Genomic DNA, 144179 nt, shown 5'->3' on the forward strand with positions numbered 1-144179 from the left:
AACACAAACGAAGATAAAAACCCACAAAAACCCTGGAAGCACACCACTAATCAGGCCTTTATCCAAGGAAAAAATGGGAGAAAATCCATTCATGCCCAAGCTAAAAGTGACGAGGAGACTAGCCCTGGGCTAACAGCCAAGTCACCGGGGATTCACTTTTGTCGTCTAATGTAGCTTTTGTAAGCTGTGGACTTCCAGCGCCCCAGTTGTTTAATGGCCTCTATGGGAGACCCCAATTTGTCCGCAGTGGTATATGCCCCTATTCTGAATGAGTGGGTGCCATATAGTTTAGGATCGTAACCCACACGAGACAGGGATAACTTCATAAGTGCATTGAATTGAAATTTCGTCAGGGGAGCGCCATCAGAGTGTATCAACCATAAGTCTACCCCTTGGGGACATACCTCTGCTCATCTTGCACAAAGGGCCACTGGGCATGTACTTTGGTCATCCCAGGCCGGTAAAAACAACCATTGGCCCATTACCGAAATGGTCAGTCTTGGACTTAACAACACAAATGAGTATCAGTGCTAACAATGTTCCTAGCTAGCAAGGCCGCGCCATGAATATCCCTGGACTGAGCAACTAGCTCGCATATGCGGGAAGCTCCATGGAAAGCGAGGGAAAAAGTTACACTAAAGAGAAGAGCTTAGAATGAATTGGTTGTTATGTATGGCAATACACTAATGATTTGCTTAAGTATATCATTATCAATGTATCCTCTTTTATCTTGAACTGTGGGACGGCTCTTTGCCCAGCCTTTAAATGCTTTGCATATTAGAAATTATTTTGTGGGGTCAAACCTATTGTGTAACTCTAACATAAAACAAATTCCCGCTAGTGTTGTGGTGATTGAGGTTTTAGAAGCACCATTATTATATTTCAACCACATGAAATAAAAAAAAATGTCACCTGGTTGTTCTTGGGGGGGACCTCACCCTTTCGCCTACCCACTTTACCCATTAGCACCACATTGAACGGTCCGCCCTCCTGGTGGTGTTGGCCAGGGACGATTCCACGAGTCCTCTTATGCCGGCTCGACCATCTGCCAAACATAAGAGGGATAAGGGGTAGAGGTTAGTTGTGTATGAGTGGCTAGCTCTCTAAAGTGATGCCATTTGAAGCGCAAGAGGGAGTCAGTTATTCCGTTCTCCGTATCGCGGACATGATGGACTCGAAATGTGATATCATGAGTGAGACAGCGTAAAACTAGCTTCCGCAACAATTTGACTGCCGCTAATGGGGTGGCAGTTTGGCTGTTACTTGCTTGCACCACCCTGAGGTGGTCACACCTAAATTCTACGTTTCCTCCACTGAACTTATGGGCCCACAGCTCCAGAGAAACCACTATAGGGAATAGTTCTAAGACCAGCAAATTTTGTATAAGCCCATTGTCCTCCCAAGATGCTGGCCACTGGGCAGCGCACTAATCCCCCTCGAAGAAATCCCCAGAACCGATGGCACCAGAGGCCTCCGTGTGAAGATTTAGGGTTGGACTGGAAATAACAGGGGCAGGCCATATACGAATCGCGTTAAAACTCCGCAGAAGTTCCAACCAAATTTGCATATCTTGTTTTAACTCTCACGTGAGGCGGACCCTAGAGTGTGACTTAACCAGACTGGCCGTGGCCAGCTGAAGCTTCCTACAGAATATTCTACCCATCAGGATGATGCCACATGCAAAATTAAAGGAGTCTAAAAGGGACTGAACGCGACAAATCGGCCTCGAAGGGGCTGAAAGTACCTCCCCTATTAAATCCGTGTCACGAATCTGTAGAATATTTAGTGGATCCCTGTTCTCTGTCAATGAATGGTACTCATTCAGGACCACGGAGTCTAACGGGTAGAGGGTTTTCACTAGTAACCCCCGCAAGGAGGTATGGGCATTGCTGCCCCTATCCCGCAGGTCGCGGTCTCCCAAATGAGTGACAGAGAAGTGGTGGAGCTTGAAACTACCGATTTTGATAATTCAAGGTATCAGTACTGGTACAGCAAAAGTTCAAACAATCAATGAGAATGATACAACACAAATAGATACAGATGGCGCTAAGATACTGCACCAGTAAATAAATATTAGAGTCCAATGTCTTGAAATCAGTCCTTCTTAAATGACACTTCCCCTGTGCGGGCGGCTGCCAATCCTCTGTACCAAGCGGTGTAGCAGGGATAAATCTAGAAATAAAATAAGAGGAGGCGCACAATAGTGTAGTATGGCGAGTTATTTTGGCCAAGTGAAAAAATTCAAAGAAGGAACCAAACCACCAGGAATGGATAAGTCAGAGCTTCCCACCATGTGGATATCAACAGTGTCTAGGGTAAATGTGATTAGTTCATAAAGAGATCACACAGAACCAGATAACAATCAGGAAAATGTATACATATACAGGTCACACCAATGAAGGTATATGCGTACCAGAAGCCAGAGATTATATGGCTTATCTGTAGAATTTTCCAATGGACTGTGAGGGTAAAGTCAATCTTCAGCCAACCTTGATTATCCAATTGGTTACCTCAATACACGAAAGGACACAGATGTAGTATCCAAAAAGTTCAAGTTTTATTAAAACAGTAGTAACTTACACATCCAGAAGCAGATGACAAGCCTATCTGATCAGCGATGGTAGTGTAGCAGCAAATACTCAACGCGTTTCGTCTGTAAAACAGACTTCATCAGGAGCAAACACAAGTATAGCTGTCCAAAACAGCGTCTCTATATATAGTGCCTAGCGCCATTTTGCGCATGCGCACTCGAAACCGGAAAAGAGGCCTTTGCGCATGTGCAGAACTCATCTGCCAGCGATTTTATTAGGCACAAATGCATAGTGAAAACATTCTAATGTGCGAATGTATTGCCCAGGCAACATACTGCCAGTCAGATAAACAACCGCCTTTAGAAGCATAAAGTGCAAATAGTAGGCATAATATAAAAAAATATGCATATAAAAATATATCGCGCTACTTCGCGCATGCGCACTGAGAACCGGAAGTGGGGCACATGAACATACTCCGTGACCCACCACCGGCATCCTCATCTGCAGAGATTCTGTAAATCAAACAATAACACATACAAATCATATGGATCACAATCAGCAATAAGCCACATAGCGAACACAGTGCATACTACAAACAGCGTTGTCACGCTATGTAAACAAAAAGCATAACATAGGACAAGCTAAACATTCAATAGAGCCATAACTAGCCTCATACAATACAGTAGTAACACAGTTAATTAATGGAATAATCTAGGAGCTAATTAGAAGGTAAATATTACATAAAAATAGTAAAAATAGTAAAAAGTTAACATAGTTATAAAAAAGTTAACATAGTTATAAGAAAGGAGCCACTTCAAAGCCTTCATTAAGTCCAAATGGTGACAGCGTATTGAGTGTGTATATCCAATACATCTCACGCTGCGCTAGTTTCTTCCCTAGGTCGCCACCTCTAGGACCCTGTACCACATGTTCTATGGCGAGAAATTTAAGATATTTAGGATCTGATTGATGTACATCGGAAAAATGTTTAGACACCGAATGGCTTAAAACTTTGTTCTTAATATTTCTAAGATGTTCCTGGATACGTAACTTTAATAGTCGTTTTGTTTTTCCAACGTACCTCAAGCCACAGGAACATTCTAAAAGGTACACCACGGATGTAGAAATACAATTCATAAGACTAGAAATTGTATAACTCTTACTACCATCAGAATTACAAAATTGTTTGTTGTTAGTGTTCATATAACGACATACGTTACAATGGTTACATTTTATACTTCCTTTGCAATCCAAAAAGGTAGTAGAAGGGCAACTTCTATTTGTTTGAAGTAGGCTCGGTGCCAACATGTCCTTAAGACTGCGACACTTTCTGAAAATAATGTTAGGTCCATCTGATAAAATTTTTGTTAAAACCGGATCTCTCTTAAGGATGCCCCAATGTTTCGTGAATGCTGATCTAATCAAAGTCTCATCCTTATTATAGTTAGTAATGAAATTCACCACTTCCTTATTAGCTCTATGTTCCTTCTTATTACCATCTATTAGTGATGATCTATCCACATTATCAATTTTGTTAAGAGCTCCGACAAGGAGGGACTTGGGATACCCTCTTTCCAGAAATCTATCATGATATATTGCCAATTGCTCCCTACAGACCACAGGATCACTGCAATTACGCTTAACCCGATTAAATTGGGAAAACGGAATATTCGTTTTCCATTTCTTTTGGTGGCAACTCCCAAAATGAAGGTAACTATTAGCATCAACACTTTTGAAATAGTTTTTTGTGGTGACCCAACCATCTTGTTGGATTAGAATAAGATCTAAGAATTCTACTTGACTAAGATCGTACTTAACTGTGAACTTCAAGTTGTACTCATTATTATCAAGAGTACTTACAAATTCTTCTAATGACTGTGGGGTACCCGCCCAGACCATAACTATATCATCAATATATCTGCGGTACAACTAGATATTGTCCTTATATTTTTCTGAAAGATAAATATAACGCTCCTCCCATTGGCCCATAAAAAGGTTGGCAAAGCTAGGGGCAAAAATAGTCCCCATAGCTGTGCCACAGATCTGAATATAAAATTGGTCCAAAAATTTAAAAAAATTATGGGTCAGGATAAATTCCATAAGGACACAAATAAATTCTTTATGAGCTAGGGTAAGGTTCTCGTCAAGATCCAGAAAGTGTCTGGCAGCTTCAATGCCCTTCCTATGATCAATGGAAGTATAAAGGGCCTGGACATCGATCGTGACCCAAATATAGTCTGTTTTCCATGGAAAGTCCTTAAATAATTTAAGGACACTAGTGGTATCTTTCAAATAAGCTGGTAACTGTACTACATACTTCTGTAGGAATAGATCTACATATTCTGAAGCTCTTGAGGTAACTGAGTCAATACCGGCCACTATAGGACGGCCAGGTGGATTTTCAAGGCTCCCTACAGAGGGATTTGTTTCTGAGTTAAGGGACATTCTCACTACTGCACTACATGATAATATCATAGTAAAGGATGAATACCAATACCTGATAATGAATTATCCTGTGGTGCCAATATTCTATTTCTTGCCCAAAATACATAAAAGCCTTGAAAATCCACCTGGCCGTCCTATAGTGGCCGGTATTGACTCAGTTACCTCTAGAGCTTCAGAATATGTAGATCTATTCCTACAGAAGTATGTAGTACAGTTACCAGCTTATTTGAAAGATACCACTAGTGTCCTTAAATTATTTAAGGACTTTCCATGGAAAACAGACTATATTTGGGTCACGATCGATGTCCAGGCCCTTTATACTTCCATTGATCATAGGAAGGGCATTGAAGCTGCCAGACACTTTCTGGATCTTGACGAGAACCTTACCCTAGCTCATAAAGAATTTATTTGTGTCCTTATGGAATTTATCCTGACCCATAATTTTTTTAAATTTTTGGACCAATTTTATATTCAGATCTGTGGCACAGCTTTGGGGACTATTTTTGCCCCTAGCTTTGCCAACCTTTTTATGGGCCAATGGGAGGAGCGTTATATTTATCTTTCAGAAAAATATAAGGACAATATCAAGTTGTACCGCAGATATATTGATGATATAGTTATGGTCTGGGCGGGTACCCCACAGTCATTAGAAGAATTTGTAAGTACTCTTGATAATAATGAGTACAACTTGAAGTTCACAGTTAAGTACGATCTTAGTCAAGTAGAATTCTTAGATCTTATTCTAATCCAACAAGATGGTTGGGTCACCACAAAAAACTATTTCAAAAGTGTTGATGCTAATAGTTACCTTCATTTTGGGAGTTGCCACCAAAAGAAATGGAAAACGAATATTCCGTTTTCCCAATTTAATCGGGTTAAGCGTAATTGCAGTGATCCTGTGGTCTGTAGGGAGCAATTGGCAATATATCATGATAGATTTCTGGAAAGAGGGTATCCCAAGTCCCTCCTTGTCGGAGCTCTTAACAAAATTGATAATGTGGATAGATCATCACTAATAGATGGTAATAAGAAGGAACATAGAGCTAATAAGGAAGTGGTGAATTTCATTACTAACTATAATAAGGATGAGACTTTGATTAGATCAGCATTCACGAAACATTGGGGCATCCTTAAGAGAGATCCGGTTTTAACAAAAATTTTATCAGATGGACCTAACATTATTTTCAGAAAGTGTCGCAGTCTTAAGGACATGTTGGCACCGAGCCTACTTCAAACAAATAGAAGTTGCCCTTCTACTACCTTTTTGGATTGCAAAGGAAGTATAAAATGTAACCATTGTAACGTATGTCGTTATATGAACACTAACAACAAACAATTTTGTAATTCTGATGGTAGTAAGAGTTATACAATTTCTAGTCTTATGAATTGTATTTCTACATCCGTGGTGTACCTTTTAGAATGTTCCTGTGGCTTGAGGTACGTTGGAAAAACAAAACGACTATTAAAGTTACGTATCCAGGAACATCTTAGAAATATTAAGAACAAAGTTTTAAGCCATTCGGTGTCTAAACATTTTTCCGATGTACATCAATCAGATCCTAAATATCTTAAATTTCTCGCCATAGAACATGTGGTACAGGGTCCTAGAGGTGGCGACCTAGGGAAGAAACTAGCGCAGCGTGAGATGTATTGGATATACACACTCAATACGCTGTCACCATTTGGACTTAATGAAGGCTTTGAAGTGGCTCCTTTCTTATAACTATGTTAACTTTTTTATAACTATGTTAACTTTTTACTATTTTTACTATTTTTATGTAATATTTACCTTCTAATTAGCTCCTAGATTATTCCATTAATTAACTGTGTTACTACTGTATTGTATGAGGCTAGTTATGGCTCTATTGAATGTTTAGCTTGTCCTATGTTATGCTTTTTGTTTACATAGCGTGACAACGCTGTTTGTAGTATGCACTGTGTTCGCTATGTGGCTTATTGCTGATTGTGATCCATATGATTTGTATGTGTTATTGTTTGATTTACAGAATCTCTGCAGATGAGGATGCCGGTGGTGGGTCACGGAGTATGTTCATGTGCCCCACTTCCGGTTCTCAGTGCGCATGCGCGAAGTAGCGCGATATATTTTTATATGCATATTTTTTTATATTATGCCTACTATTTGCACTTTATGCTTCTAAAGGCGGTTGTTTATCTGACTGGCAGTATGTTGCCTGGGCAATACATTCGCACATTAGAATGTTTTCACTATGCATTTGTGCCTAATAAAATCGCTGGCAGATGAGTTCTGCACATGCGCAAAGGCCTCTTTTCCGGTTTCGAGTGCGCATGCGCAAAATGGCGCTAGGCACTATATATAGAGACGCTGTTTTGGACAGCTATACTTGTGTTTGCTCCTGATGAAGTCTGTTTTACAGACGAAACGCGTTGAGTATTTGCTGCTACACTACCATCGCTGATCAGATAGGCTTGTCATCTGCTTCTGGATGTGTAAGTTACTACTGTTTTAATAAAACTTGAACTTTTTGGATACTACATCTGTGTCCTTTCGTGTATTGAGGTAACCAATTGGATAATCAAGGTTGGCTGAAGATTGACTTTACCCTCACAGTCCATTGGAAAATTCTACAGATAAGCCATATAATCTCTGGCTTCTGGTACGCATATACCTTCATTGGTGTGACCTGTATATGTATACATTTTCCTGATTGTTATCTGGTTCTGTGTGATCTCTTTATGAACTAATCACATTTACCCTAGACACTGTTGATATCCACATGGTGGGAAGCTCTGACTTATCCATTCCTGGTGGTTTGGTTCCTTCTTTGAATTTTTTCACTTGGCCAAAATAACTCGCCAATCAATGAGAATGGTTTAGAAATAACTGGTTTATATTTGGTAACCCAGGGTAACAACAGGATCATCATGAATACAGCAACAGTTCAAATAGTTGATTTGCAATTTAGTAACTCAGGGTAAAAAAAAAGAGAATCACTGATACAGCAGCAGCTCAAATAGTCAATGAAGATGATAGAACTAGCTGGCTTGCAATTGGTAACTCAGGGTAGTAGCAGAGAAATCACTGATACAGCTGAAGTTCAAACAGGGCAGTCGTGGAATAGAACTTTAGCTGATCCTTACATGATAATTGTAACTAAAGGTGAGTTACTGGTTACAGCGACAGTTCAATATGCACATAATAAGGAAGGAGAACTTAGCTGATACGTAAATGGTGATTCCAACAACAAGTGAGTTACTTGTACAATGGCAGTCCCAGCGTAGAGGCAGAGATAGAGTTGAGCTGGCTGATCCGTGGATAGCGATTCTGGCAGCAAGGGAGTTTGCTTGTTACAGCGACAGGCTGTCACTCACCGGACCGTGAGTGCCTCTGCACTGGTGCGTGGTTCCCTAGCCTTCCTGCCGACGCCTGTCCTGAACCGCGGCCGTCCGCCATCTTGATGCACTTCGCATGCGCAGCATCCAAGAACTTATTACTTTTGCTTTTAATCTCATTGGTGGATGAGGCACCTCTCCCTATTTAAGGCACCTGTGCTCATTACCTCGTTGCCTGATCTTGAGTCTCATTCTCTGTGAGTCTCTGAAGGTATCTCCTGTGTCCTGCTAGTGTCTTCAGCTTCCTGCTGATTACCTGTGCCACTCATCGGTGGTTTCCATACCTGCTACTGATTCCTGTATCCTACTCGTGTCCTCAGCAGGCTTCTGATTATCTGCTCTGCTCACCTGTGGTTCCCATACCCGCTACAGCCGTTCAGCGTCCCTGCTGTGCCTGCATATTCTCGTGGACAAGCTTCTCTACTCATCAGCGGTATCCATACCCACTATAGACTATTTGTTGTTACGCTGCATATCTGTTTGGAACAAGCTTCTCTACTCAGCAGTGATATGCATACTTGTGATTGACTATCAGTTATTATCCCGCATATCCGCTCTGTGCAAGCCTCTCTACTCAGTAGCGGTATACATACCATTATAGACTATTGGCTGTAATCGCTGCATATCTGTTTGGAACAAGTTCCTCTGTGCTCTCAGTGTCTTCATACCATTATTGACTCTTTGCATGCCTCCACTCATCCGCACCTGAACTACTCCTCACTTACTAGCAGTGGTACAACTTGCTGTACGCAGACCACTGACTTCCCCGCTACCTACCTGCAACTGGACAAGTCTTCTCACCATAGCAGTGGTACAACTTGCTGTACGCAGACCACTGACTTCCCCGCTACCTACCTGCACCTGGACAAGTCTTCTCACCATAGCAGTGGTACAACTTGCTGTAAGCAGACCACTGACTCTCCTGTTACCTTCCTTCACCTGCTCACGTCCGACCTGGTCTCCGTGGTTCAAACCTGCCTTTCCACTATAGATGCAACTCGCTGACTCATCTACCAATATAGCTGCAAGTCACTGACTATCATCATTTAGCTTGGCATCCTCTCTCCATCTGCTGTTATATACGTTCCTTTATTCACCCTGCTGCCAGAGGACCTCTGTGCAAACTCCGCCTCTCTGGTAAGCATAGTCAACTGGTGAAATCCTGGGCAAGACTCCTAGTGCCCGTGACAGTAAGATCAGGCCATGACAGCCCCAGGATCAGAACCAACAGCTAAAGAGATGCTGCAGTACCTGGTTACTCGGATTGAACAACAAGATGTTCGACAGCAACAGTTGTTTCACTGTTGTCAGGCTTTAGCCGCCCGAGGAATTCCTGAGCAAAATGTAGCAGCTACTGTTGATCCTCCGGTACCTCCATCTTCTTCCCCAGTGCCATCCCAGGTGTCTACCGCTTCCATGCTACATCTGCCTACTCCTTCTAAGTATGATGGAGACCCCAAAACCTGTAGGGGTTTTCTTAACCAATGTTCCATTCATTTCGAACTCCAACCTCATAACTTTTCTACTCATCGTTCCAAAGTGGTCTCTCTCCTCTCTTTGTTTTCCGGACAGGCTCTCGCATGGGCCTCCCCTCTGTGGGAAAGAAATGACCCTCTACTGGAGGATAGTGCCATGTTTATTTCTACGTTTCGAAGAATTTTTGACAAACCTGGTCGTGTTATCTCTGCAGCTTCCAGTATTCTCCGACTACGCCAAGGATCTCGGTCTGTAGCTCAGTACGTTATACAATTTCGGATTCTTGCCTCTGAGCTTCAGTGGAACACTGAGGCGCTGATAGCCGCCTTCTGGCAGGGGCGTGCCGACAAGATCAAAGACGCACTGACCTCACAAGAATTACCTTCCTCCTTGGACGATTTGATTTCTCTATGCCATCGTGTAGACATGAGGTTTTGTGAGAGAGATTCCGAAAGAGTAACTTCCTCCAAAGCGCCTGTTCGCTCAGTATCCCAAGTCCGTCATCTTTCACCTCTAGTAGAACCCATGGAGGTAGGTCGCTCTAAATTTACATCAGAAGAGAGAGACCAACGAGTGAAGAATAGACTCTGTTTCTATTGCGCTGACTCTACTCACTTGCTGAACTCATGCCCTAGAAGGTCGGGAAATGCCAGGCCCTAACCAGTTCTGGAGAGGTAAGGTTAGGGTCCCTGGAGTCCTCTCCATGTTCTACGGTTGCTAAAGTATGTGCTTTTGATGTTACCGTTTCCTTTGCCACCAAATCATTTATGTCTCAAGCACTTCTAGATTCTGGAGCTGCTGGAAATTTTATCTCTAGTTCCCTAGTGAATCAATGGTCCCTACCAGTGATTTCTTTAAAAGCACCCATAGCTGTTACTGCTATCGATGGATCACGTATTATTAATGGACTCATTACTCAAAGAACGTCTCCATTGACTCTTCAAATTGGAGCCTTACACCAAGAGAAGATTTCTTTACTGGTCCTTCCTGTTACCACCAGTCCCATCGTACTTGGCCTTCCATGACTTCAACTTCATTCCTCTCAGATTGACTGGAACACTCCTCAAGTCACTTCCTGGGGTTCCGATTGTCGTCATAGATGTCTCTCTCAAGTTGTTCCACTCAAAATACATCAGTCTTCCATTTCACCTTGCCCGCCGGGTCTCCCTCCACAGTATGCTTCCTTCGCGGATGTATTTGATAAGGTTCAGTCTGAACGCCTTCCTCCGCATCGGGCGTGGGATTGTCCGATTGACTTACAACCTGGCAAGAACCCTCCTTGGGTTTGTGTATATCCACTCTCGCTACCAAAAACTCAAGCAACATCTGAGTATATCAAGGAGAACCTCCAGCGAGGATTTATCCGACCTTCCACCTCTCCCGCTGGAGCGGGGTTCTTTTTTGTGAAGAAGAAGGATGGATCATTACGACCCTGTATAGATTATCGTGGACTCAATGCCATTACCATCAAAAATCGGTATCCTATTCCACTAATTACCGAGCTCTTTGATCGCATTAAGGGAGCCCGGATCTTCACCAAGCTTGAACTTCGAGGTGCTTATAACTTAATCCGGATCAAGTCTGGAGACGAATGGAAGACAGCTTTTAACACCAGGGATGGCCATTATGAATATCTAGTTATGCCCTTCGGGTTGTGTAACGCCCCCGCTGTCTTCCAGAGTTTCCTGAATGAGATCTTCCGGGACTTGTTGTATGTCTGTGTCGTCGTCTATCTGGACGACATATTAATCTTTTCCCAGGATCTGCCCACTCATCACCAACATGTGGCAGAGGTCCTTTCCAGACTTCAAAGAAACTCTTTATTTTGCAAGCTAGAAAAATGTTCCTTTGAGTTATCCCAGATTCCATTCTTGGGATATATTGTGTCCGGAGTTGGCCTCAAGATGGATCCTGAAAGGTGACCGCTGTACTACGTTGGCCCCAGCCAACTACTCTCCGAGCAATCCAACGTTTTTTAGGTTTTGCAAACTACTAGAGACGTTTCATTCAAGGTTTTTCTTCCATCGCTTCTTCAATAATGGCTCTGACCCGGAAGGGAGCTAACACTAAACAATGGTCCTCCGAGGCCCTTCAAGTTTTCCAGTTCCTCAAGAAGTCCTTCTCTTCCGCTCCTGTTTTTCGACAGCCTGACGTGACTCTTCCGTTCTTCCTAGAGGTAGACGCCTCTAATGTTGGCCTAGGGGCCATACTATCCCAAAGATCGGAGCAACAAAAATTCCATCCTTGTGCCTTCTACTCTCGAGGTCTTCTACCTGCGGAGAGAAATTACACTATCGGGGACAAGGAGTTGTTGGCCATAAAAGCAGCATTAGAGGAGTGGAGATATCTGCTGGAGGGAGCTCGTCATCCTGTAACTATTTTTACGGATCACAAAAACCTGTCATATTTACAGTCAGCTCAATGTTTAAATCCTCGTAAAGCAAGATGGTCTCTTTTCTTTTCCCTTTTTGAGCTTATCATAACCTTCAAACCAGCTTCCGAGAATAGAAAAGCAGACGCCTTGTCTTGGGCGTTTGTGGCGTCCTCAGACGTTGAAGATGGTCCTAACCATAATATATTAGATCCCAAATGTGTGTCTCTGGCCACTTCTTCCACTAAGGTGCTACCATTTGGGAGAACCCTCGTGCCTCCATCTCTTAGGAGGAAAATATTGTCCTGGTATCATTCCTCACGCTTTTCTGGACATTCGGGTGAACGCAAGACCTTAGAAGTTCTTTCTCGAAGCTACTGGTGGCCCTCTATGAGGAGAGATTTCAAAGAATTTGTGGCCGCATGTGAGGTGTGTTCCCAGTTTAAAACTCCCCGCAGAACACCGGCGGGATTACTTCAACGACTACCCATTCCATCCAAACCTTGGACCCATATTAGTATGGACTTTGTCACTGATCTTCCTCCGAGTAAAAAGTGCAATACCATCTGGATAGTGGTGGATAGATTTTCGAAAATGGCACATTTCGTTCCTTTGACCGGTTTACCTTCCTCATCTACTCTGGCTGACCATTTTATCAAGGAGCTCTTCCGAATTCATGGATGTCCATCTGAGATTGTCTCGAGATAGAGGAGTGCAATTCGTTTCCAGATTCTGGCGAGCCCTTTGCAAGACCTTGGGTATTCGATTATCACTATCATCCTCCTACCATCCTCAATCAAATGGACAAACCGAGAGAGTTAACCAAGATCTTGAGACTTTCATAAGGATGTTCTCCTCAGCCAACCAAGACAACTGGGTAGATTTACTTCCATGGGCTGAAGTCGCCCATAACAACATGTATCACGAGTCATCTTCAAAAATTCCATTCTTTGTGGTATACAGTCACCATCCGTCATTCCCAGAATTTCCTGCCCTCCCTCCCACCCAAGTTCCTGCAGTGGAGAGTGTATGTCAGAGTTTCAAAAATATCTGGTCTCAGGTTAAATCCTGCCTAAAGAAGACATCTGCCAGATACAAGTATTTTGCGGATAAAAAGAGGCGAGCTATTCCACCACTTAAGATTGGAGATCGTGTATGGCTTTCTACCAAAAATATTCGCTTGAAGGTTCCGTCTATGAAGTTCGCTCCCCATTTCATTGGTCCATATAGGATCACTCAAGTAATAAATCCGGTGTGCTTCAAACTACTGTTACCTAAGAACCTTCGTATCTCCAACGCCTTCCATGTGTCATTACTCAAGCCTCTTATCATCAACCGTTTCTCTGTTCCTCCTTCAGCACCTTGGCCAGTACAAGTTCATGAAGAGGAAGAGTTTGAAATTACCCATATTTTAGATGCTAAAATTTCACGAGGAGTTCTTCGCTTCCTTGTGCATTGGAAGGGCTTTGGTCCAGAGGAGCGTTCTTGGATCCGCGCAGATGATCTCAACGCTCCAGCTCTTCTAAAAAAATTCTACTCCAAGTTTCCGGGCAAACCCGGCTCCAAGTGTTCTGTGCCCACCTTTAAAAGGGGGGGTACTGTCACTCACCGGACCGTGAGTGCCTCTGTGCTGGTGCGTGGTTCCCTAGCCTCCCTGCTGGTGCCTGTCCTGAACCATCTTGATGCACTTCGCATGCACAGCATCCAAGAACTTATGACTTTTGCTTTTAATCTCATTGGTGGATCAGGCACCTCTCCCTATTTAAGGCACCTGTGCTCATTACCTCGTTGCCTGATCTTGAGTCTCATTCCCTGTGAGTCTCTGAAGGTATCTCCTGTGTCCTGCTAGTGTCTTCAGCTTCCTGCTGATTACCTGTGCTACTCATCGGTGGTTTCCATACCCGCTACTGATTCCTGTATCCTACTCGTGTCCTCAGCTGGCTTCTGGATTACCTGCTCTGCTCATCAGCAGTTCTCATACCAGCTACAGACTCCTGTATCCTGCTCGTGTACTCAGCTGGCTTCTGATTACCTGCTCTGCTCACCTGTGGTTCCCATATCCGCTACAGCCGTTCAGCATCCCTGCTGTGCCTGCATATTCTCGTGGACAAGCTTCTCTACTCATCAGCGGTATCCATACCCACTATAGACTATTTGTTGTTACACTGCATATCTGTTTGGAACAAGCTTCTCTACTCAGCAGTGATATGCATACTTGTGATTGACTATCAGTTATTATCCCGCATATCCGCTCTGTGCAAGCCTCTCTACTCAGCAGCGGTATACATACCATTATAGACTATTGGCTGTAATCGCTGCATATCTGTTTGGAACAAGTTCCTCTGTGCTCTCAGTGTCTTCATACTGTTATTGACTCTTTGCATGCCTCCACTCATCCGCACCTGAACTACTCCTCACTTACTAGCAGTGGTACAACTTGCTGTACGCAGACCACTGACTCTCCTGTTACCTTCCTTCACCTGCTCACGTCCGACCTGGTCTCCGTGGTTCAAACCTGCCTTTCCACTATAGAGGCAAGTCGCTGACTCATCTAACAATATAGCTGCAAGTGGCTGACTCATTTACCAGTATAGCTGCAAGTCACTGACTATCATCATTTCCCTTGGCATCCTCTCTCCATCTGCTGTTATATACGTTCCTTTATTTACCCTGCTGCCAGAGGACCGCTGTGCAAACTCCGCCTCTCTGGTAAGCATAGTCAACTGGTGAAATCCTGGGCAAGACTCCTAGTGCCCGTGACACAGGCCCAGCGTGGAAACAGTAGTAGGATTGAGCTGGCTGATTTGTGAATAGCGATTCTGGCCACAGGTGAGTTTGCTTGTTTTAGCGGCAGTCCCAGCGTGGAAGTAGTAGCGGAGTAGAGCTAGCTGATCCAAACAAACAAAGCAAGGCACAACGGAGGGGATAAACCAACAGGAGCCTAATCCCATAGGAAGAGTATGTAACTCAAAGAACAGGCAATCACCAGAGGGACCATGGGAGGTTTAAATAGCGCTCTGTAATCCTATGCACCAATGGGAACCGGTAGGAGGTAACAAATAAGGACAACAGGCAGCACATGCGCAGAACCAACTACATAGGAGCCTTGACACAAAGTACTAGTCTGGATCAGCGCTTCCAGGAAGGAGGTAACAACACTGGCACTTATCTATGGGACCGACGTGTGACAATCCGATAGCTTCTTGACCTTATCCATTAGCAATCTGCAGCACCCGGCTTCTGGGTCGATATCGATGCCCAAATAATATAAGCGGGTTGTGGGACTGTCCGTCTTATCCTGATTAATTTGGAAACCCATACCCTTGAACAAAGCTTGAGCTGACGATAATGTGTCACTACATGCCGGATATAGTGCTGGGCCAATGAACTAGAAGTCATCTTGGTAGTGTGCTATCCCATGGTGGATACACCAGTGCAGGAAGGAGCTGAACATCTCAAAAAATGCGAATGAGGACAAAGACCCCATGGGAAGGCACCTATCTATGTAGAAACCATCTGGCAGCCTAAAATCCATCAAATGGAATGACTCGGGGTGGAGAGGCAGCAGTCGAAACACAGATTCAATATCCAGCTTCGCCAGCTGTGTCCCTTTTCCGAAATGCCTGACTAAAGCAAGGGCCCCATTATTATTATTATTAATTTTTATTTATAGGGCGCCACTCGGTGTCCGTAGCACCATACAATACAAGGTGGGACGGTACGGTACAGTAAACAATAAGCACAGTAACTCAGTAAGCCCCAGGTTCACATAAGAAACAGGTCAGCAGAATGTATGTTGAGATAGATCTCCAGCCGCATAAATCCAGGAGCACAACAGGAGGAAGTGACCACAGAGTATAACATCAGGATGTGACAACAATTACCAGCAAGGACTGCTGGGAAAGACAGGTTTAAGAAGGTACACACCCAGGTGCAAGGAATAATTACAGGGCAGGTTAACCTCTGATACAACCAAGGCACAATAGCAGCACCTCTGGTGATCAGAGGTACTGCTGCAACACATAAAATGAACACAAATAAAGCGGCAATGTCAGGACCCCACAGGTTAAGTGTTTAAACACTTAACCCGACATTGCCGCTTTAAATTAAAAGTGATAGAGGTCGCAATGACGTGAAAGTCTAGTGACGGACAGCTGACTAGTCGGAATAACTTGCGGCCAGCATCCTGCTGCGATTGGAGATCTACAGCGTCGGTATGGAGGTAAGTCTGCTTATATTTAAATCTGTGGAAATACGAAGTGCTGAGGTCCAATTGATTGTGCCTCCTGCACCTCTGCCTTCAGGGACCTTCACCAGCACTGGCCCATCACCCTCAACTGTTCTGTCCCAGCACCTGAACCAGACATGCGGGATCTGTTTGGATTCTGCTACCTGACACTCTTCCTACCTTTAGACCAACCACATGCCGGTTGTTCTCCAGTGCTGTTCTGGAAACCTTCCATCGGGCATGCACCACCACCATCAGGACATACACCACCTTACTGCCTTGGGATCGTCCTGACCACTACCTGCCCCTTCTGCAGGCTGTCTTCTGACTATCACTCTGATACTCACTGGGCCATCTCCTGACCCCAGAGTCTTCTGTCCCTAAGTAATTTACCCTGCAGACACCCCACACTATCCACCAGTAGCAGTTTTTAGCCTCTTCTACCATTACCTTGCACTTGCTGCTTCTGGACCTCCTTCGAACACTCTCCATTTTCCACTACCCATCTGTCTTCCCTTCCTCTTACCATTTTCTGTCCTTGTCTCCAAGCCTGTCTTGCTGATTCTGCTCTACTTATACTCTCTCACTACTCCATGACTACCTCTGTCTCTTCTCCCCTCTCCTGCTGCTGTTTCATTTCCCACTGCCATTGTTTTTTACTGATCTTACCACCTCCACTGCTATTGGTCTGCATTGCCATTGATTTACAGCTTTGATCACAAGGGTCAGAAAGAGGAGAATTGGAAGAATGGGAAGCAAAAGCAGGAATTAGATGTAGATGTTTGGGAATGTACAGACACAAATTAGGGGTACAATCAATTTGGGGGCAAAGGGGAGTGTTAAAAGAAAATCTTGAATTTTGACTGGTTGAGTGTCAATGGAGATATGATGGAGAGAAGTAAGGACATAGAAGAGATGAATGGACACATGGAGACATCAGGAAAAGTTGGAGGGACATGGGAAAAGGTTAAAGGGAAATGAGATACAAAAGCGATAGCCTTGCATTATTTCATTATGTGTTTGTGTTTTACTAGATAGTGTTAAAAAGCATTTGAAATTAATTCAAACTATCCCTGAAGCATCTGGGACCTGGGTGGATGGCAGGCCCCCAGCCATTTTTCATACCGCACTAAATTTCCACTTCGACCACTGGCAATGTGAAAATGCAGATTAAAATAAAAAATGGCCTACTTGAACAGATCCTGACCATTATATTCTCTACCAGCAGGTTACACTCACTATCTTGCTCTTCATGGGCAGCATGCCTGATTGAAAGATGAATACTTATCCTTTGTGGCGACTATTAAATGATAAATGTAAATAAAAATTAAAATAAATAAGTTTGGCAACATGCAAACTCTGTGTCAGCAGTGAAGAAACTTGCTTCATGTACAAAGCAGCTTTTAAACATGTTGGTGTTAAAATAAAAAAGTAGAACATAAGTCTGCAATTTAAACATTGTCATCATCGTCATCTTGGTGATATTTGTGTAAAGTCTCTCTGCTCTCATATATAAAGCGTACATTTAAAGCGGCAGTGCCTTGTAAAGGGAAACTTGCCTTTACAAGGCAGCGCCGCTTTAAATTTTAGCTGTCATCTCGCCGATTTTCGGCAACTTGAGAAAACCAGAGTATGATACATTTACCCCCAGACATTGTTTACCAGAGCAATCCAATTATGGACACTGGGTGGTTCAGGTCATACAGCTTCTGACAACAATATCTTTGGCCAGCGAAGTTTGATGAAACACATATTTTTTAAAAACATATGTTTATTAAGACCTTCTTTCAGAGTGAGGCCATAGAGGCAAACCCTAGAGTATAATGTGGGGGATTCTGTCACTGTAGAAGAAATACAACTCAATACCTCCTTCCAAAATGAGTACACAACATGGCAGGACCAAGGCATATGCCAATTGATGCCTGAAAGGGTATTGCATTTAGGACAGGCAGGGCTTCCATCCATGCCTACCCATCCTGTGCAGCCCCATTTGAGTGAGATAAGCACTATGCAAAACATAAGTGCTCCTGTTGGAATGCATTTTTAATAACATATATATATTTCAACAATACTCACGAGTTGCTATTGTACTGGACGGGCATCAGTGTCCTACACATTCACTCACACAATTATTGCAGGGGGAAGGATTTGATGCTGGTCCTCCTCATATCACGTTAACTCCACAAGAGCAGGTGGACCACCACCTGTGCCTGCTGCAGCAGTCCTCTATATCTCAGAAACGCTTCCTACAGTGGGACACAGACCTCTTTGAGGTCACTGCATTCATGGCATCACAGACTTGGCCTCATAATTGCCATCTACACCTTAGAGGAGTCCAGACCATCTGACCACCTAAAATGAGCTCATATCAGGGGACTATGTAATGTATCAAGACAAAATTCTCATCATGGGAGAAACCAATATTTCTCCCTGCCTTGGTCTTCCTCCCCTCCCTTGCCTCCTCTAATACTTCATGTGTTTCCTTTGCTCATTCCTGTTCAATGTCCCTCTCCTTGTCCACAACCTATGCCCCCCTCTTATCTGCATAGCCCCAAACAGTAAACAATTAACAAGTGTATGTGGTTGCAAGATTACAATCATGAAATATTAGCACAACGAAAGAATGATACACTCACAAACTATCTATAAGAAAAAGATTTAATAATTAATATGACAATTAAAATACTTAGCTTCGATAGATTGATAGACGCACACGTAATTCCCTGGATTGACAGCATGGAGACCCCACATTCAACAAGCAGCCCCCAAGTTGAATCACGCATCCTAGAAAACTTTGATGGAGGAGATCTGGCACAGTCTTTCTGACTCACGAGCGAGGTCTAAAGAAGGTCTGAACTATGCCATCCTTATATAATCATTTTCCTTACACTAAAGTTAATACTGATGCAACACATGCAGTTGATGACAGTATCATTCTGAGTAAAACATCTAAGTTTGCAAACTGAGCAATTCCTCCAAAATAGCTCACAAAAAGGACACTTCTAGCTCATCTCACTTAGTTCCTCACAACCCTATCAAAGTTAATGAGGAAGTGCCCAGGCTTATAAAGAGCTTGTGATATAAAACCACCTGACAGGTAAACTAGCCAATAGGAAACCGCAAATTTTGCGCTTTAAACACAAACTGACAGCTTTTTCATCCAAACCGGGGGCGGGTTGAAGGTTTACAAACCGCCATACATCAATGGCAGTTTAACATTGAAGCATCAAACTGCCCAATAGTAAATGTGGCGGTTTATACCTCTAAGCCTTCAGAAAATTGTGGTTTGGCGGCAGTTCTAAAACACCACCAAACATGTTTCTTAGTAAATTCTTCTCATAGTTTTTGCATTATAAATTGCTGAGTGGATTGTAGTTCAGTTAAAATACAGTTAAAATTTGCGTTAAAATTTAACAATATTAACATCCTAACTGGTCACAGTCCAGGGTTTGCTTACATTGTCAACATTATCCTCCAAGTCCACAGATTTTTTCCATAAAGGAATAGCGCGAAGACCAACACTGAAAAGGGATAAGTATGTACAGTGCAGTAAGTGATAATGGTGAAATTAAATGGAGTAATAATATAGAGGTCTATTTATTGTAGGGCAAAAAGCTAAACTCTCTGTGGCACTTCAGAGAAAATCCCTGCTTTCCTGGGATGTGTCTGGTAGTAGTAGTGTATATGCTCTGTAGAGAAACCATCACATTCATAGCAGTGTTTTCAGCACTTCAAACGCAACAGTGTCTGTGGCAGTTTCAAAGAATGGCTGTCAGGTGAGGATAACATTCAATAGCAGTACATATGTCAGGATCTGTGCTACACTTTAAAATGCTTAAGACAACTTAAAGATACATAAAATATCTAATTTTATAATGTTGCATACCCTTGTCTGTAGATGTATAATATAGATTCTGTTTAAGTGTTTATTTTATGTTATTCATTTATCTCTCTGTGTTTTAGTTACAGTCAGTATATGGATATTCCATTACTTACAAGGCTTCCCTGCCCATTTTTTATCTCATAATTATCGTCATATATCATAACTATGACATGTAAAGTACCTAGTAACGATTGATTATCTCATTGCCTCTCTCTCTCTGTCTCTGATCCAGCCTTTAAATTCTTGGTCAAAGTGCAAGTTGTGTAAATGAGGCATAAGTGCACAAAGTAAAGTGTACTCATTATACATTATTTCTATTAGACTATTTGTTATTTTGTGCATTCAGGCTTAATATTGGGTGTCCAACTACAAATATTGTTAGCTAGAAATGTGCATTGTTGCTCTAATGAGGCATAAACCAGAGTTAATATGCAATAAGTAAACTAGGAATGGTGACACTATCTGAGCTCTGACTAACAAGGCAGGCAAGACTGTACAGGAATAATGACAAGCTGTTGGATCATACAGAATAGGAATAAGAAAAAAAATGTTGGACCATACAGTATAGGAATAACAACAATCTGTTGGATCATACAGTACAGGAATAATAAACAGTTGGACCACAAGAAAAGTCTGCCAAAACAAAAAGAATATTGACAATGACGTACTTGGCTAATAACAGGGATGATTGGTCAAGATTGAACAGATAGAGGAGCAGATATAAATGCATGACACCTTCGTGCAGGACTAACAGTGGTTGCTTAGGACAGTGGAGAGGTGACGCAGGTGAACAGTTAAGGGGAAAGTGCAAACATAACAGGTAGTAAGTTCCATTTACCTCATTAGGTAAACACCTGTAAGAATATGTTCTGGACAAAGGTCAGAGGGAGTGTCTCCTGGACGGTATTCAGATTAGTTAATATTATAGCGTTCACGTCTCAAAGCTCCTTCACAGCAATAACAACTACCTAGTTTCATCTGATTATTGCATGTTGGATGGACTTTTGACTGTGGACAACCTCTCAGGACCACATCAAGAGGTAACCAAATCTATCATTTTCAAGTTTGTGCTGCTATGTCTTTGGGCTCCATTGGATATTTCTAAGCTTTTTACGGTACCCCCCTTACTAAGTCTACATTTTAAGAGAACACTTCTATCCAACTTGATGAATTCCACTTTACTTCAACACAAGTAAGTTCTTTTATTATATTATACTGTAATCCACATACATAATTCAGTAACAATGATCGAGTTGGATAGCTTTTCAATATTCACTATTCAAATAACAGATAAAGCTGTGAGTTGCCGAACATATTATGATTATATGCTGCTCTGTCACATACCATTGCTTTCATCTGACTGAACAGAATATTACAGCACCAGACAAAATAAATAAATCGGAGATGCAACCTCTAAAATGCACTGACCCCTACTCCTATTTCTTTAATTAAAAATATTATGCATGACACCCTAAAACTATGCTTTGCGCCACTTAGTGATACATACTGCAGCATAACTGTGACGTAGCAGAAACTAGTGACAGTCAAATCAATACAAAATATAAGGGATGCAACCACAAAAAAGGCTAAAAAAAATGCACTGACCACCTTTATATGTTCTATTTGCAAATAATTTTGTTTGTCATGGAAAAATGGCACTTTGTATCACTTAGTGACATATACCCCAGTGTCGTCTTGACTGAGCACAATCCATGGACACCAAAATCAATGCAATATATAGACGCCCCAAATTCAGCGCCCTACCCATATGTTTTTTTAGCAAGTAACTATGTGCACCAAATCCGCATATGGATATCCTGTATGTATATGCATTTTTGTTGTTTATGCGCAATATGGTAATGCATATTTTTATCAAAAGAATACTGATGTGCATCCAATGCTGCATGAGTTCATGAGTGTCCAATGTGGCTAATACCCTGAAAATGTACAATAAAGCAGAGACCTGGCGTCAGTTTGCGCCAATTGGGGGTCACAGCTGTACAAAATAGTAGCCAATAGATCAGCTATAAGCAATGTGATATTTGTCTAGGGCTGTAGGTGTAGAACTCTAACCTTCAAAAGGGCCACGCATTACCCTTAATGTCAGTACAGTTAAAACAATACATTTAATCAAAGGAAAAGACAACACGTTGTAATAACATATCCACATGTATTTTATTGTAAGACAAACAAGAGTTGTAAGCTATAACAAAGAAATCTGAAAATTCAATGTGACTTCTGTATGACCAGATTTTCCAACAGCATTTTGAAAGTTAACGCATTTCTAGACAGAGGTTACCATCCGTCAACCTGTTGCTCTTGTTATTTTTCATGTGCCCCATGATGGAGAATGTCTACTCACATGAGTAAATATAAACAAAAACAGACAGCAACTTTGAAGCACACAGGAGCATACATTTCCTTACTTTACTTAAGTGAAATAAGCAGGAATCACACTGCTCTTTCACACAGAGCAAGGAGGGTGACCATGTGGTGCAGACTACATGTCCCTCCTCCTCTGATGTCAGATGTGCTTCTCATGCTGAGTGACTTCCCTGTGTTGTGCATAGGATGTCACATGATGTGGAGGAGGTCACATGATGTGAAAGTTGGCTGCTGTGGAAAAATAATGGCATCAAGTTCACCATTCTTCTTTGTATTATTAACTGTGGAGCTTCACCCTGTGCCCCAGCTTTCAATAACAGTAACATAAAGCAGAGAATAAAAACTGAGATTGATGGCGCATAAAAATGAGAAAGGACTGATTGGGCATAAAGAAGTAAAGAGCTGTTGTCCACAGGTTAAAGCTCGGAAGGCCTTTTGTAGCTGTAGGGACACCTGTTGCTCCTCACTGCACTAGATTGTGGGCCTAAATTAATCACTAGCAACCAGATTGGTGATTATCTTTGTTTTCTAGCAAAACACTGAACGTTTGCTCTATTAAAAATTGAATGATTGCTTTCTAACCTTTAAAAGAACACATCACCATCAATCTCAGTAATCAGTTACTGTAATAACATATCTGCATGCATTTTAATGCAAGACAAACAAGTATTACAAGCTAAAGCAAACAAATCTGAATATGTGATTTCTGGATGAGCAGATTTTTCACCAGTCTCTGAGAGTTAGGTGTAAGGCTGAACAGACCCAACAATATTCTACAGACAGGTTACCATCCATCAACCTGTTGTTCTTATTTTTAACATGCCCCTTGATAGTAAAATGTCTATTCACATGAGTAGGTGAATCCAAAAATAGACATTAACTTTGTAGCACAGAGGTGCAAACAGAGCTTGGATGAATTTAATGACCACTTTAATATCCAGCAGATTGGAGGTCTGTTTTATTTACTACACACAAGACTGGAGGTCTGCTCTATTTGCTAGTAATAAGACTGATTATCTGCTTTATTTATTATCTTCATATTGCAAGTCTACTTTGCATGCTACCTATCAAACTGCAGGTCTGCTATATTTACTAGCCACCAGATCGTGGGTCTAAATTAACTTTTTAAAATTTACTAGCCGTGAATAAGAATGATGTTGCACTAGTATTCTATAGAGGACTGATTACTCGTTAATATGTTATTATTTTATTTTATTTGAGGGTATCTTGAATAATTAACCCACAATAAATAGAGGTGCTACCAGCCAGTCATGAATAATATCAACAAAAAGAGAAAAGAATACAGAAAACTGGATATGTATTTGGTGCACACTACAGTTCTTGTTTAAATATAATGTTTTGCATTTTACATGTGAGACAAAAAGTTGTTACATTAAAACATAACTTTTATTTGTTATAAATAAAATATTGTTATAAAAAGCAGCAAAATTAATAAGTGACAAATAAAATAAAATGAAGTAGCAAAGATATTCTCCCTATTTTAGCAGCAGAACCAATTAGACTTTTCAGAAAACCAGATGAGGGCCAGTATTAATTGGTTCTGCTGCTAAAATAGGAAGATTATCTTTGCTACTTCATTTACACAGCCTTCATTTGAACTAGAGCTTAAAGAGATATAGCTAATTAATCCTGTCTATGAGATTTATGTCTTAAACTGAACCGATTAACTGGCACTAATCTCTCTATTGTTATAACAGGACAATAGGACTACATTACTATAGGAACAATGATCCAGCAGATCTAATGGCAATACAATTATTTCTGCTGATTAATTAATGGTGGTATATATCACATGGTCAACAGAGTCAATCATTACTAGCAGACAATTTGGGTTAGAATATGATTGATTCTAACAAATGTATATAATACAATTGAAAGTCTTGATTTCCAAATCCTTTTATTTTATATGCAGATACATAGATTGAGAGTCACGCACAGCATTTTAAATCTCAATATTTAATTTTATTTGTCACATCAATTTCACTGCTTTTTATAACAATATTTTTTTTTATAACAAATAAAAGTTTTGCTTTAATGTAACAAGTTTTTGGCTCACATGTAAAACACAAAACATTATACTTAAACAAGGACCGTAGTGTGCACCAAATACATATCCAGCTCTCTGTGTTCTTTTCTCTTTTTGTTGATATTATTTACTAGCCACCAGTGTAAAAAAGCTAATTAAGTAAGTGGAAGCGGCGCTGGTGAGTTACAATGGCACCTATAAAAGCTGTGCAGTATGATCAGCAATGCTGGTTTGAAATCTCATGCTGCCTGTCCAACATGATAAATTATTCACTGACTTCAGCGTGAGATTTGAAAGAACCAATATAGAAGCGCCTCTGCTGAGTTTATACAGCGTTGCCCATATAATTAAGGATGAAAATGTTGAAGCTCATATACCACTTCATGGTAACCTCATTGAGAAATCAAATTCTGAACCATTGCACATACATTTACCATTAGTTTACTTTGGCAACCAATGATCCTCATGTTACATTTGCATCGAAAATATACACATAAAATGCATGATGCAGAAATGATGTTAGTACATGTTTATTCTGAGTTGCATGTATTATAAGATAGATGTGCAACTCAGCATAATGCACTAAAAATGCCTGCATGAATATATGTTTAAAGTGCATCAAGATGCGCTTTAAGCATATCTTGATGCGGATGGGGGTGTGGCCTAACTGCCATTTTGGAAGGACGTGCAGGCTTGGAGCTCTGTGTCCCGGGACCCTGAATATCACCTTTTGGGGCCCGTTATCTACCTATTTCTGTCCAGAGGGCTGCCTAAGTGCCGTGGGCACGGCTGAAACCTACAAGTGCCACATTTGAGGCAGATCCGGTGGCTCCTTGCACAGGGAAGTGCTGCAGCCCGGCTGGTGTGTATGGTGTCACCCATCCTACCTTTCTGAGGATAGCTGCATGGTTCTTTGGCCTCCTGCCCTGCTCTTGGTGCCTCCCTGCCGGATGTGGGTCTGTGCTGGAGCTTGAACCGAGTGAGAAGACCAAAAATTAGCCACTTCCGGTCCGTGGCTGGGCACTTCCGGTCCACGGAAAACGGAGGCCAGATCCCCGGCCTAAAGTTGGAGACTCCTTGGGCACCACCAGTGTGGGAGAGGACCTCCTCAAACACCCATTGCAGGCGAAAACCGGAGGTCTTGGACACCCGTACTTCCGGTTCGCCACAGTGACGCTGTCTGTGGGCTCACATCATTGAAGTCTCTGTGTCTTCCTCATTAAGGCCCTCGGCACCTCTCCACACCTTGCCTCACTCGCAGTGCCTAAAGTAAGTGAGATCAAAGTATATAACTCCATTGCCCCAACCTGGAGTGGCAATCTGATTGGCCCGATTAGATTGTAGTGTGGAATAATACTGCCCTCTTGTGGTGGCTAAAAAAATACTACATCTACTGTTTATTGCTGTTGCAACTATTTTCATCTAGCTAATGTCTATTTGAAGGATCAGCGTCAAATCACGGTCTCTTTACACGCTGACACCCATCTGCTGGCCCTTATCCGTCGCTGAATATGTGACCTCCTCCATTCAGGCTGGACCGGGACTGACCCCTATAATACTGACCAATGTAAAAGTGTGTCCCTTTTTCGCCTCCTTTCCTCATCCCAGCCTTCCTCTGCCTCCTTCATCCTTCTCAACTGGCCGACGGCTCCCAGCTTTTCCGTCATGTCCAACAAACCAAAGAAAGTGACCTCCGGGTCCTCTGCTAACTTTTTTGGTTCAAAGAATAAACCGTCTTCCCCGCCTTCGACTCGTACAGAAGCGCCTGGCTCCCAGCCGCCTGCTGAAGTTGAGCTGGACCCACAGATCCTAGCCATAATGACCAGCCTACTAGAAGGAGTCAAGCAAACATTCCACCAAGAACTCTCCAAAGTTGTTAATGACTTTAAAACCGAACTAACCTCTCTGGGCAACAGATCTGACGCGCTGGAATCAAAAACAGACGACCTCTGCCGCTCACAAACTACGATGGACAACGAACTTACCCGTCTTCGTGACGAAGTTGAGACTCTCAAGGAACAGCAGGAGGACTCTGAGAACCGATCTTGTCGTAACAATATCCGTATCCGAAATGTCGCTGAAGAAATCTCTCCGGCGGATCTTCAAGCTTTCCTTAAAGACCTTTTTCAACATATCCTTCTGGAGCTTTCTGACACTGACTGATGGATCCTGCTCATAGGGCTCTTCGGACCCGTCCTGCCAATGGCCTGCCTTCTCGAGACATTATTGTGCGCCTGCACTATTTCCGCACAAGGGACCAAATTCTCTTTGCGACTAGAGATCAATCTGCTCTCTCTTTCCGGAACATGGACATCCAGCTGTTTCAGGATCTTGCTCCCTCCACAATTCAGAAACGGAGAAACTTGCAGCCTGTTACTAGGATTCTGCGACAACATAATTTCCGGTATCGCTGGTACTTCCCGTTTCAACTTCAGGTGTTTGCAGCCAACTCATCTTATTATATTAAAATGGTGGACCAAGGACAGGAACTATTGGCGAAATTGGACATCCTTCCCGTAACGATTGCTTCGCAGACCGGCTCTCTGAAGGCCCAACGATCAGCGCCTCCACAACCAGATTGGACCCGTTCCTCCCGCCGCAAAGTCCGAGATGCTACGCCGCAATGACGTGTCTTTTATTGTTACTGATCATTTCCTTTGCTAACGTTTCATCCCCACAGGTGGACTTCCTATACGGGTTGGAGCTCTGAGCTCCTTGTCTTCATCTATAGATTTATTAGTTTTTCTAAGCATATCTTGATGCGGTTGCATACTACAGACGCTAGTCATCATGATTAGTTTCAGCCTGTAATAGCCTGGTGCTGGTTGCGACTTGTATCATTGGTACAATGGAGTTTGTTGAGTCCCCACATTAAGGTTTAGTTGGAACTAACCAATCAGAGAACACACTCTGGATTTGTTAGTGCTGACAGGCCTTCTGGCCTGTCGTTTGTGTCGGGGGTCCGCAATAAGCAGTTCTGCTGTGTCCATATGTAGTGTTTTATTCCCTTTGGATTAGAAGAAATTATGGAATTATTTGGAACTATGTGAATGAGGGATAGAGGAAGTGTTTTTTTTTTAAATTAAAGCACTTTTACTATTGTGTAAGTGTTTTTTTCTTAGTATTTTGGCATGTGGCACCACAGGTTCCAACAGGTGTAGGATTCCAGGACATATTGGCGCTACAGTTGTACAAGTGCTAGTATGATCTGCCCTTGTAGTTCTACAAGCACTAGCATAATCAAGCAGTTTATAGCTGCTAAAGCTTTCTAGAACTAGTAGTGTCGCATATTAAAATACTATTTTTCTTACTTTAAACAACTATTACCCCAACACCCATCACCTAGTGGTGTTAGAAGGAGCTCTGTGCTTTTGGCATGGGGCTGTTTTTTCCTAAGGGATTGCCTCATATTTTTTACACTCAATTCCCCTATGGAACTCAGCCCCAACCTGAACAACTAGTGATCAACTACAATAGAGGAACACCATGTTGTGAGTTTGCTTGTTATAGTGTAACCAGTGATAGTGAGTCACATTGTTTGTTTCTCCTTCACCTTTTTTAGGAGGAAACACACTTTTCAAAATGTATTTATTTATTTATTTTTTAAAACTGCAAATGTTTATCATCATCAGTACTTTGTACCAGGGGTCAAACACTCACAAGAGATACCCCTCTGACAGGCGTATCTGCAGATTTGTCCACCTCTGATTTAGATGCAATTAAGTAAAGACGCCCTTACTGTACTATGCTCACCCAACCCTTCCACCTCTCCATGCATAAGTGTAAGATGATAGATTTATGATTCTACATCACGGCGGAGTGCGCAAGGAACTGAATCGTCCCCTTAATGTCAAAATTCTGACTTTATGTCTTGGAAGAATGACATTTAGAGGAGATATAATTCTGCACGATTTGCTGCTGGTCATCATCACAGTGGTTGGATGAATACAATCACAGGTACTGTGGTACCCCAACAGCACAAATTTTCCTGTGCAACGCTATGGGGTGCGATGCAAAATCAGCGATGTTACATCACTGCAGCCCATCACGTATAATTGTATTTCCCCATTATAGTCAAAATTATGTTTTTTTTCTAACGTGGACCACCTTGTCTATAATATAAGGGATGCAACCCAAAAAGACACTCCAAATGCACTAGAGCCCATTGTTATGTTAATTAGGAAATAATTTAATTTGCCATGCAAACATGTTGATTTGTGTTATTTAGCAACATACACTGTGGCTTTCCCTTGACCAGAGATGAATGAAATATTGAACTGTTCCACAAAATATTTTCTTTATTCCACAATTGGGTGCAGAATTGCACACAAAATGTAGTCTTTAATGGGTTTTTTTTTTTATGCACATCTAATACCGCTTTCATACTGCCGCCCATGCAATATCCCGGGAATATGAACCCGGGATAATGCCGGGGGACAGAGGGGGGTAGAGGCGTTCATACTGAACACATGTCTGCCTGGCAACATCACAAGAGGAGCTCTGATTGGCCCTCCTTGTGATGGTTTTTTTTTTTTTTTACTTTAATATTGTGTCTGAAAACCCGGGTCACACCATACATAGTGCATGCTTCCTTGGCAGACCCAGGAATTACCCCACCAAAAGACCCAGGTCTAATTCCCGGGTCTAATGACACGGGAATTAGATCTGGGACCATTCATAATGCCTCTCGACCCGGGTCATCTGGGCTTGCCCTGGCAAAAACCCAGGTTTTTGGTGCAGTATGAATGGGGTATTAATGTAAGCACATTTTAAATAATTAGACGGAAATAAACACATACAAAATCTGTACTTCTACATAAAGACCAAAGTATTCTCCATTGCAGAACCTTTAGACATGTCAAATGATATGGTCTACATACAAAAGTATAAAGCCATATGTCTTATAAAGCCTAATGTATTAAACAAAGAAAATTCACATTTCTCTGTCTGTATCATACTCAAAATGGATAAAGAGAAACACTAGTGATTTTGAACAAAAGCACACTTTGATTCAGATGACAAGTGGATGCAGCATAAATTCACATTAATGCACAAAGTGGAAGTGAAAATTACTACATTAAGGCTCAATATTTTTGAGCATGCAAAAGTGCAGTGCCAATTCTGTTTTGTGGCATTGTGCACCTGCTTTGGCTCAAATACACCACTTTTTACAAATAGATTTGTAGATGTGCATAAAAATTTTTTTTGGAAAGAATTACATGACTTCTGAAAGCTAGATATTTGATTCCCTTAAACATCAAGAGCTTTACTTTGTATTCAAGTATTATTCTATTCAGGAGCAGAACAGTCCATTCCCGGACCCCATAGCATTTGCGTAGGAGCCCAGAGATGCAGAAGAGAACTCCAGTTTGCTCTTTTGAGAGCAGAGCAGGGGCATCAGCAGGGAGCAGAGTTGCGAGGGTAGATAGGGGGCCCTAGAGGTGGGGGTGACCTGGCATGGCTGGGCCCTTCTTACCTTTCAGTCCTGTAGCCACTTAATTTTATTCCTATGCAAAATAAAGTCATGTCTCATCTCACGCTATGAAGGCTTGTCCTCTGATACCCTATTGTTACAGTTTTACTTCATTGCAGCTTGGACAGATTTATTATAGTTAATATTATATATTTTATGTTTTATATGATCTCTTGTACTTATATTGAGGTTGATTGCAGACACTTTTTGTTACTTATTTATTGGATATGTAAATCTGCATGATTAACCTCAGACGGATCTTCCGGGGACAGTTCCAAGGATTGCGAATTTAACTTGCACCTTAAAAAAATACTTAGAAGACAAGTAGGCACATTTGCACAATTAAAGTAGTGGTGAAAGTCTTTATTCTTGCATTTCAAAAACTCATAAGCCTTATTGAGTGATTTTTTTTTTTGTCTCTTTACATCAAAGATTGCAAAGAAGGAATTTGGACATGCAAGAAGATACAGTTTAATTCCTATTTAGTATAAGTAGATATTTTGTTTTCATATGTACAATGTAGGTATTTATACAATAATGGACCTAACCGAAGCATTGCAAAAATCTGAAATTGTTTTGTGTTTCTTAATTTATATGTCACAGCAGAATAGGCAGAAACATGGGGATGTTTAAAATGTATGTTCTGATTGAAGCATTTTCCCACACTGAGAGCTGACTGTTTGAAAATAATCGCTGCGTTTATTAAATATGAATGCTATTACTTTGACATTTGGACTGGTTGGGGGGAAATAAGCTCATTATTAAATGTAAATGATATACATTTAATGTTGGGGATCAATGTGGAAAACAGTTCTATTAATTGAATATAGCTGCTATCAATTTAGTGTCAGGTCTGGTTGGAGGAAAGAGGCTTATTTATTAATCAAAAATGTTTTAAATTTAATGTTGAGGCTCATTTGCTGGTAGGAAGAATAATTATTAAACATGACTGCTATTCATTTAATGTTGGGGCTAGTTGGTGGGGATGGAGGCATACTTATTAAATTTGGTTGTTATTGATTTAATGTTGGGTCTGGTTTGGGAGAGGGAGAACTAGGGATAAATTTACCAAGTTTCTGCCATGTGTGAAAAGTGGAGATGTTTCCTGTAGCAAACAATCAGATTCCAGTTATCATTTCTTTAGTACATTCTACAAAATAATAGCTAGAATCCGATTGGTTGCTATAGGCAACATCTCCACTTTTCAAACACGTTGGAAATTCGCAGCTTGATAAATGTACCACCTAGAGTGTTTACTCTTTGCTTGGCTTTCTAGTAGGTGAATTATGCCTATCCCTTTTCCAAACAGGGCCCCAACATTCCAGGATCTGGCAAAGCAGCAACTGAGCTTAAGAAACCACGAGTAGCAGGTAGGAGAGACCAGCACAGTCTGACAACTGAATCTGGTGGAGCAGTCCTAATTTTTGGGGTCTGCTCCACATGACTTTGAATCAATTGCAAGGATAGTCAGGAAGTATGTCACACTTCATACTGATCTGCTCATGAAAGGGGAGCAACATGCACCCATTCCACCCCTGCCGCTTGATGGTGGAGCACTCTATGAAACCTGTTCCTCTCCAGTTGTGAAGCTCACCCCCAAGCTGCTGGAATATGCTAGGGGGATGAGAGAGAAGTTCTCTTTGGGTATATGATAATGTTTGAATGGGCGCAAGGGAGCAGAAGGTAATTCATTTCTGTTCTAAGGATTTGTGTGAAGATGGCAAAGGACAAAGTTCTATGCTTATGTAGGAGGGTATAAGTGTGCTCAACTCTATCTGCATACGCATGTGCCAGAGGTTCTTCTTACCTGAGCTATTAGAACTAACTTACTTTTTCTGCAGTGAACAGTGACACTCACTGATAGGTCATTGCAGATATATAGCTCAGGTTGCACAGGGAAATGTAAGTAAACTATCCTGAGATGGCAATAACAGAACAAGTATTGTGATGGTACTTGTTAAATATGCTTTCCCAAGCAAAGATATTACCTCTGGCATTAGCCATTTCTGTATTGGGTGAAGAAAATGTTGCCTTTCATAAATATGCTCCTTAATGTTATTTTACCAGTTATTTAAACTATGAACATTTTCTACATGCTGATTGTCACAGTGTCCACACCTAGCTTCACCTTCAGTTAAGCCACTCACTGTTTTGCATAGATACACTCCAACTGTTTTTGGGTCCTGCAATATACTCTCCTTTCACACTGGTATAAGACTTTATGAAATATTAAAAGACTTGGCAAATAAGGAGGGGAAAGAGTCTAATATTTTGAGATAGTGAATTCATCACTGAGATGCCGCAAATAAAAAGTCTTGTAGGTGGAAGTATAGAAGGATTACAACAGTGGAAAACAGATTATTGAATGAGTAAACTTTGGGCACTATTTTGAAATAAGAGAAGTAATATAAAGTGGGAATATCCATAAGTAAATAATAGCTTTATAGAACAGTAGACTTAGGAGTGGTAAAGTAATAGAGAGTAGGCTTGGCTGTAATGTAAATTACAGCAATAAACATGCCTGAAATTGTAGATAACAGATATTGTATAATGAGGCCTCACCTTTCTGCTTATTCATTGCCTATTTATCCAGTATGATGTTAAAGTTTTTTTCCTTAGTGAACATAGATTTTGCTAGGGTGGATTTCGGAACAAAATGACCGCAATTACCCATGAGAAGACGTTAAGTTCAGAATAGTTGAACAGAGAGAAGGTGATCCCACTAAGAAGAGTGGTGGGGGACATGGAGACATTTAGCATTTTTAGGTGAACTTTGAGCAATATAATAAAAAGCCACACATACACAAAAGTGACACGCTATAGAAACACTATGGGCCGGATTCATCTTCGGATGTATGTCCGTTTGCATGGCATATATTGTGTGAAATAGCTCTGTGCATGCTCACAAATGGACCATACGCCAATGAACGCAATTACATGCAATTCATCTCCAAGCTGAAATGACACTTACGTCTATGACTTGAGGGAGAAGGAAGGGGTGGACGGATGTAGGCAATGTATAGTCTGGGTGTGCTGACATAGATGTGGCTGGGCTTATGTATGCTTGGTTTCAGCTGTATCATTTGCACAAGCTACAGGGAAGTTGTCAGTACCGACTGACAGTGATCACTGACACGGCAAAGTCTTTGATTTAAACACTATATATATGCGTGCCACTAGATAGCACAGAACATGTGTATGCAAGTAAGATAGACTTTAAAGTGGATATACAGTTTGAGTTGAAAGTATGCTGATTTATGTATTTTTTATAAAAAAAATCTTTGAAGACCATATTTATATTAATGATTAGGGTTGGGTACTGTTTTACGGTGCGGATAATTCCAACAACAAACAGTACTACAATTAAATTCTGAATGCTTTAAAAAACGGAGCGTACAATAATCAGACTTACCTGCATAGCGACACTGTAGATGTCCGATTGCATTAGGATGTTGACTTGAAGTAAGTCCGACTATTGACATGTCAGTCAGTAGATTTTAACGTCACCGCGACCTGTCTGACTTGTAATTTAAAGCGGAAATGTCGGGGTAAGTGTTCAAACACATAACCTCTGGGCTCCTGTGCTACATTATTAGTATTATATTTTAGTTATAAAGCATCAACATATTATATATAAATGTACATTGAAGGGATCATAACACAAACAAATTAATTGCAATGAAATTGAACAGAAGGTAAAGATGGGGCTGGCCAAAAAGAGGTGTGGGGAACAGTTGACACTTAAGGTAGCAGAATAACTGACAATCAGTAAATTGCTTGTGGCTATTCTTAGCCATCTACATTATCATCATCTGACAAAAAGAGACATTGGTGTCTGGCATTTCAGTGCTACATATGTATGCATCTACCTATTTGCATTTGTTTAATTTAGAGTTGGATGTAAATGCTTTAGAATGTTGTAATTTTGTACATTTTGTAAAATGTGTTGCGCTGTCCATATGCCCAAATTGCACCATTTTAATATGTATGTATCTAACACCTGCAGCCTCTTGCACTTCAAGAGGCAGATAAGTGACATTCAGGTGCAAATACATTATAGTATAGAAAGGGGCTTTAGATGAACATTAAACAACCCTTCCCCTTGAGATGCATCTTATTTTGACATACACTTATCTTTGAATTATATCACTTACCAAGAGCAAATTCAACGCCTACGGATGATGGGTGCATATTTCTGCAATAAATATATATATAGCTTATTTATTTATTGTTATTTAATTATATTGGCTTACTATCTACTTACTAGTGGGGCAATATTTTTCTTTCTCATTATGTTAATATATCCTGATGGAGACACCATGTGTCACTCATGTAGTGCACAAGTATGCACTTTTAATGGTGACCCCATCAGGAAATATTAAGTGTTGCCACATCATAAAAATATAAATATTGTCCCACTGGTGAAGAAATATTAAGCCACTGACTGTAATATAAAAAATTTTAAAAAAAACTTACATGTAACCATTAATTAAATTTGGCCCACTAAATTATTCATAAAATATTTTGTCCCCTGTAAGAAAATTAATAATCATTTTTGCCCCTCTACAACAAACAAATTGCTTTATTTAAACTTCCATTGTGCCTCCTGTTATATTAACATTGACCAGATTGCTCAAACATGTTTTTATTTCTGTTCTATCTCGAGTGAGTTTCAGTTTGTGTTGAAATTCTGGCAAGTTTGTGTTTAATCTCCGGTGAGTTTGACTACAACATGGGAGGTGTTTTAATATCAACACAAATTGCCAGAGATTGGATTTTGGAAAGTCAAAATCACACATTAATTCATTTGGTGATTTGCATATAAAATCACTGGTTATCCTTCGCAATTTGAGGGGATTTTAAATTGCTCTAAAAATCACAGATCTGTCGGATTTCTCAGAATCCAAACCACTCATCTCTTATATATATATATATATATATATAGAGAGAGAGAGAGAGAGATGCTCAGGCTCGGTTCCCCGAGAACCGAACATACCCGAACTTTGCAGATCCAAGTACCGAGCCGAGACGGCTCGAGACTTTCATGCTTTTTCGGAATTAAAAGTGAGGCAAAACATCATTGTTACGTCGCCGGATCTCGGATCTTTCGAGTTTTGGATTCTATAAATACCGCCCTCCACGGTGATCCAGCGCCATTTCACAGAGGGACTCAGAAGGGGTAGCACAGTCTGTAGAGCAGTTGGGCAGCAACATAGGTAGAATAGAAAGAGGAGGGGGTAGCAGTGTTCAACAAAGTCTACAGTGACATTCAGGAGAGCTCCATTGCTCCATTGCTAATTGTCACTGCTGAAATAGAATTAATAGGGCAGGCTTGGTCTTCTAAATCTGCAGTCCCATAATGTACAGTGTTATATAGGTAACACACAAAGAGGAGAGCTCCATTGCTAATTGTCATTGCTGAAATACAAATAATAGGGCTGGCAGGCTTGGTGTAAATCTGCAGTCAACTTGTACGGTGTTATATAAACGTTACACACAAAGAGGAGAGCTCCATTGCTCCATTGCTAATTGTCATTGCTGAAATACAAATACTAGGGCTGGCAGTCTTTTCTTCTGACTTTGCAGTCAAATTGTACGGTGTTATCAAAATGGATCCAGCGCAGTACACAGAAGAGCAGGAGCACCAAGCAGCTGCTGCCACCATTCATTATGATAGTAATCCTTCTACGTCATCTGGTAAAGCCTATGTAAAAGTGCATAGTGTTTTTAAGTCAGTGAAACAAAAATGTAAAAAAACACCTTTTACCTTGGTCAAGAAAAAAAGAGACTTTAATCCAGGCAAAATTATCTGCAGAAAAAAATAAAATTGCCAACATGCCATTCTACACGCGCAGTGGCAAAGAAAGAATGAGACCTTCGCCTTTCTCTATGATTGCGAGTTCTGCAACTGTCACTGAGGCATCTTCTTGTAAGGTCAGTCATGACCAAGCAAGACCTTGTCATTCGGACTCCAAAAGTGGTGTCCAAATACTTCTACATATGAAAGCCGAGCTGGAAGAAAACAGTAAGGCATTAGAGGAAAATGTAGGTTCACATTCAGAAATGACACAAATCCCTTAGGAGAGTCTATCCACAAGTGCTATGTGTAATCCTGACCATTCTGAAAGTGTACCCATAAAGAAGGCCCCATTTAGCATTTCTGCAGTGTTCCTGAAGAGCCCAAGTGTAGCCGTGATACACCAATTGAGGATGCCATTTTGGAATTGCAACAAGATGAGGTGGATATTTGTGTAGCCGACGAGGGCGCTAATAAGGCTGTTGATGAGGATGATGTTGTTTGTGTAAGTCCTGCACCGGTGGAAGCAGTTCTGACACGTGATAAGAAGAAGGCCATTGTCATGCCTGGACATAAGACAAAAAAATCCACTTCTTATGTGTGGAATTTTTTTTATCCAAATCCTGACAACAACTGTCTAGCCATTTGTAGCGTATGCTAAACCACAATCAGTCGAGGTAGGGACCTTAACCATCTAGGAACCTCATCCATGTTACGCCATTTGAAGCGACTTCATGGCAAGCTGTTGGGAAAATAAGAATCTTATGCTAAAAAAATAACAACAAGCAGTCCATTATCAGCTAGGACCCTTCTCTCACCTACATCCCAACGCCTGCAATCTACACCCACAACACTGTCCTCATCAATATCCTCAGTAGCGATCGGAATTAGTCCTGCATCCAAGTTGCTAAGGCAAGATGACTTCTCCACTATCTTGGATTTCTCAGAACAATTCCTGAGCGTTAGTCCCACTGCTGCTGCTGGGTTGAATCTTCATCCCAGAAGCAGACCAAGCAGAAGACTACTAGTAGATTACAACAATTGACTGCTAAGCAATGCTTTGCAAGAGGAAGCAAGTATGAAAGCTGTCACCCAGTCGCAAAGCGGATCACAGACACCATGGTAAATATGCTAGTATTAGATCTGTGTCCAATATCCACTATTAATGCAGCTGATTTTAGACAGTTACTTGAGATCTTGTGTCCCCGTTACCAAATTCCATCATGACAACATTTCAGTAGAAAAGCTATTCCTCACCTCTACCAGAAGGTTTGTAATATTGTAATTATTGGACTACAAAATGCCATTCTACCCACTGTACACCTAACCACAGATATGTGGACAAACGGAACTGGGCAAACTAAAGATTATATGACTGCGACAGCCCACTGGGTTGGTGATTTGCCTTCACCAGCAGGAACAGCAGCAGCATGTACCCCAGTACGTCACATTTGTCAGAGAAAGGCTACTCTGTGTATCACCGGCTTCACTAAGAGGCATACAGCTTGCAATCTGTTACAAAACTAAAGGATGTCATTGCAACATGGCTTATCCCGATTGGACTCTCCTCAGGATATGTAATTTCTGATAACGCCAGCAATATTGTGAGAGCATTACAGCTGGGTAAAGGCCATCACATGCCCAGTTTTTCTCACACAATAAACTTGGTGGTGTATAGCTTTATAAAACATGATAGGGATGTGCTGGAGATGCTATTTGTGGCCCGTAAAATATCTGGACATTTCCGGCGTTCGGCAACAACATGTAGGAGATTGCAGCAGCTGCAAGAGCAATCTAATTTGCCCTGCCACCAACTGAAGCAAGAGATTTTGACAAGGTGAAATTCCACCCTGTGGAATGGATGGATGAACAATGAAAAGCCATCCATGCTTACTCCACAAGCCATGACATTGGAAAAGGAGGGGGATGTATTTTACTCAAGCGCACTGTAGAATTCTTTCCGTGTTGTGCAAGTTGCTGAAACCATTCAAAGTAGTCATCTGTGAAGTGAGTTCAGACAATGCTAGCTTGAGTCAAGTGATTCCCTTAATTAGACTTTTGAAAAAACAGCTTGAGAAACTGAAGGAGGAGATGAAATAAAGCAATTACGCTAAGTATGTCGGACTTGTAGATCAATTACTTTATTCGCTTCACCAGGATCCAAGAGTTATCAAAATCTTGAAATCGGATCTCTACATTTTGGCGACTGTGCTTGATCCTCGGTTTAAGAGCTATGCTTTCTCTTTGTTTCCAACTGACCCAGACCTCAAGAGATGCAAGGAGTTCCTGGTGAGGAAGATGACAGTTCAAGTGTTATGTGACAGGGCGGTGTCTCCTCCTTCAGTTTCTCACTCAACTGCTGCTAGGAAAAAAACTTAGCTTTCCCAAGAGACCCAGGGATGATGCAGATGGTTCAGCACCAAATTTTGACATCTGGTCTGATCTAAAAGAATTGACCAAAAATGTGACACCTCTGGCGTAAATCCACTTGATCCTACAATCAGCATCCAAAGGATGGTGAAGGATTATTTTCACGACAGCATAGAAATAGACACATCAGACAGTCCCTTTATATACTGGGAGGACAAAAAGTAAATTTGGAAACCCATGTACTCGCTTTGTACTGCCTAAACTGCCCACCTTCCAGTATGTACTCGGAAAGAGTTTTAAGCACAGCCGGGAACCTTGTTAGCGATCGGCGTAAGAGGCTACTTCCTCAAAATGTGGAAAAGATGATATTCATAAAAATGAACTTCAAGTTCTACGAGAAAAGCCTTTCCCACCAATAAATCAAATTACTGAGACTTCTGTAATGGTGGATTCCAGGGGTGATGAATTAATAATGTGTGAGGATGATGTACACACTGATGAGGGTGAGGATGAGGCTGGGGATGATGACAACAACATCTTGCCACAGTAGAGTTAATTAACAGCACTGTTACCTGGGGTGGCTTAAGGCCATTGTTACCTTGTTTTGTGTGGGCCCAAACAAACCAAGTACTTTAGCCACAAGTGTGCATGTCCCTTTTAAGATCCAACATAAGGGTGGATGGGAGGGCCCAAGGACAATTCTATCACGCACCATTTTTCCTTTCAGCTACCGCTCTGTGCTAATGTTACCTACGTGTGCTATATATTGTTGTGTGCTTAGCAAAAATCTTAGCACCCTTTGATGATGCAGATGACTCCGCACAACATTTTTACATCTGGTCTTGTCTACTGTAAAATAATTGACTAGAATTAGTGACACCTCTGCTGTAACTCCACCTGATCCTACTTTCAACTATCAACATCCAAAGAATGTTGAATGTTGGAGGATTATTTTTAATTTTTTGAACCGTATAAAGACAACAGTTTTATTAACAAAGAAAAATGTTGCTTGCAGAAGTAATGTAAGCATGGATATCTAAATAGACATGTATATGTATTAGCTTACACTTTGCTGCTGTATCATCAAGTGTTTGTAATCTGCACTTTACATCAAAGGTACCTAACTAGATTATAATTTTGTGGGAATTGGGGTTGATTTGGAGCTCACCGATGAACTATCTTTTTGCTGAGAATTACAAGGCCTCTTTTTAGAGCATTGTCTGGCACCCTGGATTGGTGTGTGTCTGATAAAAACACGCATCCCGGGGGGGTCAGCACTCGTTGCTGTAGAATTACCTCACTTATCCAAGAAACAGGTGGAGCGATCAATTGAACCATAACTGGTTTCATGATCCAAGGACAATTGCATCTTGCCCCACTTTTATTTTATGCCACTGCTGTGTGCTAATGTGTCCTAGATGTGGTAGGAGCTGCTGTGTATTTGAGTCATTGCTGTGTCGCTTACCATTCAGCCAGGTTGCTGCAGAATTTGTCCAAAAATGTATGAAAATTATTGTGACCTGTGAGGTGGTCAAAATTGACTACAAATTACTTAAAATTAGTGTTATTGAGGTTAATAATAATGTAGGATCAAAAAAGAGCAAATATATGTGATTTTAGCATGTTTTAGCAATTTTTCTAAAAAATACAGATGCAAAACGAAAACCAAAACACAGGAAGGTGGTTTTGCCAAACCAAAACACGAAGCTAATCCAGACCCAAAACCAAAACCACTTCATGGGGGTCAGTGAGCATCTCTAGTCAGCACTAGTATTTGTAATTTTCTGCAATAAGAATTACCAATGGAGCTCTCCTCTTTGTGTCTTACCTATATAACACAGTAGAATTTGACTACAGAATTACATCATTCCTGACAGCACTAGTATTTGTATTTTTCTGCAATGAGAATTACCAATGGAGCTCTCCTGAATGTCACTGTAGACTTTGTTGAACACTGCTACCCCCTCCTTTTTCAATTCTATCTATTTGGCTGACCAGCTGCTCTACAACTGCACAGTGTGCTACCTCTTCTGTGTCTCTTGTTCAAATGGTGCTAGATCGCCATGAAGGGTGGTATTTATAGATTCGGATCCCTTAAGTTCGGATGTGTTCGGTTCTCGAGGAACTGAGCCTGAGCATCTCTACACTGTACATAATTTCTCTGTATCACAAACCTCTCAATGGCCCATTAATATCAATGCTTGTCCATGCATACATTTATTTAGGTTTTTCATGTCAATGGTTTAAAACTCATCCCGGGTATCAGAAACTAGTAAAACACTTTTGGTGATTTCCAAGACTGATTACTTATACAGATTCAACTAATTCTATACTTAACACTGATAAATAATGATAGAAAAATAAAATGTCCATGTATAATCAAAACTCCCGCCTTCTGCATCTGTTCACAGAACTTCAGCTCCTCTAAACATAATGTATGCTGTCAATGTTGTTAGAGATTGTACTGAACTATGGGATTCGTAGTTCAACAATATCTAAGTGTAGATTTATTGAACTGCGGGTATGACAAAGTGAAGATATTGCATATAACAACCAATCAGATTCTAGAGTTAATTTATTTAGTGCATTTTAGTGCAGTTTAGTAAATATGCCCCCTAGGGTTCTAAAATGTATTCAAGGATGCCTCATACTGAGTATTAAGTAAGAAACACTGGAAGATAAAGGAAAAATAAAATTATTCCACCCCATAGGAGACAAACAGACGTCTAATGTGTTTTGCGCCAATGCAGGCGCTTTCTTTAGAGTGCCGATGTCATTGTATAAAGATATGCTGTCAATGAATTATATAATTGTTCTTTTAATTTTTCCCAGGGTTACGCACATTAAGTATGGATGAATACTTGAATGCAATAGAGTAAGTATTAATTAATGGAAAGGTAAATATATTCTTGTCTTTTACTTACTACTATCTGTGTAATAAGATCTAATAACCATCAAAGGAAGTGAATTCCACATTGTGGAAACACCATTATGCCCCATTGTCTATCTCTGGCAGTACTTATTTTATAACCTACTTGGTAGTAAGGACCACGCATGTATATGTACATTAAGTTATATATATATATATATATACACACCGAAAGTTATATGTGCATGTTTAATTTATACGCTCTTTGTTATTAATTGTTTTACCAATTTATATATATATATATATAATGTATGGTGAGTGGTGAGTAGTGCATGAGATGCATGAACACCATGATTTCATGCAGTGACAGCTTATCATTCAAAGGACAATAATTATGTTCAGACTTCAAAAACGGGCAAGAACCAATCATAAAACTTGAAAACAACCTCACCTTAAAATTTATTACTCACAGGTCACTTCATGCAATGTCATGGTGAAAGACTAGAGGTACCACTAATGCTGGTGTGAGGTCTTCAATGTGTACTTGTCATCTCTTCCATGTGTATTTACATTGTGTCTAAAGCTGCCCACACAGTATGTCCTTTTACTCATGGGTGGCTAACTTGGTCCAAGTGCCAAAAGGTGAACCACATAAGGCCGACAGCAATAATATTATGACCACTTGCCAGATAAAAATCTGATTTTCACCAGATTATTATCAGACATTGAGCTCATTCAATGACCATCCTTTAAAATTCTTATACTTGTTGTCAGCTTTTGTAGTTCCCATAGGTGAAAATCGTGACTATAAATTCAGTTTAATAATCTCAGTCAAGTTCATTATACAGAAGTACTAATGCATAATAAAACATGTACCAGGATACAGGGAGTATGTTCTTGCTTTTTAATCAGTATTACTGTGCTTCTCTTGGTTGCTTGATATAGCTTTTAGTATTAGTTTATATCCCATATACTGCATACATTCAAATTGATAAAGAAGAGTATTTAAAACAATTAACAATTGTATTATAATCATGTTCATTGATCAGTCAATGGTTGGCAAGCATGCTTGCTAATGTTTTATGTTAATTGTTGTGTACACATTTGGGCCTGATTCATTAAGGAACGTAAATGTTGGTACATGCCGTATTTTGCATAAAATTGCTCTGCGCATGCTCAGATTTGGACTATACCAGTGAACACAAGTGCATCCAATTCATCTTCCAACACAAAGGACACTTCCAACAGCCTACAATTTCAAGGGCACAAAAGGGGAGGGAAAGGGCGTATGCACATACTCAAAGTACAGTACAGACGTACCAAGCTTGAGTGCATGCACATCTTCTAGGCATCTTTCAGGTACGTGATTTTCACATACCTTACACCAGTCTAAGTTTTTAGACTCCTTTAAAGTATATCTTAAATACACAAATTCATTAAGCTTTAAAACTGAAGTTGCACTTTATTTTTCAAAGTCAACAGAAATTACCAAGGCTTCCAGAGTTTATCCTTATAAAAGCAATGGACATATATTAAATGTCCCAATTGATGAGTTTACCTTATATAGTGACTTGAACTGAGCTATTTTAAAGTGAAAACACTGACTGCAATAGGGTTGCCGCATCGAAAATATATAAGGGATAAGCCAAAAAGCTCCCATGTTAACTTGAGAGATAAAATAATGCACAGAATATATTCCTCACTCTGTATGTGATTAGCAACATGTACATAAACATTAATCAAAATTAATTTTTATTTGATCAAAAGAATATATTAAGTAGATGGGTCCACAGATATTAAAGCCATGGTTAGTGATTTGAGAGTGAGAATACTGTGGAGAGCGGATTTATAAATTTGTATAATCAGATCTACATTTCCATATGTTTATGGGGATATCAATTGGATATCTGAAATATAGCCTTAAGTGAACACACTCCCTCTAAAATGACTATTAGGGGGGGTATTCAATTGTTAGTGAGATCCCCGGAAAATGAGCGCTCTAAAAATATTAGCGTTAATACGGTAATTACTCGCTGAATTTCATCTCGCAGCTCCCTAACCGAGATTAAATTCAGCGAGTAAACTACCGTATTAACGGTATTTACGTGCATATTACCGTATTAACGCTAATATATTTTGAGCGCTTGTTTTTCCGGGGATCTCGCTAACAATTGAATACCCCCCTTTGTGTTTAATCCAATCATCTAATTTATGAGGCACATCATTTTGCTGAGTGAAATATTGATACATGTGTATGTGTAATAGTTGTAATATTGTAACTATGAAAACTGTTACAAGTTAATTCACAAGCCCTTTGTTGGATATATACAAATCAATAAAATCTAATAAATGAATATTAATCCAAATATATGTACTAGGAAAAAGTTTCCCAGAATTGATTCTATATAAATGGAGTTTTATGCACATGGCTAAATCTCAATAAATACAGGCAGCCTTCTTTCTGCTTGTTATGATCTTTCCACTATTAATAATCTTACATGAATTTATGAATGAGCTCTCAACAGTATTTTCACATATTTTATATATTTCGCTTTTAACCAATGTTTAACTATTTCTAATAAAAATTTGTTTTTTATTGTGTGTCTGTTATTTCTGAGTCACTGACTGAGGGCTATAATGATCATCAAACGTCTCCAATATAATTTGGACATTTTGGTGGTAGTCTGATATGAAATATAGTCCCTTCTTTCACCCACCATATAACCAACACACATTCTACACTTAGGTGTGCCTCCCATAGGTAGTCTGTGCTTCTTTGGTTTCTATGTGAAAAATGAACCTTAGTCTGTCTGTGTGTTAGGGACTTTGGACTGTAAGCTCCAATGGGGCAGGGACTGATGTAAATGACAAATAGAGCTGCGAAAATGGCTGCGCTATATAAAGAAATAAATGATGATGAATAAAATATAACATGTGAACTTTTGTGTTTAATATGTGACATATCTCCTCTGTTTCCCATTAGTGGAGTCTTAGAACAGCATGGGGAACCCTCCAGACCCAGGAATATTAGTAACAGACCAAGTGCAAAAAACATCTATCGTAAGGAATATTATTACTCTTATACCCATCTTTCCAAAAACTTTTAACTGCTGTTAAGAATATTAATCACAATTTCAAGTAACATACTATTGTCAATAAATAATAGTAACACATAATCAGCTGCTTTGATAAATTGCATCTATCCTAAACCCCTCTAAAACAATCTATAATCTTTAGTTCAATCCCCTGCATAGTAACAGCGTGTCTCAAATATCAGTAGTTTGATATTCTTGTAAATTTCAATATAACCTTTTTTATTTCTTATATACAGTGATAAACTACTGTACATTTTCCAGTAATTATAATTAATAGTTAGAAATTGTCTTACTTTATTTTTTTGTCAATTCTTTAGAGCAAAGGAAACAATATGCTCAGGCATTGTCCAAGCCTGAGAGCAACTTTCATCATCGTGTAGAGGTAAGGACATTATATTTTACAACTTGTTATTATTATTTATGACATTTCCCTGAAGCATATTATATTAAGTGGCTTAATTGAATATTATCATGTGACAGATGCAGGTCACAATAACTTAAAAAAATGAAATGGTCATAAAACATAAAATACACTATAATCATAATCCTCCCATCTACCCCCCTTACAATTAAACATTATATAAACATTTTTAATTAGTATCATTTTGTTTATCCCAGCACCTGTCAACATGTGACCTGGGGAATGGTTTGAAAAATGTTGACGATTGTCTGAAACATCTCTGGATGCTGGATGCAGAAGGAAAAGTGTGGGGTCAGGAATTAATTCTCCAGGTACAAAATGGAGAATTGCTACTGACTGACCTGGAATCTCGGGTAAATGTATTTACGTTTATTATTATTACTACGACATGTACTTCATTTGTATACACTAACGGGAAATAAGCGTGTGTATGTTTTATTTATTACTAAAACAATACCCTGTTGAAGATGCCAAAATATTTAATTTCTCACAGGAACTGAGTATACAGGCAGCTCATCGAGTCTTGTTCTAGTTAGCCCTATATGCTTATGATCAGAGACGAGCCCGATATTTAGGCAAACTTATCTTTTTTCAGTGAATATCAGTTAACAAGTTCAACCTAAAATGTTTCTAAACGAGACATAAATGCATCTACTCAAATTATATTTTAAACAAAGTCAAACATAGCAACATTATAAATTTTACATTATAAATAAGTTTATATACTCTTAAAATGTCTCTTAGAACAGCTTTTCTGCTTCAACCATTAATAAAAGATTTGAACAACAGACAATGGGCCTGACTCATCTTCGGACGCAAGTCCATTTGTGTGGCATATCTTGTGTGAAAAAGCTCTGCACATGCGTCAGTACGGGACTTATGCCACTGAACGCAATTGCATGCAATTCATGTCCAAACACAAATGACACTTATGACTGCCTACAAAATGAGGGGTAGAATAGAGGTGGGAAGGGTGGAATAACAGTTGCAATGTACAATAAGGGCGTACCGAGGTCGTGCCTATGCAGATGTGGCCAATTCAAGTTTAGGGCATCTTCTACATATGTGTTTTTTAGCCATCTTTTGCACCAGCTACAGGACAGGTGTAAGTGCTGACTGATAGTGATGACTACATGTATGCATGCCAGAACATGTGTTTGAAATTAAGAGAACTTCCTGATTTATGTTTTTCGGGCCTGATTCATTAAGGAAAGTAAGGCAAAAAAAGGAGTACATTTTTTTTTTTATTATTAATGATTACAGCATTAAGAGTTGTAAAATAATTGAATAATGTATTTTTTTTGGCATGCGTTCTCATGGGACTTTATATTGCACATATGCATGTGAGTATCCTGCATTCAGTTCTCTCTGTCTACGTACGGCAAGTAACTTATAGCCAGGTTCAAATGGAAATGCACCTTGTGATCTGCTTGTAATTGAATACAGGCTTGCATGTGCATACAAATTACATGACGGTTTTATAAACGGAAGTTGAGTTCAGAATGCATTCAAAGATTTATCGGGTCCAAAGTGTTTATCTTTAATTATCTGTGTTTTGCACATAATCAAATAAGTTACAGCTACTTTACTAACTGCAACACATCGCTATTATGATACTACAAAATATATATGACACAGAAGAGCCCTTGTGTTACACAACATATAGAAATATAGAAATATACAAAGAATATTATAATAACTACATGTCGCTTATATTTTACAGGACAGTTTGGAAACTGTCTCGCTGGAAAATATAGAAAGCTGCAATTCTGTGATGGGGCGCCACCCTTATAAATCGATCCTTACAATTACAGTCCAGAATCAAAGGAATACCAGTGTTTTGCTCTTTCAGTGTGATGAACAGCCGGTAAGACAATTTAATACAATATCTCATATGAGTAATACTTAGTTGTGCTTGTCAGCCAGCTCATTATATCTCCCTGTCTCTAGGCTAACGTTCTGCACAAAAATCTAGAGAAGGCTTTGACACAATGGGAAGAAAACCATCCAAGTAAAAATAACATGAGGTATGCCTAGAAACTTGCTCATCTGATATCTTAGTACTGTAATAAGTGAGTAGTATTTAGTGGCACATATGAACATATGATACTAAAAAAATTTAATACGTTATTATCATAATTTTTGTTTTATCAACTAAAATATTCTCTAGCTTCACAATAGTTTAATACAACACAGTAGTCAATTATCTTGGTGTGACTTTTTATCCTCCAAGCCCAGTACAGGAGGGAGTTTTAAAATGCTAAAATTGGTAGTACCTGTTAAACAGCAATATCCATGATACCAGACAAGCCTGAAAGATATGGTAACTCTTGGGGTCCTGAAGTGTCACGGTTGGCTTATGGGAAATTGATCCCTAGGCTCTGCTGGACATTGCTTAGCCCACCCACAGGCGCAGAGTCTAACAGGCAGGTGGTTTTCGCCAGGAACCCCCGCAAGGAGGTATGGATTTAGCGGCACCAAACCTGCAGGTCACGGTCCTGTGAGTGGGTGAACAGCAGAACGGTGTGGAGGAGCCAGGTAACACGGGTAGAGACAAATGAGGCACAAGGAGAATAGATGTCCTGTGGTACAACGAGAAAAAGCAGAGGCTGTCACAATGGTGTATCCAATGGTGATTGATAGAGATACTGGAACAGCGGGCGTACAGCACAGGAGTATGCTGAGCACACACGGGAAAGCAAAGGTAGCTGAGGGAGAACAGCCTATGAGTCACCAAGGCAGTTGTGGCTCACAGTGATAGCGGTTAGAGAACTGGAGCTGTCACGCTGAAGTACAGTTGAGATGGTAATATCAGTACTGGAGCAGCAATAGTTCAACACAACAGGAGACTGAGAGCAAACTGAAGTAATGGAGGTAAGCTGTAGTAACAGCTGATGAGTCACAGGTGTAGTAGCAGCTCTGAGTGGTAGCGATAAGAGAACTGAAGTTGTCACGATGAAGTACACTGGAGATGGTAGTAGCAGTGCTGGAGCAGCAATAGTTCAACACAGCAGCAGACTGAGAGCAGACTGGAACACAGGCAAACCACGAGGAGAACAGGAACCAGAACCACAGGCTACAGGAAGTGAGCTTGAAGAACAGGCATCAGACAGGTGAATCCAGGAGGTTTAAATAGTGCTCCAGAAGTGCTTAGCCAATGAAAAAGAGGGAGGAGGTCCTGAAGTGCAATAGGCTTGCACCTGCACAGATCTGAATATAGCTGAATGAATGAATGAAGTTAGTCTGATGCTGAAACATGGCAGTTTCCAGATAAATGAAATGCGGGTAACGGGACAGGTGCTACTTGCGGGACCGAAGCGTTACATGAAGACACTACTGTTTCTACTGAAATGGTGATCAAGTTTAGTAGCACAATTTCCTACACAGTCATCCAGAGAGATAAAGGGCCAGCATTTGGAAACGCAAAATATAATTTCTTCGGGCTCTGACTCCCTTTTTCTTTCACTAAGAGGTGTCATAACAAGTAGTTGACATCTGGTGTGCTAATTTGTAGTAACCCTGAGTTGCTTATACAGTGTTTGTACAGTGGATTCTGACAGCCAATTAGAGCCCAGTGTATAAACAGCACCAGTTGTTAATAACAGGTACTTCTTCTACTTCCCTTAAAAATCAATCGTCGATATCAGTGAGCACTGTGATGTTCTTTTGTACAGTAAACTAGCTAATAAAATAGGGGTCTATATTTTATGCTCAACCAAAATGGGTTGCTATATTAAATAGCAGCCACAAGAATCTGTGGGTTTCCTCCCACACTCCAAAAACATACTAGTAGGTTAATTGACTGCTGTCAAATTGACTGTAAACTCCAATGGGGCAGGGACTGATCTGAGTGAGTTCTCTGTACAGCACTGCGGAATTAGTGGTGTAATATAAAATCACTGGAATCACTGAATAAATATTTAAGTCTGATAAGGATGTCACTTTCATGACACTGCTTTTCATAAACTCTTAGGGCTAGATTTACTAAGCTGTGGGTTTGAAAAAGTGGGGATGTTGCCTATAGCAACCAATCAGATTCTAGCTTTCATTTATTTAATACCTTCTACAAAATGATAGCTAGAATCTGATTGGTTGCTATAGGCAACATCTCCACTTTTTCAAACCAGCAGCTTAGTAAATCTAGCCCTTAGTCCTTTTGCACAGGACAAAAAGTCTCCAAGTTTGGGTAAACCAGTTTTTCAATTTGAATGAAGCTAGCTAACCATGTCAGAACAAATAATAGTTTAACTAGGATTGTATTTAAGCATACACCCATCTGCAGTGGCAGCTGAGATCACACCCTTTCCATTGCTTAGGCTGGTTATAATAACCATAGCTTTCACTTCGGGCGAGGAGGGCGGGGAGGGGGAAAATATAATACACTTCATTATCTCCCTTGCATTCACTTGCAATAAACGGAGCGACCAGCGTTCAAAAACTGCTTTTGTGCTGTCACCATTCCTGTTCACAAAAGCAAACAGAAGTGGGTATCAAGACATCCAAAAGATTCAATCCCCATACCAGTATACATGCTTTTACTACTAAAAACATTATTTTTAATACCAGTGGGTAAGGGACCTAAGAGTTATAATCATAGATAGTTCTGTTATTTTAGTGTACATAATAATGGACCTTAAAAAGAAGGTGGTAGACATTACTGATTTATACTATGGTAGCAAAATCAACATTTTAACAATAAAGACCTTCATTTTTCTGCCCACAAAATGTTGCTGCCTTTATTATGGTCCTCAGACTGCCTCATTATTGACCCACACTGGTCATTGTCTTTGTCCCAAGAAATATGTAATGAGGCCCAAATGACATTCAAAAATACTGTTACCGTTACCATGTAAGTGATTTTCTGGAAACAAAAGTAAAAGCCTGGGTAACTACTGGCTTAGCAGGGTTACCTGTTTCTCCATGCGCTACTTCCCTCTGCTATCTCTGAGAAAAGCGTGTCCACAGTCAGAAGAGAGTTAAAATGCGCTCCCTGCTATGTGACCACCTAAGCCCTAACATGCCCTGTGTGCGAACCAGTAATCCAAAATTAAATTCTGTTTAGAAGGGTGGGGAACACTGCTGCTCCCTTCCTGAGCAAGAAGTGAAGAGCAGAAGCAGCCCAGTTAGTCAAATGGTACATGAGCTATAAAAGGACCCCCCCCCCCCTTCCATAGAAACCTTGGGAGCTCCATCAGAATTTTTTACAGAAAATATAGGAAAACAGACTTTAGGAAACATGATACATAGTCGTCCAAACTTACATTTTCTGGGTAAGCCACCATTCTCCCAACTACAAGCATGTCATGAGTTGTCGCTCTACCTACACCTCCCCTACTCCAATATCCTAGTGCCTCCACAATGGTCCATTATCTACAGGCAGAAAACAGAATTTAGAATTTCAACACTGCTCATTTTCAGATGCCATCTTCTAATTCTATATTCTAATCATTCTTGTTCCTTTAGAAATAAACTGCAGAACTTCCCTGTGCAGAATGATGTAAGTGAACCTGGATATCTCCCGCAACAGAGGGCAGCAATGGAGAGTCCTATATTATCACATTCAAGCAGAGACTCTCCTCAGGGTTTGTATTACTCTTGTACAGTATACAATATAACCACGACAAACTAGTGATTTCTGTGGAGGAGAATAATAATTACACCCAAAAATGTGAAACATTATAAAAATCAGGGACCTTTCAAATAAAATAGTTTTTGTGTAGTTGTCTTTCATATTCACCATAAATATAATTTAATAAATTGTGTTGACCCGCTTTCACGCAATTCAGTGCTTAAAAATCCAATGCTAGGTCACATTGGGATCCAGTTATTGGGTCCGTTCACTGAATGACCCGATCTCTAAAATATCACTTCAGGTGTCCCTTTCCACTGACAAAGCCCTATATGTATTGTGAAACTCACTAGGATTTCTACGAGCTGCATGTTTGCTTACTGTTCAAGCTTTTTAAAATTTTCTCGACTTCAAGCTAAATGGCTTTACTATATCATCAGCATCAATATGCGATATGAGATACAAATGAATTGACACAGCTCTTATATATTAGTTCAGTAGAAGGGCGATTTACTCGTGTTGATTAAGACATTCCTGTGTATGGCTAAAGATTCGGCTATTTGGAAATCTCTCTGCGCCCTCGGATCATAGCTTTTGTGGCCAAGTAAATAAAAGAATGGCTGTTCTAATACTTGTCTAGGGCAGAGATTCTGTGAGGCTGGCTCACTGATGAACTTCATTTTAGGTGAGGCCCCCTTGCCTTATATCTATAGGAATAAAGGAGAAAAGCACAAAAGTCAGTAAATATATAGTACCACCATGTCTGTTACACATAGATAAATTCACAAGCTAATAAAAAAGATACATTTAGCCATGTAGAGGTAGGACATATATTATACGGAATGCTTGGGACTTGGGATTTTCCAGATAAGGTTTTTTTTCATCTTTCATAGCACTATGGCTAAAATGTAATAAAGCACATTTAAGAATAACCCCTGTCTTTCCCCACACTGCTCCAGGAATTCTCCTGCTTAATAAGGAGCACTCATAGTAACTGTAGAAAGGAACACCTTGTCATAAGGGCTAATGCCTGTGTGTGACAAAAACATTAATGTCTTTCATTTCTGCTATTGGAACTTTTTGAATTATGGCATTCCAGATAAGAGATCCCATACCTGTATATGTATCATTAGTGTTTCCATGTGTCCTGGTTTTCAAAGCACAGTCCCCTTTTTGCACCTCAAATGCTTAACTCGGGTTACAGGATATCCCTTACTTCACACTCCCGGTGCCCCCAAATGAACAAGTGGGAATGGATCCCTGTAACTGTTTTACCATATTAGGAACTTAAAAGAAAGTATGGGGTAAATCTTATGGCCTGAGCAACTTTCAAGCCACATGGGCATACCAGATTGTTTTCTTAAAATTATGGGAGGTGGCCTCAAATTTAGGATCTACTTCTAACAAGCTTCTTAGTCTAGATGCTCAAAAGGCTTTTGACTCTGTTGCATGGCCATTTCTGTATGAATTTCACCAATTTCACCGATATAAGAGCCCTAATCGGTTTTCTATACACTTCTCCTAAAACATCCCTCTTGGTCAATGGAATCACCGGTTCCCCACTGGAAATGTCTAGAGGTACTCGCCAAGGGTGCCCACTCTCTCCATTACTCTTTAATTTGGTATTGGACCCTATGCTAAGAGTCTTGCAAAATTGGAAGCATTTGGGGGGGATAAAAATTGGAGATCAATAAATCAAAATCACAGCTTTTGCTGATGATGTAATGATATATATAATCTAATCCTGAAGTTTCGCTTAGATCTCTTATGGTTCGAATAGTGGAGTTTGGATCTGTCTCGGGGGTTCTCTGTTAATTTTAAGAAGTCCACTGCAATGTACCTAGGTAAAGATGTCATAATTCAAACCTGGGCACAAGATATTCCCATTACTTGGGCAAGATCGGCCATGTGATACCTGGTCATCCGACTTCCGAGAGATATTCATTGTTTATATGACCTCAATATTTCTAAGGTGATAAATTCAGTGGAACATGAGATGAGAGGTTGGAAACATTTATGTCTCTCTTACGGAGGCAGAATAAACATAATTAAAATGATTATATTTCCTCAACTCCTGTAACCACTTCAAGTATTACCGTTACTACTGACTAGATCAGATTCAGCTAGACTCGATGCAGATTTTAGACGTTTTATCTGGAACTCCAAAAAAAAGCAAATTGGGCTGATCCAATTACAGGAGCCTAGCGATAGAGAGTGGCTGAATTTGCCAAATGTCACTAGATATAATCAAGCGACCCAATTGCGGCACCTTAGAGACTGGTTGCACAAGACAGACATTTATACTCATACTACCTTGGATCAAAGCTTTATTACTAATCTTAGTTTGTTGGCCTTTATTCAGCTACATGAGCAGGAATTACCAAATCATATTATACATAATATATTCTGATATAACTGCACGTAAACCTATGACCTATGCTCAGTTTAGTTCTACTTATCCAAAATTAGCTCCTCATCATCTAAAAAAAAGAGCCAAATGATGTGATTTTAGCATATTTTAGCATTTTTAAAACAAAATTCAGGTCCAAAACCAAAACCATCACCAAAACACATGAAGGTGGTTTTGCCTATAACAAAACCAAAACACAAAGTTAATAGAGATCCAAAACTAAAATCAAATCCAAAACACGAGGGTCAGTGAACGTCTCTAGTGTCAAGCCTCTTTGATACACAATGTATTGTAAATTATAAGAAAATGAAGTCACCAAAGAAATCTGTGACCACATGAAGGGACAAGGTTGTCCCCTAGTGCTTCCATACAGATTACAACTAATGTTGTTTATTTATATAGTGCCAATCATATTACACAGCCACAACATTTAAACCACTGGCAAGTGAAGTGAATAACATTTATTATCTCGTTACAATGGCACATGTTAAGGGGTGGTATATATTAGACAGCACCTCACAACTTACAGGACTTAAAGGTTCTGCTGCTGACATCTTGGAGCCAGATACCACAGGACACCTTCAGAGGTCTTGTGAAGTCCATGCCTCGACAGATCAGAGCTGTTTTGGTGTCACATGGGAGAGCTACACAATATTAGGCAGGTGGTTTTAATGTTGTGGCTGATTGGTGTATAGTCATTCACATCAGTCCCTACCCCATTAGAGCTTACAATCTAAATTCCCTGTCACACACACATAGACTTTGTCAGATGCCTATTAACCTGATATGTTTTTGGACTGTGGGAGGAAACTCATGTGAACACGGGGACAAAATACACACAGATAGGGCTCTAGTCTGAATCAAATGCATGACACAGGCTCTGTGTGACAGCAAAGCTAACCACTGTGCTATCATGCTGCCCGCAGATCAAGGAAATCTGAGGTGACTTCTAATATGTATATTAATTTACAGTGCGGGATGTATTTATTAATCCTTTTAATATAAAAGTTTTCCTAGTATACAATGAAGTGATGACATCAAAACTCACAGATCCTCGTTACAGGAGTTTATATGTGGGGTAATGTAATTATGTTATTTATAAGGCTATTTCACCAAGGATACCCACAGCCATATGCTTTAAAGAACTCAGAGGAAAGATATAATAAAATGCTTTCAGACACATATACAGTCATAGCCAAAAGTTTTGAGAATGACACAAATATTGGTTTTGAGAAAGTCTCCTGCCTTAGTTTTTATGATGGCAATTTGCATATACTCCAGAATATCATGAAGAGTGATCAGATGAATTGGAATTAATCTCATAGTCCCTCTTTGCCATGACAATGAACTTTATACCAAAAACAACATTTCCACTGCATTTCAGCCCTGCCACAAAAGAACCAGCTGACATCAGATCAGTGATTCTCTCGTTACCACAGGTGAAAGTGTTGATGAGGACTAGGCTGGAGATCACTCTGTCATGCTGATTGAGTTAAAATAACAGACTGGAAGCTTTAAAAGGAGGGTGGTACTTGAAATCATTGTTCTTCCTCTGTTATCCACGGTTATCTGCAAAGAAACATGTGCATTCATCATTGCTTTGCACAAAAAAGGCTTTACAGGCAAGGATATTGCTGCTAGTAAGATTGCACCTAAATCAACCATTATTGGATCATCAAGAACTTCAAGGAGAGAGGATCAATAGTTGTGGTTCAGGGCGCCCTTAAACACCCAGCAAGCGACAGGACCATCTCCTAAATTTGATTCAGCTGTGGCATCGGGGCACCACCAGTGCAGAGCTTGCTCAAGAATGGCAGTAAGCAGGTTTGAGTGAATCTGCACGCACAGTGAGGCGAAGACATTTGGAGGATGGCCTGTTGTCAAGAAAGCCAGCAAAGAAGCCACTTCTCTCCAGAAAAAACATCAGGGACAGACTGATATTCTGCAAAAGGTACAGGGATTAGACTGCTGAGGACTGGAGTAAAGTCATTTTTTCCTGTAAATCCCCTTTCAGATTGTTTGGGGCATCTGGAAACACGCTTGTCCGGAGAAGGAAAGGTGGGCGCTACCATTAGTCCTGTGTCATGCCATCAGCAAAGTATCCTAAGACCATTCATGTGTGTTTCAGCCAAGGGAGTGGATTTACTCACAATTTTGCCTAAGAACACAGCCATGAATAGAGAATGGTACCAAAACATCTTCCAAGAGCAACTTCTCCCAACCATCCAAGAACAGTTCGGTATTGAACAATGCCTTTTCCAGCATGAAGGAGCACCTTGCCATAAGGAAAAAGGGATAACTAAGTGGTTCGGGGATCAAAACATTGAAATTTTGGGTCCATGGCAGGAAACTCCCCAGACCTTAATCCCATTGAGAACTTGTGGTCAATCCCCAAAAAGCGGGAGGACAAACAAAATCCCACAAATTCTGGCAAACTCCAAGCATTGATTAGACAAGAATGGCCAGCCATCAGTCAGTTTGTGGCCTAGAAGTTGATTGACAGCATGCCAGGGCGAATTGCAGGTTTCAAAAAGAAGTTTCAACACTGCAAATATTGACTGTTTGCATAAACTTAATGTAATTGTCAATAAAAGCTTTTGACAATTATGAAATGCTTGTAATTTTACTTCAGTATAACCATAGCAACATCTGACAAAAAGTTATAAAAACACTGAAGCAGCAAATTTTGTGAATACCAATATTTGTGTCATTCTCAAAACTTTTGGCCAAGACTGTACACATTTTTTTTTACAATACAATTTTTAATTCATATTCTTTAATATATTTTTTTCATCTTTTTCCCGATATATCCTAAACCTAAACACCAAAACCTACCCATGAATCTTTCCGCTGCAGTTAAACTGGCAGAGTATGCTGCAGGTCCTGCAATGCCATCTGTCAGCCAAATTCCTCTGTATGTCTCACACTGAACAGAATTAAATGTTTTCAGTCTCCCCTTTTCCTTGATGCAGAATAAATGGCGACACCCGGTGCATCACCTGACAATGAGGTTGACAGGGTTGGTAATGTGAATTATCAGTCTGTGATCAGTGCAGGAGGTAACTAATGTACAATAGATCACACTGAATTTACAAGTATTCTTTTCAGAAACATCAATGGGCCATGCGTCCGTTATAATTTTGCTATGGTCATATCATATTAGGTAGTGTCCTATGTCTTTATAGAGTGTAAAAGACATGTATTATGGTCATGTCCAGTGGTTATGTTTGGTAAAATTTGATAAAGTTATTTTATAATCACTCCCAGTGATATATTGCTTAGTTTTTCTATGCCTAGCACACAATAGGCCTCATATAGTATTAGGAGTAAATCCGGCTAGAAGGTGCAATTCAACCATAACTGCCACTGACTCGGGTGGAAGGTAGCAATTTAAAATGAGCGGACAGATTTGGAGATGGGACGGGATGTATCGTAGCTCAACTCGACATAACAGTGTCAAAATAAGGCTTCCCAGTATTTGTGGCAAAAGTAGGCAGTATTTTCCGTATATGCAAAGAAATACATTTGCATTCATTGCACCTACGCATACTTTGTCCAGGTGAAAATTTCCACCACTTAGCTGGACTTGCACTTAACTCCAATCAAGGCTCAATGAGCCTGAAATATTAAGGAGAGCAAAGCAAAAAAAAGGAGTAACTTTGCACCTTGGCAAAACCGTGTTGGATTGGAGGGGGAGATACATTTAAAATCTGGGGACAGATTTAAAGTTGGGGTAAAGCATGTCCTAGATCAACTTTAAATTTCAGTGTCCAATAAAGCTATCAAGTAACTGAGTGCTACATGAAAAAACAGCCAGTATTTAACTTGCATGCAAAATAATGAACTATTTGGCACCCCTTACATTGTAACATGGTTTGTCCAGGATCAAATGTAGGTTTTTTTTGCCTTGCTCTCCTTAATGGCCTAATCTGCACAAATTCAACTGCATTAAAGCAAGCTGGAAATTGTTTTCAAATGCTGATAAGACTACAGTATGCCAATTCATTTTTATCCAATCCCAGACAGTCTGAGCACTGATAAGATGTGATTTTCAGTATAATATCTTAAAGCATTAATAACATTATGTTACATTTTACTTATATTGAGTGTTGGCAGTCATCTTCTATAACTCCTGTCTATTGTTTAGGCTACAAGAGATGTAAAATTAATTGCCAGTTTAGTAAGTTCACCAGCCCTAGCCATGTAACTGACTGCTTATAGACTGACAGCTCATATATGCAAGCAATGCTATCTGCTATTTAAAGGTGGGAGCAAGTCAAAAAAGTTATTTTGAACTAGGCTTGGTAAAGGGTGAAAGAAACACTGGCATGAATGCATCCGGAGCAACTGGAATTGTCACAAGAGTATCAAAAATGGGCCATCACCCAAATAACAAATGGTGTCTCTGGTCATAAACAGAGTGTTTATGAATGGGCTGCCAGAGCCTGGAATGACTTGTGCAGCATAACGAACAACTAACAAGAGAGTATAGCAGTACTCAAAATATAGCCACATCAGAGTGTACAATTTCATGTTATGGATGGGGCATGGCAGCTAACAACTGAGTTTCGTTCCCATCAATATAAGTGTTCAGATATCCACTCATTCTTTGTATTGCTAACATACATTGTATTCATTTGTGTCAGTAAAATAGGGACATTGGGAAAACAAAACAAAAATCAGTAGAAAGCCCGGGTGACAAGTAAGGAGTTACTGAATCCAAAATTTGGTTCACAATTTGTTTGTCAAAACCTACAAGGTTTTTAAAAATTGGGGTTCAGATATGTCTATAGAATTTCAATCTTTTTATTATTATTATTATCATTGTACAGTATTTGTAATGCACACTTATTTTACAAATTGCTGTACAGTTATTAGAATGTGCATAAACATTACATACAACTACAATATAATCAAACGATAAACAAGACCATGCTTGCGAGACCTTTTACTAAGGAACAAATTGAACAACAATCAAAATCTAAAAAAAGTATATGCTATGAGGCAGTCTTGTTGTAGGTTTCCGCTGGAAAAACATGAGTAACATAGAGGATTAGACAATTAAAAAAAAGGAGTCAGTGACCACATAGAGTTTGAGAAAATGGAGTATGATGGATTCACACAGAGATTTCAAGGAAAAACGGTACTGCTCTGCTAATGGATTAAATATGGCTGCATTTTGCTTAATGTATTACCATAAATGTAACTCTATAATGTGTTCTCTTGTAGATTCTCCTATTTTGCAGAGAAGGTTTGAGCCAAAGCCCATATCCGTCCGGCCACCGTCACACACCCAATCACACAACTCTGACCAAATGGCAGAGACAGAACGTGATATTGTAGGTATACAATTTATTCACCTGGGTTCTTTTTACTCTTCAATGTATCATGGTATTTTCTGCATATATAAGACTAACAAAATCAGCTGTGCTTCCTCTAATAATTCAAATGAATTGATTGACAAGATAATTAACTGACTGATATAATTACTGGCCCACACTGGTTGATATTCTTTATGAATTGCACTTGGAAAAGCATTTTCCTATTTTACTCAACGGAATTTGAAAATTCACAAAATAAGCACAGCTTTAAAAATAATATTAAAATGTGAAATTGGTTATTAACTGGTAGTACACAGTACTTTATATGTTTGTCATGGTGATACCTAGACCTTGCACATAGGTTAAAGGACCAACTACTAGGAGACATGGCACTTGAACAAAATAAACCATAGCACCTCCTATCCCTATTAATCCATATCTTGCATTTTTTTGCAGAAGAGTATTATGGGGACCATCCATTACTGAACCAATTTTTTTGGCCATGGCTCCTTGCTAAGTATACCTAGTTAATCCATCCACATGTGGGAGCATCTTTTTGTGTTCCATGATTGTATTTAAGAAGAGTCCTGTGTAATTTTTCTTGTAATACAACCAGGGCACATTAGTGAATTTTTTCAATTGCTTTACTGACCATCAGAATGGGATGTTCAGCAGAGCAGTATATAGAATATGATGCATTTTCTTCATATAGACAATGTAAGAGGCGAACTATGGGTATTGTATGTAAAAAAAAGTTATTGATTCATAGTGTAATGATTACCCAAAACAATATGGAGTTCTTGATTTTTTTCTTAATGATGATGAATTAGTAGCCCTAGAATTATTGGATAACAATTGTTTAGAACAGTGTTTTCTCAACTCCAGTCCTCAGGACCTCCTAGCAGTACATGTTTTCCATATCTCCTTGCTGGAGCACAGGTGTATTCATTACTGACTGACACAGTGTAGCAGGTGGTATAATTATTTCACTGGTCACCTGGAAATCTTGCACTGTTAGTGGGTCCTGAGGACTGTAGTTAAAAAACTACTGTTGAAGGTCGGGTGCCGATGATGGCTTCCAGTGGGCGGTGCTTCATGTGAGGCAGCGTTTTACTGCGGCTCTCATGGACGAGAAAAAAGGATTCCTCTAATGTAGAGAAAACAATCTGAGGTTGGTGCAGTTTTGGATATACCAGCGGTGTTATTTATAGTGCGGGAAACAAATTTCTCTACCACCAGAGCTTGGCTCCATTTTGCGCTGCGGATCATTTATCACACGCATTGGTGTGTAATTTTAGGGAGAGCCATTGGTCCTACAGTATATGGTTATGAGGGCTTTTTTTGGGAAAAGATCTCCCCAACCTGTTTGGAGCCCGATGGGCAGATACCGGTAACGTTTTTGGATTTTACCATGTGATGCTGAGTGGTTGGAGGTATGATTATAAAGAAGCTTGTTGCGGTGCTATTTTGGAAATGGCTGATGGATAGAAATACTCCTGGACTAAAGTACATATTTTCCCCACTACCTGAGTTGTGTGAAGAAATACTAAAAGTGTTGGATCTGAATTGATATTTGTATACCACTTGAGTTGTGACAAAAAATACTAATGGTGCTGGATGTAAAATGGTATTTATATATCACATATATCGTACATTGTATATGACAGGTATGAAAGCTGTCTCCCTTCTAGATCAACTAAGATATGATTTAAAAGTTTGATATCTTGGGAAAACTTTTCCTTAATATGTAGGAACTCTATATGATTGTGATTGTGTATCTACATAATTGGATTCTTGCTTTGGAAAAGGAAGGGTGGATATGGATATTGCTAATGGATTGATTCTGGAGTTTAAGATACAATATCGGGGAAACCGGGATGCTTGAGACACACCTGAAGCTATATATAACATATGCATATCTGTGACTGGGGAAAAATCATGGAGTCTGCTGTATATCTTACTGAGCTTTGTGAACTGTCCTGTCTCATTTTGCTGATTTGGGAAATGTTAATCATGCTAAACAGGGGCAAAAAAAGAGAGAGAGAGAGAGAGAGAGCTGCTGCGCATGCGGCCGCGCATGCGCAGCAGCTCTATTTTTGGTGATGCTGTACTGTACAGCAGTCGAGGCGCTGTCAAAGAAGCGTCTGCGGCAGTGCTGTATTGTAGTACAATACAGCACTGCCACGGATGCTTGTGTGACAGCGCCGCGGCTGCTGTACAGTACAGGGCAATGTTTAGTGCGGAGGGGAAGGGTTTCTGGTGAACCAGAAACCCCCCCTGCGTGCGCCCCTGCTAAATACCTACTTTTGGAAAATGTATCTCCGAGCAATACTAATCACTATAGGCATTTATAGCAAAAGTTCTTAATTTTCATGACAAAGAAAATATCTTAGATTTCAAGATTGTTCTGCTACACTTACTCAGTAGCAGAGAGAATTTACACCTACATGTAAAGCTTTATATGAAAACAACATCAAGTTTGCATTGTTATATCCTGCAAAACTGAAAGTGATAATTGATGGTGAACCGATGTTATTCCCAAGAGTACAGTTCAGCTAGAGAACATCCTAAGATTTATGGCCTCATTGAGCATATACCCCACAAATCATTTTCAAAATAAGAATAGGTAGTTACGAATGTGTTCTCTTCTTGTTGGCACTATCTTTGCGCAGTGACCTACTGTTAAACTCAGGAGGAGAAAATGTTGAAAATGTTTGAACTCAATGTTAAATGTGAATTTTATTTAAGATATGTTATGATACTATCTATGTTGTTATATGTAAATAGGGTGTCTATATTTAGAAACAAGACTCCGATGTGGCTTTTTTTAGACTGTTCCATTATCAATGGGAGAATCTGCAGGACTGAATCTCCCTCTTTACTGTGCCAGTTATGTACACTTTTTACTACTCCGCAGACCACGACAGTGTACAGAACCATTTTCTGTTTGCTCTCTTCCTCATTCTGGATTTGTTTGCACTTCACTTCCTGTTTCTACATTTCAACCTGTTCTGCTCCCTGGGATGAGGCATAGCCCACCAGCTCCGGCCGCCTGTCCTGAGGCACCAGTTCCAGCCGCCTGTCCTGAGGCATCAGTTCCAGCCGCCTGTCCTGAGACACCAGTTCCAGCCGCCTATCCTGAGGCGCCAGTTCCAGCCGCCTGTCCAGAGGCGCCAGTTCCAGTCGCCTGTCTTGAGGTGCCAGTTCCAGCCGCCTGTCCTGAGGCGCCATCCTCTGTCTCCATCTCCGAGGTGCCATCCTTTGTCTTCAGCTCTGAGGTGCCATCCTCTGCCTCCAGCTCAGAGGTGCCATTCTCTGCCTCCAGCTCCGAGGTGCCATCCTCTGCCTCCAGCTCTGAGGTGCCATTCTCTGCCTCCAGCTCCGAGGTGCCAACCAGTTCCGAGGTGCCAGGCTCTGTCTCTAGTCCTGGGTCTCCTGCCATTGTCTCCAGTGCTGAATCTCCAGCCTCTGTTTCCGGTCCCAAGTCTTCAGCCTTTGGCTCCAGTTCCAAGTCGCAAGCTTCTGTCTCCGTTCCAGAGATACAGCCTGCTTCCGAGAGGGCGCTGCCCTTACAGTCCGTTACAGAGGGGGCGCTGCCCTTACAGTCCATTCCAGAGGGGGAGCTACCCTTACAGTCCACTCCAGAGGGAGCGCTGCCCCTCCAGTCCACTCTAGAGGGGATGCTGCCTCTCCAGTCTGCTCCAGAGGGGGACCTGCCCCCAAAAGTCCAAACCGGAGGGGTTCCTGTCCCTTCATTCTGCTCCAGAGGTGGCCCTGTCCCTCCAGTCTGCTCGAGAGGGGGCCGGGTTCCTCCAGTCTCCTCAGCCCAAGTTGCCACTCTATGCTGTACAGCCCGAGTTGCCACTTGGTGCTGTCTGCTCTGAGGCTTCTCACAGTGTTGTTTGCTCTGAGGCTTCTCCCAGTGCTGTCTGCTCTGAGGCTTTTCACAGTGATGTCTGCTCTGAGGCTTCTCACAGTGCTGTCTGCTCTGAGGCTTCTCACAGTGCTGTCCAGTCTGAGTGGTGTGTCCAGTCCAGGCTTTCCGTCAGGTGTGCCCAGCTTGCTGTCCCAGCTGGGGACTCTCCAGCGACTGCTGCACAAGTCGGGAACTCTCCAGAGTCTGTTATTGAACCAGGGCACCCAGAGTCTGCTAGTGAGCCAGAGTGCCCAGAAGCCTCTTCTGAGTCATCAGATCCTCCTCCAGTCTTCTTTGATGGAGACATCAAACAGTTTATTACGGTGCTTCAACTTTCCATGAAGTAGTTTCAAGAATTTCCAGATTACTTTGCCGACCAATTTAACCAAGTGGGTTCGATAATCATGAGTTTTAGAGGGGAGCCACAGAATTGGGCCCTCTCCCTTCTTAATTCCGATGATCCCATTATCTATAACACTGTAGATTTTGTTAATGCAGTTTGTCAAAAATATTCTCCCTCTTCCATCAAATCATCTGTTCACGATTCCTCTGTTCCAATTCACACCTCAACTTCAACCTCTGTATCAGTTCTCAAGTTAATTCATAAATCATCTGTGCATATGGCCTCAATTTGTCCTTTTATGTCTGCAAAGAGTAAAATTAACCAGAAGGGAAAAGTCCTTCCTAGTCCACATCAACCACAACAGACACCAACTTTGGTTTCCGGCTTCTTGGGCGTATCATTATCTGGTCTTAAAATAAAAAGTCCAGTTCCAACTTTAGGTTGGCACTCAGACTCTGAAACCGAATTTGATGTTCCTAGAGACTTAGTTGATGAGCTTGACCATACTTCTTGTGATTTTGAAGAATTGGGTCTTGTTTGCACCCCTGTGGAGAAGGGCTCAATGGATTTTCTAGAAGATCCCAGAAGGAGAAAAGACAGAAGAAGAAAAGAGCCTGAATGGAACCTTTGTGGAAACGTCTGAAATCCGCTCCTTTAAGGTGGGGTACTGTTAGGGCTCTGTGTTGGTCTCTGCCTTTGTCCTGTTCCTGAATGCACTACCTCCGTGCCGCCAGAGGTGCTGTTTTTTTCCTATGGACATTTTCTACTCACTGGTAGGAGGTAATATCTGCTCCTTATTATTGCAAACCTGTGTCACTCATTTCTTATACCAGCTTCTCTCAGGTTCATGTGCTGGTGATTGATGTTCCTGAGTTTGCTCATGTTTGTTTGTCCCTGAATTACCTGCTTTGCTATTTGCTGTTTCTGTGGATATCCTTGTTTTAGCCAGTTCCTGCTTCTCACCTGTACCTTATCTCCTGGAAACCTACCTGATGTCTCTCTCATGCCTGGACACACTACTAACTCATAGTTCCCGAGAACTCCTGGGTATTAGTGTGATCTGGCTTCAGTTAAGTTACTTGCTGTATTTTTATTATCATTTACATGCTGTTTTGCTATACCTGGAAGTCCATCGATTTATCAAGCCTGAACTGGTATTTCTTTAATTTGCTTCACCTGGACTATGTTTTCGCTGTAATAAACAGGTTAAAGTTTGTATCACATTTCTGGCTCCATGGCTATAATTATAAGGAATTAGTTTTTGAACAGAATCATAACAGTAAGTTATATAAATTTATTATCGCTTAATATTAAATATCAAATCCACAAATGTTTTCAATTTACAAAATGGTATGAGAATATTAGTGAAAGATCCTCCTTTTGATATGTAGAAAGCCATGTCGGAGTGCTGATAATGTGTGGGTATATATGTCCTCTATGAACAATCTGTTTAATATTTTATACCTTTGAGAAATAAAGGAATAGAAAAAAGTTTTTGATACTGTCTTTCACTGTAATATGAAAAAAACACTATTATTTATATGTTAGTATGTGAATTTTTTTGTATTTATATTGTGAGTTCAATAAAAAATTATCATTGGAAAAAAAGTTACTACAGCATAAACAGTTATTATTTTATTTCACATCAGGAAGTTTTAAATCATACACTTGCGGACATTGAGATATTTGCTGACAAACTGAATTCAGATAAAAAGAAAAAAAGAGGTGAGTGACGTACAAGTAACAGCTAAATTCTAAAAATGAGCTTCAATGGAATGACAACATAAATGATACAATAAATTGATATGTAAATTAATAAGATTATTACAAAGTGCACTACAAACTTTCTCTTACTTTGTTTTCTTTCAAAGGAAAATCAACAATTCCAGAAGCAGAATTTACAGATTGTTTTCAGAAGATAAAGTACAGTTTTAATTTATTGGTGAGTAACTGGCAAAGTTCCCTTCCTTTTACACACACTTTAGTTATGTACTATCTGTGTAAAAATGTATTTAAGAACAGGACATGCAAACAAGTTGAATCTTTTCTACAGATTTATTTTGAATTATTTTTCTTATCAGTAAACATTATCAGTACTTTACTATCATGCTAATGGCACACTTCATCTTCATCTTTCTGTTGGGTGCCAGCAGTAGAGTGTGTATTAACTACATCATTTATATTTTTTTCTATATTGCTTTCTGTTCTTTGGGCTTTGGACATGTAAACTGCAGCTTTAGTAGTGAAGTGGGGAAAATAATTTTAGTTTCTGCCGTTCACAATACAGTAAACAAATGTTAATAATCAGTTAAGGGATATATTTACCAAGTGGCGATTCTGAAAATCCCCTGATTCTCTGCGGTTTTCAGCCATTTTTTTAAAACATCAATTTTATTGAAGACAAAGCCTATCTTTTCTTTAATAAAATTGGCTTTTAAAAAAGTGACAGCAAACCGCCGAGATTCGGTGGTTTTTCAGAACCCGTGCTTGATAAATACACCCCTAAGACTTTATGATTTTTCCTTTAGTTGCTTCTATAATTTGACACTTGTCCAGCAAATTTTCCACCATTTAGAGATAAACAGGCATATCATGAATACACATCAAAAGCATTCTTCATTTATTCATACACTTCTAAATTATGTCACCAGGCAAAAGTCAAAGACCAGATGTACGAGCCAAGTGCTGTAGAATTAATCCACATGATGATGAACTTTCTGCCTAGGGTAAGGACTAAAGAACACAATTGCCTTTACATTGGCATATATTCATATTATAAATTTCAACTCTTTTTTTTTACAGATCCTGTCCAAATGTCCAGGGAAGAACACCGCCAGTGATGTGCTATCTCCCTTTCTTACACAAAAGGCCTTAACGCTGTTGAGCTCATGTGTGACAGATAAAGAAAGGCAACTCTGGACAAGTTTGGGGGAAGGGTGGCTTCGAACTAGGTATTGACACTGGCCAAACTCCAAATTATCCAAGGTAGTTGTTCTCAAGTCAGTATATTTTTTCATGCATATTATTTTTTCATTATAGAGCTGACTGGCCCAATGGAAACATGGTACCCTCATATACACCAACTTTCTATGATGGATGGATTGCTCCGGATACAGTGCCACGTAGCCAGCCAGAGGTATGAAGAGGTGTAAAAAGCATTTTTCAAATATCAGCTTGCGTTTTTAAAGGTGATTCTGCAGGTCTCATTTAGTGTTAGTAGCGAATCCTGCAAATTTGTATCAGGAAAGCATTGTTATGCAAGAGATTTAAATACAAAAACATGATTTTTTTACTCATGTTAAATCCATTTCTCTGATGTCAGCTGGTGGACACTGCTCCACCATGGCGATATATTCAGTAGTGAAGATGAACACTTAAGAGGTAAGGAAGTATTAAGGTTTGCTCCCCTATATATATCCCCCCATCTGCTGACAAACAGTATATAACTAAAAAAGCCCAGAAACAGTACAATATATAATCACATAAACAAAAAACAACATAACTAAGGGAGGATTTGCAGTGTCCCCCAGATGACATCAGAGAAATGGATTTAACGTGAGTACAAAATTCCTCTTTTCTCTTCTGGGGGATCCTGCATCACCACCATGGGAACGTTCCAAAGCTGCCCCTAAGAGAGGATACGCTCATGCACTACTGAGCGGAAAACCTTTCTACCAAAACAAGCATCCCTGGATGCAAATATGTTGAAATGATAGAATTTAGTAAAAGTATGGACAGAGGACCAGATTGCTGACCAACGTGCTTGCTCCGCCGAGGCCCCGTGTTGCGCCTCCCAAGAAATACTGATCTGGTTGAATGAGCTGGAATATAACCTGGCATAGGTTTACCTGTACAAATGTAGGCCTGGTGGATTGTCATTCTTATCCATCTGGCAATGGTCTGCTTAGTTGATAGCTAACCCCTCTTCCAGGCATAACACAGGACTAGAATAGAATCCGTCTTCCAAACACCAGCAGTTCTAGTTACAGATACATATATCTTGAATGATCTGACTACATCCAGAAGATAAGCAAAATTATGATTATCCCCAGAACCTTCTTTCTGAAAAGAGGGGAAAAACATTTCCTGGCAAATATGAAACCCTGACACCACCTTTGGCAGGAAAGATGGCACAGTTCGTAGCACTGCCCTATCTTAATAAAAAATAAGAAAATGAGATTTACATGACAGATCCCCCAGATCTGAGATCCTTCTTGCTGAAGATATAGCAAGAAGAAAAATAATTGCAGCCTAAGCGAGGTAAGTGTCCACTCCAAGCACATAGGAAAAAACTGTTCATTGTCTGCAGGTGAGAGGGATATAAAGAGAAGAGGAGTCCTTTCTTCTTTTTAATTAACTTTGAAGTGCTCGGCTCCCCTACTTCCTATATCCCCATTGTGAAGCAGGGTCCCCCAGATCAGATGAAGAGAAAAATAAAATATTACCTGCTTTTCCATGTAGTTCAGAATTACTGGGCAGTTTTATTTACACTGCAATTCAGCTGTGCTGCAAGCCCACCTGAAATCTAAATCTTACATCCACACAATTTTAATTTTCCCCCCATTTCAGCATAACATGATCAGGGGAGGGCTGGCAATTTTTGGCCCTGGGGGGCGAGACTCGACTTGGCAGCCTATTTTAAAGGAAAAAAAATGTAGGTGGCCCAGTGACCCAGCCCAAGGTAGCCCACTATGGACCAGCCCCCCTGCCCCCCAGCTCAGCCTGCCCCTGAACATGATTTTGCCAATTCTTTCTAGGTGGAGTTACTCCTAATTCTAAATGAGGCCCTGTATGCTCATAGAATCAAACAAATGATATGTGCACTGAACCAGATAGAGAAACTTAATGTCCTGTCCAAGCTGCCAGATAGATAACAAACTGATCCAAACTTATATAAAGTACAAAGAAAAAAGGGGGGTGGGTATCCAAGTGCTCAAAGACAGTAAGTTAAAACATGAACTCTATATAACCAAGCTGTAAAAATAAACAAAATTTTACTTCAAATTTCTCTCACTGAAAGAAACAAAAAACGTGGTTACAAGTCAAGATACATATACAATGTTGAACATAAGTATAACATAAGTGTAAACTCAGCATCAATTATCAGGGCACAGATGTTTGGTTTCCCAAAAATGTCTATTATAGTATTGTCCCGAAGAGTCCAACCAGGGCCGGTGCTAGATTCCACGGCGCCCTAGGCATTTTTAAAAAAGCGGCGACCCCCCCCTCCCCGCAAAAATCGCTGCCCCCCCCCCCGCAAAAATTGCCGCCCTCCTCCCTCCTCCCTCCTCCCTCCTCTCCTTACCTTGTCTCACCACCGCCGCCTCTCTGCTCCGTCTCCTCCCCTCCACTCACTGACACTAGAAAGTGGAGGGGAGGAGACGGAGCAGAGAGGCGGCGGTGGTGACAAAATAGCCTCTTCCCCCCCTCCCCGTGCATCTGAATGCTGTGCGGCGGCCGTGACAGGTATGGTCAGCGGTCGCCGCACAGTTTTAAAGTCTTTTAGAAGTCTGTGGCGCCCTCCAGGCGCCCTCCAGAGCCCGGCGCCCTAGGCAAGTGCCTAACCTTGCCTAATGGGAGCTCCGGGCCTGAGTCCAACCATAGGGTAACTTTCCTATTCCTCCAAAATAGTTCTGAGCTGGTGCTTTCCGGAATATAGGGCAAAGGAGTTCCAAACATAGAACAACAAAGGTTTAGTGATATGGGCGAATAACGCCCAGAGTACTTGCAGTATATTAGAGGCAGAATGAAGAATCTCCGTGTGATGTGCTGCTGATCCTTAGTGTATGTATACCGGGAGCTTTCTAAGCATGGAATGTTTTACAACATGAAGACTCATATTCCAATGTCATACTGATATTGGAAGAAAGATCAATACTCTCTAGACCTTCTGGCTGTAAAATCAAAATCTATAGCAGGATTGAATTTAATATAGAGATCATTACACAAAGGTTAAACAAACAGGTGTTTGGTATTTGAATTTCACAAGAGAAAAGTTGCATCCAGTAGAATGATATCCTGATTAATACTTAAGAAAGGCAGTAAGAGTTCATTTGTGGATTGTTGTGAGCTTTTGTGCAGTATGTGAGTTTCTTTAAAGTGTACTATACTTTATTAATGTGTGATTGTAACATGACACTGCTCATTGAGAGAGCAGCAGGAAGGTCAGTAATTAAGGGTTGGGTACGGATTACGGATTACCACAATTCCGACATGTCCTTATCATCATCATCATCATCACCATTTATTTATATAGCGACACTAATTCCGCAGCGCTGTACAGAGAACTCATTCACATCAGTCCCTGCCCCATTGGGGCGTACAGTCTAAAATCCCTAACACACACACACACACAGAGACACACACAGACAGACACAGACTAGGGTAAATTGTTAGCAGCCAATTAACCTACCAGTATGTTTTTTGGAGTGTGGGAGGAAACCGGAGCACCCGGAGGAAACCCCCGCAAACACGGGGAGAACATACAAACTCCTCACAGATAAGGCCAATTGAACTCATGACCCCAGTGCTGCAAGGCAGATGTGCTAACCACTACGCCACCGTGCTGCTGTCTTATACCTACAAAAAAAAAAACGATGGCACACAAACACGAAGTAAATACAAGCAAACTTATCTGAAAGGCGAAGAGGCAGATGTCCGATGGCACCGCAGGCTGACAGGCAGTGATTCCGTGTGAACAGCTGAGTGTGATGTGTGCGTGACTTATATGAGTGGTAATTTAAAGTGGCAATGTCTGGACCACACAGGTTAAATGTTGAAACACTTAGCCTATTAGTATGTTTTTGGAGTGTGGGAGGAAACCGGAGCACCTGGAGGAAACTCACGCAAACACGGGGAGGACATACATACAAACGCCATACAGATAAGGCCATGGTCGTAAGGCAGAAGTGCTAACCACTTAGCAAGTCCTAGTTTGCACATTTCAGGTACACTAAGACATATATTTTTCCTGTCACATTCAGGTACCTGGTAACAAACCGAGGTACTCTAAGACAATTGCGGGAACATTATCACCTGTCCCTACCTCATGACAAGAGGTCAGTGGAAAAACAGGTTTAGATTCTACCACCGTAACATGTGTAACATTCACACTGTTGCACATCTCACTATTATTAGGGGTTTTCCAAATTATCCCCAATTACATCTGGATCTTCACATAAATCCACATAATTGCAAGAGTTAACACTGGCACCTACCTGCTTCTCATCCTCACATATCTTTATCACATTACAGGATGCAAAATGATCACAGAGCAGGTTCTTCACACAAAATGTCATTTTTCTCTCGGTGCAAAAGGCCATTTTCCCAAAAAATTCTATCTTCCTTACTTTCAAGAAAGGATTGGCTGACCCTCCCCCTCACTGTTAATAGACTGAGATCAGTGTGTTGTTCTGCTTTGAACGTGTCACTTCTGAGCTGGTCAGTGCTGCACACAGCATGAGGTTGCTCATTCAAATTACTGCCAGTGCCTGAAATTTCTACAGTGAGGGAGAGGGCGGAGGAGGCTCAGTTTCTAGTGAACTTCCCTCCACACTTGCAGAGGTTAATGCACAGCTCCTCTGTGCTGCTCTCCAGGTCACTAGATCTAATATATTTGATACATTTTGATTACATTTTCACACTTTGGGTCACCTTCAGAACTGGGTACATGTAAATTGACCTGCCGACCTAAAACATTAGCAGACATTGGGGTAAATGTATCAAGGTCCGATTTTCAGCGTGTTAAAATCGCGGAAAATTGCGGGTTAACACCCACGATTTTAGTCAAAAACTTATCAAGTTGGGATTTTTACCCTGATCTTCAAAATCGCTGGTCATCTCTGGTGGTTTGCTGCGATGTAAAACACTTCTGTGTTAGCTAACTCTCCTGTGTTGTACCAGCGATATTAGTAAATCCATCACTGTTACACTGTCCCTGCCAATACAGCTGGAGCACCGGCAGCTGTCAAAATTGTAAAAAATGATCAAAGTTAAAAAAAAAAAGTGTGGGGTCCCCCCTTTATTCACTATTAACACTAGTGCTGGCAGACTACTGCTGGTCTTGTGAAAATCGTGGAAAAAATATTTGAGTGGGGTCCCCATGATTTTCACTGAATCAGCACTAGGCAAACCAGCCGGTATTGGTGGCACTATAGCAGGGGGACACGCGGCAGGGGCCCCCTGCCATAATGACAACCAACCCCAGGCTGTCCAGCGCTGGGCTGGATTCCTTAGGGAGTGGGGTCTGCCAAAAAAATGAGTGGGCCCCCCCTTTAGGGACACCCAACTAGAAAAAAGCCCCCCTTGTTGCTTGCAGTCTTCATTTCTTCTTGGCCAGGAGGGCCCCCTTGTTGCTTGAAGTCCTCTTGTCTTCAGCCAGGAGGTCCCCATATTTGTAAAATCCACGCTGGAACATTCCAGTTTTTCCACTGTTTTTTCATGTAGCACACAAATCCTTGATAGCTTATTTGTACACTGAAATTTAAAGTTGATATTTGTGTGCTACATGAAAAAACAGTCAGTATTTAACTTATGTGCAAAACAGAATACTAATTTGCACCCTTTGCATTGTAACATGGTTTTGTCCAGGAGACTGAAATAAGAAGTTTCTCAAGTTAAGAACCTTAATGAATCAGGCCCTAGGATCTTACAAATATGGGGTGCTCCTGACTGAAGATAAGAAGACTTCAAGCAACAAGGGGGCCCCCCTTGGCCAAAAAGAAATGAAGACTAAAAGCTAAAAGGGGGGCTTTCTGCCCAAGAAGAGAAGAAGACATTACAAGCAGGGACTTTGGATACAAATACTTTTTTAGCATTTCAAGCAGGGACTTTTGAATGTACAAAAAAAATTTGGACTTTGCAAGCTGGACTTTTGGAATTACAAATTTATTTTTTGCTTTTTCAAGCCGGACTGTTGGATACAAAATTATTTGGGACTTGGTTGACAGTCATTTTTGGATTAAAAGCTGCTGACAACAGATGAAAACATCTGTGGTGAGTACAGGGCATTTATTATTTTTACCAAAAATATATGGTATAAATGAGGATGTTTACTGTCTTTATTGTGGGTTTATTATTTTTATTATATGTATGTAAGTGGTGTGGTGGTTTATTTAACATTTTGTTTTGTGGAATTACAGGTCCCAGCCAGCCGTGGGTGTCAGGGCATGTTGGCACTTGTGGTTCTCTGGCACTTGTGGTTCTCCAAGTGCCAACATACCCTGGCTGCAATGTGTATGCTGGTGCTTGTAGTTATACATGTAGCAGCTTGCCCACACTATTTATGGGACCCTGGCTGGCTGGGGCTTGTAGTTCCACAAATAATGGCATCTGTTGTTTTTTTTTACACTATAATCGCAGTTTATTACCCTATGCCCAGGGGTGTAGAAAGAACCCTAGTGCTTTCAGCACTGGGCTGAGTGTCCCTAAAGAAGGGTGTTCGCTCAATTTTTTCTCGCGGAACATGCTTGCTTAAAAAAATAAAAAAGAGGATACTTACCTGCTCTGCGCAGGATACTCTATTTGCCCCAGCATCTTCTCCGGGTCTTCCAGACCCTCCAGCTGGTGGCGCCTCTTCACCGTTTCAGCGTGGCTGTCTTCTGGGTGGGGCGCTCCTAGCCCTTACAAGGGCTCCTCGCCGACGTCTCCGGCGCTCTCTCCTTGTGGCAGAGTAGCTCCTTGCCCTGATAAGGGCACCCTGCCACCTCTGTGTCGGTTTCTCTCTTCAGGACCCCGCATGTCCCACAATGTTCTTCCTCTCTGTCTCCACCGACGAACTACTACCAAGATGGTGGCGCCCGGCGGCTTAAATAACCACTGGCTCGTCATCATCACTCGGCGCCGCTGCGAGAGCTGATTGGCTCGCAACGGCGCCAATAATTTAAATGGCCGGGGGTGAGCCAGGATTGGCTCACTCTTTCGGCCGCCGATTGGCCAGCAGGGGAAAGTGAGCCCTGATTGGCTCACCTGCCCACTGCTGCCGGAACCTGTGGGGAAGGAAGCATACTTACCAGCGCTGGAACGCAGGGCTGGTAAGTAGATGTTCTTCTCTTTGGTCTTCATCCTCTTCATGGGCGCTGCAGCGGGGCACTCCTCCACAGTTACAGGAGCCCTGTGTAATTGTTGGCCAGGCTAGCAGCCGCTTGTGATGTCTTTAGGTCACGATCCACAACCCATTCCCCCACCACAGCTGGGCACAGTGTGAGGAACTGCTCCTGGAGAATAAGATCCTTTTGCTTATCCAGTACCTGCAATTCCTCAATCCATTGATGCAACATGAATGATAATTGCGCTAACAGTCTGGCATAAATATCAGAGGGACTACGTCTTGAGTCTCTGAACTTCCGGTAATAAGCCTCAGGAGTTATGTTGAAACGACTTAACAAAGCTTTCTTAATTGCGGCATAATCGTCGTCCAGTTAAAGGAAGGTCTGCAAACGCTTCCAAAGATTTCCTTCTCAGTCCAAAGGTTAAATAACTGGCCCACTCACTGTGGTCCAGCTCAGGAATGTTTCAAGGTCGCCGCCTTTTTCTAACACAGGGAATTGTTCATGACTGGGTTTTTCCAACCCGGGCCTTATTCTGCCGACTATTCGCATTCGGCTTGTCGCTCTGCAGCTTCCCTGTCTGCAGCAGTTCGGTGTTCGTAGCCTCCGAGTACGCAGCAGTGCGGCGTTCGGCAGCCTCCCTGTCTGCCTGGCGTATTGCAGCCTCTTGGAGTTGCTGGATCAGCCAAAGTGATGTTGCAGACTAAGCATCCTTCATCTGTTTGAGAGCAGTGTGAAGATAACTGTCCAGGATAGACTTCCCACTTGGTTCAACAGAGGTATTTGTAGTAATGTCCAGTGCTGTCTGTTCTCCTGAAGCAGAGGGGTTTTCTCCACTGCCTCCTCCGACGCTTAGCTTCTGATCAGCCTCCACGAGTGCTGGCACCTCAGATAATCTCTCACCTCTGCTCTGCTTGAGTGGCTAGATGGTTTACAACTTTGGTGTATCAAACTCCTCCGAGATGCTTAACTGTCCCCGGCCTGGCTAATTTCAAAAGACTCTTGGTCAATTGCACAGGTCACTTAGGTCAGTCAGCAAAGCATACTTTGAGAGGTTACATAAAATATTCACATTGTCATACATGAATTCAACAGAAAATAACAATCAGTCATTGGATATGCTACATAATCGTAACACCGTAGTAACACTCGATCACCTGCAGCCAGTATATTTTCCTTTACTCTGCTGTCTTCACTGCTCTTATGCCTCAGCCCAAACTTAGTAGAGACTTCTTGAGCTAGCTTCTAGGCCTCTCTTAAATCTTCCCTTAGTATTTGTACATACTATAGATGAGTTTCTCCAGTGTAAAAGGCATCAATTACTCCAAATCATATGTCCACTCACAGATATGCTTCTGTCCCAAACATAATATGATATGGAGAGTATTCTGTAGACTCATTCTTAGTACAATTGTGTGCGTGTACCAATTAAGTGATATGATCAAGGTGCCCATCATATTGAGAAGTGCTCGATTAAACCTCTCTGTCTGTGGGTCTCCTAGTGGGTGGAAAGGTGTGATTCTCGACTTGTGTAACCCACACAACTCACATAGCTCTCTTATTAATCTACTTTTAAAGTCTCTGCCTTGATCGGATTGTATTCTGGCTGGGAGTCCATAGTGCACAAAGAACTTTTCTCACAAGATCTTTGCTACTGTGGTGGCTCTCTGGTCTCTAGCTGGATACATCTGAGCATACTGGGTGAAGTGATCAGTCACCACTAGTATGCTGGTTGTATTACTCGGGTCAGGATCTACTGATAAAAAGTTGATGCACACCAGCTCTAACGGTCCATCACTAGATATGTTCTTTAAAGGTGCAGCTCTTTCAGGCATAGTCTTTCTCAATATACATGTTCCACACATTTTGAAGTACTTATCTACTTCTGACTCCACCTTCGGCCAATAGAACTGATCAGTAATGAGTCCATTTTTTTGTTAATGCCTAAATGACCATGCTAATCATGCAAATGCATACAACACAGTTCCCCGATGCTTCTTATGTAGAACTAGTTGTCTTCTTAGCCTACCATCTCTAAGTGTGGTTTATCTATACAGGAGTCAATGCCTTACTGTCAAACAATCTCTTTGTCTGCGTAGTAATACAGCTTCTTCTGTCTTTAAGGCCTTAGACCCCAATCATTCATGATTTTTCACCATCCATCGCACAGCTATAATAGAGGCATCTTCTTGTTGATAAACCTTCAATTGTTGTCTACTAAACCTCTGCAAGTCTCCAAGCTCCAGTTTACTGAGCCAATAATACAGTTTTGGCAGTACTGCTTCAGTGCCCCCTAAGGCTGTAACACATTCACTCACTGGCGACACCCCTACTCTTTCTTTCTGACACATACCCCGAACTTTGGGTGCAGGTTATACACCACCAAGATTGCCAACCACCTATGTCCAGTGGCATCAAGTTTCGCCGTGGTCTGTATATATTTTAAGGGGTTATTATCCATATGAACTTCGAATGTGGCTCCATACAGGTAGTCATGCAGATAATCCACAATAGCCCATTTCAATGCCAAAAATTCTAATTTGTGCACATGAGGATTTCTCTCGCTGTATGACAGCCCTTGTCTTACATAAGAGATGGGTCTCAGTTTGCCTTCCTGCTCTTCATACAGTACTCCTCCAAGTCTTTAGAAGGACGCATCTATATGTAGGATGTAGGGTAGTTCTGGGTTCGCAGAAGCTAGCACTGGAGACTGAGTGAGACTTTTCTCTTGAATGCATACTCAAATTCTTCCGTCCATCTCTCCCCTATAAGATCATTGACACGTAGATATGGTCCATTCTTCGGATCTTTTGTTTGCCTTCTTGTCTTTCGACAGTTCTGTAAGTGGTTTAGCCAACTTAGAATACCAAGGAACGAACTTTCAATCGTATCCACAGAACCCCAAGAAAGATTGCAACTCTCAACTTGGTAGTCCGAGGTCACTCAGTCACAGCTTCAACCTTGGTGGGATCTATGCAATTCCTTCTCTGCTGACAATGTGACCTACATATTTTACTTGTTTCTGGCACAACTTGCATTTGTCTACCAAAAACTTCAGCCCCGTCTCTCAATTGATTGAGTAGTTTAAGCAGCCTATCATTGTGTTCTTTCAACATTTTGCCAAACACTATCAAGTCATCAAGATACATGATCACTTTGCAAAAATTCATATCTCCTACTGTCTAGTCTATGCACCTTTGGAATGTAGCTGGGGCTCCCGACACCCCCTGCGGCATCCTTTTGAATTGGTTAAACTATTCTGGGCATATGAAGGACATTTTCTCAGCATCTTCGAGGCTGATAGGGATATGTACCTGTTCCGCAAATCCAACACCGAGAACCACTTGCTCCCTTAAAGGCAGTCCAGAGCTTCATCAATCCGGGGTACCGTGTATTGATCAGGCACTGTTCTTTAATTCAGAGTTTGGTAGTCTATACACATTCAAATATCCCCACTCTTTTTCCTGGAGTTAGTCGTCTGGACCTTTCTCTAAACGATTTCTCATCATTAAGTCGAATTTTATGGTGTACTCTTTTTGTTAGTCCCATTATCCGATGAAGAGTACCTCTCTCCTCTTCACCGCTTCAACATCTCTTTCACAAGGTTCTCCACCTCATGTTGATCAGCAATCAAACCCTCGAAACAGAGCTGTAAACCATCCAACACTCTAACCGTACTAGCCTCTTCAATCTCTCTCTTTTTGTAAGCTGCCAGACACACTGGATGGATAGTTAAGGTGTTTTGATACTCCCTCCAACCTCCAGGTGAAAGGTATGTTCCCCAGAGTGTTTACACTGGCTTTCATCCTGGCCCAGTTTGGGGCTTTTCTGGTCTCCCTCCTCGTTTTCCCGACGGTAGATGAGCATGTTTTGCTCTCCTTGGTAGAGCACTGGACACTGACCTACCTTTTAACTATGTGTACCTCTCGGTTACAATCAAAACATCTCTGAGGAGCTCTTCCTCTCATGGGTTAATGGGCATGTGGAGTAGTCATTAGCTTTGGAGTTTCTTTGGCAAGTTGTAAAGCTATCAAACGGTCTATTTGCTCGTTTTACGCATGAAGGAATTTTAATTAACTCCTGCTCTCGCACACTGGACTCAGGCTTTAAACTGACCGCTTTCACTTTTTTTTGTCACCCGATCTCTGGTTTCTATTTAAGGTTCTTCCTCTTTGGTTGAAAGTGGGTGCAATCTTTCCCGCATGACTACCTCTCAGTTTCAAAGTGACTAGGTCCAAAGACAATGCTCCCCTTAGTACCTGTTTCAGGTAACTCTCATCCACTTCTTCTAAAGTTAGCCACAATAGGATAGATCAGTTTGTCCAGCTGGTATATAGACAATTTCTCTTCCCCAGACTCTTGGCATGTATTCTTCAATTGATATATTAAGTCAGTAGCATCTTTAGATGTGCCCGATTCTCTCTTCAGCGCACAAACATAGTGCTGTAGCCAATGGATCATTTCAACGAACAGCCTGTACAATTTCCATTGCAGGGCCCAGTAAACTTTCCATTACCCTCTGCTTCTTATTGACCTCAGAACAGTGCCATTCCTCTAGATCAGTGTTTCCCAACCCTAGTACTCAAGTACCCCTAACAGTGTATGTTTTCCATATCTCTTTGCTGGAGCACAGGTGTAATCATTACTGACTGACACATTTTGAAAGATCCATAGATGGTATAAGTATATCACTGGTCACATGGAAAACCTGCACTGTTAGGGGTACTTGAGGACTAGGGTTGGAAAACACTGCCCTAAATATAACATTGCAAAGTTTTTCAAAGTCTCATATGAATCTTCTCCAGCTGGGACAGGCAGATTTCCTGAGAAGAGTCAACCTTCTGTAATCACCATCCTGTTGAGACTTCCCTAACTGTTCAGCTAGCTTGTCCATTGCAGCTAGAAACAATTGACTTTGGGCATCTGGGGGTTGTACACCCGAGTGACGTTCCTCCTGATCACTGGAACTCAGGTCTGGTGCGACTCTTTCTTCTTCACTGGGTCTGAGAAGTAGTATCACACTCCAACGTCGCCCTTCTCAGATGGCGGCAGGAAGTAATTCTCTGTCTAACTTGCTTTGCACCTCCAGTAGCACAGTGTGTGCTAAACTCTGTGCATCACCTCACCTGTCTATTACTTTCCGCCTCGGCATGCATGTTCGTTCAACAGCCATCTTGAAACTTCTTCATCTGTGATGTCAGATAATTCACCAGTCAGTGTGAAGCAACTATCTCTATCTCTTGATAATTGTTCACACCACCGGAATACATCTTAATGTGACAATCTCGCCATGACGCTGTTTTCTTTTCTGTAGGCAACTCTGAGATTGGACTTGATCTCAGCAGTGTCTCCAAATGTAGCACCCCCTTTCCCGTAGATCAGCCGAGTGTCTATGTAAAGTGAATTGTGACCTGTGGTGTTTCCTTTACTTCTATTCTCAGTTAGCGCTGTGCCTCCACCTTGGTCTGAGTGCAGTAGGCTCTGCATTGGGTAGTGTTCTGGACAAGCAACACCAGAGGGAGACCAAGAAAACCTCTGTCCCCTTCTAACATAGCCACAGGCACACACAGAAAGAGACAGCAATAAGCAAATTGGTCTTTGAAAGCACGCCGGCACTTTTATTGATTGGGCGAGTGCTCTCAGAGGATTTTCATGTCTAATTAGACTATATATATATGCCAAAATAGAATATCTCTTATATAAACTGTATTTTAAAAATATCCCTTTAAAACAGGTGAAATATAGTGAATGTACAAGAATGCAATGCAATACCTTAACCTTTCTTACCTTAGCCAAGAGGTACCTTACTTGCAATTATTCTCCAAATGTAATAATGTCTAGCAATAGTACATTCTAAACTCAACACATATCCACTAACTTAACATGTTATACATCTATATATGCATATTTAGCACTAAAATGCAGTTAAGTGGTCTTATAAGGAAATTAATGACAAGCAAATGTCTCTGAACTTCTCTATCCCAGATACAGCAGATTACGGTAGTAAAGGCTCCAGAATAAAGTCGCTGGTGTCAGTTTTCTTAGCTTTGTTAAACATAAATCTCTTTTAGTGGTGACAATCTGTAATATCCCTCACTTTTCTGATAAGCACAACCTTTATTCTGTCTTTATTCCACCAGAATATGACTTGAAGAAATTAAGCGTGTACACACTTTTCTCCTTGTCTCATCCTACACAGACCTACACAGGCCCAGTCCTGCAGTGTACTTCCTATATAATATATATATGTATATATATATATATATATATATATATATATATATATATATATATATATGTATAAGTATACATATATAAATGCATATGTGTGTGTATATATATATATATATATATATATATATATATATATATATATATATATATATATAAAATAGAATTGTTTGGGAGGCTGGAACATTGGAACAATAGGCCACAGAAAGACAGTACATATGAGCCTAGGGGCCCGTAATAGTTGTTAAAATGAAAAATTACATGGAATTTAGACCCTGGATGCAGTATTCTTAAAAGAGTATGGTATGGAATTCAATTTCAAGAGTAATTTATATATGTGTCAGAAATTTTAGAATACAGATACTGGATTGTTGACATTGACATGTGCAATGAACCAGCTAGATCCTAAGCTTTGTATGGAATAACAACAGATGTGAGATAAGATATATAGAAAGCTTTGTTTGGCTTAATTTTGCCTGAAGGTTATAATGGGCCTATTACCATACATGCCAACTCTCCCGGAATATCCGGGAAACTCCCGAATTCTGGGTAGGTCTCCCTGAATCCCGGGAGAGCTGCCCACTTCATTAAATTAGAGCCGGCATGTACGGGCGGAGAGGGCGTCATTTTGGTCCCACCCCCAGTGATGTAATGCTTGTTTGGGGTCTTTTTACCACTGTAAAAAGACCCAAAACTGGCATTACGTCACTGGGGCGTCGCCAAAATGATGCTATTCATGAAGCCCCGCCCCCTCCGCCCATACATCCCTCGTGCCCTCCAGGAACTCCCGGACCCGGCCAACATAAGGTTGGCAAGTATGCCTATTACATACTTTTATTCTAATACACTGCCATATATTAATTTATTGGTGTCTATGTCAATTTAATTATATTCCACAATATGTACGTGCTGACCGTTTTAATTATGGGACACATTCAATATATGTAAAGACCTATGACTGGTAAAGTGTAGCTAAGGGGCCGTATCCAAGTCCAAAATGGATTGTAGGAATGACAGATGGAACACTATTTAAATAAACAGGATGTGAGGGAATCTCTAGCTCTGATGAAGCCATAATAGTGAAACGCATTGGTTAGAAGCAGATTCCATATACACTGTCCTGGATTGAAAACTGTACAAAGATACGAGGAGTAGGATCCTGTGAGTACAATCTATTCACTGTGGAACACAAGAGACAGCGTGCGTTCTACATGCTGAAGACAAATACTGGAAGTTCGGCTTTTTACAGGAAGTCCATTGGATAGTTACAAGCCCGTAGTGCTCCACAACTATCAGTGACAGGATTCAGCGCACAGTGTCCCTGACTGTCCGGAGTGACCCTACGCTACAGAAAACATATACCAAGGACATTATTAGGATTATCTTTTTAAAATGCATGCACTAATTAGACTTTTTCATCTAGCAATAAACTTGCATGATTAGAATTCTCACACACCACTGACGAGTGTGTGTGTGTGTGTGTGTGTGTGTGTGTGTGTGTGGATAAGATATACAACTGATAAGTCTGAACTGGGCTACAAAATACAGGCTTATATGTTAAGACAAGTTGGTATTTTAAACAAGAAACTATTTGATGTGACTGGACCTTAATTGCAGGGTATTTTGAGAATCCGGTCATTGGTCTATACTAGAGATGGTCACTGACCCCTGTGTTTTGGTTTTGGTTTTGGATCTGTATTACCTTCGTGTTTTGGTTTTGGTTTTGTTTTGCAATTTGTTAAAAAAGTAAAATTTTTTGGGGCTAAAATAACTTATTGTAGGTATTGTTTTGTACCTACATTATTATTAACCTCACTAACACTAATTTCCAGTCATTTCCATTCAATTTTGACCACCTCATAGGTCACAATATGATTTTCATACATTTTCAAAGAAAAATTTCTGCAGTTCTTGCCAGTGATAAGAAAAAGGCCATTGTCATGCCTGGGCATAAGACCAAAAATCCACCTCTTATGTGTGGAATTATTTTTACACAAATCCTGACAACAGTTGTCTAGCCATTTGTAGTGTTTTTAAAGCCACACTCAGTAGAGGTAGGGACCTTAACCATCTAGGATCCTCGTCCATGTTACGTCATTTTTCAGCGAGTTCATGGAAAGCTGTTGGGAAAATCAGAAACTTAGGTTAAAAAAAATAAGAACAAGCAGTCCAGCATCATCTACCTCCCTTCTCTCATCTAGATCCCAGCACCTGCAATCTACAGCCCCAACACCTTCATCAACAATATCCACAGAAGCAACAATTGACTGTTGAAACATGGCTAATCCTGCTTGGACTCTCCTGAGGATATGTCATTTCTGATAACGACACCAATATTGTTCAAGCATTACAGCGGGTGGAATTCCATCACATTTCCTGTTTTGCTCACACAATCAACTTGGTGTTACAGAAATTTTTAAAAATGACATGTAGGAGATGCTGTTTGTGTCACGAAAAATTTAGGGTCATTTCCTGGTTTCTGCAACAGCATGTAGGAGAATGCAGCAACTGTAAGAAGACTAGCATTTGAGTGGAATGTACTTTAGTCCAGCGAAGTAGTCACCTGTGAAGCGAGTGCAGACACAGTTAGCTTGAGTCAAGTGATTGCCTTAATAATACATTTTGACAAGGAGCGACAGAAATTTAACGGATTAAATAAAACAAAGTAAATGTGCTAACTATATTTTAATTGTAGATTAAATACTTAATTTGCTTCGCCATGATTCAAGAGCTATCAATATCTTGTAATGATGTTTTCTCCTTCAGTTTCTGTGGCAACTGCTTGTTGGAAAAAAAGTTGCTTTCCCAAGACACCCAGTGGTGATGCAGATGAGTCCGCACAACATTTTGATATTCGCTCTGCTGTAAAAGAATTGGCCAAAAATCGTGACAGCTCTGCCATAAAATGAACTACTAATTCCATTTTGAAGGCCATTATCGGCAATTACATCATAGTACACAGACTTCTATGATAGTGGATTCCAGTGGGGATGAATTAGTATTGTTTAAGGAAGATTAGCACTGAACCCTGCCACCTCTCCTGTTTCTGAGTGAGCTATGGTACAATAAAATGTAATTGCAGATTTAGACCAAGACTGTCAGCCCTATTATTTCTATTTCAGCAATTACAATTAGCAATGGAGCAATGGAGCTCTTCTCTTTGGGTGTTACCTATTGAACGCAAATTCTACAGACAAGCCTGCTTGTCTTCCTCTTCATCAGTGACTCTTAGCAATTAAGCACTCGTCTTTGGGTGTATATTACACCCAAACCTTATTAGTGCAAATTAGGAAAAATACAGTTTAATCCCTGCTAGGCCCTCCACCATCCTTTGCATGTTAATAGTAGGATTGGTTGGAGTTATGGGCAATGTCACACATTTTTGGGTCAAATCTTTCAAACCAGCCCAGATGTCAAACTGTTGTGGTCTGCTTCTGCTTGTGTTTGGAAAGTGCAAATTGGTGCCAGAACCTCACGTGCCAGAACTGCTGCAACTGGTGCTACACTGCTGCCACTGGTGCAGGACTTACATAATCAACCGCATCCTTTTCAGTGCCCTCGTCGGCTACCCAAATCTCCCCCTCATCCTCTTCTAATTCCAAAGTGTCATCCTCACTTGGTGTATCACCGGCTACACTCGGGCTGTTCAGGCACACATCAGCAGAAATGCCGAAAGGGCCCTTCTTTCTGGGTACACTATCAGAATGGTCACGATTACACATACCACTCGTGGATGGACTCTCCTCGGGGATTGTTGTAATTTCTGTTTCTGAGCATACATTTTCCTCTAATGCCTTACTGTTTCCTTGCAGCTCGGCTTTCACACGTAACAGTACTTGTGCACCACTTTTGGAAATTTGCAAATTACTTGGTTTTGCTAGCTCACGAGTGACCTTACAAGAAGAAGGCTCAGTAACATATTTCGATCTGGCAGTAATAGAGAAAGGCGAAGGCCTCATTCTTTTTTTGCCACTGTGTGTGTAGAATGGCATGTTGTCAAAAAAATTTTTTTCGCCATTTAACTTTTCATCACCTGCAGCTCTTTTTCTCTTCAACAAGGTTACATTTTCTATTTTTTGGTCTTTTTTCCCTGACTTAAAAAGACTATGTACTTTTATATAGGCTTTACCAGATGATGTACAGGGAAGACTACCATCAGGACTGGTGCCAGCACCTGCTTGCTGATCCTGCTCATATGTGGACTGCTTTGAATCCATTTTAATGAGCCCAAAGCACTTGTAGTGCAAAATATTAAATGGATAGTGCTGCTAGATAAGACTTTCAACACCAGAAAAATTGTTGTTTCACACTGGGGAATATGGGACACCCCAAAGCACTTGTAGTGCAAAATATTCAATAGATAGTGCTGCTAGATAAGACTTTCAACACTAGAAAAATTGTTGTTTCACACTGGGGAATATGGGACACCCCAAAGCACTTGTAGTGCAAAATATGAAATATATAGCGCTGCTAGATAAAAGTTTCAGCACCAGAAAAATTGTTGTTTCACACTGGGGAATATGGGACTCCCCAAAGCACTTGTAGTGTAAAATATTCAATAGATAGTGCTGCTAGATAAAACTTTCAGCACCAGAAAATTGTTGTTTCACACTGGGGAGTATGTGACACCCCAAAGCACTTGTAGTGCAAAATATTCAATGGATAGTGCTGCTAGATAATACTTTCTGCAGCCAGAAAAAATGTGGTTTCACACTGGGGAATATGGGACACCCCAAAGCACTTGTAGTGCAAAATTTAAATAGATAGTGCTGCTAGATAATACTTTCAACACCAGAAAAATTGTGGTTTCACACTGGGGAATATGGGAAACCCCAAAGCACTTGTAGTGCAAAATATTCAATAGATAGATATTTATTTTTCTGATAGGCCAGCAGCTGCGTGGATGGCAAGCAGAGGGAAGCACCTCTCAGGTTTGGCGCTGTCCCCCGCCTTGCTGCCGGCACTGGGAGGGGGGGGGGCTGGCTACTGCTGGGCCCTAGGCAGGTGCTTAGGTTGCCTAGCAGTAAATCCGGCCCTGATATGTACATAACTGTAATCTGCAGAATAAAAGTTCAGTGTGTATTTTCATGCTTATATTCAATAAAATTGTATATGAATAGTGCTAATAAAAGTGGCGATGCAGATAACTGGTGCAGTGTTTCCAATGGGTGTGGCTCTTCTATTGAGGTTTGGGTTTTTTGGGGTCTATTTTCTTGACTGTGGTATTTATGTTGATCACGCGTTTCTACAGGAAAATATGGTACTCCAGTACAGAGCTCCGCACTGCTGACCCTGCACAGAGATAGAACTTCTGCTTTACACACACACACACACACACACACACACACACAAGGGAACCAGATCTGAGGACTGAGGGGAACATAGAATGCTCAGTCATGTCCACTGGTGTAGAAAGTAAGCAACAGTAAAGGAGGAATTGGGTAGTGGAGGGCGGAATGTTAGAGGGTAATATAAATAATACATATCCCCCTGTTCTCCTCCTCATTGACCAATGAATGCAAACCAGACAAGTGGGTGTGCTTGATTGTAATCAGTTGCTTTTTCGGCTACTCCCATGAAAGAACATTGCAGTAAAATATTGGATTACAATTGGGAGACTGCCGAAAATCAGGCACCTGCTGCACCTCACTTCCTTCCCAATACACTTACAGCACCATGGAAAATCTGAAACCAGCCCATCTGGCATTAAAAAATATTAAGATTATTTTTTCATGTAATGGGGCCAAGAGCTACAGTGGCCTTGTTAAGAGGTGTCAATTTCTTTGCCCTCCCCAAATGTTGTTGGGGATAAGTTACTGTGTACTTGTTGAATGGTCACCAAGATCCCTGATAATATGCAGGTCTCCACCCTTCACAAAAAGAATATACATTAAGAAAAATACCAAATATATATTAATTAAGGGATCAGTGAGATCCTGATAGCATACAATGCATCAAAAGCAATTCTTAGAAAAAAATTCAAAAAAACATTTTTTACAAAGTAAGCAACACTACATTTGTTCTCTTTTTGACATGAATCACAATGGGGTTCCACCATTCATAAGGAACGTCCTTTTTGGTAAGTTGCGTAACAGGAGCAATTATTCCACAAGAGTTTCTTATGAATTTCCAGTAGAAATTAGCAAAGCCAATAAACCGATGTACTTCTTTTTCATCCTTAGGTATTTAAATAGGCAAATTATATATTCTAAGAATTGGATTTGAGCTTGTTCAAATTCACATTTTTCCAATTTAATATACAGTTGGTTTTTCCAAAGCCTTCCAACTACACCAGCAGGAGAAGTATAATGGCAAATTAAACTTTTTTTAGTATTCATCTACAAATTCCCGCAGGACTTTTAACTCTGGTTTGAACAAAGAATAAAGCCTCTGAAAAGATATTGATGATCCCTGTAACAGTTCAATAGGTCAGTCATAGAGGTGAAGGAGAGGTAATATACCTACATTCTTTTTATCACAGACACCCCAAAATTCTCTGTATTGCAGTGGCAATTTTTTCAAAACTTGACCTGCTTGACTTCAGATACCAAAGTTAAAGAAAGGCAGTTTAATTTACAATGCTCAGAGGAGAAGGATAAAGTGTGAGTATTCCAGTTGACAGAAGGATTATGAGTACACAACCAGGGGATTCCCAAAATTATTGGAAATTTAGGAAGCAATCAAATGAAAAGTTATCGTTTCATGATTTCCTGGTTCAATAGTAATTTGGAGATTGAGTTACTGGCCCAGGAGACAAGGGTGATCCATCTGTAGTCTCCAAATTCACAGGAGCATGTTTGCTCCTTGACACAATATGGTTTTCCTGTGCAAAGGCAATAGCCATGAATTTGCCACCAGCACAAGAATCGACCATTGCCAGACTGTCCATTAGAAGAGAGCTAGAAGAAAGTGTTATTGGGAGAACAAAATAGCAGAGGGTCTTCTTTTCTGAGAGCCTGGGAATTTAATGCTTGTGAGATGGAATTTAATTGACTAGACTTGGCCTGGAATCTACTACTCTAAAGTCTGTCATAGCAATCATGTGACAAATCTTATTTGGGCAACTGAATGTCCTTGACCACCACAATACAAACAAAGATTCTCATCATGACATCTTTGTTTTCATTAAAGCTGAGTGGTTTCCTAATAACATCAATTTGAATTGGTTCAGGTGAGACATTAGGACCGTCTAATGGTGGGGCCTTGAATGCTTTAGGATTATAAAACTGATGAATATTATTGCCCACTCCAAAATCTCTTAATCTCTCATTTCTCCTCTTACATACTGTAGTTTTTGCCCAATCCAAATGCAGAGTTGAATAATTGTGTCCAGATAATCAGGGTTGTCCATTTTGGCCAATTCATCTTTTACTTGCTCAGAAAGACTACAACAGAATTGGCTTTTTTGTGGAGAAACATTCCACTGGGTGTCTGCAATTAAACATCGGAATTCAGCAGTATACTCAGCCACAGAGCGTTTTCTTTTGCGCAGTCCATGGAGTTTAGCTTCACCAGTGGCACATCAATTAGGATCATAAAAATCTTGACCCATAGCAGAAGTATGAGAGTCCATATCTTGCAGGATATTGCTGTCCTGCTCAAGATAAAGAGACATCCAGGCAAGTGCTTCCCCAGTCAAAAGATTAATTATGAAGAAGATCTTCATGTTATTATTGAACAGTGCATGTTGCATCTGAAAATAGATGTGGCACTGATTAAGGAAACCTATGTATAAGCAATGATCACCACTGAATTTTGAAGGCAATAGTGGACACGAAATTTGTGCAGCAACAGCATCATTATTTTTTAAATCTTCCTGCAATTTAGCTACTTCTTCTTGCTGAGTGTTAAGAAGGGTTTCTAGTTCCCTGATCTTGTTCTCATAAATGCAAGAGAACTCTTGCAACTTTTATTTGTTATTTATCAGTTCCTCCTGCTGATTTTTTGACCAGATAATTTTGCAAAGGTCCGGAAACTGAATTGGACTCCAGTGGCAAGAAGAAAGGCATGTCACTAGAGCAGGGGTCAGGGAACTTTTTTACCTTTTGCCCCAAAATATGTTTAGATATGCCGACGTTACCCCCTTGATTTGAAAGGAAGGAAATCATATATTATTAATTATTGGAATTCAAAATTTTATTGAATCTATTCAAAATTTCTTTGAAAGCTTTAACTTCAAAACTTCAGGTTTTGGAGAAATGATGTTGCTTCATTTTTGATATGAGAGCATCAATATTGGGGACATTTTGATGTCAGAGCAATTTGGATACAGTCTTCAGTGTCCAATCGGTTTTTTCTGCTTTGTTTTTATGTTCGTTAGAGTGGAAAATCCTTGTTCGCAAAGGTAGGTTGTTGCAAAAGGCAGCAACTTATTGACTGCCTCCTCATGTGCTATTTTGAATGTCTTTGCAGCTGTTGACATCCAAAATGCAAATGCAATACGTTCTTCATTATTGCATCGAAGCTCAAGAAGTGCCTCTGCCAACCCTTGAGGCTCTTCTGGTACAACAGCAATTTCACATTTAAAGGGGTCTACAATCCAACTGACAGCATGTGAATCGGCAGCATTACCCGCAGGAATTTCATTTTTACCCCATTTGGGGTAATTTACCCCTGTTCCCTGTCCAATGCACTAGAGGATAGTATAAAAAAGAATAGTCAATGGCAGCCAGGTTTTGGCACAGTGTGAAGCAAATAATGTTCAGACAGAGGCATAGTTGAAGACAATCCAAGGTCAGTATACGAATAATGGATAACTGGAGGCAGAATGCAGTAACAGGAATTAGATTACTGGCAAGGTACCGGAAAGGCTTATATAGAAAGTCAGAGGGTGGAGCTAGAATGTGCTGGAACATCAGAAGAACAGTAAAATTGAGTTAGTAAACAGAATAAAGGCATAGAGCTGCCCAGCATCCAGAATAGCTCAATCAGGAGAGCAGCAGTCTTCAGAGGCAAAAACTCTGAGCTTAAATCCTGATTGTATGTTTACACTGGCATAGTTAACCACAAAGATTCCAGTTCCATTCTGGTTTTCATTTACCTTTCTGACTGTTGCTTATCAGTTGACTATTACAGGTATGTAGAAGGTCCAAGGAGTTGGGTGATCCAGATGTGGTAGCTTTTATTCATAAAGTACCATAATTTTGCATTGCACTGTACATTGATGGCATCATGATACAAACAAATGACAGAGAATGACATGAAAATAAAGGTAAAGATGCCCTGCCCAAATGAGCTAACAATCTAAAAGGTGTGTGGTATACTTGATACAAAAGGTAGCAGGGTAACACTGTTGTCGGTAATATATTTCATAAATGCAGGCACTGTGCTAGTTTGTGGAAGATGACAATTACTGGTACAAAGCTACTTTGGGCAGCACGGTAGCTAAGTGTATAGCACTTCGGCCTTACAGCACTGGGGTCATGAGTTCAATTCCCCACCATGGCCTTATCTGTGAGTAGTTTGTATGTTCTCCCTGTGTTTGCGTGGGTTTCCTCCGGGTGCTCTGGTTACCGCCCACACTCCAAAAAACATACTGGTAGGTTAATTGGCTGCTAAAAAATTGACCCTAGTCTGTGTGTGTCTGTGTGTCTGTGTGTGTGTGTGTGTGTGTGTGTGTGTGTGTGTGTTACGGAATTTAGACTGTAAGCCCCAATGGGGCAGGGACTGATGTGAGTTCTCTGTACAACGCTGCGGAATTAGTGGTGTTATATAAATAAATGATAATAATAATAATAATAATAATAATAATAGTGTCTGGCTCTGGGCAGTTGGTGGATAAAGACAATGATTTAGTTCCTGACTCCAGGCAATATAATAATTACAGGCACTGTGCTACTTCCTGCCCCCAAGCAATTGGTGATTACATGCATTGTGCTAGTTCCTGTCTCTGAGAAATTGGTAATTACTGTCACTGTGCTAGCTCATTGTTCTAGGGAGATGGTTGACACAGACCAAGAACAAGCACCTTTAACCTAGATGCACTGCTATATATGTGTGTAACCCTGTCTGCAGCCTGTACCATTAGACTTCCCAGGACCTCACCTGTCCTTCCTATGCATGAAAAGTGTAACAAATAACCCTTTGTCACATATCCCTCCCCTTACCGTTGCCAACCTCGGTGATCCGAATACACGGAGAGCGCATCTCTGTAAGGGAGAACACCTGCATTTTTATGTAGCCTACCTGGACTGTTTTCTATTCTATTTAACTGTGGTTTGGTTAAACCTTGTACAACTACACATCTCAAATACTTGACATCTTAAATGAACACCTGCAGTGTCCTCTCACCCATGTCTATCATTGCACAAGTGGAAACCTTGTCTTCTCTGTCATGGCCTCCCATCCTTACAGAAGGATGCTTATTAGCCCTTTCCAACTATGGCTATACTGTGAAAGTGGGATGCATTTTCTGGTAAACAGAACAAGCTTTACAGAACCTTTTTACAGCTATGTAAACTCCGGTTCAGTTAAACCTGCAAAGAGCTTATTCCGTAGTTCTATCTTCCCGTAAGTGTCTGACAACCACCTGACTGTGCGCAGCTTACAACACTAGGGGGTATATTTACTAAACTGCGGGTTTGAAAAATGGAGATGTTGCCTATCAGGGGCGGGCTGGGCCGGGGGGCAGGGGGGCATCGCTCCCCCGGGCCGCTCAATCTAACCGCTTTTTGGGCCGGCCGCGTCCCCCCGTGGATGCCATATTACTTGAATATTACCGGCGACCACATCACATGACACGCGATGCGGCCGCCTGTGCGACCACCCAGGCTGAAATCTGCCAGCCCGCGCCTGTTGCCTATAGCAACCAATCAAATGCTAGCTGTCATTTTGTAGAATGTACTAAATAAATGACAACTAGAATATGATTGGTTGCTATATGCAACATCTCCACTTTTTCAAACCCAAAGTTTATTAAATATACCCCTAAGGATACATGAACCTTTGAAACTACCAATTGTTCTACCTTTTCCTCCTTCACAGCAGCAATTCAAACCTACATTATCAGCTATTGTAAAGACATATTTTAAAGTCACATTTTTTATTTGGACACATACAATTTCAGCAGATGTAGCAGTCCTGGAAAATCAGATGAGTTTATACCCTCACTCGAAGGCACGGTAGGTTCCGCTGTATGGTTACCAGATCTGGGCAACCAAGGACACTTCTGCAATGGCTTGACCTCTTTAGCTGGCAGAGCATGACCCTTCTCATCTCCCTTAGCCTCAAGCTTGTCCATCAAAGTTGGATCTTCAGCCAGTGAATCAATTGCAGAGGTGTCCGGCTAGACTCACTCCTGGAGGATTTGGGATTCCCATTTTTGGACGCTCTCATCCTTAGTGTTTACTAAGTCCCCCAGAGAAGATGCCAACGCCACAGCTTGGTCACATTCCTCAGCATACCTATAAGAAAGAGTTTTTTCTTCATGGAGCTTCAAGGTCTTTTACAGACTCTCTTCACATGTGCATGTCTTGCGGAACTATGACAAGTGTTTGTTTCAAAACATTAATTTTTTGGTCTTTCTCTAATGCAGTTTCTTGCTGAACCATGACAAGTTTATGTTTCAAAACAGCAATTTCTTGTTTTTTCTCTGCTGGTTTCTTTATAAGAGCCAACACTCATTTTCCTCTTTCCTTCTATGACTCTTGCAACTCATCTTTCAAGGATTCAGAAACAACATTATGGATTTTTATCTTTTCATATTACTGTTGCTTTAAGTTCCTCATCTCTTCTTCATGCCAGTGGTTTTCTTTCTAAAAGCTTTCTACATGAGATCAAATTCTTTTGCGGTCACATAATCTGCTCCAGGTAATAACAGGTTTTCACAGAGAGCAAGAGGTTTTTCAACTTTATCTCCCACCTGCAAACTCCATTGAAGGTTTTTCAAATCTTCCTGTTGGGACTGAACTTCAAACACATGTGTCTGCAAACCTTCCTTTTGGCACATTTTATTCTTTTTCGTGTCCATCTTTAGCTGTAGTAAAGTCCAATTGCACTGGCAACAATTACTCTTTGTTCTATTGAAGCCTTTAAGCCACAAGCTTGACCTTCACAAACATTCAGCACTTTCCATGGGTAAATAGCATAAATTCTTTGCACGTTTGTTTTTTTGGACCACACCCAACTCACAACTTAGTGAACCAGCTTTTAAAACGTTTGCTTTCTTTGTAAACCAAGCAGCTGCTCCCCAGTTCACAGTTTTATTACTTGTTTTTGTCTCTCCACAATAAGACTTGCTTTATCTGCAACACAACAATCTCCTTACTGCAACTGACAGCTTTATTAGAGTTTGTTACTTGATAGTGGCATTCAACATGATTAACTCACCACCATTGCATCTGGTTGGTGGGTAGATAGTCGTGCTTTGGTTGACCTTTGTAATCCCACAATGACACCACTGGGATACTGACACCCAGTAGATATCAGAAACAATCAACTTCTTGCTAAATAAACAGTGCTTTTATTGTTCATATCATATATAAACTGCACATTTTCCATCAGGATGACACCAGGCAACCCCTTGCTGTGGAATGACTTGCTTGTTTCATAGCATAGATAGGCAATGATGAACAAAATCAAGTCATCAGGACCCGACCAGTCTTTATGGCATGAAACATATTATCAAGTCCCAACCTCTTCATAAATTGGGATTCGAGAGGGTTGGCTACTCTCCCAGGAGTCTGGGAGCACTCCCCGAAATTCATGAGTCTCTCGAACATCCCAGGACAGTAGTCAACTTAGGTCGCTTTTTAAAAAGTAACCTTAGCAAAATAAGTGATAACAGAACTTTGATTGTACTTCCTGTATTGAAATTCACTATAAGCTATTGTGATCTCAAACTGGCTTGGCTCAGAATAAGAAGTGAACACTTAGGGGGGAATTCAAATCACCTTGAGCAAAAATGTGCAGATATATATCTACCATAAGAATCAGCAGTGTTAAGGTTACTGTTTGTATTCAGAATACAGCACTATATTTTAATTTGAGGAAACCAAGTACAGCCCTGTATGGTTGCCAAGGGAACCCAGCTCAGCCCTGCTAGCATCTACCTAATAAAAGCAACCCAGGAGTGAGGAGAGAAAAATGAGAAGTGACAACTGCCTGGAGCTCCCACAACCAACTGAGGCACTAAGCAACCGTCTGTCTATCTTGCTTATATGAACCTAGCACAAGTTTATAAAAATTTTCATAATTCATTTACAGGTAAGTATATGTGAAGATACCTGGTACCTTTCTAAAAAGAAATACACCCCTGCTGAGGGTCCCTGTAGGGTCTTAGGATAATAATTTTGCTTCTATCGGCACAAAAATAACATCACTTGCATATTCTGAGTGTGCAATAAAGTACATGCTATAATACATGCTATGAGGATACAGCCAGACATGGTCTCAACTAATGTTGTGCCTTCAACCAACTTGGGCTGAGCTCTCATTTTATCAACAGGCTTAGCTGAAGTAGGTGTAGATGAACTGTGGAGGTATCTGTGCAACGAGCTGCTCTAACACAGCCCCTGCTAAGACCAAATCTAATAAATGGGATGGGCAAACAAATGAATTTCAGTCTCCATCCTTCGCTGTCTGAGCCAAGCACTTTTGGTTACACCAATACATTGCTTGCAAAACAAAGAGATGTTGAAAATTCTGAGTTTCTGGGGTCTGAAATATTTTTCATAAAGGTCTATGAGTTTAGGCAAATGACTAGGGAAAATGTTTGGTCAATTGTGTGATTTTATTGGAGTTTTACTCACTGACCCCTTTAAATTAAACAAACAAGAAAACAAATTGCTTACATTAATAATAGTAGTGGTATGCAGACATGTTGTATATCAGTGGAAAACAAACTCTCATGGCTATCTAAGTTGGATCATATATGGAAATGGAAAAGAAAGCTGGCAACTGTTAATAAATAATTTTGAGTTACTAGCTAAATAGTCAATATATTTAGGTAATATATTTAAAAATAATCTATTCTATATGGCTACTAGACTTTAAAGGGGTAAGAAAGCTCTAGATGGATTACAACATTTACCGCAAAACATGGGCAGGGGTCTGGATAACTGCAGAACAGATCAGTCCAAGGAGGTTGTCCCACAATTGGTTCAGTCACATGATCGGCTCACAATCTGCTTTGGAAAGGCCTTTTTTGAATAGTTAGGTCATGCTGATATCCAGTCCCCAGGCTACATCATGATGAATGTTGTGATGCAGTTTCCTACACCTTTAATTTATATTTGCAGTTGAGTAACAATCCAATCCATCACCTGGCCCCACAGAAATATTTATGAGGGGAAGCATGACGATGCTTCCATACTGCTCTTCTGTGCGTGAGGGGGAACTGGGGGATGCATACAGTTTTGTAACTGAAAGCCCAAACAGGGCTTCACTGCACAATGCACCAGCCCCCGTGCATAATCAGAAGATAGCAGCACCCCTTGCAATTTCAGTCATTCAGTCACTGTATATTTGTAATGCTTGGTATATTTTTTTGCATTTTGCTTAAGATCTTGTAGCCTTTCATGCTCTTTTTAACCTTATGATATTGCCTTTATTTATATACAAGTTGGATACATTTAGAGCTGCACTACTAGCTAAGAAAATATTTTATTAATATGCCACCACCCTAAATGAACTTTTATTTATATAAGTGTCATAATAATTTTATTCAGACAGCATAGTTGCAGACATTATAAAACTTCTTTCATTCAGAAAACATAAAGCAGAATTTTAACACCTGCCACAGACAGCGCAATATAAGAAATTAAATAAACAAGGTAACCTTCGATTTTTTTATTTTTTTTTTAAGAAATCACAGAACTCAATCTGTGTACGGAATTCCATTTGAGATCATACAAATGTAAAAAAAGCAAATCAGACACAATAGACATTTAACTGCAACACTAGCTACACGTCACAGAGTTTTGACTTTTGTGAATATTGATCTTTGTAACTACTGAATGTAACTTGTTTTTTCAACTTTTACAGTATTATAAGGGTACACAAATAAGTTTATTAATTTCAAAGATCCATTGTCAAATGTATATACATATGTATAAAATACTATATAAAATGTACTTGGTAATATGTAAAGGTTGTTTTAGCGTCTATTTTTATCCAATCTACAGATTCAACAAAATAGTCTGACGCCACCAACTAACCGGTAAGTAAAACTATCCTCAAACACAAAAATAAAATGCTATTAATGACATAAATGTGCAGGCAATACAACTTATTTAAAGGGACAGAACTATGGGGATCATTTAGAGTTGGATGCATTTGTGCACCGAACGTCACACAAGAAAAATCGTACTATTATTATATGGTTATGTCAGAGGCATCTCAAAATGCATTTAGCTCAAAAACAGTAGTATTTGCTCCAGATGTACAAGTATGTATACATACTCCCCACAATAACAGAGATGTGGCTTGATCATGTTAGTAATACTAAAGTCGCATTACCCTATTTGTACACAATATAACAATGTAATGAAGTATCATATACAAAAGAGAGAATAATATCTTGACAGTTACTAATAAATGCGAATTATAATATCCATATAAAATGTGATTAATACGTATTTTCAGCTGGGGGGGCAATAAGCAAACAGCAAATCAGAAATTGCTAGATATTGCTGCTGATGTCATCATCATGGAGTACCTTCACACCAGACCTCCAATACCCGCAAAAGACTCATTAGGGTCACATGTCCATGGGGCGTGCTACAATTACATGAACAGACCTTTACTGCACTTAACTTACAATTGCCCACCACCATTCCTCCTTTGCAGACGTAATGGGGCACAAATCTACCATTCGCACAAATTAGACGTCTTGTTACACATTCACAATAAGCAAATATCTATATGTAGACCACAAAAAGTTATGCATTACCAGCTCTAAAACAGCCCCTACAGTTTACCAAATGCGGAATTGCCATTTAAAGCTCCTAAATAATGCCAAAATAATCAATGTAAATTCTGTTCAGAGAATTTAAGACTAATAAATGACACTCCAAATGTCTTAACAATCTTTTGTTGTCAACTGTCACAATTATCTCTTGCAGTCATTTCCAACCAGTCCACATGAAAGTTCTTTATGATTTTGAAGCTAGAAATGACCGTGAACTGTCAGTGAAGAAAGGAGACAGTGTAAAGGTAAGAAATTATCTATGAAACTTTTGCAGCTCTATGAAAATAATTCTCGAATGCTGCAGATGAATTCCACTTTACTTCACCTTTGCATTATATTTGTGATTGATCAAAGGGATAAATGAATTTGGTTCTTTTTCATGATTTGAGTTATTTTGGAGACAGTTGAAACTAAATTCATAAGTCTGATTACTATTTAAATTCAACTGAGGAGCCTTGTTGACAGTTACTATGCACACTCATAATTACTGTTGCAAAGTAAAACGTTGTTATTCCTAATCCCCTCAAACACAGTGGAGTATTCAACCTCATAGTAAAACAAAGCAAAAGGTTAGACTGGATGTTACATAGTTACATAGAGCACAAGGGACGATTGGAGCGATTATTACTTTGTTTGTCAAACATATAATATGGGTTTGAAACCCAAATCATGGATTGGATGCAGCACTAATACAATTTTTATTTATATTTCATACATTTATTATTAATGTAATACATAAGTAATAATAAAATGCACATATAGTGCACCACAAAACTTGGCTTATAATTTGCTAAAGGGTTCAAATATTCATTCCAATTTTACCTTTGTATACATTAGGACAGACCAAAATAAGCATGCCTCTGATAAAGCAATGTGAATTGAATGTTTACATCAGATGTGTAACATCCTCATCATTTATTTATATAGCGCCAGCAACATCCGTAGTGCTTTACAATTGGGAACACACACAGTAAGAGTAACAATACTGGGTAAAACAGACAGAGGTAAGAGGGCCCTGCTTGCAAGTTTATAATCTATAGGACAATGGGAGTTTGATACATGAAGTTAAGTGCTACATATTGCATTTTGTCCAGCCAGTTTGCAAAGGTAAAAAGTAGAGATGTTCACTGACCCCCTGTGTTCTGGTTTTGGTTTTGGATCTGGATTAACTTTGTGTTTTGGTTTTGGCAAAACCGCCCTTGCATATTTTGGGTTTGGTTTTGGATCCCTATTTTTTTCTAAAATCCCTATTTTTTTTTATAAAATCACATAATTTTGCTCTTTTTTCCCCTACATTATTATTAACCTCAATAACATTAATTTCAAGTCATTTGCAGTCAATTTGGACCATCTCACAGGTCATAAATTATTTTCATACACTTTCAAACAAAGACTGCAGCGACCTGGCTGGATGCTAAGCGACAGAGCAATGACTCAAACAAATGGCAGTTCCTAGCACATCTAGGAAACATTGCCACACAGCAGTGTCAGGTGCAAGATGGAATTGTCCTTGGATCATGAATTCAGTTATGGTTCATTTGATCGCTCCAATCATTCCTTGGATAACTGTGGTAATTCTACAGCTAATATATGGCGATGAACGCTGACTTTCCCCCGGGATGCATGCTTTTGTTAGACCCAGACCAATTCAGGGTGCCAGACAATGCAATAGAAAGAGCCATTGTAATCAGTGTCAGACTGGGGCATGAAGGGCCCACCGGGGGACTGCAACACCAGGGGCCCACCAGAGGGGGTGTGGCCAGCCATCAAAGAGGCAAGACCAGACACTAGAGGGGGAGTGGTCAGCCCACGAAGGACAGCTAGCATCATAGTATAGTATATAAAGAATGCAGTGTGTATATAAAGAATACATAGTCTTGACCTGCCCCTTACATTGGGCAGAACAGTCAGCAAAAATTGGAATTGTCCCACTAGACTCAGAATATTTGACTGTCCTACCTGTTCTTGTCACTTTCACCACCTGTTGCTGCTGGTTTCTTTAGTTGCGGCTTGTCTGGATCCTGGAATGTTGGGGCCCCATTTGGAAACAAAATGGGTACATTTAGAAAATTCCAACCAGCCCCGGTGTTAAATCAATAGGACCCACAATTAATACTTAGGCATTCCTCCAGCCCCAACATTAAACTAATAGTATACCCATTTAATAAATAAACCTATTTCCATCCCTCCAGACAGCCCCAGCAATAAATTAATAGCATTTACTTATAATAAATATACCTATTTCTCTTCTATCTCCTCGAACTCAGCCCCGCATTCAATTAATAGCGCCCAAACCACCCCATCTTAAATTAATAGTCCCCACTATAAAATTAAATTGCTAAACCATTACCCCACAAACAAAATAGCACCCATTAGTTATCCACCACCTACCACAACCATATTACATTGCCACAAGCTCGCTGTGCCATCACACACACATTACTGTGCCCCTTCATCACATTACTGTGCCTCCTTATGATCACACTACGCCCTCCATGTTGCTTTTGCTCCCCCCTTCTCCTGGCCCCCTTAATCACACTGTGCCATGCTGCTTTGGCCCCCCTTCACATTCTACCATGCTGATTTGGTCCACCTTCACACTCTGCCATGCTGCGTTGGTCCCCTTCACACTCTGCCATGATGCTTTGGCCTCCCTTCACACTCTGCCATGCTGCTTTGGCCCCCCTTCACTCTCTGCCATGCTGCTTTGGCCTCCCTTCACTCTCTGCCATGCTGCTTTGGCCCCTTCTCACTCTCTGCCATGCTGCCTTTGTCCCTTCTCACTTTCTGCCATGCTGCCTTTGCCCCTTCTCACTCTCTTCCATGTTGACTTTGCCCCTTCTCACTCTCTGCCATGTTGACTTTGCCCCTTCTCACTCTCTGCCATGCTGCCTTTGCCCCTTCTCACTCTCTGCCATGTTGTCTGTGCTCCCACTTCACACTCTTTACCATGTTGTCTGTGCTCCCCCTTCACTCTCTGCCATGCTGCCTTTACTTCCCCTTGCTTCCATTCTTGCACTTACCTTTTCTATAGGCTTCTATCTTCTCTTCTTCTGTCTTCTCTCTTCTTGCTGACTCCTCTCTGCGCCGCTCCTCACTGAACAATGGGTGTGATAACATCAAGCCCGACATTCAGTGTGAACGGAGCAGAGAGGAGTTTGGGAACGCAGTGGTCACGTGAATTTTTTTTTTCCAAACCTTTTTTTTTTCTTTTAAAGTTACCCGCTCCACCCACTAACAAAGAGGGGAGCGATCAGGGTTATGGCCCTACCGGGGAATAGCCAGGCCCCCCAGTGGCCAGTCCAACCCTGATTGTATTTCCCAGCAAAAAAGTTCATCACTGAGCTTCATTCAATTCAATTCAGCCCCAATTCACAAAAAATGATAATATAGTTAGGTACCTTTGATGTAAAGTGCAGATTACAAACACTTTGTGCAATACTGATGAATCAGCAGCAAAGTGGAAGGAAATACATATACACGTCTATTTATACATCCATGCTTACATTACTTCTGCAAGCAACGTTGTTCTATGTTAATAAAACTGTTGTCTTTATACAGTTCAAAAAATTTAAAATAATCCTCCACCATTGTTTGGACGTTGATAGTAGGATCAGATGGAGTTACAGCAAGGGTGTCACTAATTATTTTATAGTAGACTCATCAATGAGTGTCTAAGATCTAAGTACACAACAGTATATAGCACATGTAGGTAACATTGGCACACCGCGGTATCTGAAAGGAAAAGTGGTGCAAGATGGAATTGTCCTTGAGATGTCTCACCCACCCTTATGTTGGATCTTAAAAAGGACATGCACACTTTAGCAAACCAAGCACTTCAGCGACAAGGAGTTCCACTTTTGAGGCTGATGTGCTTGGTTTGTTTGGGCCCCCACAAAACAAGGTAACAATGGCCTTAAGCCACCTAAGGTAACAGTGCTGTTAATGAACTCTACTGTGGAAAGATGTTGATATTAATTCATCACCGCTAGAATCCACCATTACAGAAGTCTCAGTAGTTTGAAGCAATTGGTGGGAAAGACCTTCCTAGTGGAACTTGAAGTTCATTTTTATGAACATCATCTTTTCCACATTTTGAGGAAGAAGCCTCCTACGCCGATCACTGACAAGGTTCCCGGTTGTGCTGAAAACTCTTTCCGCGTATACACTGGAGGGTGGGCAGCTTAGGCAGTGCAAAGCGAGTTGGTACATGGGTCTCCAAATTCCGTTTTTTTCCTCCCAGTATGTAAAGGGACAATCTGATGTGTCTATTTCTATGCTGTTGTGAAAATAATCCTCCACCATCCTTTGAATGTTGATAGTAGGATCAGGTGGAGTTATGGCAGAGGTGTCACGTGTTTTGGTCAATTCTTTTAGAATAGACCAGGGGGTAAATGTATCATACCACGGTTTCTTCCACTCGCGGGAGTTCGGCGTCTTCGCACCTTAAATTTAAAGCGGCGCTGCCTTGTGAAGGGAAGTTTCCCTTTACAAGGCAGCGCTGCTTTAAATTTAAGCTGCAAAGACGCCGAACTCCCGCGAGTGGAAGAAACCGTGGTATGATACATTTACCCCAAGATGTCAAAATGTTGTGCTGAGTCATCTGCATCATCCCTGGGTCTCTTGGGATAGCTAAGTTTTTTCCTAGCAGTAGTTGAGTGAGAAACTGAAGGAGGAGACACCGTCCTGTCACGTAACACTTGAGCTGTCATCTTGCTCATCAGGAGCGTCTTGCATTGCTTCAGATCTGGGTCAGTTGGAAACAAAGAGAAGACATAGCTGTTAAACCGAGGATCAAGCACAGTCGCCAAAATGTAGTTATCCGATTTCAAGATTTTGATAACTCTTGGGTCCTGGCAAAGCGAAAAAGTAGCGTAATTGCTTTATTTCATCTCCTCCTTCAGTTTCTCAAGCTGCTTTTCCAAAAGCATACTTAAGGGAATCACTTGACTCAAGCTAGCAGTGTCTGAACTCACTTCACAGGTGACTAATTCGAATGGTTTCAGCACCTTGCAGAACACGAAAAGTATTCTCCACTGCGCTTGAGTAAAATACATCCCTCCTCCTTTCCCAATGTCATGGCTTGTGGAGTAAGCGTGGACGGCTTTTCGATGTTCCTCCCTCCACAGAAGCATATACAGGGTAGAATTCCACCTTGTCACCACCTCTTGCTTCAGATGGTGGCAGGGCAAATTAAATTGCTCTTGTAGCTGTTGCAATCTCCTACATGCTGTTGCCCAATGCCGGAAATGTCCAGATATTTTACGGGCCACAGTCAGCATCTCCTGCACGTTCCTGTAATTTTTTTTAAAAAGATCTGCACCACTATGTTTATTGTGTGAGCAAAACAAGGAATGTGATGGAATTCACCCAGCTGTAATGCTCTCACAATATTGGTGGCATTATCAGAAATTACATATCCTGAGGAGAGTCCAAACGGGATAAGCCATGTTGCAATGACATCCCCTAGTTTTTGTAACAGATTGTCAGCTGTATGCCTCTTAGTGTAGCCGGTGATACACAGAGTAGCCTGCCTCTGACAAATGTGACGTACTTGGGTACATGCTGCTGCTGTTCCTGCTGGTGAAGGCGAACCACCAACCCAATGGGCTGTCACAGTCATATAATCTTTAGTTTGCCCAGTTCCACTTGTCCACATATCTGTGGTTAAGTGTGTAGAATGGCATTTTGTAGCCCAATAATTACACTTTTACGAACCTTCCGGTAGAGGTGAGAAATAGCTTATCTAGTAAAATGGTGTTGTGATGGAATTTAGTAACAGGGACACAAGACCTCAAGTAATTGTCTAAAACCAGCTGCATTAATAGTGGATATTGGACGCAGATCTAATACTAGCATTGTCGCCATGGCGTCTGTGATCCGCTTTGCGACTGGATGACAGCTTTCATGCTTGCTTCCTCTTGCAAAGGATTGTTTAACAGTCAATTGTTGTAAACTACTAGTAGTCTTTTTCTCGATCTGCTTCTGGGATGAAGATTCACCCCCAGTAGCAGCAGCAGCAGTGGGACTAACACTCAAGAATTCTTCTGAGGAGTCCAGGATAGTGGAGGAGTCATCTAGCCTTAGCAACTTGGATGCAGGACTAACTCCGATCACTACTGAGGATATTGATGAGGACGGTGTTGTGGGTGTAGATTGCAGGTGTCGAGATATAGCTGAGAGAAGGGACCAGGCTGATGATGGACTGCTTGTTGTTATTTTTTTAGCATAAGTTTCTGATTTTTCCAACAGTTTGCCATGAAGTCGCTTCAAATGGCCTAGCATGGATGAGGTTCCTAGATGGTTAAGGTCTCTACCTCTACTGACTGTACCTTTACAAACACTACAAATGGCTAGACAACTGTTGTCAGGATTTGGGTAAAAAGAATTCCACACATAAGAGGTGGATTGTTTGGTCTTATGCCCAGGCATGACAATGGTCTTCTTCTTATCACGTGCAAGAACTGCTTCCACTGGTGCAGGACATACACAAACAACATCATCCTCATCAACATCCTCATTAGAGCCCTCGTCAGCTACACAATTATCCCCCTCATCCTGTTGCAATTCCAAAGTGGCATCCTCAATTTGTGTATCACCGGCTATACTTGAGCTGTTCAGACACACATCTGCAGAAATGCTGAAAGGGGCCTTCTTTATGGGTAAACTATCAGGTCAGGATTACACATAGCACTAGTGGATAGACTATCCTCAGTGATTTGTGTCATTTATGAATCTGAAAATACATATTCCTCTAATGCCTTACTGTTTTCTTCCAGCTCTGCTTTTACACGTAAAAGTATTTGGACACCACTTTTGGAGTCTGAATGACAGAGTCTTCCTTGGTCATGACTGAGCATACAAGATGATGCCTCAGTGACAGTTGCAGAACTAGCACTCATAGAAAAAGGGAAAGGCCTCATTCTTTCCTTGCCACTGCGTGTGTAGTATGGCATTTTGGCAATTTTGTTTTTTTCCGATGATAACTTTGCCTCGATTACAGGTCTTTTTTTCTTGACCAAGGTAAAAGGTGTTTTTTTATATTTTTGTTTCACTAAATTAAAACCACTATGCACTTGAACATAGACTTTAGCAGATGATTAGAGGGATTACTATCATCATGACTGCTGCCAGCAGCTGCTTGGTGCTCCTGGTTTTCTGTGTACTGCTGTGAATCCATTTTGATAACACAGTACAATGTGACTGCAGATTAAGAACAACACTGCCAGCCCTATTATTTCTATTTCAGTAATGACAATTAGCAATGGAGCTCTCCTCTTTGTGTTTTACCTATATAACACAGTACAATGTGACTACATATTTAGAAGACCAAGCCTGCCAGACCTATTATTTGTATTTCAGTAATGACGATTATCAATAGAGCTCTCCTCTTTGTATGTTACCTATATAACACAGTACAATGTGACTGCAGATTTAGAAGACCAAGCCTGCCAGACCTATTATTTCTATTTCAGCAATAACAATTAGCAATGGAGCTCTCCTGAATGTCACTGGAGACTTTGAAGAACACTGCTACCCCTCCTCTTTCTTTTCTACATTTGACACTGCACAACTGCACTAGAGACTGCCAAGAACTGTGCTACCCCTTTTCTGTGTCCCTCTGTGAAATGGCGCTGGATCGCTGTGGATTGCGGTACTTATACAATCTAAAACTTGCGAAATACGAGAGCCGACGACATAACAATGATGTTTTGCCTCGTTTTTCAATTCCGAGGGCGCGCGAAAGTACCAAGCCGGTACTGCTAAGTGCTGGTGTGTTCGGTTCTCTAGTAAAACGTGCTTAGTGGGCTATATGATCCAGTCATACAGCAATGTTGGTTGAAGGGTTGTCATATTGTTTGAACAATAGAACAATGTGGTAAAAGGGTTACCTAGGGAGGTTAAGGAACTTGATAAGCTTGCCTGAAGAGGTGGGTCTTCAGACAGCACGTGAAGTTTTGAAGACTAGATGAAATTCTTATTGTGCGAGGGAGGGAATTCCACAAAGTGGGTGCAGCCGAAAAAAGTCCTGTAACTGGGAATGGGAACATGTAATAAGTGTGGATGAGAGACGCAGATCTTGAGCAGAACAGAGGTGTCGAGGGAGATATTTTGAGACAAGTGAGGAGATGTGAGATGTTTGTTGGTGCAGTTTTGTAATGGCCTTGTATGTTAGTAGAAGAATTTTATTTTGGATTTGGCACAGGGGAGGGCTGGCAAATTTTAGCCTGGGGGGCATAACTCAACTCAGCAGCCTATTTTAAATGAAAAAATATGCAGGTGGTCACAGGGCCGGTGCTAGGATCCACGGCGCCCTAGGCATTTTTAAAAAAGCGCCCCCCCCCCCCCCGAAAATCGCCGCCCCCCCCCCCCCCCCGCAAAAATCGCCGCCCTCCTCCCTCCTCTCCTTACCTTGTCTCACCACCGCCGCCTCTCTGCTCCGTCTCCTTCCCTCCACTCACTGACACTAGTAAGTGGAGGGGAGGAGACGGAGCAGAGAGGCGGCGGTGGTGACAAAATAGCCTCCTCCCCCCCTCCTCGTCCATCTGAATGCTGTGCGGCGGCCGTGACAGGTATGGTCAGCGGTCGCCGCACAGTTTTAAAGTATTTCACAATTCTGTGGCGCCCTCCAGGCGCCCTCCAGAGCCCGGCGCCCTAGGCAAGTGCCTAACCTTGCCTAATGGGAGCGCCGGGCCTGGGTGGCCAAGTGACCCAGCCCAATTTAGCCCACTTTGGGACTAGCCCAGGGGGAATACACCCTGATGCCCAGCCTGCCCTTGATTTGGCAGTGGCCGAAGTGGAAGTTTAGAAGTGCTGGTATGGAACGTTTACTTTAAGATGAACTGCCGGGGGCTTGGGGGCCTAGTCGGACCACAGAAGGTTTAGGGCTTTTGATAGAGTAAAATAAATTTTAGATGTATTTTAACAGTATATAGTATAATATAAAACATTAAATGATGCAAAGCTATCCACCCTGTGTCCCCCACGTCTCCTGTGTCTAATTACCTTTCCTCTGTGTCCCTCCACCTGTCCCTCAAGTCTCCTTTGTGTACTTACATTTTCCCTCATATCTCCATAATATTATAATACAACTTTCCAAAATATCTCCCTTATATCTTCCATGTTACCCTTTATCTTTCCTTTCTCTGTTCCTATGCTATATAAATAAATAATCAAGATGATGTTGATGATGTGCCCCTATCTTCATTGCAAGTATCCTCCTCTCTCCATCCTTACGTGCCTCACATCCTGCTTCTCTCGCTCCTCTCTTACTCCTTGATCATCTCTATCTATCCCTGTTCCTGCTCCTATTATTCCCTCTCACTAGGGGATTCACACATCACAATGCAGCCTCCTTCATCACACTGTGCCCACTCCTTCATCATACTGTGATGTCCATCACACTTATGCCCATTAATCACTGTGCCACCTCCTTCATCCCACTGCTACCCCCTTCATCACTGTGCCCCCATCATCACACTGGTGCCCCCTCCGTTCTTTACTCATCTTCTCTGCTTCTTCTTCGTTTCTTCTGTCTTCTCTCTGTGTTGCTCCTCACTATCAGTGTCGGGACAAGATGACGTCACGCCTGTCAATCAGCAAGGAGGGAACAGGGAGGAGTAAGTATTCTGAGGGCGGGTGGACAAGCATTCCGCCGGCCCTGGCTGCCTGCAAGAAAATGTAGCGAAGAAGTGCCAATATGAAAATAAGCAACCAATGTAGAGACTGACAGAGTGGATCAGCCGTGGAAGGAATTTGGGATGTGCAAGGAAAAGTCTAGCCGCTGCCTGCAAAATAGATTGTAGGGGTGAATTTCTGATTTGGGGAAGAGGAAGGAGGGAATTTAAATAGTCAATGCGGGAGATGATGAGTGCATGAATTAAAGTTTTTGCAGTGTCTTGTGTGAGATATGTGTGTATTCTTGAAGTTTTTTTAGATGTTTGTAACATGATTTAGATATATAGTCGATGTGGGGAACAAAGGATAGTTCTGAGTCAAGGATCACACCTAGGCAGCGAGCCTGTGGGGTGGGATTTATTGTCATGTTGTCAACAGAACTAGAAATTGCAGGCAGGTAACTTCTGCTGGTGGGTGGAAATATTATTAGATCTGTTTTTTAAAGATTAAGGGGGGTATTCAATTGGCGGCGGGATCGCCGAAAATCCCGCGCTCCAAAAATATTACCGTTAATACAGTAATATCTCGCTGGATTTCAGCTCGCAGCTCCCTGAAATCCAGCAAGTAAATTACTGTATTAACGGTTTTCCCACACAGGATTACCGTAATAACGGTAATATTTTTCGAGCGCGGGATTTTCGGCGATCCCGCCGTCAATTGAATATGCCCCTAAGTCTGAGTTGGCGAGAGGATATCCAAGATGAGATGGCAGAAAGACAGCCGGTAATGCAGGCTAACAGATGGTGAGAGATCCAGAGAGGATAGATACATTTGGGCAACATTTACATAGAGATGACAATGAAATCCAAAGGAGCTTATTAGTATTCCAAGAGTAGTGGTACAGATAGAGAAAAGCAGAGGACCTAGGATTGAGCCTTTGTGGTACTCCAACTGATAAAGAAAGTGGAGAGGAGGTGGATTCGAAGAAATTAACACTGAAAGACCGATTATATAGTTAGGATGAGAACCAGAATAGGACAGTGTCTTGAAGACCTAGGGATTGTAATGTTTGTATAAGAAGAGACTGGTCACAGTGTCAAAAGCAGCAGAGAGATCCAAAGGAAATAGAAGTGTGTAATGGTTTTTATATTTAGCAGTGATCAAATCATTAACAACCAGATGTGTATACAAATGTTATGTTCATATCTATCAATTGTTGTTTGGGTTTTGGAAGGGCTTGAAAGTGCATGAATATTAACACCCATTTTGATGCTTTCAATTTGTCTTCTCAAGTGTTTTCAATGTTCAACACTTCTACATGGTGCATGAAAAATAGAACATGTGTTGTAATATATCAAATGAAGAGTTAAAACTTTACAACACAGGACTCATTTACTAATATTGCATTTAGATACATAATTTGCCCTTAACCACAGAAACCAATCAGCAATTAGATTTTATCAGTCTAGTTCAAGGTGTCTGATTTATTGCTATGATCCAAAATTTCAACAAACATATAATGATAGTAAATTACCACTAGTTGTGGGAGGTACACTAATATAATTAATTGATTCTGTTTGCACTTTTCAAACATCAAGTAAATCATTACATACAGAATGAGAATAAATCCTAAGATTTTTTTTATATATACGTTTTTATTAAAGAAGTTCAGACATGTACAAAATAAGAATAGTTTGTGACATTAATGGTTAACATAAGATCAGCATTCCAAGCCAACAGTATCAGAGACAATTCAAATCAGTTCCAGAACATGTCCATACATTATACATTACAAAAGCATTAAGTCTCTGAGGCATCTAGAAAGCCTGGGAGACCAGAGATGTGGAGAGACCAGAGCCGTGATAGTAAATACTTGGAAATGGATGGATCCTGTAAGAGAATTCTTGTCTCATACCAGAATGTCTGGCGGAAGAATTCTCACAGTTGCTCTTTGAAAGGGAAGGTCAGAGTGTGTATAAAACGTTCCCTTGTTTCAAAGAACCGGCCGGTGAGGTTGTCCTTTTGAAGGGAGGCCTTCAACCAATCCATCCATCATCATGATGAAGAACAACTTTTCCTTATAGAGATCAAGTGTAGGAGGGGGGCCCTGAATCCACATGCAGAGAATGCACTTTCTCGCAACAGCTGACATTGCCAATAATAATTTTTTGCTGCCTTTGGCAGTCCTAATATTAGACGGCAAGGTGCTCAATATGTCCTATTCAGGTGTGAACGTGAGGTAGTTCACTAATTCCACCATGGTGAATGTCCACACATCTATCCTGAAGCCCCGTATGAGCGGACAACTGCAAAAACAATGAAATAGGTCCACACCAGCCTCGCCATACTTGGAACATGCATCAGTGTCAGATAGTCTCATAGCAAAACCGCAGTGTGGGGAGATATAACTCTCGTGGAATATGTTAAGGAACATCTCCAAATACGTAGAGGCAGGGAGGAACTTAATGGAGGTGCTAAGGTTTTTGAGTAAACTCTCATTGTTCAGGTGTGGGAAATGTTGGAACCATTGAGTAAGGCCGATGCAGACAAAGGAGCCATTTAATTAATTCGTCAAGAGCTTATAATGGCAGGAGATGGTCTTTTGCTGTGGGAGACATGACCTCAAGAGGGTGTTCAAGGGATTATCCCAATCGATGTTAGAAAAAAAGCAATCAGACGCTTAACATAATGTTGGGACTAGAGGAATGCCATCCCACATGGGCCCAGAAATGGAAAGTGCTCTATGCCTGGGGCATAGCAGAATGGCTTCTTAGAGGCTTTATCCATTAATTTGCTCTCCAAATGTAAGCCCCGAGATTCCCATGCTCTGGAGAGATGAGCCTCCACACCATCCTGGAAGTTAGGGTTATCATTCAGGGGTAGGTGTATAGATTTAGGTGAAATTTATGACAGAACGTTCCAAATCTTTCTCACTGACAGTAAGAGAGGGTTATTCATTACATATATCAGGATTTCTTGATCATGGATATAAGGGAAGGATTTGATATGTAATGATGGCAGTGTAGATACTGCATTGCTATAGACAATTTCACAAATAGCACAGGTGGGGGGCATAACTATAGTGAACCACATTGAGAAAATGAATTCCCACCATTAGACATTGATTGCTGAAGTTTAATGTAAGGAATGAAGGGCGTTTTTTCTTCCAAATGAAAGTGCAAAATAAACAATTAACAAAGTGTTCGTCTGATTTTGTGAGGAGTAAGGGAAGTGTCTGTAAAGGATATAACAATTTTGGAAAAGATGCCATCTTCAAGAGGTTCGCCCTACCTAAATCCGAATACCTTGAATACCTAAATAAGACCACCCCAATATTTCTTTCCGTTTGGCGTCAATAATTCGACCTATGTTAAGTTTGTATAGAGTGGCCAGGTTTTGAGGAAGATACCTAAATTGGAGATAGATTTCGTCGCCCACCTCAATGGAAGAGTAGCAGCCCACCGAAATCTACGCCTATCTTTCCCAAGAAAGAATGCTGTCAATTAATCAAATTTTACCCCAAAGCCTGACACCGAGTCGAACTCCTCGATTCTCATTAGCAGAGGAACCAGGGAGGTCTCCAGGTTAGATATGTATAATAGGGTGTCATCAGCAAAGCAGTGATTTTAATGCTATCTGTCCCTATCCGAATACCTTGCATAAGAGGCCATTTTATGATAACCTACAGCATTGGGTTATTAAGTTAAAAAGTAAGGGGGACATTGGGCAACCCTGTTTGGTCCCCATCATCGTTTTTATGGTGCTCCCCAATAATGTGTTTATAAGTAAAGAAGTCGATTGTTTGTTATAAAAATACTGTATCACAGCTATGAAGTCCTGGCCAAAACCACGTTGCTCCAACATTACATACATAAAAGGCAACGATACAGTATCAAATGCTTTGCGAGCATCAAGACTTACAAGTATGTTAGTGGAGTCAGTTGAGCCATTATAAGCTGCCACAGCCGCAATAGCAGAACCTATACTCCTGACCGAATGTCTGCCATGCACAAAGTTCAACCGATGTTCCGTTAATAGAAAAGGAAATAAGCCCTAGAGTCTATTCTCCATGATCTTCAAAACGATCTTGAAATCTAGATTCAACAGGGTAATAAGGCAGTATAAGGACATCAATACTAGGTTGGTGACTGGCTTTGGAATAAAGGTTGTGTACATCTGATTGAAGGTAGGGGATAAAGGACGTGTCTGGTGTATAGTGCGGTACAGGTCTAACAATATGGGAGTGACATCCACATTCAACAATTTATAATATTCCCCAGAGAAACCATCTGAATGGTGTTTTATGGAGTTTAAGGTTTGATAGGACTGTGAAAATTTCCCCTAAGACTTTTCTAATGACAGGGAACAAACAGTATAGATGGGCTGCAACTGATCTCAATCAGTCAGACATGCATTTAGTAGTTTTATGCTTCCACTAAATTGACCAAACTTAATTTTAGATTGGTTCCTACAGCAAGGGTATAACTAGAAATTTGGGGCCCAACATTTTTAAGAAGCCATCAAGGATTCTAGGGAGGTACACCCCTCAATTACCTAGCTAGGACACTGTTCTGCACTCTTCACTTACTGCTCAGAAAGGAAGGGCTTGCAGGAATGACAGTCTGGAGCTTTAAATGCCTTGCAGTGTTGTCGGTCAAACAACAGGACGCTCACTGAGCTCAAACATCATAATATTCTAATATAAGTGCAGCCATGGTGAGATTTCAGAGAGGTGCAAAGACCCCTCAGCTGATACCCAAAATATTGTGGTAGTTATGTCCATGTGTTACAATTTATCTGACTATGGTTAAGTGACCGATTTTAAAGATTTCAATCAAAAATCTTTTTTAAAAATGTGTCCTTGGAAATGTCCCTATATGTTAATAACAAAATTTACAGAACAATTTATTTTATTCAATATATTGGATGCAAATCATCACTATTAGCTCTTATCCTATAGGCCTTATAAATAAATCCAAGCTCATCTTCTTTCCTCCTGCCAATGTTGCTATCCCTACCAATATCTCCCTCTTGGTTGACAACATCACTCTTTCTCCTGTCACCCAAGGCTGCTGCCTTGGAGCCACCCTTGACTCAGCCATCGGCTTTGCCTCTCATATACAGTCCCTCACCAAATCCTGCCACTTCCTCCTCATCACAATATCCATTCTTTCCTCTCTCAGGAAGCATCCAAAATCCTAGTCCATTCACTCACTTCTCATCTCGACTATTGCAATCTCCTTCTCACAGGCCTTCCTGACTCTCATATTTTTGACCTTCAATCCATAGAGAATGCTTAGGGCTAGGTTCATCTTCCTCTCCCACTGCACCTCTTCTGCTTCTCCTCTGCGTAAATCCCTTCATTGACTCCCTATCTATTTAAGAATTCAGTTCAAGTTCCTTACCCTCACTTACAAAGCCCTTACCAACACTTCTCCCCCTTGTCTTGAGATACATACCTACCCACCCACTCCACTCTTGCCTCAGTTCACCTCTCATTAGCTCCTCCCACGCTCACCTCCAAGACTTCTGCCCTGCTGCCCCTAATTTTTGGAACTCCCTACCCCATCTCACTCGACTCTCCCCCAACCTTCAGTCCTTCAAACACTCTCTCAAAACTCCCATTTTCAAGCTTGTCTATCCTACCACCTGCTAACCATTCTGTTAATCACCTTCTCTTCCTCGTCTGCCATCTCCATCTCTTTGGAGTTGGTCCTACTGTCTCTCACCACCCCTCCCTCTAGAATATAAGCTCTCGTGGGCAGGGTCCTCTCTACCTATTGTCTCATGTCTGTCTACTGTCTGACTCCCATGTTCGTCCTGTCACATATTTTGCTGCACTCTGTGGGAGTCCCCATAGAATTACTCACACATATCTGTGCTACTTATATGTATTACCTCATCTATTTGTTACTTGCTTCTGTATCCGGTGCTACGGAATCTGTGGTGCCTTATAAATAAATAATTAAATAAAGCCACATAATAAGGAAGTTTTCTGATATAGTTTCATTAAATGCAATGTAATTTGTGTCATATTTTCCTACAGGTACTGGATCAGAGCAGACAATGGTGGATGGTTGAAAATGCTCAGGAACGGACAGGATTTGTACCAAACAACATAATGGAGAGTACAAATAATGACCAGGTATATGAGTGTGTGATTGGGATGAGTGTGGATGGGCTGGGTTATGTAATAGGCTACCTTGCAATGAAAAATAAAGGTAAATTCCAAACTGTAAAGATATCTGAGCTCCTATTTTGTTGCACCAACAGGTTTCAGTGCATTTCTCGTCACTACATCCAGGTTCCAAACCACAGGAAGTGACAGCATGGCTACAGGATAAGGGCTTCTCAAGGATGTATGTTAACTCCAATCTTGTCATTATCAAATCTTCAAACGTCTTATTAGTTGGTTTTGATTTGTTTTTACTAGTATACACCTAATGCAACATTTTGTTGTACTTATTTAAAAAAAATCATTTAAAATTAAAAATGGAAAAACAGGAATAAGTATTTGCATTAATTTCCAAAAAAAAAAAAAGTCCTTGTGCAAAGTTTGCCGGGAAATACAAGTTTTTTGCCTTCATCTAATTTACCTCCAAATCTTCCATTCATAGCACGGTGAGGTGCCTTGGTGTTCTATCAGGGGATCAACTTTTGAACCTGACTCGTGAGGACATAAAGGGTGTGTGTCCTGAGGAAGGTGGCCGAGTGTTTAATCAACTCACAGAAATTCGAGCATCATTGGGGGTGAGATTGTGCACTTGAATTATAAATATATACATAATGATTAGCACATTTACATGTATCAACTCTGCGTAGATGGCATTTTTCCATGAGATCAAACTGTGAGAATATTGTGACATAATGATAATATAGCATCTTATTGTTAATTTAGCAGCATCAGCCTGTACATTAAGTATTACCAATAACATTATCGGAAGCAGTAATTGCCACCAAACATTTTGGGGTCTTCATTGAATACTGCCAGTATGAGTTATAGATAAAGGGCCTGAGTCATTAAGACATGCATACTAAGCGCATCGTAAATCGGCTCTGCGTAGTCCCGGAGTCAGCAAGGAGCGGATCTCAAGATACATGTGGTGTTGACTATGGATGTAGGTTCACTCTGCTCTACTAGACCAGACACTGCAGGATGCGTACAATACGTATGTGGAATAAGAAATCTCAAAACAACGCACAATTTTTTTTATCATCAATTAATGTTACCTGTCAATAATATAGTCTTGTGTGATTAGAAATGGAAACCGTATAAAAAAATATTCTTTTTCCCCGTTGAAAAACATTAGGCTGTCCTTACTGTCTACTGTACATAAAACACATTTTTACAGTTGCTCCTGATTGCAGACATGTTATAACATGCATATGATACTGACTCAGGACTTAGACTAGACCCTTAGCTGGTGCAAGAGATACAGCAGAAAAACAAACTTACACACGCAGAGCTTCATTCCGACGTGGCTGTATTCGCTTCAGTTTGCACGCCCTTATTGTGCATCGTGTACAGGCACACGCCCCCTTCCCCGCCCCATCCAATCCCTGAAATCGTAGGCCGTCATAACTGTCATTTGCGTTGGCATACGCAGTGGACTTGCTTTCATTGACGGCTGAGTGTCCTCGTTCTGGGCATGCGCAGAAGGGAATTGCATATGATACGCACAAAATACAGATTGGTCCTTTAATGACTCAGGCTCAAAACGTTTATATTCCATCAGTGTTCATAATATTCAATAACAATGAATGTCACAGTGTACAGTCTTCAAATGTAGACAACTGTATGCTTAGTGGAATATAGTAGTAACTATGTGTAGGCACTAATTACAAGGGCCTTCTCGATCAAGATATTTGTATTAATCAGACACAAAAGAACCAAACAATTAGACATTCAACCTAGGAAATTGAAAGTCTGAAAAGAAGGTTTACATATTAAGACATTGGGAATATATAATTCATTTTAGAAATGAGTCAGACATCTTTTCAGTCGAACTTCAAGCATTTCAATTCTTAATTGATTGCTATGGGTTACTGCACATTTGCATTTGGTTACTGAATAACTGCCATAGACTTTCTATGCGCCATTCTAATCCACTGACGCACCAACAGGACTATTTAATATTTCACAAGTCAATGAGCCAAAACCTGAAAATACAGTGACCACTGTAGATTTAATATTTATAGCACAAATAGTTTATAGATCTTACAGACCATTTAAGGTATATAGGCATCTTTTTTGGATTTCATAAAGTGAATTGTCATCTCATGTAAGCACAAATTGACTTTCTGGCTTTATTCATGGATCATATTATTTCTCAGTTTTCTTTTTTTTTCCCCCCTCAGATGTGAAAACTTGATGCGATTCAGTAACTTCTCCAGCTATTTCTAATAGATGAGAAAAAGACCTACAATGATTTATTTTTCATGATTCAAAATATCCATGGAAAGCGTGTTGTAATTTATTACTGATCCACATTTGCAATTTTACTTCAATAAACAGGTCCTACAACATCCTTAGTGTATTGGAATCCTGATATCGCACATTACTTCACTATTTCTAACCAAAGATGAGAAAAAGACCTACAAGGGCCATTTTTTTCATGATTAGTAATACCCATGGAAAGCGTGTTGTAATTTATTACTGATACACATTTGCAATTTGTAACGGTCTTCGTGTTTTGGAATCCAGAGAACGCACATTACTTCACAATTCTGCTTGTTAATAAACGCACTTTTGATTTTCAAGACAACAAACTTTTGTTATCTTTACAAAACATTGCTGTCCCCTCAAACTAAAAACAAGGTCAGCAGTGTCTCTAGTTTTGTGTTGTGCAGTTATAAAGGCTTAAGCCAGAATTAGGTCAATACACAGCCAGGGTGGTTTGTGGGACTCCATGAATGTGCACTAGAAAGCATTCTTTAATTATCATCACCCAAACTGAGGGATGTGGTAATTATTTTATATAAAGTAAGGTTCCAACTTCACTTTTTCCTCTTTCCAACCTTCTCACACAAGAAACACTCATTACCATGACTCTGCCACGTTTCTCTAGTGAGTGGGTTAATCTGCATTTATTCAAAGGTTATTTGCCTAGAGCACACAATGCTGAAATGCATCATTTTTACTTTGTGGCAGATTTATAAAAGGTCCAATACACACACTGGTTTCATGGAAACGTATTACCTAGCACTGGTGTAAATTTTTATGAGAAGTAGTATTAGGCTGTGTTCAGAGCAGTGCTTATTGAAGCATATATAATTTATCTTGCCTTCAGGGGAGCTTTGGAATGTGTTCAATGCATCTGTGAGTTACATTAGTACACTATATTGTACTATGTACAGTGTTTGAACAGTGGTTTCCTGCAGAGCTGTTAAAACGCATGGGTCCAGTCAGGTACGTTATTTTTTTTTTAAAGCTGTGGTTTCAGAGCATCTTGTAGGCTTTGTTGATGCCTGTTAATTGAGCATCCAATCTGTGGTTACATGTCCTTATAGACCTAATCCCTTTTTACTGCTTTTGTAAATTATTGTATCCATTTGTTCTGCTAAAAGACATTTATTGGACAAGAACACAGGTGCTGGAATATACTTTAAAACCAGACAAAAAAAAATGTAGTTGTAAGTCAAATTATAAAACTTTTTATATGGTATCTGCCATCATAAATAGCAGACCATACAAAGTCCCCAACCCCTTTAAACACAGCTCCCATTTTACAGATATTATACCCCTTTCAATCCACCCCAACCAATAACCCGCCTATCTTCATCCCAATTCTCTTTATCTCACTCCGCTTTCCCTATAAGTCCATTCTCTATGCTTCCTCTCATGGCAGCATCATAGCCCTTTCTTTGTTCCATTGCCCCCCTCATTTTAATAATTCCCCTATCAACATGTTTCCTTTCCTCACAGGGAAACTAACATACAATACTTCCATGTCACCACCAAGCTCACTTGAGTAGCAGGGAACTGATCTCTCATCAGGTATAAATCTGGCATTGCAGAATGCTAGGTGATGTGCTAATGGACTGTCACCTAATGGACTCTGGCACGTCCATTAGGTGACAGTGTCAGCAGTCAGAGCAAACAGCTCACCGTAGAGCACTCCGCCAATATATACATAAGCCTCCTTCTCGAAGTGCAATGTGACACTGACAAATTTACCCCAATTTACTGAGGGCAAGGTTCCCGAGGAGTTAGGAGCCATGGCAACCTGGTACCTAGGTTTTTATACTATATTTTACATATATTTGCAAGCCCCTTTAATATACAATTCTATTGGAATAATTCATTTTGGATAACAAATAACAGTTTTCAATAAAATAAAAAGAATTAAAGTATAGAAAATGTCTCTCAAACACATCATAATATACAGTATCTCTATACACACACTGTAGACCATTATATGCAACATTATTTATTGTAAACTTGTTCACAACAAGATACTACAGTACAGCAGAAATAAGTACTAGGATAAACAAATCAGGTCTCACAGAAACATGAAATCTTGGTAGGAAGAAATTGTCAAATAAGTGTCACAAGATTATTTTTTGTTGGCCCAATATGCCATTCGGTTGTTAATTGGGGTCTTCATAAACCGGGACGATTTCATGTATGCAGCAATAGCTGGTAGAGACTGGAGGGAAGGAAAAAATGAAATAGTTAAGCAATTTTAAGACGCATTAGATGTAGCAATACTTATTTGGAATCTCAGTGATGTCATCAGGGATTACCTCACTGGTGGGGACCATCAATTTGAGTGAAGGAAAGGTCCAGATTGGACCTCCTGCGAGTAACAGCATTAGAGCCTGTATAGTATTCCCATACTTTTGAAATATAAAGCTAAGGCACTCATAAAAAAGTTCTTTTGTAGTTTAATCCCTTTAAAACGAGGAACATTGCATCGTGGGGTCCTATAGCAATACGGGCCTGTTGAATCCACTCTGACCGCCTAGGCCTCCTGCTCTCAAAAGACTGATGCATTCTTCCACTGACCATGGGGCTGGCTCAGAAGAGGCCATCTCAGCATCACTTGTACCCTCTTATTTCGCCCTTGCCTTCCTTACATCTTTCAGATAACCCTTACTATTGCACAAGTGGTAGAACAAAGGTGCTTAAACAGAATATTTGCCTCAAACCGGGTCAAAAAGTCCTGCAGGTTCTTAAAATTTTCCAGGCAGGTGGGTTCCAACACCCTGTGCTGATCCAGGACATCATAGATCAGAAAGTCTGCAAATGTAAGCTGGAGAAAGAAAATAAAACTGTGCTACCCAGACATAAGCTGGAGGAAAACGCAGAAAATAGTTGCACTTACTACGCATAAACAAAATAAGTACTGTATTAGACAGCATTTACCTTCTCCCCTGCAAACCAAAGTCTTTCCCCCAGAAAGCAAGAGACTCTAGTCAATACAATTGGTACTTTCTCAAGATATGGACCCTTCAGTGTTTCCTGAAAACACATTAGTTGGCAAGTTATTTGGCATGTTATTGTCTTCTGTCACAAACCAATTCCAAGGTTTCAATTTGTTTTACTTACAAAGTTTGGATTGTAGGCAATAGTAACAAGGGCCATCCGAACATCCATGACTTGGTTTTCAATCAATGAGACATTGTTCTTTTCACTTTCAGAATCTCCACCTGGAGAAAAGCAAAGATACAAGGAGGGGAAAAAATAAATATATCTTATTATAAAGATAATGTCCACTTTTGGAAATTTCCTCCTTCCATAGTGGCACTCAGCAAAAATTGTGCTTTGTGGTGTATGGGTGCTTCCCTGGATGAAGGCCTTTATTTGATGACAGCAGCCAGAACAGGAGCAGAGCCAAATTATTGTGTCAGCCAAACCTCAGCAAGTAAATGAAACCTGCACGGACTGTAGGTGTGTGATCAATGTAGCACCGGATTGGACATGAGCCATGCCCAGTCCAACCACTGTCTGTCCATAGCACAGCATGCTATTGATAGCCGCAGTAATCCACTGATGGAAGGCCTCAGCTCCTCCTGTGATAGGCTGCACCAATCAGGCATCAGGGCAGGGGCCTGCTGGCCCCCAGTGAAGGGCAGGTAGGACATTGCAATGAAGTCTGGGGATGGCAGGGTTTAAAGATAACCACTTTACAACAATGTTACAGGGAATGTACAAATATTTAGGTAATATAGTGGCTGACCAATTTCGAGATTTAGCTCTTCATGTTAAAAAATATGGGAGATGGTAAAGAAAAGCAATGTAACAAATAGTGAAAAAGAGAACTATGGTATAATAGGTGTGCAGTGCAAAGCAAAGGTTTCAGTATGAAGGTAGAGAATCACATCAATACTGAAACTGTAAATTAATGCTGAATGAATAAACATGGAGGACAATGTCTTTAAATGTGGACATATTAACTTTGTTCCATAAAGAAGCAGATTTGACACCACATCGGTATAACAGGATCGCTACTCTACTATTGGGACCCTGCTCCTTTCAATATCTAAATCTCAGTCTACCTACCCCAGTCCCTTCCTCACATCATGATGTTGCTCCTGCAGCCCTACCATCACTAAATCAAGTGGACAGGTCACTGCCTCTTATAAGATTGGCATATTTATCTCCTGAATTATGTGCTCCTAGGAACTATCAGATGATTTGATTGGTGAATATATTGGGAACATCCATCATGAGCAGGAGCTGAATATTCAATATAAGGTGTTTGACAAGAGTCACTAAAAATATAAGAGACATGTCAGGTAGACAATATTAAACTCCCAACAGTGCATTACACAAACCAGGAGCCAATACTTACATAAGCCATGCTTGCGGGCAATGTAGCGCAGAATAGTATTACTCTGTGTCAGCTTAATGTCTCCATCCAAAAGGTATGGCAACTGTAGAATATAACAAGGCAACAACCTTATTTTCTATTTACCAAACATGAATAGTAACAACCTACTCTCGCCACATCCTTAAAATAACAGCAAAAAGTCTCATTTAAAATGCAATCCCAAGTTATTTTAGACCACAACTATATCCAATGAAATCCCATCCCTCCACTCCCAAGTTCACATACATTTGGAAAGTCCAATCCCAGCTTCTCCTTCTCATCCAGCCACTGAGACTTGTCATAGTCTGGTGCTGCAGAAACAGTACAGTATTAATAATGCACAAACATAAAATTCATGGTTAGTCCGCACACTAATTTCTCTGGTGTTGCAATATGAGTGTGGTTTAACCATAATTACATTACAGGTATGGATATATTTCATCCTTCACATAAAAGGAATACTAGCTACACATAAAATGTTATACATGAAGCTTGTTCACAAATGCCTGTTAAAAGGAAATCTGGAAAGAAAAAATCCAGACAAAGGTCACAGTAAAGTTGGGCAATTAAAACATATTTTATATGTATAAATCACTGAGGACAAATGCAAATAGTGTAGCATTTTGAAGTATCAGGAGATCAATACTGGATTAAAAGTGCATACCTTTAAATTAAAAAGATTATTATATGAATGTAAATAGATTGGTAGTTGGGATGTCTGAGTAGTAAGCAGTGTGTGCTCCTGTAGATGACAAAGTGCCAAAAATGGCCCATATCACAGAAACCATTACTAGAAATATTCTGTGTGTGACAACACTCCCTTGATCGCTACCAAAATATTAATTTGCAATAATGCTTGACCAGCATTGCACCAACAATTAGGAAAATCTACAATATGCATATATGTATATAACCACTGGTAACAGCTTCTTGTTGCAATAAACCATTAGCGAATTAATCACAAAATCACAATTTAAAGAACAAGAGCTTCATGGTGCAGTATTTAAACCATCCATAAGTTATATGGTTTAAATGCTGCAGTATGGAGCACTCTTGTATTTATTTATTTTTTTAAAAAGGTCAAATATGTATTTACCTGCAAACCCCCTTCTGCTTCAGCTTTGTGCCCCTCTTACACAACCCTAATTACAACCCTGCCATTGTTAGTCCCTCTCCAATACAACATTTACACAGTGCACAGGAGCTGCTAAAGGATATGTACTATTAAAGAGAACCCATCACCAAATGGATCTGCTTATTTGTGCCTCTGATATGGTAACAAGTAGTCAGTCCTAGAGGGAGATTGAATTCAGCGCATGGTGCCGCTGATCACCTTGATGTTTGGATGTGCATATTGTGGTAGGAACCTCCATTCATTTTTCTGCACGCCTCAAGGAAAATTAAAGTGATGATTCCGGCCTGAACATCGAGTCTCCGGCAGACTGCTCCGGAAACACCTCGCGTTGAATTGAATCTCCAGCTAGTGATGACTGTTTTCAGGCACAATTCTGGAAATTGTACTGAGCTATTTTCTAAAGTACTAATTAGTAAAAACAAGTCCATCCAATATAATTAGTAAAGAACTACAACAGTAATGTATGAATCCCCCACCCTCACATTTCTTGTGCTCATTCCCCTACACTGACGTGCAGAGATTCCCGGGCACTCACCATCTCCGGTCACATATCGTTTCTCTTCATAGGGAGTCCCAGTATATTCCAGCAGCAGTCGAATACTATGAGCCAACTTCAGTAGTGATCAGATAAAAAAAATAAAAAAATAGAGTGATACAAATACCCAGGTGCAGGAATGTGAGCAGTAATTTGATACAAAGCTAAGAAAAAATGTCACTTATTACTTTAATATCAGCATAACCTGATCTATCTAACAGTCATAATGCCTCACCCCACGAATGTCCCAGTATCCCAGTAGCATCATCTTGAGTAAGCACACTATAAACTGTCTTTAGACAGCTCTTTAGAAAACTGGAGACGACTCGGCCAGTCACGTGATGTATGGGACTCGAACCAATTATACTCAAGGTTCCCTGTACACACCCCTGGCCTCTCCTATCCCCTACTTGAGAGGAGAAATAAAGTAAAAGGCACAGTGACAATAGATTGCTAACCAGATGTAGGTGTGCCATTTTTATTAGTAGCTTCTACATTCGGAAAGTGCTAATCAAGTTGGTTTGCAGATTGTGAGATAGGATTACACTTTTTACAAGCCTGATTTAGACTTTAAACAGATTATATGCTTTTATTAACTAAGCTATTACAATTGACAAGGCTGAAGTTAGCGTCTTATTCGGACAGCTTCTTATTCAGAAAAAAAATATTTTTAATGGATTAAATCAAACTGGATCACTGATTTCACATCAGATTAACACTAAAGGGGGTCCCTTATACAAACTGCAATAGTATTTAGCCTGACCTAACAAGGTTTTGGGCATGAAATCAGCGTGCAAAGTCACAATATTTTATCATTTTGAATAAGTAGCTGCAGTTTTGCAAGGGTTAAATGTCGTTGGGCCACCAATTTGACAGTGGGAATCAACACAGGGTGGTCATTTACATATAAAACACCTGTCTTTTCTGTGGCCCAACACTGTTTTGGGCATGCAATCAGGTGGCAAAGTGGGCACAGATAGCATTTTGAGCATTTTGGATAAGTAGCTGTAGTTTTGCAAGGATTGATTTTTTTTTATTAAAAATTTCAACAAAAATAAATTCAAAATCACTTTGTCCAAAATAAAACAGACTATATAGAACAGGGGTCAGCAACCTTTTTCTATCAGAGCACTGGCAAAAATGTCTTCAAGCCCAGGTTTCCCAGTAGTGAGTCTGTGCAATTGTTTGGTTATTTATCTCTTTTCTCTTTTTTATTAATGAGCCTTGTTTCTCGTGTATAAGAGTGTTCTATATTATGAATGACCGGGTCGCGAGTCCGTGTGGGCATGTGCAGATCAATCAGAGGTTTGCCGATATCACGCATGCGCAGTTGGCTTTCTTCCGGTCTCCAGTGCGCACGCGCAAAATGGCACGGCGCACTATATATAGAGACGCCGCTGTGGTGCTACTAATATCTATTTCTCCTGATGAAGTCTGGCACCTATTACAGACGAAAAGCGTTGAGAGGTATTATTGCTGTATTCCCATTCATTCGGGACTTATGGTTTACCTGTACAAGGCTTATGGTCGTTTACAGATGGTTGACTATCTTCTACTTGATATGTAAGTGGCTTATGTGCATTTAATAAAATTGCGTTAATACATCTTTGGTCCCTTGTTTGATCCGTCTCCTGAGGCATTCAGCTTTGTATCCTGGTGTGTGACCTGATATCAGCATTCCGTTGGACATTTATAAAGAAAATAAATAGTTGCATTTCGCTCTAGGGTCAAGACTTCCTCATTTCTACAACCTCATAAAATAATTAGAAGGTTGGTTTAGAGGGGGTGCTCTTACCAAAAAAGGTTATAACTAAATAACACAAGTGGTGACAAGAGGTCACCTAAAAAGGATTGGGTAATAAGGCACTCCAGTCTTATAGAAAGTATAAAAACAAACTTTATTAGGAATTATTTTAAAAGAACCAGGCATCAGTAGAGGCGAATTATAAGTTAAAATATAGAGGAGTGAAAAAGGTTGAAAAAAAGTGTCAAGAATAAAAATAGAGAACCCTTCTGGGAGGCCGGTTAGTCAGTTGTTTATAACAACTAATATTATTATTGTGTGAGAGTAATATCCATTAATATGGACACTGTATCATTTTATTTCTTTATTTCACATATCCAATGATACATTTTGTCAGCTCTCATTTATTATACTGCATACACTTCAAAGATCAAATGAGGTTCATATCTCTGTAGTAATATATGCTATTATGATTCTAAATCATGAGACCTTTGGAATTTCATGTAGTCTTATAGTGGGAAAGAGAGTATCCTTTTGGTCATAGGACCTATATATATGATACTCATTAGCTACCTTTATTAGCTTGGCAATATTAAGATGCATTCAAATTCTATATAGCAATGATAGGATGTATAATCAAAAACCCATCGATACCACTAATGGGTCTTTCTAGAGAATGCATCTATTAATATCATGGACTCATGAACGCTGCATTGAGTAATCTCATATATGATGATATATATTGGCAGCAGAGCTCCCTTCTAAGTGCCGCACTTCTAATTATGTGCTAACACTGCATGTAGGTATTCCCATTAAGACTATTCTTAAATCCCTATTGGGGTCTTGATTCTAGGCATCTAATGCAAAATTGCTAATAGCATAGGAAAACTCAATGCAGCGTTCATGGGTCCATGATATTAATAGATGCATTCTCTAGAAAGACCCATTAGTGGTATCGATGGGTTTTTGATTATACATCCTATAATTGCTATATAGAATTTGAATGCACCTTAATATTGCCAAGCTAATAAAGGTAGCTAATGAGTATCATATATGGGTCCACTGTGTGTGTGGTGTGTGTGTGTGTATATATATATATATATATATATATATATATATATACACATATATATATATATATATATATACACACGCACAAATATATATATATATATATATATATACACGCACATATATATGTATATATATATATATATATATATATATATATATATATATATATATATAATAATTTCTTATTTTATCACGCTTATGTCATGATAATATTAATAGTAATGGGACCAAAGAATAAATGTTATGCTATACAATAGTGCCCCCAGTTCACATTATGCCACAGTAATACTCCCAATTAGTTTTATGTCACACATAAATCACCCCAATCCATGTTATGCCACATAGTTGTGCCCCCAATCCTTATTATGCATATTCAAAATATGCGCCACAGTTGCCCCCCAATTCAAAATATGCGACACAGTTGCCCCCCCAATTCAAAATATGCGCCACAGTTGCCCCCCCAATTCAAAATATGCGCCACAGTTGCCCCCCCAATTCAAAATATGCGCCACAGTTGCCCCCCCAATTCAAAATATGCACCACAGTTGCCTCCCAATTCAAAATATACCACACAGTTGCCTCCCAATTCAAAATATGCCACACAGTTGCCTCCCAATTCAAAATATGCCACACAGTTGTCCCCCAATTCAAAGTATGCCACACAGTTGTACCCCCAAATCATAATGTGCCTTCACTACAACCTGTGAGCTGCTTCGCTAAAGTGGCCAAAGATGGCCGAAACGGATCTGCTGCGCATGGCCAGCAGCTCCATTTCAGGCATTTTGGTAACGCTTCGGTCCTGCAAGTAGTACCTGTCTCGTTACCCGCATTTCATTTATCTGGAAACTGCCATGTTTCAGCATCAGACAACTTCATTTATTCATTCATTCATTCAGCTATACTCAGTTCGGCACAGGTGCTAGGCTATTGCACTTCTGGACCCCCCTCCTCTTGTCATTGGCTGAGCATTTCTGGAGCACTATTTAAACCTCCTGGATTCACCTGTCTGATGCCTGTTCTTCAAACTCTATTCCTGTAGCCTGTGGTTCTGGTTCCTGTTCTCCGTGTGAATCTCCGCTGTTCCAGCCTGTGTTGAACCATGGCTGCTCCAGTACTACTATTACCATCTTCCTGTGTACTTCATCGTGACAGCTCCGGTTCTCTCACCAGAGCCGCTATTACATCTGTGACTCATCGGTTGCTATTCCGAGTTTCCTCCGCTATTCCAGCCTGCTCTCAGTTTGTGGCCTGTGTTGAACCATCTCTGCTCCAGTACTACTATTACCATCTTCCCGTGTACTTCATCGTGACAGCTATGGTTCTCTCATCGCTACTACTCAGAGCTATTACACCTGTGACTCATCAGCTGTTACCACAAGTTACCTCCATTACTTCAATCTGCTCTCAGTATCCAGCTGCGTTGGACTACTGCTGCTCCAGTACTACTATTACCATCTTCAGTGTACTTCATCGTGACAGCTCCAGTTCTCTCATCAAAGCCGCTACCACTATTGTGACTCAGCTGTTACCACGAGTTACCTCCGCTATTGCAGTCTGCTCTCAGACTCCAGCTGTGTTGAACTCTTGCTGCTCCAGTACTACTGTTATCATCTCCAGTGTGCTCCATCGTGACAGCTCCAGTTCTCTCATCGCTACCACTCAGGGCCGCTGCTACTATTGTGACTCATCAGCCGTTAATACGAGTAACCTCCGCTACCTCAGTCTGCTCTCAGTCTCTGGCTGTGTTGAACTTTTGCTGATCCAGTACTGCTACCACCATCTCGCCTGTACTACATCGCGACAGTCTCAGTTCTCTCAGAGCCGCTACTACTACTGTGTCTCATCAATGGTTGCTACGAGTTATCTTCAACACTTCAGTTTGTTCTCAGTATCCTGCTGTATTGAACTATTGCTGCTCCAGTACCACAATACTATATTTTATGTACTTCATCGTGAGAGCTGCAGTTCTCTGATCGCTACCACTGTGAACCGCAACTGCCTTGGTGACTCATTGCTTCTCCTCTCCAGTTACCTCCGCTTCTCTGTGTATTCAGCACTATTCTAGTGCAGTACTCCAGTGCTCCAGAATCTCTACCTGTGTTATCTGGCTCCTCCTTACCGTTCTGCTGTGCACCCACTCACAGGACCGCGACCTGCAGGTTTGGTGCCACTAAGCCCATACCTCCTTGCGGGGGTTCCTGGCGAAAGCCCCCTGCCTGTTAGACTCTGCGCCTGTGGGTGGGCTAAGCCATGTTCAGTAGAGCCTAGGGATCAATTTCCTATAGCCAACCGTGACAATTTTCAGCTTCTTTAGTTTGACAGCTGAGGAGCCCAGTGTGCCAGACAGAAGTGACGGCGTGCCCAGAGCTGGATTAAGGCTTTGGGGGGCCTGGGGCACTTAAGACAAGGGGTGCCCGCCTAGGTTGTCTGCACAAGAAAAATCATTACTTCCACTAACTAAAATACTTTACATGAAAACAATCATCAAAACACCACATTAAAACTAGCAATGATACCGCACATTAAAAATACCATTGATACCGCACACTAAAACCTGCAATGATACCAGACATTAAAACCTGCAATAATACCACACATTAAAACTAACAATGATACCGCACATTAAAACTAACATAAAAAAATAAACATTGATAACATAGCACCAATTTTGACTATATATGTCTATATAAGCTATGTATGTATCTATGTATACCCTTATATAATGCAGCAACTATGTTAGCGGATCCTCTTTATAATTAATCAGTAGTAAGGTAGTTATCGAAGCCAGCCACTTATTTTAAAGCTGTAATAGAGTGTATATATAGAAGTCAGCAAATTGGATAAAGTCATTTCAATTAATATCGAGCAAACTTGGTTGTGTTTGTCTGAAAAGATGCGTAGAGCACGCTACGGCGTGGAAGGGCGCATCCAGCCGCATCACGTGGCAGTAACAGTTTTTACACACATTCGCACAAACACACACATTTGTAATTAGTACACATTAATTGTAGTTGCAACACATAGTTATTTATGTCAAAATATAGTAGTATTTATGTTTAATATTATAAGTTATATGCATGTTAGTGAAACATAAGGTTCAGGTTATAGGAAATTTGTCATGTCTGGTATCATTTTAATCCCCTATTCATCAGCAGTTGTCCGGTTCTTTCGCCGAAGAGATCGCACATTGCATACTCTAGTTAGCGATGTTAGGGAATAAATGTTTAAAGTGATACTGACTATAAAATGCTAATAGACTAGTTGAAACTGGATTCTTGGCGGGAAAGTCGGAGCACATCCCCTGGAGAGATGACCCCCACCTGTTGATATTTTGGTTTGAACTGACCTATGATCTGCAACATCCTGGATCTTACTGAAACCTGGACCAATAGAAGCAAGCCACATCATCTGCATTGTTTTACCTTATTTCTGACTGCATATAAGCAGGGGCTCTTGGAGCTAGTGACCAGTCTTCTTTTACTACAGACTTCAGACCTGAATGACTGTTCACTGGATCCAGGGCCCCTGAGATAAGTAACGGCTGTACTTATTTTTATTTTGCTTTAATTATTCTGCTACTTTTGGATAATAAATATCTTTGTGCGTTGGAAACACAAATCAAGGTTCGACAATCGTTATTGGATAGCGACTGTAAAAGTATTTTCCTTTTCTCCTTTTTGGGTTACAATCTTCTTAATATACTGGCAAATATATGTATGACCATTTAATACCGTTAACAACTCCTCGCAAAAGGTATTTCTGAATTAACCCATGAAATATAATTTTTATATTTCTTTATATCGACAAGTTTCAAGAATAATCACAACAAGATATAGGATTTGTTTAAAGTGTGTTGTATTATATTATAGAACAATAAACAGCGTAACAATATTGTACACACAATATAGATTTAGTGCAATATATATCATACTTGTTGCCTGTAATATAGATATATATGTAATTGTGTGTATTTTGACTAACTATTGTTTAAAGGTGTGTGTGTGTGTGTGTGTGTGTGTGTGTGTGTGTGTGTGTGTGTGTGTGTGTGTGTATGTATTGTGTAGTGACGGGGAGGGGAAGAATCCATACAGACCACAAACATACCTCACTTAAAGTCTAGCAGCCATTTTCAAGCACATGGTTTCAACCAGTTCAAACTACTACACTTTCTATGCATAAACCAACATAACCTGCACTTTCTATGCTTATCTAACAATCTGATCACTTCCTAATCCATCACTTTCTATGCAATGTAGTCACCATCCAAAATGGCTGACTTGCCATGCTTGTAGGCCCACAAGGCCTACTAAACAATTACAGTTACTAAACAATGTGAACTCAGTACAGACCCAATTACTCATTACAAGCAGTATTTAGCCAATCCACCACAAATAGCTCTATATTCAGCAGTAAACGCACAATGTCCATTGGCCAATTTTAACACCTGATATTTCACACATAGCACAAACGTCTCCATTACCAAAGCCTAACAAATCGATCCAAATTCAAACACAAATGCTATCATTTATCCCAACCAGGATCCAGACTATGTATAGTACAGCACTCCACAAGTCACAGCACAGCATTAACTATGTATAAACACAAATGCTTTCATTTATCCCAACCAGGCTTGCATTTATGTAACTCTGTCCATATAACTGTCCATATCAATCCAAACTTTCATTCTCACTTAAACTTTCATATCACTTACAACAAATAATCATTCATTCTTATGTCCTCCATTCAACAACACATTGTAACATGCTCACACTCACCTTTCATGCCATGCACACTCCATACTAGTCAGGGCCTAAGTAGGCCTGTTCACCTAGGAGCTACATTACCTATCAGTCCGAAATCCAGCATGCAAAAACATGTCCAGGCTAATTTCTTTGTCTACTAAACACCTCTTGTGGGCGGAGTCTGGAAGCTTGCTATAGGCTTTCATATGTTAATTACTGGCCAACTGCTGAAATCCAGATTATCAAGTATTTAGTTACCACCCTTAGTCCCAATAATAGGTTATTTATGCACTCTTTATCAGCGACAAAACGTGCATAACAATTTGGGGGCTCGCAGCGGAAGTTATGCTGCCGGACGATATGCAAGACCAACGGATTTCGGTTCCCCAACAAAGGGTGGAGACGCGTCATATCCGGGTAAGAACGCAATGTGTTCAAAACCTGTTTATCATTCTGTGTTGTGAAACCGAATGTTCGTTCTTGCATATATCTAAGTAGCGCTAACTTGAACTTAGGGACAAAAGAGAAAACTTTCTTTTTTTTGTCATATTGCGTTTTAAATGTATTGCATTGCTTAGTGTATGTGTACTTTCTGCATAGCGTATGTGAGCTTCCGGTAGATTTGCCATGTGTTTAGACAATCATTTTGATAGTTTGTTATACATGCATAGTATAATCACTTGGTAAAGTTTCTGAAACGTTATTACTATTGTTGGGAACTTGATTTTCTCCACAGAAAAGGTGTATGTCGTGTGATTTGGTGACTTAAATACACTAAGGTTTGATCTATTGTTGAATAGAGTGTCAGTTGCTGTCTGACGAGGCAGGTGCCCAACTGGTGTATGGTATACAAGGCAGGTATACTGGTGGCGGAAACAAAGGAAGTTTTCACGACGCGCGCCCAATAGTAATCGCAATGTTTACTGATAACTAGTATCTTTAAGCGTTGCGATCGGACCACACGGCAAGGCCGTGATTGTGACTTGGGAGAGCAGCGGGGAGGAATTATATTGGCAAGGCTGGTAATTGATTTTACTAGATGCTGCCAGTTGTAATAAACTCAACAGATTTGTTGGAGAGTCAGGGTATCGAGGAGCTGATAGCCTTGTGGCCCACATTGATATTTCAGTGTTAGGGGTCCTCGTTTAGTACGAAAGGAAGCGAGTGGACACGGCTTGAGCAAATACGTCCGCGGTCGGTAAATATCTCTAGCGGTAGATTGCGGGTGGCAGAGTGTTGAAAGTAGTGGCTGGATACTGTGATATTCCTGGGGCCTTATATTGTTCAACATGGGTGCTAAGCAGACGCTAGAGATGGCCGAGGTACTGCCTAAGGAAGGGCCTATTGGTTCAGCAAGGTTTCTTATGTGTAAGAAATATGGTGCATACGCAACAGCGTATTGCGACACGTGGGTCAAGATGACCAAGGATTGTGTTAGGCCTTTCCCAACAATAGGGAGTTTTAATTCAGAGGTACTGAATAATGTTAAAGATAAAGTGTGGTTGATTAAGTCAACAAAAGTGAGAACTAAACATAATGATTGTTTAAAGTTGTGGCAAATGGAAGGCAACACGTGGCAAAAAGCGCGAGAACAGCGGAAGTAGCCGATGAGAAGCGTGAAGAACTTAGCGCATGCTCGCCCCGGCCGCCCTATGCGGTAGGGGGCGTAAGTTAAGCCGTTATTAAAAATTAAAAAAAGGAAATTGCTAAGTTATATCCTGTTTTAGAGGTTCAGCATAAGTATGGAAAGGGAGCGGCAGGGGCAGTGGCTGAAATAGGTGAGAGTAGTGGGGTGACCACTAGGGGGGATAACATCCAAGGTACTGAAGCAGCAGCTTCTGGGATTATTTCTGAAAGTAGTGAACTAGTTAGTACTTATCTTGTCCGCACAATAGCAGTTCCTAATGGGAAGGCGGATAAGGACGGTATAGTCCCTGTAAGGAATGTTTCAATGCATTGTCCCTGTACTAGGTCAGAACTACGTTCCATTATGACTGACTTCCCAGATCCTAGGAAAGAGTTGGCTAAATGTCAGAAGTTTGTTAAAGACTTAGGAAATGCACACAAACCAACCAATAAGGATTGGCGGGTAGTGTTGAGGGCATGTCTTCCTCCCAATACTAACATACAAAAATGTATTAAAGATTGTTTGTTGGAGGAAGACAAAACCTTAAGAGATGAAGGTAACCAAAAAAATTTAGCCATCTATTTTCCAGTAGTGGTAAATTGGAGTAAGATTTTCACCATAAAGCAGAAAGATAGTGAAACTGCAGCGGACTACTTTGCTAGAGCACTTACATCAATGACACAGTTTACTGGGATAACAGATATAAGGGAGAATCCACATCATAGGGAGGTGGCTGTAACAGTACTTATGGATGGTCTAAAGGAAAATTTAAAGGCGAGAGTACAAACCTCATTACCTAATTGGAGAGGTATCACAGTAGATTCCTTTAAGGAGTCTGCTGTGGAGCATGACAAAAATATCTTTAGAAAGAAGGAAGAGAAAAGTGATAGGTTAATGACGGTAAGTATACAAGCTTTAGAGGGAATGCAAACACGACCACCAGCGCACAACCCACATGACAGGAAACCTAGAATGTTGAGATGTTAAGGAAGAAGGACATATGAGGAAGGATTGTAGAAAGGAAAGACACAATCCTAGAGGAGGGTCACATAGATATCCTTAAAGGCGGAATTCACATAGACTAGAAGACTCACATCTACCCGCGCATTTTATAGCAGCAAATCCTGCGCGGGAAAGCGATAGTCAGCGCTAGGGGTCAGGTCATACCTGTAGTCTACAGCCAGTGAGGTTAACAGAGAGTCTGAGGGAAGAGCCAACAATGATAGTTGACATAGCTGGTAGGAAACAAACTTTTCTTGTAGATACAGGGGCGGCCAGATCTGTGATAACCTCTCCTTTCAATCTACAGGTGACCAGTAAAACTATTCCAGCTATGGGGGTAATGGGGAGAGTGTTGCATTACCCTTTAACTAAACCCACCGAGGTTACTATCGGGCCTCTGCATACCAAGCACTCGTTTCTCTTGGCTGCAGCAGCTCCTACTAACTTGCTGGGAAGGGACTTGTTATGTAAAATGGGATGTGCCATATACTGTACCCCTGATGGTGTATTCCTAGATATACCAGAGAAGGTCGAGCAAGAGGTAGAAAATGTATTGGACACTCCACAAAGACTAATGTTACACTCTACCGTTATAGACCAAAGTCCATCTCAGGTAAAAGGGATGTTGCTGGAAATACTGGGTGCCCTATGGACCAAAGATGGACAGGACACTAGATTGATGGCAAATGTAGCTCCTATGATGGTAAATCTAAAAAGTGGTAGGATAGCTCCAAAAATCCCTCAGTATCCATTAAAACCGGAGGTGGAATTATCCTATTATTGAGAGGCTGCTGCAACAAGGGAATTTAATTCGTACATCCAGCACAGCAAATAGTCCCATTTTTCCTGTGGAGAAGAGTGGGGGGAGGGGCTATAGATTAGTCCAGGACTAAAAGGGAATTAATAAAGTTGTTGAGAGCCAATTCCCCGTAGTGCCCAATCCAGCTGTCATCCTCATGCAGATTCCACCATCTGCTAGTCACTTTACTGTTATTGACCTGTGTTCTGTCTTCTTCTCAGTTCCTCTCCACCCTGACTGCCATTACCTTTTTGCATTTTCCTACAGGGAGGTGCAATTCACATGGACTAGACTGCCCCAGGGGTTCATTGACAGCTCCAGTATTTTCTTCCAAGCCTTACATGAATGTTTACAAACCTTTCAACCAAGCAATGGGTCTGTTCTGATTCAATATGTGGACGATTTGTTGTTGTGCTCTGATTCTTTTATGTCATGTTTACATGATACTAAATTGCTGTTACTTCATCTCTCGCAAACAGGGCACAAGGTGGCAAAGGACCAGTTACAGCCATGTCAGACTAAGGTTAAATACTTAGGACACTGTCTCACCCAGGGGCTAAGACACTTGACGACTGATAGAATTGAGGCCATACAACACATGACTCTGCCGCAGAGCCAGAAGCAAATCCGTACCTTCTTGGGGATGTGTGGATACTGTAGTTCCTGGATCCCAGGTTTTTCTGTTCTGGCATTACCATTGCAGGAGCTAGTCTCTTCCTCAAAACCAGAACGTGTCGTACACACAGAGGAGTCAGAGCAAGCATTCTTTAATCTTAAGGATAGTCTGACTAGAGCACCTGATTTGGGAATACCTGATTACGAAAAGCCCTTTGAACTATACTGTACAGATTGTTGTGCAGCAGGTGTCCTCACTCAGAAACATGGTGACGCTAACAGACCGGTAGCATACTACGGTGCACAAATGGACACTGTGGCAAGATAACTCCCAACATGTCTAAGAAGTGTAGCAACAACTGCTCTTCTGGTAAGTAAGAGCGAGGACGTAGTATTAGGACATGATTCAACTGTCGATACACCTCATGCAGTGTCAGCTCTGTTGAACTCAGCCCAAACCAGACATGTCTCTTCAGCTAGGTTCACAAAATGGGAACTAGCTCTGATGGCACCCTCAAACATCACCATCAAACGATGTAGCACCTTAAATCCAGCTACATACCTTCCATATGTGTCTCGAGAAACACAAAGGGTGGGAGGTGAGCAGACCCTGGTTAATGATGAGTTTTGCAAGAGTACTGATACGCATGATTGTATGGAATATCTGAACCAGACCTTTACTGCAAGGCCCGACATACGTGATGCCCCCCTAGAAAATGTAGATTTTACATTTTATACAGACGGGAGTTGTCATAGACAGACAGAGACGGGAGAACTATGTACTGGTTATGCTGTTGTAGACGATCAGGACGTTGTAGAAGCTTAACCGCTTGGCCCATCTTACTCAGCTCAAGTGGCCGAACTAGTAGCATTAAGGAGAGCTTGTGATTTGGCAAAGGGTAAGTCAGCTAATATATATACTGACTCTAGGTACACCTTTGGGGTAGTGCAGGATTTTGGGGCCCTTTGGCGTCTTAGAGACTTTACGACAGCAGCAGGCACGCCAGTGGCACACTCACAACACATGAAAGGACTTTTGACAGCGATACAGTTACCCAGGACAGTAGCCGTCATAAAATGTAAAGCCCATAACTCTGAAGAAGACCCGGTGTCATTGGGCAACAATAGGGCAGACGAAGCTGCTTAATGGGCAGCAGGGCAACCTATGACTGTATCGACCGAGACTATGATGGTTTTTCAGACATTAGACATGTACAAATTAATTGAAATGCAAGATTTGTGTTCCCTGCAGGAAAAGGCGGTCTGGAAGGCGAAGGGATGTGGTCAAGAGTCCTCAGGACTCTGGAGAGATGGACAAGGTAAGCCTGTAGCTCCCAGAACATACTATCCAAGCCTGGCTGAAGCAGCACATGGTCTGACTCACCTGGGTAAAGAAGGTATGTGCAAACTGGTGAGAGCATACTGGTGTGCACCTGGATTTTCCTCTTAGGCTGGTAAGAAGGCAATGTCATGTCTTACTTGTTTGAGGAAAAATGTCGGGAAAACTATACCAACTGAGCCATCCCATATCCCTCCTACAGACGGACCTTTTCAGGTTATACAAATTGACTATATCCAATTACCACCTTGCAGGAATCTCAAATATGTGTTAGTATGTATTGATGTGTTTTCTGGTTGGGTAGAAGCATATCCAGCAGCCACTAATACTGCTGTGTTCACTGCAAAGAAAATTATTCAGGAATTTGTGTGTAGGTACGGTATCCCTAGAATCATAGAAAGTGATAGGTTACTGGTGATATCTTCCAAAACATATGTAAGCTCATGGGAATCAGTAGCAGACTTCATACTCCTTACCGACCACAAGCCAGTGGTAAGGTGGAAAGAGTAAATGGTACTATTAAGAACAAGCTGGGTAAGATAATGGCTGAAACAGGGTTGGCGTGGCCTGAAGCTTTGCCACTAGTCCTTCATAGCATCCGAACCACTGCCAGACCTCCTCTAAATCTGTCCCCCTTTGAGATACTGTTCGACTGGCAACCTCATTTGATCGTGAGTCCACAAGACGACTTGAAGTGTAATAGTGAAGTGACTGTGCAATATCTTATAAAAATGAGCAGACAGCTAAAACAACAACAACAAAAACAAAAAATACTGTCACCTGGTATGCCAGAAACAAACTGTCATGATGTTGAACCTGGGGAATATGTTATGATCCGCAATTTATTACGCTAAGGTTGTTTAACAGACCATTGGGAAGGCCCGTACCAAGTGCTGCTGACCAGTACCACATCACTGAAGGTTGCAGAAAGAGACACTTGGGTCCATTCTACCCACTGCAGGAAAGTCAGTAACCCGGAGAAAGTGCGAGATACAGAGACTGACTAGACCGATCTGTCACTCGTAAACCTGTTCTTGGAGATCTAAAGCCCGCAGTCAAGACACCTGAGCCAAAGTTGTTGCCCCAAAACTATCTTTCCAGCGATGGAGTGGCGATTTTTGTCTTTCTTTTGTTTCAGGATTTTTCTTGTTTTTACTTTTTATAGGACACTCTTTTTTGTGAAGGAGGATGGAAGACAGAGGCAGGATCTGGTAGTGATACCGATGAGATGGATGTCGAGGAAAAGTTATTAGAATACCCAGAGCACCCCAATATCAAGCTTGGTCCAGGGGTTATGAAAAGGTCTGCTAGCCCTGGAACTTGGAGACAGTGTGAGGGGCTATTGTCTGATGAACATTGTATTTGTAAGTACTGTGACTCCCTAGTTGAAGAGAAGTGCATCCAGCGATGCCAGTCCAATAATAGTCTGGACATGGGTGGGCATCCTCTGGAGGATTATCACTCCTTAGTGGGTAAGGTTCTAAACCAAACTGAGTGCTGGGTGTGCTCTCATGTACCTCAGGGACAGCATAACATAGGACTAGTGCTGTTCCCATTAAATGTTTCTGAGGTCCTCGAATTAAAGGGAGGGAGGTTCATAGAAGGGAAGTACAATAACATTAGGTCCCCTAGTCTGAAGCTTCGGCAATACTCCTTAGACCAGTCGTTACTGTGTCTAAATATCTCACATGCAAAACGACTGGAGAATTGGGAAGCTGACCTGTCAGTTCAGACAATGTCCCGTCATGCTCATTCTGGAGGGAGACTCACAAGGTCACCAATAGGGATAAATGTTGATGGACTCCATAAACTAGGACGTGTAATCAGATATAAGAAAGTATCCATTAGGAAAGTCTCTATAAGTAAGTGTAAGAACGTTATCCACACTGACACGTGTCTCGAACAAATGGAGAAACTAGGCAAGGGTAGTTTTGTCAAAATCTTATGTGATATCATTAATGTCATAAATATCCTTATGTTCTCCCTGACGATGTGTACTTTGTGGGTGAAAGGCTTATTCCTGGGTAACTCCGAGTTCCAAGGGTTTGTGTTTCTTAGCTAAACTGGTTCCTGAAATCATGGCTATTACTCATGAAGAAATGGTTGGTATTCACAAGACTACATCCCCACCATACATACACACTCAGTATGAACACCGTGGCAAAAGAAATATGATTCCTGGTGAGGAACCCATAGCTACAAAATTGATTAGTGAAACCTCTGGTTTTCAAGTTATGGTTGCTCTAGATCTCACCAGGACCGCTCGAGGAACTTTAAATTTTAAGTATATTCAAGATCTAGCTAAATTGATAGACAATATCACCGAGATGTATGATGACACTGGTATACGGGAAATGAGCTACAAGCGTACAAGAAGGAGTTGGTGCAACATAGGCTGTTTGGTGTCAAATGTTGCACGTACATCACCAATAATACAGATGACTCCAAGGAAGTTATAGACCGGAAGATGGATGAAATTCTGCAACTTAAATGGGTATTTCGAAGGAACCAAAATTCTTCGTTATATGTGTTACGAGCCGCGGCGGCACTCACCGCCGCCGTGACTCGCTTCCTGGTCTCCCCGAAGTCCCGGCCGTCACCCTGACGACCAGGACATCATTTCCGGCCGTTCCGGACGCTTGATCTGCAGCGCTGCGTCCCGGCAATGAATGAAAGCCGGGCGCATGCGCGATTTGGCCCCACCAGCCTGCGGGCTAATGAATTGATGAAATTAATTAATTATGCAGGGGGCTGTTTGACTGCAGAGCCAGGCTCTGATTGGCTGCTTGTACTATTTAAGGCAGGGAGGGCTTAGCCTCCCTGCCGGTTATAGCTTCCAGTTCCTGTGTTGCTGCCTGCTGCTGTACTCCCTCCTGTACTTTGGTGTTAAGCCTTTGGATTGAACTCTGCCGAGTATGACCCCTGCCTGTTTCCTGGATTTGCCTGTTTGCCTGTGCCCTTGACCTTCTGACTAGTACCACCGTTTTTGCTGATTTGCCCGTGACATTGACCCTTGGCTTGTTTCCTGACTATTCTTCCTAGCAAGTGACCCCTGACCTCGGCCCGTCCTTTGGAACTGCTGCCTGCCATTATCCTCTGCTCCTGGGTTCCCCACAGCTGATACACGCCACACGACCCTCTGTAGTCTGCAGCCAAGTCTGTCCCCACCACTTGGGGCTCCAGCGAACACCTGACTATCAGAGTAAACTCCGGGTGGTGTTGTATTGGTTGGAGGGGTTCCTGACAATATGAGGTCGAGGAAAAGGTGGCAGGTTGGTGCTCATGGTTGAACCCTGTAAAATGGTTCTATGGTCTAGGGGAGTGGGTACAGGAAATGGTTGCTAGTGTAGGTAAGCTCCTTCTCCTTATACTTGGTGTCATCATAGTATTTGGTTTGTGTGTCAAATGTGTTCCAACTGTGTTGAAATGTGGAAAGCAGTCTTCTGGGGGAAACACTGAAAATGGGACTGAAATGGTGGTGAGCGATACCGAGATCATGGTCTGTGAAGAAGTGTTGTAGAATCCTGAACTTGAAACTGTGATATTGTGATAGTCTATTACACTATCAAAGGGTGGAGCTGTCGAAGTCAGCAAATTGGATAGTCATTTCAATATCGAGCAAACTTGGTTGTCTTTGTCTGAAAAGATGCGTAGAGCACGCTACGGCGTGGAAAGGCGTATCCAGCCGCAGCACGTGGCAATAATAGTTTTTACACACATTTAGACGAACACACACATTTGTAATTAGTACACATTAATTGTAGTTGCAACACATAGTTATTTATGTCAAAATATAGTAGTATTTATGTTTAATATTATAAGTTATATGCATGTTAGTGAAACATAAGGTTCAGGTTATAGGAAATGTGTAATGTTTAGGATCATTTTAATCCCCTATTCATCAGCAGTTGTCCGGTTCTTTCGCCGAAGAGATCGCACATTGCATACTCTAGTTAGCGATGTTAGGGGATAAATGTTTTATGTGATACTGACTATAAAATGCTAAAAGACTAGTTGAAACTGGATTTTTGGCGGGAAAGTCGGAGCACATCCCCTGGAGAGATGACCCCCACCATTGGATATTTTGGTTTGAACTGACCTATGATCTGCAACATCCTGGATCTTCCTGAAACCTGGACCAATAGAAGCAAGCCACATCATCTGCATTGTTTTACTGTATTTCTAACTGCATATAAGCAGGGGCTCTTGAGATAGTGACCAGTCTTCTTTGACCACAGACTTCAGACCAGAATGACTGTTCACTGGATCCAGGGCGCCTGCGATAAGTAACGGCTGTACTTATTTTTATTTCGCTTGAATTATTCTTCTACTTTTGGATAATAAATATCTTTGCGTTTGAAATACAAATCAAGGTTCGACAATCGTTATTGGATAGCGACAAAACGTGCATAACAATATATAGCTAAAATTTTATTCATGCAGTAATTACTTTAATAATGATTATTACATTACAATCTGCCCCTCTTGTACGACTACATTAACCTGCCACTCTGGCATGGATTGGCTTTACCAGCATATTATTAATGTTTAAGTATTTTGTATATTTAGTGAAACATAACTGAAAAAAAATTATATATATATATATATACATATTCAAGAAGACTGTTATCGTTATTATTTTACTTGATCAAATATGTCAAATGTAGCCACCTATAGCAGCTAGAATAATATATATATATTATTCTAGCTGCTATAGGTGGCTACATTTGACATTTAATCAAGTAATAATCACGTGATGAGGGTCTTCTTGAATAAGTATATACATATGATTGTTTTATTTTTCAATTTGTAAAAATATATACATGACCAGTAAAAGTCTGACGACTTACCCAGACACTTGTTCTAACGCCTGGGAGGAGCTGTTGCAGCTGCGCATGCTCAACAGCTCCATTTCGGCCATCTTAAAATGTTCAGCAGCAGCTGTACATCTATTAGACTTTTAGTCTGACGGGTGGAGGAGGGTGCGCATGCGTCAGCCCCTCGCCCCACCCCCACACAAGCAAGGGAGCAATCGGATCACCAAATGACAGGTGAGGTGATCCGATCAGCGTGGGGCACGTGCTGACCTCTGATATAGAACATCAAGGGGTAAAATAGACCAATACGACTGAAACTTCACATTATCATAACACCCAATTTTCCTACAATCCCTCCACAAAAACTACTGCATCACTTCACAAATGAGAATAGTTATATACATTGAAGAAGCATGGCATCTTCCAACAAAATATTCTGCATTTCAACAACCCCGTCACGACAAAGTTGGTAATGTGTAAGATGGGGGAAAAATTTAAATGTAATTTAGGATAATCAAACATCACTTCCCGCGCCTGGAATGCATAGGTTACCCTTAATCAAATGACTCTAAAAATATGATTAGTAAGATCAGGATACAGATCACAAACCATGGTAGACAACTGAAATTAAAGCAGGAACATTGCCTGCACATAGTGGCCTATTACAAACTTTTTTACAGTGAAAAGATTTTTTTTTTTTTTTTATCTTTTTACTGCAATTTTTTTTGCTGTGGTAGCTTAGCCATACCCATATTAATATTTTTTTTCCAGGCCTCTTCTACTGTTAGCACCATGCTGAGATGGTGCTAACAGAAGAGATATAGCAGCACTACAAGTACCACTGCAATATTTATTACTTTGTGTGACGAAGGAAAAGGTTTGCAGCAGGTCTCTAAGAGGGGAGTTATATATTCAGCTAACAGTCTGCAGGGCAAGACTGCAAACAGGGTTACACCTTTGTACAGCAGTGTACCTAGTTTAATGATATACAGGGGGGAGGACATATGAGTGACAATTTAATAATATATAGCATTTTTTTTAACTTGCATATTTTTAAGTCGTTTAGAGGCATCTTTTCTTACAGTTAACAGCTGCAGGAAGGATGTGTCTGCCCTAAGACTGATCAAGGAGACCTCCTTTATAAAGACAAGGTGGGCATGGCCATCAAGCTAGGTCATACTTGCCAACTCTCCCGGAATGTCCGGGAGACTCCCGCATTTTGCGAGAGTCTCTTGGATTCCCGGGTGAGTGTGGCAATCTCCCGAATTCTGCCCACTTCGCTAGGAAGTGCCCCACTTCCTAGTGAAGTGGGCAGAATAAGCTCCCAAACGGGGAATCGCAGCATTTGGCCCCACCCCCGATGTCAAATGACGCAGTTTGCATCATGACATCACGATCCGTCTTCTTCTCTATTGACTGACATCACTCTCCATCTGTGAAAATGCCTCCGGATGATGCTCAGCGCGGCTCGCCATCGACACCCCGCGACCGGTTGTCACCTGGGTTGAAAAACATTGTCTTATATAGTTAATACATGCATGAGTAATACATAGAAATATTAACGTCCCATTGTTTCAATGAGACACAGTGAAAACCATGGCAGTAAGATGACAAATTTTAATGGCATCTGGGAAAAGCTCTCACCTCGCCTCCCGTCCATTAGCCTGCTTCTTTTTCACAGTCTTGTGCCAGGACCCACAGTGCTATGAATCAGTGATTGCAAGAGAAAGTACAGTGTGATATATACCCCCATTAAATACAGTGAGTATATTAGGAACAGTTATTACAGTGACTGACACTGTTAGGGGTACCATACATTGACAATAACAGCATTTCTCTTACAGTGAGTGGAGGCGATTGGTGTATATTTTACACCAAGCTTAATTCTGAAATTAATGAGCACCTGGCTACAGTCACACGGAGGTGAGCAGAGGAGGAGGAATGAACATTTCACGTCTGTCTGTCTGTGTATGTTAGGGAAGGGACTGATGTGAATGAGTTTTCTGAACAGCGCTGCAGAAGCAGTGGCGTTATATAGATAAATGGTGGTGCTAAAGATAATAAAGCGCAGGAGAACGCAGCACCAGTCCTGCATATATAGTTTTCCGTTGCTTGTCAAGCATTGCCAGAGTGGAATATAAATAGTGCAAAACACAGAATGGGTGAGTCACGATACCCAGGGGATAGGAGTATCCTAGAACCCAGTTGCCGCTATTACCTCAGATTTGTTGGGAGACACACCTTTAGCTTTTACGGACACTTATCATGGACTTGGAGACAAGTTACTGGATATCCATGTGGTGAGAGAATAATAGCTCCCACTGAGACTGATAAGCAAAAAACCAGGCTTATTATAACCTACCTGGAGGTTCATAGAAATACAAACTAAGTGGGAGATTGAATTACATGCAAAGTGCCACCAGAGCCTTAAGGAATGAGGCCCAGTGGTGATGTAAGGCCTGAAATATAGAGGTGCAAGCAAAACGAAGCAAAGATTTCAGTTCTACATTAACTGGAAGTATGCATAGGAGCACATCGCGCGAGACTCCAGTAGCACTTTGCTGTTAATTTGCTCCCCCTAATACATTAGGTAAACATAGATCACACACTTGTTTTTTTGCATTGTGAGGACCCATGTCTGGAACATGGCGCATAGGGACACCCCTTTCCTAATGCCCTGTCAACAGAACAATCATATGGGTATGTGTAGGAGCTGTTTGTCACCAGAGTTACCACTTGAGAAATTACACTTTGACTTTTCTCAAAGTACTGACATGGACTGCATGGTAGGGAAAGTTTCATGTATTTTGACAGTCTGAGGACATCTACACATCCGCATACACTAATACCTAGCCATGGAGGTTACAGCCCTAATCATCAACTGCATGTTTTCAACAAGTTTGATCCCTCTTTAAAGCAGTTATATGATTCTTTATGTACAATTTCACCCCCAACCAGTTCATATCTTTCAGTGCTGATGGTTCAGCCATGAGGCATGCAAAACAGTCTTTCTGGGCAACCAGCATGTTTGGATAAACTTGATCATGTTCTTCTCCACAACTTGGATCTCCTCTCTGTCCCAGGTTTTACTCCAAAATTCTTTACAACCTGAAAGTAAGTAGAGTGTGGTGCATTACATCTCTGCGAAATACAGAGAAGGCAAAGTGTTGTTGCCTAGCGAAACCGTGTGATACACCGTACTGTGGAAGCCTTGGCTGGGCACTGTTCCCGTGTTACTGGGTCCCTACACTGCCTCTCTACTAATGTGGCAGTGTCAACTAGACGCTTTACCACTTGTCCCTCTGTCTCAGGGGATTGCTCATCATCTGCCCTGTCCCTCTGCAGTTGGACCGGTTCTGAAAAGAAACAGAAATGTAAATGACCGATGTAAAAGTCAAAAGCATACATCAGAGACAAGATTTCCAACTTACTGCTCGGAACAATGTGCATCTCATCCAAATTCTTGCCTTTCAATTTAGCAGGTCTGCCACTCTCGAGAGCCAAGAAGAGTTTGCTGATCTTGGCAAGTTGGCTGGTACCTTCTGGGAGGCGAAAATAATGCCGATACACCCTGATGTCATGCCCAAGGAATTCTACCAACTGATCCAGTTCTGTCATTTATGTTGAGAACCTTTGAGAGAGTGGCAACATGCTTTCGAAGCTTTGTAGAAGACAGCGTGTGAGGATGTTTGGCCCCACACTCTCAGGCAGTCAAATGCAATCAGCACCTCTGAAGTGTGACAAGGCAGCTGGTCTTTCAAACACGTAGACATTTTAGATAGCCACTCCACATTCTTAATGCTTCTCTGCAAGAAGTTCTATTGCACCTTGAATGGCTGGTTTCAGCAGGATGGGGACTTTTCTCCCTCGTTTCCCCAGATTTCAAAACGAGTGAAGTACCCGGCAGAGCTTTTGCTCAACCTTGGAAAGCGCTAAGGCTGCATCTTCGTTAAAATCCGATCGCATGAGTAGAAGAAAATCAGCAACATCTTAGAAACTTTCCCTTCCCTTATTCAACAAGATCACCTGTTCCAGGGTGACTTTTGCAAGCAGTGCCCAGTTGTTTAGCTGTTCAGTGGATAGATCGCTTTGGTAGGCTTGCTGCTTCTCATTGAGGTACAAGTGTATCTTTTTTCCATTTTCAGTGAAAGATAAGAGCTGAGGCATGTTGCACTTGGAGATTTCAAGGCAGCCAATGAGATCAACTCGTTCCATCTTACCTTAGCCCTCCATCACGGCTCTGTAAATATCTTTTGCACGCCATGCCCGACCTTCAGCACTAGTGAGGGTGTCTTAAATGTACCTTGCTCCTCCCCATAGCCATTTACCACTTCACAGCGTCTACTTCATGAAGAAAGTTCGATGGGATGGTAAACTCTTCCATCCTCCCCAAAGGGGTAGCAGCTCTGGCCCGTAGCAGTAACCTACCCATTTCTCTAAGCTTCTGACAGATGTAATTGTGCCTGCCAACATCTGAACTGACTGGTTGTGGAGATGCTGCCCCATCTGCATCAGTCATTTTTGACTGAGTAAAATTTCATCTGGGGGTCATGTCACTCAAATGCTTCCAAAAGCCACCACTGATGTCAGGTGGAACAGACTGAGCAAAGGCGCACAGAAACTGGATTTTGTATTTGCTTGGTGTGGGCTTGTTGCCCCTTCGGTTTAGCTGCACAGTGCATGAAGTCTTCGGCATCCATCTCTGTGTCTAGAAGTTTTGATAGGACCAGAACCCCGCATTCTGTCCTTATTGCAAGTTTGCCTCTATCGCAACAATGTGCCAATTGCATGCACCTTTCTTTCGAGTACTTGGCAAATTTCATGGCCCAGGCTACTTCAGTCTTATTATGGTGAACATGCTCCATATGCCAGGCTATTGTAAAGTTTCAATGCAAAACCACAGCTAAGGAGCCCAGAATATGGTGGAAAACATTATATTTATTGCAGATACGTTTCCAGAGAATGCAGTAAGGTACAAACCGGATGATGTGGACATAGCACATGGATTGCAAGGTGATACTGAATGCAGGTAACAGGAACACGGCAGTTGCAAATGAACAAGTAGTTAGTAGAGATCCGAGAACAGGTGCACCAGGAGCACTACAAGGAACATGTAGCAACAACAGGGAACAGCACAGCACAGCAGCATGAAACATCAACAGCAGAAACAATAACCAGCAATGAATGCTGGGAATGACAGGTTTAAGTAGGGAACACCCAGGTGCTGGAGATAATTAAGTAGTAGGTTAACCCTCAGTACTAACAAGGAAGGCACAATAGCACCACCTCTGGTGAATAGAGGTACTGCCACTAATAAAATTATATTCTATTCTATTAATACATATATACATAAACAATAATAAAGTCCAAAGGCAGGAGCTGCCAGGCAAAGCAGCATGCAATGCAAAGGGCTTGCAGGCAGATCCTGACAGCCATTTTTAAAAGTGGCTTCTCACAGTACAGGCAGCACTGCTTTTTGTTATATGCCCTGGAGCCATCGCTGTTTTTAAATAGCGTTTGGACGGACAGAGTCGTCTTTCCACCTTTCTGTGTTTAAACCACCGCCGCCATCATCTCGAGCACAGAACACATCTCTGAGTACCTACACTTTGTTCCACTGCCGTGCAATAGGGCAGCACCGTTGGTGTCTGAACCACTCTCCTCTGAAGTGTCAGAGAAGTTAGGAGCCATGGCAACCTGGTACCTAGATTGAGTTTTTTATACTATATTTTTACATATATTTGCAAGCCCCTTGAATATACAATTCTATTGGAATAATTAATTTTGGATAACAAATAACAGTTGTCCATAAAATAAAAAGAATTAAAGTATAGAAAAATTTTCTTAGCAAACACATCATAATATACAGTATCTCTATACACACACTGTAGACCATTATATGCAACATTATTTATTGTAAACTTGTTCACAACAAGATACTACAGTACAGCAGAAATAAGTACTAGGATAAACAAATCAGGTCTCACAGAAACATGAAATCTTGGTAGAAAAATTGTCAAATAAGTGTCACAAGATTATTTTTTGTTGGCCCAATATGCCATTGGGCTGTTAATTGGAGTCTTCATAAACCGGGACGATTTCATGTATGCAGCAATAGCTGGTAGAGACTGGAGGGAAGGAAAAAATGAAATAGTTAAGCAATTTTAAGACGCATTAGATGTAGCAATACTTATTTGGAATCTCAGTGATGTCATCAGGGATTACCTCATTTTGAGTGAAGGAAAGGTTCTGATTGGACCTCCTGCGAGTAACACTGTTAGATACAGTATAGTATTCCCATACTTTTGAAATATAAAGCAAAGGCACTCAAAACAGTTATTTTATAGTTTAACCCCTTTAAGACGAGGAACATTGCATCGTGGGGCCCTATAGCAATATGGGCCTGCTGAATCCACTCTGGCCACCTAAGCACCCTGCTCTCAAAAGACTGATGTATTCTTCCACCAACCATGGGACTAGCTCAGAAGAGGCCATCTCAGCATCACTTGCACCCTCTGTTATTTCACCCTTGCCTTCCTTACATCAATTAGGTAAACCTTACTTTTGCACAAGTGGTAGAACAAAGGTGCTTAAACAGAATATTTACCTCAAACCGGGTCAAGAAGTCCTGCAGGTTCTTAAAATTTTCCAGGCAGGTGGGTTCCAACACCCTGTGCTGATCCAGGACATCATAGATCAGAAAGTCTGCAAATGTAAGCTGGAGAAAGAAAATAAAACTGTGCTACCCAGACATAAGCTGGAGGAAAATGCAGAAAATAGTTGCACTTACTACGCATAAACAAAATAAGTACTGTATTAGACAGCATTTACCTTCTCCCCTGCAAACCAAAGTCTTTCCCCCAGAAAGCAAGAGACTCTAGTCAATACAATTGGTACTTTCTCAAGATATGGACCCTTCAGTGTTTCCTGAAAACACATTAGTTGGCAAGTTATTTGGCATGTTATTGTCTTCTGTCACAAACCAATTCCAAGGTTTCAATTTGTTTTACTTACAAAGTTTGGATTGTAGACAATAGTAACAAGGGCCATCCGAACATCCATGACTTGGTTTTCAATCAATGAGACATTGTTCTTTTCACTTTCAGAATCTCCACCTGGAGAAAAGCAAAGATACAAGGAGGGGAAAAAAATAAATATATCTCATTATAAAGATAATGTCCACTTTTGGAAATTTCCTCCTTCCATAGTGGCACTCAGCAAAAATTGTGCTTCGTGGTGTATGGGTGCTTCCCTGGATGAATGCCTTTATTTGATGACAGCAGCCAGAACAGGAGCAGAGCCAAATTATTGTGTCAGCCAAACCTCAGCAGGTAAATGAAACCTGCACAGACTGTAGGTGTGTGATCAATGTAGCACCGGATTGGACATGAGCCATGCCCAATCCAACCACTGCCTGTCCATAGCACAGCATGCTATTGATAGCCGCAGTAATCCAGTGATGGAAGGCCTCAGCTCCTCCTGTGATAGGCTGCACCAATCAGGCATCAGGGCAGGGGCCTGCTGGCCCCCAGTGAAGGGCAGGTAGGACATTGCAATGAAGTCTGGGGATGGCAGGGTTTAAAGATAACCACTTTACAACAATGTTACAGGGAATTTACAAATATTTAGATAATATAGTGACTGACCAATTTTGAGATTTAGCTCTTCAGGTTGTTAAAAATATGTGAGATGGTAAAGAAAAGCAATGCAAAAAATAGTGAAAGAACTATGGTAGAATAGGTGTGCAGTGGACAAAGCAAAGGTTTCAATATGAAGGTAGAGAATCACGTCAATATTAGGGAACTATAAAT

General features: G+C 40.9%; 3 protein-coding genes across 8 annotated transcripts in view; 1 reads left to right on the forward strand and 2 right to left on the reverse strand.

Moving 5' to 3' along the window:
- Window positions 1–21258: 21258 nt before the first annotated feature.
- EPS8L3 (EPS8 signaling adaptor L3) lies at window positions 21259–112650 on the forward strand. Of its 4 annotated transcripts, XM_075195938.1 has the most exons (21): window positions 21263–21346; window positions 31521–31581; window positions 41211–41253; window positions 44231–44307; window positions 44660–44724; window positions 44961–45116; window positions 46487–46630; window positions 46714–46790; window positions 50227–50345; window positions 57972–58081; window positions 63972–64047; window positions 64194–64264; window positions 64974–65048; window positions 65125–65273; window positions 65362–65458; window positions 93722–93756; window positions 94661–94751; window positions 110171–110269; window positions 110398–110483; window positions 110742–110874; window positions 112483–112650. In XM_075195938.1, exons 1-21 carry the CDS (start codon window positions 21296–21298, stop codon window positions 112486–112488), a joined length of 1821 nt encoding a protein of 606 aa, XP_075052039.1. In that variant the 5' UTR covers window positions 21263–21295; the 3' UTR covers window positions 112489–112650. The 4 variants fall into 4 exon arrangements, with proteins under 4 accessions (XP_075052040.1, XP_075052039.1, XP_075052042.1 ...); XM_075195939.1 differs by lacking the exon at window positions 31521–31581 and having other exon boundaries at window positions 21259–21346; XM_075195941.1 differs by lacking the exon at window positions 31521–31581 and having other exon boundaries at window positions 21331–21346; window positions 41211–41275.
- Window positions 112651–114526: 1876 nt separating this feature from the next.
- Window positions 114527–119023, reverse strand: LOC142138882 (glutathione S-transferase Mu 5-like). Of its 2 annotated transcripts, XM_075195942.1 has the most exons (8): window positions 118845–119023; window positions 118610–118685; window positions 117186–117250; window positions 116922–117003; window positions 115676–115776; window positions 115493–115588; window positions 115269–115379; window positions 114527–114773 (listed from the first exon to the last, which is right to left on the reverse strand). In XM_075195942.1, exons 1-8 carry the CDS (start codon window positions 118875–118877, stop codon window positions 114681–114683), a joined length of 657 nt encoding a protein of 218 aa, XP_075052043.1. In that variant the 5' UTR covers window positions 118878–119023; the 3' UTR covers window positions 114527–114680. The 2 variants fall into 2 exon arrangements, with proteins under 2 accessions (XP_075052043.1, XP_075052044.1); XM_075195943.1 differs by lacking the exons at window positions 118610–118685; window positions 118845–119023 and adding an exon at window positions 118273–118346.
- Window positions 119024–142263: 23240 nt separating this feature from the next.
- Window positions 142264–144179, reverse strand: part of LOC142138883 (glutathione S-transferase Mu 4-like) — an 8925-nt gene continuing 7009 nt past the window's right edge. For both annotated transcript variants that reach the window (XM_075195944.1, XM_075195945.1), the window contains 4 exons: window positions 143383–143483; window positions 143200–143295; window positions 142976–143086; window positions 142264–142496 (listed from right to left, as the gene is read on the reverse strand). In XM_075195944.1, the coding sequence (XP_075052045.1) occupies window positions 142404–142496; window positions 142976–143086; window positions 143200–143295; window positions 143383–143483 (401 nt within the window). In that variant the 3' untranslated portion in view covers window positions 142264–142403. The remainder of the gene's footprint in view (window positions 142497–142975; window positions 143087–143199; window positions 143296–143382; window positions 143484–144179) is intronic.

This window comes from Mixophyes fleayi, chromosome 2, assembly GCF_038048845.1.
Source record: "Mixophyes fleayi isolate aMixFle1 chromosome 2, aMixFle1.hap1, whole genome shotgun sequence".
In the NCBI taxonomy this organism is placed as follows: Eukaryota; Metazoa; Chordata; class Amphibia; order Anura; family Limnodynastidae; genus Mixophyes; species Mixophyes fleayi.

Coding starts and splice junctions, on each gene's coding strand:
- LOC142138882 (XM_075195942.1), bottom strand. CDS start 118,877: ATGATGCTACTGGGATACTGGGACATTCGTGGG. Junction 117,004..117,185: donor TGGGATTGGACTTTCCAAAT/GTATGTGAACTT, acceptor TATATTCTACAG/TTGCCATACCTTTTGGATGG. Junction 114,774..115,268: donor ACTTTTTGACCCGGTTTGAG/GCAAATATTCTG, acceptor CCTTCCCTCCAG/TCTCTACCAGCTATTGCTGC.
- EPS8L3 (XM_075195938.1), top strand. CDS start 21,296: ATGTTGGATGGACTTTTGACTGTGGACAACCTCTCAGGACCACATCAA. Junction 58,082..63,971: donor CAGAGACAGAACGTGATATT/GTAGGTATACAA, acceptor ATTTCACATCAG/GAAGTTTTAAATCATACACT. Junction 94,752..110,170: donor AGAAAGGAGACAGTGTAAAG/GTAAGAAATTAT, acceptor ATTTTCCTACAG/GTACTGGATCAGAGCAGACA.